Source organism: Lissotriton vulgaris, chromosome 3_1 (genome assembly GCF_964263255.1).
Source record: "Lissotriton vulgaris chromosome 3_1, aLisVul1.2, whole genome shotgun sequence".
Classification (NCBI taxonomy): Eukaryota; Metazoa; Chordata; class Amphibia; order Caudata; family Salamandridae; genus Lissotriton; species Lissotriton vulgaris.
This window is the reverse complement of record NC_141689.1, coordinates 528,540,860-528,685,038: the sequence shown is the minus strand read 5'-3', so window position 1 is coordinate 528,685,038 and position 144,179 is coordinate 528,540,860.

The window sequence follows — 144,179 nt, the reverse complement described above, 5'->3', positions numbered from 1 at the left end:
TTTTGGCTATTTCTGACATTTTGCTCTATGTAGCGTTTTCGGGGGCCTGTTTGGGGGGCTTCCTGGTGTTTGTGGGTGAGTTCGTGGTCTGGGAGCACTGCTGGGACACTCTAATCTTGATTGCATTTGCTTTTCAGGAAATCCGTCGTGGCAACCCCGACTTATGGCCTAGCTACGCAGTGCGTTTGGACCGAAGGCCCAGAAATATTGCAAGTATGAGATTTTGCTTTTGGCCTGTTTGGGGGTGTTATGCTTCTTGGCGGGTGGGTTGGCGGGTCTTGGGGCATTCCTGGGAAGGTCTAATACCGGGTAGAAGTGGTTGGGACAAAATCCAGGCCGATTTTTTTTGGGGCTATTTCTGACATTTTGCTCTATGTAGCGTTTTCGGGGGCCTGTTTGGGGGGCTTCCTGGTGTTTGTGGGTGAGTTTCGTGGTCTGGGAGCACTGCTGGGACACTCTAATCTTGATTGCATTTGCTTTTCAGGAAATCCGTCGTGGCAACCCCGACTTATGGCCTAGCTACGCAGTGCGTTTGGACCGAAGGCCCAGAAATATTGCAAGTATGAGATTTTGCTTTTGGCCTGTTTGGGGGTGTTATGCTTCTTGGCGGGTGGGTTGGCGGGTCTTGGGGCATTCCTGGGAAGGTCTAATACCGGGTAGAAGTGGTTGGGACAAAATCCAGGCCGATTTTTTTTTGGGCTATTTCTGACATTTTGCTCTATGTAGCGTTTTCGGGGGTCTGTTTGGGGGGCTTCCTGGTGTTTGTGGGTGAGTTTCGTGGTCTGGGAGCACTGCTGGCTATATATACTTTACTTTGCAAGAGGTTTGAAGCAAATCCATGGTGGCAGAGGGGAGTTAGGGCCTAGCTGCAGAGCGCGCGCGGAGTGATTTGGGAAATTTGTGAAAAATTGACTAAGTCCCCATTTTTGTACTTTTGCTCTTTGGCTGTTTGGGGGTCTTCTACTCGTTTTCTCCTGGGTTGACGGCTCTGGGGCCATTGCTGGGAAGCTCTAATACCGGATAAAAGTGTTTTGGACCAAATCCCAGGCGGAAATTTTTTTGTGTTTTTGATGACTTGCTTGCCTTTGAGGTGCTCTTAGGGGGGGTTCCGTCTGTTTGTGGGTGAGTTTCGTGGTCTGGGAGCATTGCTGGGACACTCTAATCTTGATTGCATTTGCTTTTCAGGAAACCCGTTGTGCCAACCCCGACTTATGGCCTAGCTACGCAGCGCGTTTGGACCGAAGACCCAGAAATATTGCAAGTATGAGATTTTGCTTTTGGCCTGTTTGGGGGTGTTATGCTTCTTGGCGGGTGGGTTGGCGGGTCTTGGGGCATTCCTGGGAAGGTCTAATACCGGGTAGAAGTGGTTGGGACAAAATCCAGGCCGATTTTTTTTTTGGCTATTTCTGACATTTTGCTCTATGTAGCGTTTTCGGGGGCCTGTTTGGGGGGCTTCCTGGTGTTTGTGGGTGAGTTTCGTGGTCTGGGAGCACTGCTGGCTATATATACTTTACTTTGCAAGAGGTTTGAAGCAAATCCATGGTGGCAGAGGGGAGTTAGGGCCTAGCTGCAGAGCGCGCGTGGAGTGATTTGGGAAATTTGTGAAAAATTGACTAAGTCCCCATTTTTGTACTTTTGCTCTTTGGCTGTTTGGGGGTCTTCTACTCGTTTTCTCCTGGGTTGACGGCTCTGGGGCCATTGCTGGGAAGCTCTAATACCGGATAAAAGTGTTTTGGACCAAATCCCAGGCGGAACATTTTTTGTGTTTTTGATGACTTGCTTGCCTTTGAGGTGCTCTTAGGGGGGGTCCGTCTGTTTGTGGGTGAGTTTCGTGGTCTGGGAGCATTGCTGGGACACTCTAATCTTGATTGCATTTGCTTTTCAGGAAATCCGTTGTGCCAACCCCGACTTATGGCCTAGCTACGCAGCGCGTTTGGACCGAAGGCCCAGAAATATTGCAAGTATGAGATTTTGCTTTTGGCCTGTTTGGGGGTGTTATGCTTCTTGGCGGGTGGGTTGGTGGGTCTTGGGGCATTCCTGGGAAGGTCTAATACCGGGTAGAAGTGGTTGGGACAAAATCCTCGCGGAAAAGCCTTTTGGCACTTTTTGTAACTTAGGGTTCGTTAGGGTTAGCCCTAGCAGCAGGATTGCATGTGTTTCGGGGTGTTCTAGATTATTCCAACTGAGTTCTGGGGTCTTAGAGCACTCGTGAGAATGTGTAATTTTGGTTGCAAGTCATTTGAAGAAAATCCAAGGTGGGAAAGGGGGGATTTGGCATAGTTAAAGAAAGCCTTTGCCACTATTCTTAACTTAGGGTTCGTTAGGGTTAGCAGTATTTCTATTGCATGTGTTTGAGTGGGGGGGATTTCGAGTCTTGGAGCGATGCTGGCTATGGCTACTTTTGCTTGGTTGCTTGCAAGTGGTTTCAATGCAATCCACGGTGGGTAATGGGTAATTAGGAAGGGGGTACTTCGGCCTACTTTTACTTTCAAAGTAAGTTTTGTCACCAGTTTTCTGCTAGGCCTCGTTTTTTGAGATTTGATTGGGGGTCTTCTACATTTTTGCGACTGGCTTTAGTAAGGGTCTGGGTGGGAGCACTGCTAGGAAGATCTAATTTTGTTCTAAAACACAGTTTACAGTACACCTAGCTTGAGGGGCAAGATCCGCTACATTAATTTGCCCATACTTATTTATCCTTCAAAAGGTGACTCAGAGTACGCACTTTCAAAAATATTGTACTGTCTACTAGGAAAATCAAATTGTGACTTTTTGCACTCCACAGCCTACATACCTTATATTTATTTATCAGTGGTGTTGTAATATTATATCACTTCCTGTTTTTCGTTGAATAATTACAGGCCGGGTTTCAGTCTCTGCAATGGGGAAAAAAGGATGGAGTCAGGCTTCACAGTAGCGAGCCACAATTCAGCATCAGGCAGGCAGTGGACAGGGTGTCTTCTGGTGACCAACATCGATGGACGAAGCGTCGGCTGCAATGGAGGAGTGCCGCTAATAGGAGGATTTTTTTTCTGCAGGCAACTTACTTACCACTTCCAACAGGACCACTACAACCACATAGATACAGTATCCCTTGCCTTTTTCTCTGACTGTGACTGCATTTCTTGGCTCTCTCCCGGCTTCTAAATTGATCCCTTAACACATCACTTAGTCCACTCCACTATCACATCTGCACCACACATAGTCATTTGTAAGTGCTCCTACGTAATTCGCAAGTCGCAGCACGCCCCAGCCCATAGAGGACTGGGATGGCCCCAATGATGAAGCATGTCACCAAGGGGCAACCCTGGTGAGTGAGGGGACACCTAGAAAACAAGCAATTTCTCCTTTTCTATCTACTATACCTTCCAGACCAACCCCACTGAGTGTTGTTGTGAATGGATTTATAGTGACCAGCAAGGCTCTCGGGTATCTGGCTAAGTACAGAGACCTTATGTTGAATATCGTTATCAATAATTCCACACAGGCCCTGTACTGTCGCATTCTTTCTTCCACAGTTGTCGAATGTACTACTTACTTTTCACTGACATGCATGCAGTAGTTCCTGCACTTTCAAAGATTGATGGATAGGTTTGTACCCAAAGAATTGTTTATGTTCCATTGTTTGTCTATGCTGTGCTTTTTTTTACAGGGTGTCTTCTGGTGACCAACATCGATGGACGAAGCGTCGGCTGCAATGGAGGAGTGCCGCTAAAAGGAGGATTTTTTTTCTGCAGGCAACTTACTTACCACTTCCAACAGGACCACTACAACCACATAGATACAGTATCCCTGCCTTTTTCTCTGAGTGTGACTGCATTTCTTGGATCTCTCTCGGCTTCTAAATTGATCCCTTAACACATCACTTAGTCCACTCCACTATCACATCTGCACCACACATAGTCATTTGTAAGTGCTCCTACGTAATTCGCAAGTCGCAGCACGCCCCAGCCCGTAGAGGACTGGGATGGCCCCAATGATGAAGCATGTCACCAAGGGGCAACCCTGGTGAGTGAGGGGACACCTAGAAAACAAGCAATTTCTCCTTTTCTATCTACTATACCTTCCAGACCAACCCCATTGAGTGTTGTTGTGAATGGATTTATAGTGACCAGCAAGGCTCTCGGGTATCTGGCTAAGTACAGAGACCTTATGTTGAATATCGTTATCAATAATTCCACACAGGCCCTGTACTGTCGCATTCTTTCTTCCACAGTTGTCGAATGTACTACTTACTTTTCACTGACATGCATGCAGTAGTTCCTGCACTTTCAAAGATTGATGGATAGGTTTGTACCCAAAGAATTGTTTATGTTCCATTGTTTGTCTATGCTGTGCTTTTTTTTACAGGGTGTCTTCTGGTGACCAACATCGATGGACGAAGCGTCGGCTGCAATGGAGGAGTGCCGCTAAAAGGAGGATTTTTTTTCTGCAGGCAACTTACTTACCACTTCCAACAGGACCACTACAACCACATAGATACAGTATCCCTTACCTTTTTCTCTGAGTGTGACTGCATTTCTTGGATCTCTCTCGGCTTCTAAATTGATCCCTTAACACATCACTTAGTCCACTCCACTATCACATCTGCACCACACATAGTCATTTGTAAGTGCTCCTACGTAATTCGCAAGTCGCAGCACGCCCCAGCCCGTAGAGGACTGGGATGGCCCCAATGATGAAGCATGTCACCAAGGGGCAACCCTGGTGAGTGAGGGGACACCTAGAAAAAAAGCAATTTCTCCTTTTCTATCTACTATACCTTCCAGACCAACCCCATTGAGTGTTGTTGTGAATGGATTTATAGTGACCAGCAAGGCTCTCAGGTATCTTGCTACAGAGACCTTATGTTGAATATAGTTATCAATATTTCCACCCACGCCCTGTACTGTCGCATTCTTTCTTCCACAGTTGTCGAAAGTACTACTTACTTTTAACTGACATGCATGCAGTAGTGTATGCACTTTCAAAGATTGATGGATAGGTTTGTACCCAAAGATTTGTTTATGTTCACAATTGTGTGTCCATGCTGTGCTACTTTTTCTTGTCTCCCAAAACCTTTCCCAAAAACCCCCGTACCCATCCATTTTTCAAACCCTAACCCTCTTCCCACGGGCTGTGTGGTTTTGATTGATGTGTGACTAAATTACAGCAATAAATCCACACACTTGCTGGGGAGGATAAGGTGATAGCAACAGGCTGGTGAAGAAATCCGAGGATATATTCTTACTCTGCTTGACAAAGACCCATGGCTAATGTCAAAGAACTTCAACCGAATTAGTTATACTTTAACATTTGTTAGGCTACAATGTGGCACTGTTCTAGTGTACTTCTGTCACCTGCTATATTCTGTATTGTACCTTTGTATTGCTCAGGAGGACAAACCAGATTTCATTTTCTTTTTTTTCATAGGCAAGCAACTGCCACTGTGTCACACCACTAGTACCACCGCTATGAGGAAATTTTATCCGCCCAGGATTGCCAACCTTATTTGCTGTTTCCCGTGGAGCCAGCCCTGGGCCTAGCCCTACTTGCAAACAGAAATTACAGGTAAGATAGGCGTTTGGTTGGAGGTAGTATAATGGAGTATTAGGAGAGACGAGAGATTTGATTGACGGTAGTACTACTAAAGTCCTAGGACTATTCAGGAAAACAAACTTACTGTTATGTTAAACCCCCACCCACCAGACTCAAAAGCAGTAAAAAACAGGTATGGTCAGATAAAGTTTCAAAAAGTATATTTTTATAGCCCTAACAAAAGAATCTCCCGCAAGACCCTCCCTAACCCCAACGATTGTCCTTCAAAAGTCCCCAAAAATCACAACTCCCAATTCCCACCCCCCAAAAGTCTCTAAAAAAGGGGCAAGGGACACTATGGCAGGGTGCTGTTGGAATTAGCAGCCAGGGCATCATGCTCCTTGCGGAGGGTGGCAAGTTCGAAGCGGAGGCCCTCCACCACGTTCTTATAATTATGGACCTCCTGCTCCAGGTAGGACAGTCTGAGGGATAAGCGGCGCCGGTGTGCCTTGCAAATCCTGTGAGGGGCAGCTGCTTTCTTTGCTGCTGGGCGGTGGCGTTTGGCTTTGGTAGCCCGGCTCCGTACCGCTGGAGCACTGCGCTGGCTGGCAGCACGCACGGAGGAGGATGCAGCTGTCCCAGTGGACGTTGTTGTTGTACCAGACTGCGTCTCCTCCTCCTCCAGGGCCACCAGCCGCCGATATTCAGCAACAGTGGCATCCAGCCTCCGTTGCCGGGCCATTCGAGCCAGCTCCTTCCTCCTTGATGGTGTCTTGGATTTGGAAGGAGCAACTACATGAAAAAAGAAAGACATAGTCTGTAACCAATGCTCCTTAAGATTAACACAAAATGATTGAGCAGAAAGTTGTCACAGTACAAGTAGCAAATTGAAAGCACAGTGCATAACTATTGAGGACAGTATCTATGTAACCTCCGACTTCTTCATCCTTGCTCTAACATTAGTGGGAGTTTAAGGAACAAATTCTACGAGCACTATGGACTTCTATTACAGTCGACTATGACAGTACACCACTCTTATTCTTCTTCTTCTCTCTTGTTTAGGAAAATTGGTACGTTATCTTATGCAAGCCGCCATAATGCCAGCGCAGTGAACTTGCACCCGAGAAAAACAGACGCACACCATGGTGAGTGAGACAGACTTGCGTTACTGTACCGGTCCAGTACATGCAGGTGGTGAAGCTCTTACTTTTCTATTACGGGTGGCACTGAGAATACTCTGTTAAAAGGGCTACTGCTTAATTAATTTAGCTTTCACCCTACAGTGCAAATGAGTATTAGAAAAGGAAAATGAAGAAGCTAAATTATCTGATTATCTATCACTTCACATGGGATGTATTTGATGACATATGGGATGACTTTAGGTGCTTTGCTTATTATTGAGTGAACAGTGATACCCCCACACATGAATGACGTACTACTACTAAACTAAAGTTATTAAGGGAGGTAGGGAGTGTCCACCGTTATAACTGGATATATGCTGTGCTTGCAGTTGCAATACAAACTACTGCTACTATTCATGGAAGTCTTTGGACAACGTTACAACTTCTTTTCCTTGCCTTTCCTACACTGGAACGGACGTGCGGGTGCGGTGTTACATGCTCTTCAAAGTAACACTTAGTTCATCCAGTGACCGTCTACTCTCTCTAGATTCACATATGCTATCTAAGAGTCAGATAGTACCATGAATGATCCAGGCATCCATCCATTCAAAGTATATTGCACACATACAGTTTCTGTCTCACCCACCCAGGCTGTTCTCCTTCCACCCATCCTTGCTTCATCATTCACCCAGCCATGCACCATACCATTTTCTTACCTTCCCAGCCACCTCGGGGACCAAGCAAACACATATCATTCTTCTTTGCCAGTCATCATTACATTTCTCGTGCTTCCACACTTACTTACACCCTTCTTTCGCTTTTCGTTCATCCCATCCATCAAGTTCACCTCAGATCTGATTGGGATTCTTCTCGCCAAAAACTTCACAGCTAAGTCGAAGTACATTTAGAGGAGGCTACTACCTGCTTTTTTTATAATACACCCGTGCAGAAAGCACACTCTGCAGTCTTCAATCTCAATGACTAAGGAATGTATAGCTTACCTCTGCCCGCCACCACCGTGTGAACCCTCACAGGCATGTCCTTGTCCGGCACTTGCACCGCCTCCTCCCCAGAGTTGTCCTCCTCGTCCAATGCCACCACCACCTCCGCGCTGGCCCCGTCTCCAGATGTTCCACCTACAAAGTACATTTAATAATGTTAGAATACACCACTCACTACTATATAATATTTGGTCTAGGAGGAAGAAAGAAATGTGAAAAAAGTGTACAATTTAATAATTTTTGACTGTGTACTCTAGAGTAAAAATGTCCCTTTTTCCAGGGAAGGCTGTTGTCTTGCTGCACTTTTTGGCACAACTGATGAATGTTTGCTTTTTACTTTTTAACACGCACCACTTTTTCTCCTAACAGACAGAACCTTGACTTCTAAGAACACGAGCAGGATCAAGTTCAAACCAGGTGAGAGCTCGGCTCGACCACAAGAAATGTGTCCAATTAATCGTCAGCACTAAGCACTTTTCCATTTTCAGTTACACGTTCACTTTTATGACAAACTTGAATTTAATAAATGTGTTTACTTTTAATAAAGCTTTTAAACTTAAGTAGACTCTGTGGTTTTTGGTCCTCCAGACTAGAGTGGATGAGCTAAAGGTTTTCGAATTTTTGCAAGCATGAGTCCGTGCCTCTGCCATCGGTGACTTTGGGAGCTAAATGACTCTGCCACACTATCTAGTCAGTAAGGAGATTGGGGGTTCAACTACAAAGTCTGTTATCACTGAGGTATGTGGAAAGTCTAACAGTTACAGCACCTATTATAATTGATAAGCTAAGCGATGCATTATTTAGTGTCCATAGTTCTGTTTGTGCAGATTTGTCCCTGCAACAGTAGTAGAATGGATTGTCCTCCTATCCAAACCAAAAGTAAAGTAGTATCTTATTATTTCTTGGTGGTGGTCATTCACCTTTTTATTGTTGGCAATGGTCAAAGCATAAACATTTAGAATACTTGAAAAGACATTATGGACAATCCCAGAGGACTACACTCAGTGCATACAGCTATTGCTGACTAGAATGGGAGTCCAATGGAAATGCCAAATGTGCAATCTTAGTTAGCTACACAGACAGACTAATAAGAATAATCTAGTAATACCACACGGAGTCATAGTCGAGGCAGGATAAGAATTTAGATCCTGTCTACAAGAAGATCAAAGACGATTTAGAAAAAATCGAATGAGGAACGCTAGGAAAAAATAAGTACTCTATATTAAAATTAAAACTTACTGGGGCCAGCAAAGGAGCCCTCGACTGCCCGGTCCTGGCCTGCATCGACAACAGCACCCTCCTCCTCCTCCTCCTGTGTCCTCCTCTTGCCCCTGGGGGAAGCTGATGTACAACATGAAAGAAAGAAAAACAGAAAACATGGATGATATTTCTCAACCAAATCAAACATTTAAAAAAGAACTAACAAAGTAACAAAATATTTTTGCGAAATAGCAAATAGGGAACGACTCCACGGGATATATTATTGACCAATCTCATGTGGTCGACTACGTCATTACTTTAGTATTGCTTGATTTGCGGACCGTCGAATTGGAAACTACCCTATGTAACTCACTAAACAAAGTACTAAAAAGGTTTGCCTAGGATTGGCAGGCAGCAGTCCGCAGCACGCAAAGTGACAGCCAAAGTCCATCGTGATTGAAGATCAGCGACAACACTAAAGTTTCCTACTACATTCACCAGTCATTAAAATACTCAAACTATTAATCCACCACCACTATTTCTTCTTATCGCCATGTGTACAAAGGAAGGACTGGACTTGAGTCTGTAGGGGCTGATTTAGAAGGCCCTTGCGGCTCTTTTGCTCCATTGTTGCGTGACTTTTGTGACGCAGCGACAGCACAAAAGAGGCGCAATGGTGCGGCGTATATTAACAACGTGACGCATCTGGGAGATGCATCACGTTGTAAAGCCCTGCGCCAATAGGGGTGTTCCGCCGCAAGGGAGGGCGTTCCTGCGCAGGAACGCATCCTAAAAGTGGCTGAGGGAAATCTACAAGATTTCAATCAGTCACTTTGAGGACAATGATGCGTGACTCAAACCCTGCGCCTGCTTGAAGCAGACGTACGGCTTGACGCAGCATTGGGGAGATAGGGCACCACAGAGCATTGATGGAGCTGCACCATCGTTGCGACGCAACTCCAGCAATGCGCCGCCTTTACGGCACAGATGCGTAACGCTTTGGTGACGTTTTGGGCCCATGGCGCGCCGCATTGTAAATACGGCGCACCATGGGTGATGGTGGCGTGACGCACAATTACTGGCGCATCCCTGCAACTTTGCAGGGATGCGCCGGTAATTAAAAATCTGAACCTTAGTGTGTAGCATTACGCAGTTCTTTCAACTACACTCATACATAATTTCACAGGCCAATGAAATGAACACAAAATCTAAAACAAATAAGCATAGTAGCAACACTACTGAGAAGAAGGAGAGCAGTGTACCTGAAATGCACAGAAGATTTTGAAATAAAATTTACCTACAATGTAATGAGCAGCATTATTGCTCTTGGTAAAAAACAAAAATGTGCAATATAATAACACAGCAGGAGAAAACATAGTAGTAAAGACATAGCTACTACTACTCACCAAGCCCGGGGATCTCAAGGCCAAGGAGGTCGAGCAGATCTCGCTCACGGGTCAGGACATCCGTCCAGCGGTGGGTGGCCTGGTTGTAGGTGCGCCAGACCCGAGAGTGGTGGTAAATGGCCTGGCACACCTTCTCCCACCGCTTCCGGCGCTCCTGGGCCCCGTACCCGGCACTGATCCTGCCGCCTCCCATGATGGTCCTGGGGAGGCGGCGCTGAACATAAAAAATGAGTTGGGCCACCTCCTCCGGGGTAAAGATCTCCCGTGGCATCACTAGCTCCCCCCTCAAACGCCCGCACGGGAGCCGGACACGGGGTGCGGGACCCTTCCCCTTCTCGGGATGCTTCCCGGCTCCCTTCACCATGGTCTGGGCGGAAAGGAATAAAGAAAATAGAATAGGGAAGAGAAGAAAAGAAAAGAGTTTACAAAAGTAGTTTAAAATTAACCAAAAGTAGCAGTAAACACAAAAATATAGGGCTAGAAAAATAGAGGGATAGATAATAAGTAAAATAGATCAAAAAAAACTTCAAACAAGCAAAGGATGGCAGAGATTGACAGAGGATACAAAGACCATGCCCAGAACCATAGCAATGAATGAGAAACAAGATGGCCGCGCCCGTTCACGACCGCGCGGGTAAGTTCGCGCGAGATTTTCCTTGCGAACACGCGCGAGACTGTACTGGCAAGCCGCGGACTATGCGAGATTACACGTCGCGCCCGGAAACGGAAATACGTCAGGCAAACAAGATGGCTGCGCCCTTGAACGACCGCGAGGGTAACTTCGCGTCTTGCGCTACGAGCGGCTCGCAAAAACGCACAAAACCTTGCCAACTAACACGCCGCCAAAAAAACAAATTGCATATTCGCACGAATTTGCGGCTTCCGAATCCGATCTCGCGCGTGTTCGCACCCCGCGAACCCCGCGAAATTGCAGAAAAACGAGTTTTTCAAAACTGAAAGCACTCGGCAGGGGCAAGAGTTCAAACTCATCATTAGTAACAATTCCCGGTAGTGCTTCCTGACTGGGGCCCCTCCAGAATTCAGTTGCTAGTTGCAACAATTGTATGACCCTGCTCTGACCCTCACAGCAGGCTCATACAATAGCTACAAGTAGGCCACAAAGAAGGTCCTGACTCCTGGGGGAAAAAAAATGCACTGCAACAGAAAGCAAAATTACAGATAAGGAAGCAGGTGCCAGACTGGAATTTTAAAACAGTGACACATTAATAAACTAACCCCAAATTAATTCATCTCAGTTGAAGCAGGGCTGGTGTGCTTGCTTTTCCCCCCCATAATCTACAGTAATGATGAACCAGAGGGTGGCATTGATGTAACAGAGGGTTGCAGTGGTGAAACAGAGGGTGCTGGGAACCTGTGATGATGAACCAGACGTAGAAACAACATAATTTGCGACCGTTGCGCGACGAAATGTAAGTTCGCAATTGCGAACTGGTACGAAACCCTCGCGAACTGGCAGAAATCCTTGCGAACACACAAAAAAAAAAAATCCGCAAATTCGCAAGAATTCGCGGATTTTGCGGATTGCGAGTTCGCAAATCCGCAAAATTCGCGAACGCGAGATTCGCAAAATTTGCCCATACTTACTCCCGACCGGATCCAAACCATTCTTGAAACCCCTGTCCCTAAGACTCAGAAACAAGTCCGCTCCCTACTAGGCCTCACCTCCTTCTGTCGGCAGTGGTTGCCAAACTTCAGTCTCATTGTGAAACCACTGCTTTCTCTGCTAGCTAAAGATGTCCCCTTCCCCCTCCCTTGGACCCCTGAATGCCAATCCTCCTTCATAGAGCTACGAGATGCCCTTTGTTCAGCCCCTGTCCTAGGAACCCCCGACTACACGAAGCCCTTCTCCCTATATACTCACGAAAGGGAGGGGTGTGTTTTATCTGTCTTGACCCAGTCCATTGGCTCAAAGCAACAACCATGCGCTTACTTCTCTACCACTCTTGGCCCCGTAGCCAGAGCCTTGCCTGCCTGCCTTCGAGCTGTAGCTGCAGCTGCTATCTCTATCCGACAAAGTGAGGGGATCGTGCTCTCGAATTCCCTCACGGTATTAGTACCCCATGCAGTTGACACCCTCCTGAACCAAACTAAGACGCAACACCTGACGAGTGCACGACTGACTGGATACGAACTGACTCTACTTGCACCTCACATCACCCTGAAAAGATTCACCACACTGAACCCGGCAACCTTGTTGCCCCTACCAGAAAACAATCCCAATGTCTCCCCTGTACATGACTGTGTGACCCTCACAGACAAACAGACTAGAAGTAGGGTTGACCTCAGAGACACGGCTTTTCCTGACCCTGACGGAGAGCTGTGGGTGGACGGCTCTTGCATCAAACTCCCCGATGGCACCACTTCAGCTGCCTATGCAGTCACCACAGCCCAGACTATAGTAGAGACAGCCCGCATCACACAACGATCTGCACAGGCAGCAGAACTGATTGCCCTGACACGAGCATGCATCCTGGTAGCAGCAACCACAGCAAACATTTACACCGACAGCCAGTATGCCTTCGGGGTGGTTCACCATTTCGGGCTCCTTTGGAAGGAAAGGGGATTCTTGACCTCACACGGCACCCCCATCTTACATGGAGATCTAGTCTCCGCCCTGATCGAAGCCGTCCTTCTCCCCAAACGACTTGCGGTCATCAAATGCCAGGCACACAAGAAAGTGACAGACATTATTGGACAGGGAAATGTACTAGCCGACACCACCGCTCGGACCACAGCTGAGAATAGGACGACGACACACATGTACGTGACCAGGTCACAAGCAGAGAAATGGACAGACGCTAGGGACACTATTAGGGACATTCAAATGGCTAGCTCACAACACGAATTGACTGAATGGGCACGGGTGGGACTGAAAGACGATGAAGGCTGCTGGCGGACAAAAGACACGAACAAATGGTTGCTACCTGACTCATACCTGATTCCCATATTGACTATGGCACACTCCCCTGCACACATAGGATCAGCCCCCATGATCGAACTTGTCTCCAGAGTTTGGCACAATGACAAAATCACAGACTCCGCCAAACGTCTGGTCCAACAATGCTTGATATGCTTGCAACATAACCCCGGGAAAGGAACTGTAGTACCCCGGGGAGGGTTTGGGGTTCCCAATCACCCATTTGAAGTCCTACAGATGGACTACATCCAACTAGACAGATGCCAAGGCCTGAAATACGTACTTGTTGTGGTGTGTGCATTCAGCAAATGGGTGGAAGCATACCCAACCCGTGATAACACTGCTATGGCCACTGCAAAAGTACTATTAAAAGAATTTTTCCCTCGCTACGGCCTTTGCAGAATTTTATGGAGCGACAATGGCCCCCACTTCGTAGCCGAAGTCATCCAGCTCATCTTGAAGGGGCTGGGTGTAAAACAGAAGTTCCACGCAGTCTTCCACCCTCAGTCTGCTGGACTTGTTGAACGGCACAATGCCACACTAAAACTAAAACTACCTAAGATAGTGGCTACCACAGGACTGAAATGGCCAGACGCTCTCCCACTGGCATTGCTATCGATGCGTTCCACCCCCACCAAACACCACTTGACACCTTACGAGGTCGTTTTCGGCCGACCCATGAGCGTCTGGTCTGCACCAAAACCGACTTCCATTCATGACGTCCCGGACGTCCTAATGTCTGATTACTTGTATAAATTGACTGAAACTCACTCTGTCTGTCATTCACCAACAGGTGCTGCATGCCATCCCTGACGCTTCCAGGGGTCCCGGACACAACCTGCAACCCGGGGATTACGTGCTAATAAAGAATTTCCAGCGCGCCAAGAGTCTGGAACCCCGGTGGACGGGCCCCTGGCAAGTCCTCCTCACCACCCGAACAGCTCTTCGAGTGGAAGGAAAACGGACCTGGGTGCATGCACACCACTGCAAACGGATCCCCCCGTCTCTGACGACGACTGAAGAAGTGACCACCCAGGAAGAGCTCCTGAACAAAGACCGACCATCGTTGAACTGCTATCCAGACACAGAGACACTCAAACTAGCAAAGATTCCTGACCCCACAGTGCCATCCAGAGAAGGGTATAACCTGCGACGAAAGGGGGGAGTTTCGGCTAAGTAGACCATTGACTAAGTCATAATTCTCAGATCGGTGGCCTAACACTACAAAGGCTGTCAGGAGAGAAAGCCAGACGAGGTCTTTGGTTCTGCCCGCTACCGAGCTCCCTCGAAGATGATGGAAGCGCCCGATGAGAAGATGATGGAAGCGCCCGATAAGAAGATGATGGAAGCGCCCGATAAGAAGAAGATGGAAGCAACCGGACACCCGAAAATTCGCTACAGAAACCCAAAGACTGACAAAAATCCACAGTTCAAAGACAATTGCACTTTTTATCATGATCCTCTTCTGCCTCCTCCTCATGACCACACTCTGGATTGTGGAAGAAAGCGCACCCGCTCATGAGACATTCCTGACCACTGCACAGCCTACCACCATGAAGGAACATTATCTGATTTCTCTCTCACCTCAACTCAGAGAAAGGCGAAAGGAGTTTTGGAACAACTCCTTCGTGCAGCTGCTGCACCAGCACAATCTTGCCACCAATGCCACCAACTGCTGGATCTGTGGGTTGCTACCCCACGCCACTGGACATTCGATACCCTTCATCCCTTCACCCTTCTCAATTCATGGCTCCTGCCTTGCTTGGCTGATCCTCTTGCAAGATAGCTATAGGGACAATGCCACCTCCAGCAAAACTATGACGCATTTCTTTCATGAGGTCTGGCGAAACAAAACGAAGACACATTTCTGCCCGCAGACCTCCAACGACTCTATCCACATGGACATCCCTGCCAAAGAACGAATTGAGATGCAGGTGTTCAACAATCCGACCAGACCCACCTTCTCCTACCTTCGGAAGCGAACAGCCACCACCCTGACTGTGGCCCTATCCGTCATCAACGTCACAGGCCTTATGTGCATAGAAGGGCTTGGGACACAGTTGGTGGGCCGCAGTGCCTTCCGCATCACCAGAACTTTGGACTCCACCGATCCACCTTCCTTTGTATCCTCTCCAAACATGTACTTTGTTTGCGGCACAAAAGCTTACACCTGGCTCCCCAAAGGCTGGGGGGGCACCTGTTTTATCTCCTTCATCCTTCCTCCGACCTATGTGGCTCCGGCGAATCACCATAGACAAAAACGAGCCAAGGACATTGAACAAGCCGACTCTACAGGAGCACAGTTCCTCGATGCAATGAAGGGACTTGTTCCACTCTGGGGCCCGATGGCAAACAGCCGTGCCATCCGACATTTGACTCAGGCAGTCGAGACAACAATGAACATCACAGCTGGTATCCTTGCAAACAATACAGCCGAGCTTCAAGCGGTCCGCCTGGTGGCTCTCCAGAACCGCCTTGTTCTAGATGTGGTTCTAGCGGATCGTGGTGGAGCATGCCGCATTATTGGGTCCAGCTGCTGTACATATATACCGGACAATTCACCCTGAGTGTACAAAGCCATCGAACATCTCCACAGACTCTCCTCAGAAGTTCACAAGGAGCAGGAAGAATGGTCGCTTGGTGGATGGTTCTGGAATACTGTTAAGAACTGGGGCTGGAGACTGTTTACTATTATCCTAATTCCTGTAGTTGTAATATGTGGGTTCTGCTTAGGAATTCAATGCCTGCCGCCTCTGTGTTCGCTATGTGCGAATTGTATCTGCCCTAAGACTGTGGACTTTGAAAAGGAACGCATGAGAGCACGGTATGACGTCGAGGTTAGGAATATGATGCAGATAGACATTGATTAGACAAGCTGGCTAGATATGTTGAAAAGGGAGGACTGTTAAAACCTAGACTGCAGTGTCAACATTATCGGCGCCATCTTGTCCCCCCTTTTTAGTCCATTTGTGCGCGTAAGCAGCAGCCATTTTAAAATACCATGGCCTCTCTGCCCATCGCCCACAGCCAGCGCGTCTCTCTCTCTCTCTCCTGACCTCGCAGGCATCCCCCGCGCGCTGACAGCCCCCCCGCTCTCACATGCTTGGGCCATAAACCCCTCTTCAGCGCAACCCTGCCTCGGAACACCATCCTGTTCCCAGCTCAACACCTCCCTCCATTCCTTTCATGATCCCGGGTCCTTTGATAAAACCCCCTTTCCTCTGTGCCCAATTGTCTTACCCATTCCCAGGCCGCCACCTGGCCCCGCGGATGCTGTTTATTGCCCCCCCCATACAGTAGGAAGCTTCCCCCATCAAAGGATCCACGAGTTGATCAAAGCCCCCACCCCATGAGATCCGATCGACCACATACATTCCGTGAATTGGCGGAATGTCCAGTTGCGCAACAATCGTCACCTGTTGTGACCGGGGTGGGGACTTCAACTGTAAATGTGTGTGGGAACGGGCCTGAAGCAGGGATTCAGAGGATGTCCTTCCATACTTCAAAGCATTTGCAAGAATGTGCCACATGCAATAAACTGTAATAAAGATCATAAACCTGTGTAGAAGAGACCAGGCCTCAGAGATGCGGTTAGAGCACCTCGAGAAGATACCCTGTTGTCTGATTTGATGTGTTCTGCTCCGTCGGAATAAAACTTCTGTTTCCTGCCTTCCAGTCTCCAGCGCCTGCCGCTTTGTTTGGTAATACGAGTGGTATTAGAGGCGGTTAGCGCCGGGCAACTCTGAAAAAGGTCATCGGCCCGTACCTTTTTCCACAAACTGACTCCTGATAACCAATGCAAATAACCTCTGGGTGGGCTGGACTCTTCATTTGGGTGGGGGCTTGCTGAGCTTGCAAACCTGAGACCTGCATTCAATCCTAGGTCTCACTTCAACCATCTGTACTCACCTGAACAACTCTTCAAAGATGATGGGGTTGAGTAGCAGCTCAACTGCTTCTCTGCAGGTAACCAGCTTTTGACCATAGCCGTTATCAGACTGAAGAGAGACACAGTTCCGTGTAAGCAGCCATTGGCTACTGACCCATGACTGATACCAATCTCTTAAAGGGCCAGGATGGTACAGTAGGGAGATTAACCTTTGTGTCGCCAGAATACTGGTACGTTGCTAAGTACACTATAAGTTAGCCTGCAGCTGTCTAGATTTCCCTTATTAGCATTGCACCCCTTAGAATACAGTCACATTGTTTGGTAGACTTGATTATGCTTGCATTACATATTGTCTACTGTGCACATTAAATTGTAATAACATTTCTCTAAATCCACAACACCACCCTATGTAATTTTTGGGCCACTTGGCTCATTACCCTCAGAGTCAAGTACTAAAAGATTGGGCTTGGAGCTCAGTTTTCAGAACACCAGTAGGTCAGCCCAGAAACTCCAGAGCAAAATTATCTCATTAACCTCAATTGAGCCTTAGTAATCCGTGAGTGCCCTGTGACTTCTGCACCAGTTCTGAGATGTGCCTTGTCTTATTGAATTTTGTAATTGATTTTGGTAAATACAGGTAGGAGAGTCAGTCATGTGATACAAGTTTCAGGTTCAGATAATGGTTAAAAAAGGCGCAAAAGGCCTGATTCACAAAGGGCATCAGCACTTGTGGTAAAGGCTCCACAGTCACGGGGGAGACTCCACACTCAGAGTCGAATCTCCACAATGAGAATTCTCATTGCAAAGATTTCACCCCCAGTGCAGAGATTCCCCCTCGACTGCAAGGCCTCCAGCAACAGTGTGGAGCTCTTTGCGAATCAGGCCAATTCTCTTTGAGTAAGTGCTGTTTGGTGTCCCTCTTAAAGGCAGACAAAGGCATGACTTCTCAGATATGTATGAGGAGAGCAATCTAAATTTACTGTGCACTACAGGAAGAATATAAAATACTTTCTGAAAGCGGGAGTGTCCTCCTTGATCAAACCTTGACTTTAAATCATAATCAGTTTCTGCCAGAGAGCTGGAACTTTTGTGAAAAATATTCAGATTTGGTCTGGACAATTACCTAGCGTGTAATAACACAAAAGGTTGGTGGCTATGCCGAGGAAAATTACACATCTGAATACAAAAGTCAGGGATGTGATCATGAAGATTATAAAAAGCATGAGAATTGGAGGTGCTATTGTGGTACTGGCCACCTAGGGTGTGTGTCTGCCTTGGGCAATACCCTTAGCAGAAATTAAGCAACAAAAAGGCACCAAAGCACACATTATAAATCTGTACAATTAAATTAAATTAAGTGAATAAACTTTTTCTGTCCAAAGCGTTCCTCTTTGCTCAAGGATGGGTTTATTCTTTACGTTCAGTGTCTTGAAAAGTTAGAAGGACAGAAGCAGCCAGATGTAAGAACAGGTGTTATGTGCGGAAATCTTTTTGTTTTCGAAAATGTGCGGGCTACCATATAGAGAATTGCTATACAGGCAAATACACCACTCAGCAGGGAACCATCATAGTGTATCTGTGAAATTATTATGGATCAGTTCTATGTCCTGATTTGACATATCAGCTGTTGTTTTGGACATTCTTTAGGATAGAAAGAAAGAATCTAACTTCTGAAGGTTCAGCTTTAGCTTAACATTTGTCATCCAGTTCTTAATTTCCTTATAGGAGAAGGTAAGGGTTTTGGGGCTACTGGAGGACCAAATCTGAATATATATCTTGCTATCATCTGAATATTGTAGAAAGAAGATACCCTGTTATGTTAAGACATCATCTAGTGGATATTGAAACGCAGGATAGTTGATAGGAATTGAGAAAGAATTTTCAGTTTTGATGTATTGCAGTCTGTCAAAAGATAGGTCCTAAGCCATTCTATCACTGTTCTTTCAATACCTATTCGCTTGCTAAGGGATTCATGATCAATAGTATCCAAAGAAGCCGATTGGCTGAGAAGGACCATGAGACAACAGATTCCTTTATCAAACAGACAAGGAGAGATGACAATACTGGGCTGGAGGATTTAATGTTGTGATCTGAGGAGAAAACAGATTGGGAATCACCTACGGTGTGGTTTTCATTAGTTTATTCCTCTAACAGGGTGGCACACATATCTCCAGTATCTTTTTAAGGAAATTGAAGCCTGTGATGAACCTGTAGTTGTTAGGCACATCTGTGTCTGAGTTGGGTTTGTTTAAGGGGTTGAATGTGCCAATCTTGAGGAATCTGAGTTGGAGGCTTAGTTTAGGGAATTCCTGATTTGTAGAAAAAGTGGAGAGAGGGTGTTAGGGTATTCCTTAGCTAGAGCGGGGAACAGATTTGTAAATGAATGAGATAGATGATTTAGTGTTGCTATTGGCCTTTCTCAAATTATGTAGGCGACACTCCATGTCGCAACAGGATTTTTCTTAGCCAAACCCGTGCTCTCTACACCAGATGGTGGCGAGGGATCAGCTCTATCCCTCATAATTGCTATGATTTCTTTGCAGGGGAAGAAAGGTAGATTGTTACATTTAGATTGATTGAGTGGTAGTGTTTTAAGTTCTCATTTCAGAAGTTACTGTTTTTTGTTTACTAACGTTTCACATACCAGCTCTTGAAATCTCTTATCACCCTTGTAATGAGTAAGTAAAAGTATATATCTCGAATCATCCCATATTCATTCATATGGTATTCTTATTATTGCCCTTTTGTAACTTAAAGGCCCTAGTTAGAGTTTGGTGAACGTGATACTTTATCACTAAGGTGGCGCACCCACCACATCGTAGGTGCATTATAGCCTATGGCACTCTGAATATGGAGCAGGCAATATCTGACTAGTTTTGACAGAGTATCCTGTCACCCAAACACTAAATAGAGCCTCCTGTCCCTCAGGTGTAAGGAGCGCCAGCTCGACTGGGCTATGTTCACATTTAAAAAAAGACCCATAAACAATCCAACAAATAAATTATTAATACAAAATTAATATATACATCAATAGCCAATAGGGAAAAAGCAGCTGGGTTTTCTCTAATGATGAGAGGTTGGGGAAGAGTAGGATAGGAAAGGAGAATGTAACTATCTAGAAACAAAACAACATACCAATTCTGACTTCTTAACAGCCTTCGCTAACATCAATTCCAACACATCTTTTATAACAGCCATGGTCTCCCTACCCCTTTGGACACAACTACTCCCTGTATGAAATTCGATCATGAGGGGAATTAATCTCAGGGTGCACAGGCCACATGCCAAGCTCACTATTGACTTTCTAAAGAATAGGGACGCTCTTGGCTTTGCAACACACATAGCAGAGCACACACTGAAACTTATGTGCACATATAACCTTGAAATCTACAACCTAGTTCTGAAAATTCAGGGATCGTCAGAACACTCCTTTGTATGCAACAAATATTAAAATTTGAAAATGGAGTGCTGTCCCTAAGGTAATTAAATGGCATCCCATATCTACCACACATGAAAATTGGAAAAGGGTCGCATGTGTGCAAAATCATTCAGAAAGGACCCAAATCAACTATTGTGGTGCCAACTAAGTAAATATGTTCATGTGGTCATTGAGAACACAGCAAGACAAGTCAGTCCCTACTTCCACACAGATGGGTTGATGTTAAAAATTGTATGCGATGCCCTCACAAATGGGACTATGTGTGTGGTTCACTGACTAGATAGTCACCTATGCCCCACTTGAGTAACTGAAATAGAACGGGGCAGGATGGAGCAGATGGGCAGAGACATCTGAAGAAGAAAGGCATGAAGTAGAGGAAGCAGTGAGTACAAATAAAGATGATGTAGAAAGATATGTGAATTAGAGTGAGAAGTGAAGCAAATAGATAAAGGTGATTTAACTGGAATTAAGGATAAGGAGAGGTGGAAAGAGGAAGATGTAGGTACAGAAAGAGAGGTTGAAAATGTGCATGATTATGGAGTGTGGTAGAGAGACAGAAAGAGATAGAGATTGGGAGAAGGAAATGTAGAGAAAGACAGAGGAGTGCAGTACTCTAAGGGGTGAGGTAGATATGAATTTGAGAGAGAAAATGTATTAACAGGTAGATGTAGAAAGAGGTACTTTAAGAAAAATAAAGAAATGCAAGGTACAGATACAGCAAAATGAATAGAGGCGTAGAACAATGGGCCACATAATTAAAGAAGTTGGGAAAAGGGAAGGGTGAAGAGAAGGGTGTAGGGTAGAAAGAGAAGTGTAGCACAAAAAGGAGTTGAGAAGCATATGTGAAAAGAAAAAGGGGCTGAGAATTATAAACAAGTAGAGGATTCTGAGCTAGAGGGAGAGATGGTAATTTAAAGACATCTACTAAGAGGTTAAGAAAGCTGGTTGAAGTGAAAGGGATGGGTTGAAATTGACAAGACGGTCCAGAGAAAGATATGTGTTTGTGAGTGACAGAGAGGTGAGGGAATGGAAACAGGGTTAGAAAAAAAGAACCAGGAGGTGGAGAGTATTGGGAATTAATGATAAGGAAAATTGAGAGGTTAAATAGTGAGAAAGTTGTGTGGCATAGAGAAAGATGAGGTAGTGAGGGAGATTTGTGGAAGAGACAGAAATGAGCCAGAGAAGTGAAAGGAATAGTATGGTCAAGAAAGGGCTGAGAGAGAGAGAGATGAGACAATAGAGACATAGAGGTGAAGTAAAGATAGAAATGCTGTTGCATGAGTAGTTAAAAAGATTAAAATAGCCATAGGTAGGTCATAGAAATATTACAGTGCGGTCAGAGAGGCGGATGATGTAGAGAGAAATGTAAGATTTAGAGTGATAGATAAAGATGTAGGTACAGTAAGTGAGAGCGAAGCACAAGGACATGAGAAAGAGTTAGAGAGAGATAAAGTTGAGTGTGGTATAGTGGGTTTATTGAGAGAGAGAACAAGAAGACTAATTTGAGGATGAAGATAGTGCTACACAAAATACCATATTTTTTAAAGAGTGGTTTTAAAAAACTCTGTTGCTCTTTTTTTAAATTCTTTTTTAATGTGTCTTTATTGGAATTTATAGTAGCATATACATTGTCACAATAAAATAGTATTTGGATACAATGTGTGATCGCTATCCATCGTTGAATATAAGACTAACGTAAACAGTGATACAATGTAATAAAACTTTTGGGGAAAATGGCTTAATCAATCCCCATCACATACAAGAAAGTCGTAGCTTTTGGAAATTTTTATTGTGTGGCACACGTGTGATGTCATAGGCGCAGGCGTCATTTTACACTGCTGTGGGCATAGGAACAGCCCGCGATATGAAAAGGTGGGACTGGGTGGTGTGCTTGACAAACAGGTAACCATTCATCTATCTATAATGCAGATAGTTCAGATGAGCCAGGTGTGTCTTGGGTAGATGTTCTCAACCAGGTAAGGAAGGGAATTCATATATCTTTGGGTCTGGAGGAGGTGGGCATCAGTTCCCAGAAGGTAGTTAGGCGTTCCTGGCAAAATGTGACATCGAGGATCCAGTCTTTAACTAGGGGGCTGGGGGAGAAGCGACCTACCCCATTTCATTGCAACCCTGTGTTTCGCTAGTAGTAGCAGCATAGCCAGTAGTCTGTGGGTCTCGACTGGGGCGTTTTTAACATAGCCCAATAACCCCAGTAGGGGCGTGGGTTCCAGCCGAGCCATCAGGATATCGCATATTTTATGAACAATTTCCACCCAATAAGTGGCAAAGGAAGGACACGCAAAAGCAAATGCAGGAAAGTTGCTTGCTCAGTGGGCATCTCCAGCATTGTGTGTCGGCTTTTACTCCTATGCGGTGAAGCTGCTTAGGTGTTCTATGGTATCGGTTCAGAAATTTGAAGTGAATCAGCAGTCTAAGTTTGTAGTTTGGGGATAGCTGCTCTAGTTGGCCCAGCAGAATTGCCATTGCGCTTCTGTGATTTGGGGGTGTAGCTCAGTGTTCCAGTAATCTCTAGCTTTTGATACAGTCACCAGGGAGTGGCGTTGCATAGATGTATTTACACGTGTGTTTAGTTTATGCGGCAATGGTGTGGTTATAATGTGTTCAAGGACCTGCAAGAAGGGGGGGTTGGGAATGTGCTGTGTATTTGGCAACAGGTGGCACGCATGCAATGGTTTTATTGTATATCAGAGAAGCTGGGGCTTATGCCATCTGGGGGTGGTGATGCAAAAAATGTATCATCGGGATATAGATCTGCATATTTAGTGATGCCTATTCGCCATGCGGTTGCCGTGTCACCCCGATCCTCTAGTGGAGGCATTTGAGCATTGCGGGGTAGGGGTATTGAGGGGGCAAAGAGAATCTCAGCCCCAGCCTTAGCCAGCAGGCCCACCCAAACCCACCTCAGCATCTTTGTTGTATATATGACATCAGGGGTGTTTATATGCCATATATATGGCTACATCCAGTGGAATAGAAGCGACAATGTTAGATTTGATTGCCACATGGGGCAGAAACGGTGTTGGGTGCACCCAGTAGTGGAGGAATTCTGCTTGCACATAGAAGGCATATAGGGGATGTCCCGCACCCCCAGACCTCCTTTTGTTCTGTGGGAGATTCAAAATCTCCCAGGCAACCCTGGCCGGACCGCCGCCCATACCAGTGAGCTCTTCAGTGAATGCATAGCGTTAAAGAGTGTTTGAGTGAGTGGGAGTGGAAGGTTCACAAAGATGTATAAGAATTTGGGGAGGACAATCATTTTTGTTATCACAATGCTACCCGCTGATGACAGTGGCAGTTGGGACCAGATTTAGATTTTCTCCTCAAGCCGACTGTAGTTCATACTCAAGAGTTCTTGGGTGTACCTGCTGAGCCAGATCCCCAAGTATTTAAATGGGCCTGCCACCCACTTCAGAGGGTATCGAGGTCAAAAGGCTTAGTGCTATTGGTCGCGGGAATTGTATAGATTTTGTCCGGTTTATTTGTATGCCCGATATGCTGCTGAATTTGGTGATTTCCCGGAGGGTTGGGAGTATGTTTTCTTGAGGGTCGTTGATGTATAGCGTGATGTCGTCTGTGTATAACAAAGCAATTATTCCCCTGGATGTAAATCCCAGGCCCCTAGCTGCGTGATGTTGTCTGGGTCCTGCTTCGAGTGGTCGCATTGCTATCGCGAAAAGTAGTTGGGACAGGGGATAGCCCTGTCTAGTTCTGCGTGTTATAGGAAATACGTTAGAGATTTGCCCGTTTACTCGGAGGCGCGCAGCGGGTTTCAAGTATAGTAATTTATTTTGTTGCAAAAATAGTGGGCTGATACCTAATCTGGTCAAGACCGCGAATAGAAATGGCCACTCCAGAGACTCAAAGGCCTTGGTGGCATCGAGGAGTGCTGCCACAGCAGATGTCTGGGGATCAAAGTAGTGGAGAATCGTGAAGAATGTGCAAAGGTTATGTGCTGTCGATCTTTTAGGGATCAAGCCTGATTGGTCCGATCTAGCTATGAGCGGCAGGAGCAGCCGTAGTCTGATAGCTATTAGATTGGCATAGATTTTATTGTCAATGTTTATAAAAGAGAATGGGCGGTACGAGTCAATGAAATTAAAGGCTTTCTCAGGTTTAAGATGTAGAAATATGCTCGCTTCTCTCAGTGTGAAAGGTAGTTTGCCAGTCTTAAATGAGTGTTGGTGTACCGCTAAGAGATAAGGTGCTAGGATCGAGACGTTGCATTTGTAAAATTAGGCTGGGAGGATAGCACAGCAACTTGCTCTGCGAGGGGTAGAAAGCAGCGTAGAGACGTATTTATCAAAGATGACTTGCAGTCTGCTCACTACCCTGGTGCTGGTGCACAAACAGGCTGCCTAGAGCGACCATGATGTAGAGGTGTGTGTGTGTGCTGTCTAGTATAGGATCTGTACTGGAGGCATACCCTTCCAGTACATATTTGTATGCCTAGATGAAAATCTGAAGCATTGCACACATTGTATGTGTACTGGGCTGCATACGTGCAATAAGTGGAATGTTAGCAGATATAAAATCATTTCTCCATATCAGCTCTTATTTCAAGGAGGCATTATGTTTTTTACTCAAAGCCCAGTCTGGCTATCTTAGTAGAGCGGGCTTTGTGTCAAAACAATAGTGCCTGCTCTTACCTGCCCAAGATAAACCGAAGATACGCTCCCTTGACACAAAGTTGTGTAGTGCAGCACAAAGTGCTAATTGGCTGAGAAAACGGCTCTTTTCCAGAGTGAAAGACGTTTGCATTGGAAAGCAAATGCCCTTGCAAGAGTTTGCGCTGCTTTGCAACACTTTTCTTGGCCTTGTTAAGCATACTCAGCTGGAAAATTAGAAAACAAGCTGCTTTTTATGAGTAATGTTAGTATAACAGTTACTTTGACTGTCCCAGTCAAGTTCAAGTTCAAGTTCAAAGATGCTTTATTCGGTTTGTAAAGAAATACAACCATATAGCAACACACACACAAATTTTTTTTTTACACAATACTAAATTAAGCTATCATAAAAACAATCTAACACAATAGCGCTCATGATAGAAACATTTAGCAGTATTAATAGTGCAGAATCATTAAGCCATTCAAAACTTTTGACTAAAATTTTAACAATCCTACGACCTTTAATTATGTGTAAATATGCAATTTAAAGTGCTAAATATTGTCTCTATATTAGTATATGTGCAAATTGGCAATTCTGAAGTGCAATATGCAGTTAGCAGCACCTAGACTGACTATTAACAGAAAATAATGATAAATGAAACAAAGTGCAAGTGCTAAGCCAATCCTACGATAAATATAGTACAGTAGCAGCAATTAATCCAACAAGCAAATATGTGCAAAATACAATTACATGATATCAGCAGCATCTAATATAAAGTGCATAGTACATTTAGCAGCTGGAAAAATTCATATAATAATTGATTTTCTTGCAGAAATACATTTTAAAATATAAGTGGCCACATAAAAGCATACATCTGGGGACTCTAGGTTAAACACTAGTGTCATTGCTGTTTGTAGATGATGCGTATTATATTTTAAAAAGATGGGTTTCAAGTAATATTTCCTTAAAAAAGTATAAAAAGTACAAGATAGCATAAAGTGACACATGCTCTGTTTTGATTTGCCATCACATGGGCACAAACAAGTTCCAGGTTTTTTAGGCACAGGGAAGGCCACAAGGTGATGCACAATTCCTAAGCGGAGGCGGGTTAAAACAAATCGATGGGAGGGAATACTAACTGTTACAAAATAAGATTAGAAGCCTACATTAATGTTATATTGTTGGTAAAGATTGAATGTACTCTGTTTAGTATATTTTTCCATCCTAGTCTCTTCTGTAAATTTCATAAACAAGACCTTCAACTCCCGCTTTGATAATATAGGGTCCATTTTTAATTCATTATAAATGTCCAGTCCATATAATGTTTTATACCAATGATGTATATGCTTCAGCCAGGGAATGTTCGATTGGCGATCAAGTTTGATACAATCTGTTATTACGTCCTGCGTAAACTTGGTTTCCTCCTTTGCCCATATTGAGCGCCATAAGGATAGAGGACGAAGGGCAATTAGATCATTGACATAGTACATGTCTAATTCCTTATGTATTAGCTCCGTTGAAGCCATAACTGGGGCACTGGTTAATCTTTTTAAAAACACATTCTCCCTCACCTGGATAGATTGACTGTCCCAGTCACTTAACCAGAGGGGCTCCTGGAATGTGGCGGCCCTGGGCAATTGCCCATTTTGCACATGCATTAAAATGTCTCTGTATAGTAGGAATTTATCACGCCATTGAAAGAAGTGCATTAATTGAAACCTGTACATTTAATTTTATAAATACATAGGATATTATTTGAAGAGAAAATCTGTTAACTTTAGCAAAAAATGCATGCTCATATTTAATGGAGTTTTGTGTTGACATACCCACAGCAATAAGCAGATTATAGCATCTGTTTACTTTTACCTTTGAGAGCACCAATTGAACTGAGTCACGAGAGCAAACATTAGTGAACGGGTTGTATGTCAGAATATCATATCTCGGAATATTGCCTGCAATAAATATTGTTTCCTAAATATCCTTTATAAAAATACCATCCAATTTGGTGTCGATTTAATAAAATTAACTCTATTAGTGCGATAGTTTTTTAGGCAATATTTACGACAGATTTTTTTAATGTCAGACGATATTATTCTACCAATGATGTGCTGGTACCATACCAGACAACATGTTTTAAAAACACTATTATAAAGTATTGTGTAAACAAATACGAACAACTAGTAAATAGAAAATGTAATTGAAAAATAAAGATGTGTTTTTACTTTCATTTTTTTTTTTAGATTTCACCACAGAAATTGAGCAGTGGTTGTTTTGCTCTTTATTTGACTTTTGGGCTGCAATAGAAAAAGGTATGCAGCATATTGCCCTGGTCATACATTTTTTTAACACACCTGTCTGTTAAACTACCGCAGATGTGCGTCCCAGATGTGTTCTCTGAGGGCCTCTTATGGGCAAGTGGAGAAAACCCAGAGTGCAGATAATTAGAAAGTGCCGTGAAGCAAGTCCAAACGCAAGGAATGTACTGGCTGCGGTTGCTGTCCTTGGAACCGGACTGTATTAAACATAAACCCAGAACCTCTGTTAAGGAGCAGGTGCGCTCGAGACCACAGACCACGTGCCTGACCCTACAATTGGGTCATATTTTTTGCTTGTGGTCTGTGCCCTGTAATTGAATATCAGTTAATAACTTCTAATATTAATGCAGTTTGGATTTGCAACTAAGTAACATCACGGCCTAGCACAAAGCCGCCCCTTTGTCAGAAGCAGGCCTTTCCCCTGGAACACCTGCACTAGCTCGAGTATCTGTGACAGATCTCGCGGTAATTACATCCCGGGTTCTGTTATTGACATTCGCAAGATGAAAAATGTTAAAAGTCCTACAGAGGATTTATGTTATCCTGTGCTGCCCACTGAGTCTTAGGTATGGGGACGAAAAACACACTGATGCTTCAAATGTTTTTCATTTTTATAAGTGGCGAGGCATGTTGTGACTTCTAAAAAGCAAACCACACAAGTAATAATAAACAAAGGCTTTGCTGTTCGTATTTCACCCTTTTCCATTATATAGGTCCCCCGAAAACATGAAAAAGCAAAGGCCTTGGGGGGGAAATTCTATCTGCTTTCCTCGGTTGAACAGAATCTGATACGTACTTACGTCAGTGCGTTGCAGAACCCCGCCTTTCAGCACCGCGGGCCAAACCCTGCTCAGCAAATAGTGTTTGGTCGTGCAATTTTACATGTCAAGATGAGTTACTTTAATGTATGAAAAATAACTATCCAAAAGCCATACACTGCTCGAATGACATATAAAGCAAAAAGAAAGAGATGACTGCCAGGGCCCCTCTTTCATGTATATCCCCATATAAAAATGTAACGAGAAATGGTATATTTGAAAAAAAAAAGTTTAAAGATACAGCGACTCCCATGTTTGTCTGGCTCAGAGCACAAAATTAGGGTTTCTTTTTTATTTCTTGATACGTTTACGATTCCTATCGGACGGATAGGTTTCTGGTTAACATATAGAAGTACTTATTTTTTCACTTGCCAACGTTTTCATTCTACGAAATTATTTGATCAACTCACTTATGCAGAGTGCATTTAAGCTTTAAGCTTGTATCTACTTATCTACTTTTATCTACTTAAACAATGTAATTCTGCTTGCTTATTGAAGACTAATTTTCAAATTATGTAAACCGTCTCAAATCTATATAAATCTTTATAAATTATCATATTTCCCAAATATGAGTAAATATTTCCTAAATATTTCGGGCCTCATTTATGAAAAGTGATGCATCGCTGCGTCAAAACAGCGATGCGTCACTTTTCATTGCGCCCTTCTTGTGACACCAATGATGCGTCACATTTACAGTATGACACGTCATTGCGCAAGGAGTTACAGATAAGTCAGTATTTCTGACGTATCTGTAGGCGCAAAAGTGACGCATTGCTGGAGTGTGTCACAAAAGTGACGCAACTCGAGCAATGTGTCCTTTCACATGGGGCAAGCGCCATGTGATAGGGCCTGCGTCAGTCTTAAGCCTGCTGTGAGGCAGGCGTAAGAAATTGTGGCATTTGCATCCTAGAAGTGGCGCAATGAAATCTTATAGATTTCACTATGTCACTTCTATGACCTTTTTTTGCGTCAGAACGCCCCCCTGCATACATTATACCTGACGCAGGTATAATGTAGCGCAAGGGTTTACAAAGTGACGCATCTACCTAGATGCATCACTTTGTGAATTTGGTGCAACAAGGCACATTTTTTACACTGCTGGTGTGTTACAGCGCCGTAAAAGTGACGCACGGCCTCATAAATGACGCCCTTCGTAAATATGAGTAAGAGGTTTTCTCAATTATTGGCTGCTTGGAGAAAGCAAAAATCATTGAAGAATTCTGTTCCCTGATTTTGTTTTATAAACGGCACCTTTACAAATTAGTTGGAAAAGTGAAAATACACTTATGTGAAGCAGATGAATAACATGAAGTGCATCCACTTCCTCATCAGCACAAGCAGCTGAGTACAATAAGGGCTTGATTCACAAAGGTTGCTTACACTTTAGTTTTAATTACACTTTGAAGTAAATTAACACTCAGATTTTGTGAATAGACGTAAGGTAGTAAACAAAAGTGTAAATTCTTCAAAAGTGTGAGTTACCTCCTGCATAGGGCATGGCTCTGTCCTGACATCATGGCGTTTTGGGTAAAGATTTTCTAGCATTGCCGGTCATAACTAGCCATAAGTTAGAGTTTGATCCATTATTGGCTCGATAGACAGGTGAACAAAAGGGTGAGGAAATTGGTGGCACTTGGGTTTCCTTTGGCAAAACGCAGGGTAGCTATGCAATGGAATCTTTGTCATCCATATACTTTAAAAACGAATAACTTCTTTATTCTTATCCATCAAAACACCATAACTTGTTAAGAAACAAATCCATTCATCATTGGAGGAACATACATCCAGCCAACGCATTTCGTTTGTAAGAACTTCTTTAAGGCTTAAATAATCCTGATGTTCAACTTCCACAATGATTGGTGATAAACATTGCAGTATTATTGTTAACACGTCATGGGGGACCAATAAAAAGCCCCATATCACCATTCAATAAACTGCCATATTGATACAGTATTGTGTCAAAAAGTGAGTTCCCAGTGTGCCTAGCTTCCTTTAATTTGATGAGTGAATATGCTGTACATTTTTATGGTATTATTTCAAGTTAAAATAGATAGTTTGAATTAATTTACATGCCAGACAGTTTAGCAGTTGCTAAGGTACACCAGCCTTGGCTGGTTAATCAACTTTGTCTCCTCATGTTCACAATAAAGAGATTTCAGTTTTTTAATTGAGGAAGATGTGATGGCAGAAGTCTCTAACCAAAACTCTTGCACACCTAATAAGTAGGGGTGTTTAATATAACTCATCCATTGCACCAAAGCCCTACTTTTTTGTCTACCCAAGATGGCACTCAGACCTGCCCTATAGTGTGACAGCTCAGGAACAGACCAAAGGCAGAGCCAGTAAAGAAGGGTTTTAGACACACCAGAGGGGTAGTTTTCCTCTGTGCCCAGCGCATCCATTTTATCATGCCCCCAGAGTTCTGCGCCATAGGTGGCAGCTGCTACTGCCTGGACTCTTAAAACATCCAGAAGTGGAGAGTTTTCAAAATCAATAGAATGTCATCTGCGAACAATAGCACTGGAATTTTAACAGCCCCAAGCACCGGGGAATCATTGTTGCAGCCCATAAGGAGATCGACACAGCAGTTGATAAAAAGAAGAAATGAAGTAGGGGCAAGGACGCAGCCCTGCTTAAGTCCCCTGCTGACTTCAAAGTGGTCATTAGTTTCCGCATCTTCTCCAGCGGATTTTTGTGAAGTTATCGCAATGGAGCCTGGTTATGATGTTGTACAAGGGACCCGGTAATCCTAGCACCTTAATGGTGAACCAAAGTTTAGCCTTGAGAACCATGTCAAAATCTGCCTTCATATTTCCGAAGGCAATATGTAAACTTCCCCTGTTTATATCGACCGCATTCCATCTTATGAGCTGGAGCCTAAAAGCCTGATCAACCGTGCTGGTTTTGAAGCAAACCCCTGCCTCAAATTGAGAAAGACCCTTGTTGTCATCAATCCAGCCTTGCAGGTGATCCAGAACCTGCTTGCAGAACATTTTCTGACTGGTGTCAATGAGGTTAATAAGCTGATAGTTTGCAAGATTGGACTAAAGATTACCCTTCTTGTACCTGGAAATTATCTCTGAACCTTTCCAGGTAGCAGGGATAGCAGCACCCGCCATTATAGCATTCGCTACACAATTAAGATAGGGTGCCCAAACAACTGGTTCGGAGATGAATAAATCATTCGGGATTCCATCCAATCCTGGGACCTTGCCAGTCTTCTGGGAGCAAACAGCAGAATAGGATTCTGCTAAAGTGAACAAGCCTAGAACGTCTCTTGATGCATGGGCTAAGGAGGTCGAGCTGGACTTTTCAGCTGGAGGAGTTGCTGGGGTACTCCTACCCATAGAAACAGAAGGAGGGGGGTCCCAGGCAGGGCCGGACTGGGAACCAAAACCGGCCCTGGCAAAGTGCTCGGCCGGCCCCCCTCCTCACCTCCCGGGGGGAGGGGGGGCGGTCACGCTCTCTGCCAGGGCAAGTTTTCGGCCGATTTTGTTACAGGGCCGTTTTTCAGCTATGCTGCAAAAACGGCCCTGTAACAAAAACGGCCCCCAGGGGCCCCAAACCGGCCCCCACCACTGCGGCCCACCGGGGGATTGCCCGGTGCCTGCAACGGCCAGTCCGGGCCTGGTCCCAGGGTCACTGTACAGCAGCCGAGGTCGGTAGTGGGTGTACCTGCAGGGCAGTGACGTGGGGTGGGGGAGGGTCAGGGTGGGGGTCGTAATCTATGGATTACAGAGCTTTACACATAAGGAAACATATAACTAAAAAAACGAATGTAGTTGCGCGCACTGAGAGTCAGGATTAGAGAGCCTGAAGATGTGCAAACTTCAAAGAGAGTGAGTCTGTTAGTGAGAGAGCAACACGATGAATGAGCTTGGTGCGCACTGAGCCGTGTGTGAGTTTAATGATGCGTGAGTGTGGAAGGGAGTGTTTATAAGGGTGAGCGAGCATGGTGGTAAGTAAATGCAGTCAGCAGTGAGTGAGCCTGTTAGTGAGCAAATGTAAAGAGTGAGCATGATGAGCATGATGGCACGTGAACCCAGTGAGGAATGAGAATAGTAGTAAGTGAGCACACATTGCAGTGAGTGAGCCTATCAGTGAGTGAGTCAGTGAGTGAGTACAGCAGTGATTGATGCCAGCGTTGAGTCAGCCTGTTGGTGAGTGAGTACGAGTGAGCATGTTGGGGAGTGAACTTGAAAGAGAGTGAGTCTGTTAGTGAGAGAGCAACACGATGAATGAGCTTGGTGCGCACTGAGCTGTGTGTGACTTTAATGATGCGTGAGTGTGGAAGGGAGTGTTTATAAGGGTGAGCGAGCATGGTGGTAAGTAAATGCAGTCAGCAGTGAGTGAGCCTGTTAGTGAGCAAATGCAAAGAGTGAGCATGATGAGCATGATGGCACGTGAACCCAGTGAGGAATGAGAATAGTAGTAAGTGAGCACACATTGCAGTGAGTGAGCCTATCAGTGAGTGAGTACAGCAGTGATTGATGCCAGTGTTGAGTCAGCCTGTTGGTGAGCGAGTACGAGTGAGAATGTTGGGGAGTGAACTAAGTGTTGAGTGAGCATAGCACCGAGTGAGCACATAGCATGAGCCTGTAAGTGAGTGAATCTATCTGTGAGTGAGTGCAACTGCGAATGATCCAGGTCTGAGTTAGGCTGCTGGCGGGAGGGACCAGCAGTTCATGAAAGCCCAGTGGGGGGTGTTAGCTTTCTGAGGGGAAGCACCGCCTTACACCAAGTGCTATTTTTCACTATATTAACTGCATTTAGATTTTTTACTGAAAACAGGCAGTTCTTTTATTAAAATATGGTGTATGCATGCAATTATGAATACCATTGAATAGATTTGTTCAGAACTGTTAGGTGGCGCTCATATGAGGGAGTGTCTCAGCAGGACTCCTATAGACTGCATTGCGAGGTGCCCTCAGAGTTACTCCTTGCCTGTTTAGGAAGCAGCAGCTCTCCAGAGCCAGCACACATTTGCAATTGCATTGTGAGCGCCATTGCGTGGTTGCGCTGGCCTGCACATAAACACTGCAGCTTTTCACAAAGCTTCAGTGTTTGGAGGCAGGATGAAAGTGGTGCACTGGGGGATAGAAGGCCATAACTCCACTGCAGTCTAGGCAGAAGACGAGGATGGACAGAGGCAGACGGCTCCTCCTAATGAGATTTGGAATGGCTGATGACATAAACTGAAAGTCATTTATCATGTGCATCATAGATGTGGCCTAGTTTGTTATTACTGCACACAGATCTGTATAGTTGCATAGGAGAGATTTTAGACAGTGCTCACTCTGAATGATGCATTTCGAGGTGCTGCCATGTGTGATAATGAATAAAGGGGAGGCATTATTTTGCCGCATTTATAGCACTTACTAACCCAATGTGTGTCCCTGAAGCACTTACCTACATGGTCAGCAAGCTATGCCATGTAGGGTGTGTGGTTGGAAGTGTTTTCATTGGTTTGTGATCCTATTTGAGAAGTGTTCCATGTCTTGCTCGATGAACACCAAGGTGTAGTTATTAATTTAAAGGTCTTGAAGTGTGGTTACAACATAAATCCAAAGGCATTCCTATCAGTGTTTCAAGGGACCTTTTTTGTTTTTGGTATTTTGTTCAAACCACAGTATGGGCTCCGATTAAATTCGGCTTAAAAGTCAAAGAAGCTGGGCGTGGGTGTTCTTTCGGAAAACTGCTTGAGATGCTTGGCCTTTAGTAGCTCAAGATGATTTTCACTGAGCAGGAGTATCTCTCACAACAGAAAAGATTGGTGACCCCTGATCTAACCCAATCAACCATAGCCCACTTCACCCCAGCTCACTCCACTCCAATCTTCTATACTCCACTTTACCCAACCTCTTGCCCTCCACTCTAATCTACCCTACTCCTCTCAAAGCTACTGCACTCCAATCCAATCTAATCTACCACAATCTACCCCACTCCATTTTACCCCACTTCACTCCAATATACCTCAGTCCAACCCTCTCCACCCCAATCTACCTCACTCCTCTCCACTCCACTTCAATATACTCCATTCCACTCCACCCCACTCCACTCCATCTACCCCACTCCACTCCAATCTACACCACGCAACTCTACCCCAATCTACCTCACTTCAATCAACTCCACTCACTCCCATGTACCCCACTCCATTCCAGTCTACCCACTCTACGTCAATCCATCCCACTCCACTCCACTCCAATCTATATCCACTCTACCTCAATCCACCCCAATCTACCTCATTCCAATCTACACCATTCCTTTCTACCACTCCAATAAACACCACTCTAATCTATCCCAATTGAATCTACCCCACCCTACTATACCCAGCCCCAGTCAACCCCACTCCACTCCTCTCCACTTGAATCTACCCCACTCATCATCAATCTACCCCACTCTATCCACTCCTATCTACCATCATTCTACCCCCTCTAATCTACCCCACTCTACTCCACTACAAACTACCCCACTGTAAATTGCTAAATCTACCCCAATCTACCCCATTGTACACCACTCGACTCTACCCCAATCTATCCCACTCCACTCTACACCAATCTACGTCATTCCAATCTACTACCAATCTACTACCAATTCCAATCTACTACTAAGAGACAAGCATGTGACAGTGTTCAACTACGCGGACAACCTGCAACTGCTGTTCACTGTTGATAACTCCACCCTCTCCATTTCTCATTTCCAATCTACCATGAGGTTCATCCAAACTTGGATGATGCAAAACCACCCAAAACCACCCAAAACTAAACCCTGGAAAAACCGAGCTGGTGCTCACAGGTGACAGTGCTAAATATTGGGGCACTCACTATTGGCCATCAGACATGGGTCAGGCCCCTACTCCTACTTCCTCTGCAAAGACACTTGGAGTCACCCTGAACAGTGACCTCTCTCTAAAAACACAAGTGGGTCAAGTGTTCTCCAAGTGTTTTTTCCAGCTCAGAAAAATCCGGAAGGTGCGACGCTTTTTTACTCCAGAGGCCATTATCCAGGTGGTGATCACCACGGTACTGTCCCACCTGGACTATGCAAACTCCATATACCTAGGCCTACCCTTATATCTACTGAAGCGCCTCCAGATGGTTCAGAACTACGCCGCCAGACTTATCACTGCTCAACCCAGATGGCATTCAGCATCTCCTCTCTCAGGAACCTTCACTGGCTCCCTCTGGCCCAACGCTGTTGGCTGCATGATTTTTAAATCTCTCCACTGCAAAAGTCCCAAATTCATAGATAATCTCATCATCAGGCATACCCCCTCCCGCAATCTGCGCTCTGCCCACCTAGCCCTCCTCCAGACACCCGCTTTCAAACGCAAATGTTCTGGTGGCTGCAGATTTGCTGTTCTTGCATCTCGTCTATGGAACACCTTCCCCTTCGAGATTAGGTCCTGCTCGGATCTCATGTCATTCAGGAATGCTTTAAAAACATGGCTCTTCAGACAAGCATATCACTAATTCCATCCTACTCACGTCCCCAGGATCCGTTCTCTGTTTCTCTTAGCGCCAGGAAACCAATTGGTGGCAGTGCGCTCAATAAATACTTTTTAACATAACATAACATAACATACCACACCCCACCTCATCCCACTCCATGCAACTAACTTTTAGTCATGCTGAACAGCAGTCATGCTGGTGTACAACATGACTAAAACGGATGTATGACGGTACCACGCATACTATTACAACGCGTACCGTTACCACGCTACTTTTACCACGCAAGTCGTTACGACTTGCGTGGAGGGGCGCTGGATAGTAAATTATTTAATTTACTATTCCAACTCCAGTCCCCGTGGACTCAAGGGAAAGGAGTTGGATAGTAAATTAAAGTATTTACTATCCTGGAGCGCCCCTCAGCGCATTTCGTTGTAACGACCTGCGTGGTAAAAGTAGCGTGCTAACGGTACCGCGTTGTAAAAAATGCGTGGTAACCGATGCATACCCACTAAAACACATTGCCAAAGCCAATAGCTCTCAGATAGGTGATATCTATTGGTTTTGCTAATGCTTGTTTACTGCAAATAAGTTCTCAACTGCGGTCCCTGAACCCAGGAAAAGGAAGAAGTGCCCCTTGTTGATAAATCGCAGCCCTGCATTAACAAGACATATGTTTGGAGTGCGTCTAAAAAATAACAAAGGAAAAAAGAGCAAAGAGGGATGACGGGCTCTGTTTATGGAATAGGAGATAAAAAATTATATTTAAAGGATAACTTAGTATTGGACGTAGGTCTGATTGCCATGCCTATTTCCTTTTTGATGATTTCAGGTTTTCACTTTGATTGTGTTTGTATTTAAGAAGCGGAAACACTTGATTTTCAAAGCAACTTGCTGTATACACTGTATGACAATTGCCCTACTTGGCTCTGATTTAATCTGACACGCTTGAATTAGTTCCAGTCTAATAACAGGAAGTAAAATATACGTGTACTTTTTGTTTGACAGATTAAACCTGTATCAGTTTTCATGAAACACGGGTGGACTGAGAGGGCACATATTTAAACACTTATTGTGAAATATCTGCAGGAGAAGGACATTTCTTTTATATTCTATCCATAGTCTTGCACCCACTGCATGAGGTTCCCTAATCTGGGGACAGTGTCATTGTTTGCCAGAAAAACCCGAACAATTGTTTTGGGAGCAGATGTGCTGGTCAATGAGTGGCACAGGGGGGATGTACTAACTACGTCCTTGCAGGTCAGACCAGGGGCTAGAGGCAAACACAGGCAACTAATGCACTTGAGGCCAGATGTATAACCGATTTTTAGCAGTCACAAACGAAAAATCGGGCCATTTGCCACAGCTTAAAATGGTTATAGTATGTACAAACTCTATTTTGTGAGTCGGTAACCTATTACCAACTCGCAAAATTGGGTTTGCGAGTCGCTATTGGGAAGGGCTGTGGCAAGGGTGTCCATTTCTAATAGCGAGTCACAGGGGGATGTACTATTTGCGGTTGCAAAACAATTGCAATTACCATCACTTTCAAATTAGTGTTAAGCCAGTCGCAAATGGTAAGGGGTCCTGCTAGTTTTTATGAGCAAGCTGTGGTACTTTGGTTCCTTTAAGGAAAACAGGCTGCATTTGAAATTAAAACATTGCTTTATTTAAAAAGCAAACACAGACATGGTGGTCTCCTGTCCCCAATGATTGAAGCCCATTCCCAATTGCAACCTGCCTCATGAATATTGATGATGCGGGTCACTTGCGACCCCATTGGAATAGCTAATTGTGTCTGAGACACCTAAGTACATTTCATTTTGCAAGTTGCAAATTGCGAGTCTAAAAACAAATCAACATTTGTGACTCACTAAACTGAATGGTCGTGCATCTGGCCCTAGATGCTTCCTGGTAGAAGATGTTATGTGGAGCAAATAAGTTATGTGGTGTCTTTAAGGCTGAAGGTGTGGCTCCTATACGTTTTGCAGCACTACGCATGGCTCCTCAGACCACTCTGGTTCCAGTGTCATGATGCATTCAATCGTATTGATAACTACACACCTGAGGAATAACTGCTGTGTGATCTGCTTTCAACATTAACACGAAAGAGGTTAAACTAACTGTAATTGACATTCTGAGAACATGTTGAAGCATAAAGGTCTTTCAGAAGAAAATGGAGGATTTCCTCTTGAACTGTTTGTAAGTAAAGCTGCATGATACACTGTGACGGTGGGTGCTCAAAGGACCAAAAACAGACCATTAGTACAGTATACATGTATGATGTTACTTAATCTAAGGCATTATGTATGTAGAAGTAAGTTACAAATAGCAAGTACAAACTGTGCACAAACTTCATTGGAGTTCCTGTCTTTTTGCAATAAGAAATTTTGTACTAATAGGTCATATTGCAAAATTTCCACTCACAGGCGTTCTCAAAACGATCTGCCTAGTGAAAATTAAGCAGGTGGCCACGAGCACAGTGAATGTAGCCTGCAGAAGACAACAGACCACCAGACATATGCTTGCATTCTCAAAAGAGAAATATTGTTAAAGCAATGCACATGTTCTTTATAGGAACAGCTGCTGCTTATTTTTTTTCCTGTTTGGTAAGAAGTGAGGGGAGCATAAAATGGTCCCTGAGGTTACCCGACACAATTCCCAAATAGGAAGGTGGCCAAGGGGACAGCTTCACCCTTAGGAGTGAGTTGCCACCTCCTTTGCGAAGCTGGTATCTTATTAATGGTTCTGGACTATAATTGTAGTTCCAACCATTGATATTTCTCATTGCAAATTGAAGATTGGAAAGGACGCCACTTTCACCACCCCGCCTAATTCTGATTCCGAATGAGTCGTAAAACTCCTTTTGTGGATGAGAAAAGCTTTTCTAAATCACAAAGGGGTTTAGTACATTGTGAAAAGCCTTATGTGGTTGTAAAGTCTGTGATTTTGCAAATCGCTGGGTTTGCAATCACAAATGGGCTTTGTACATGAGGTCCCTGACCCAATGAATGACTTAGTTCTACTGTGATCTTTTTGGTTGCACGTGGGATCTGCACTGGCTGGCTGCTATGTATGTGTATTTTAACTGCTGTTTTCTCTTATTTAACTACCCACAAGCTTGCTAATTATCAAGAGTGCGGATACTAACCTAAACAATGCCAATCTGCTATTCATATTTTTACAAAGTGTAATATCGTCGTTTTGAGGTCAAGCTTGGGCAGTGATGCGATGCCCTGCGAGCCATGCTGTCTTGGAGTATGTACTCCTTAAGCCCTTCCCACTCTCCGCCCATATTTGTCATTGGCTTGTGTCATTGTCCTTCGTGAATGCTGGCGTCTGATTCATTATGAGGCTTATTATTCCCTCCTTAGTACCATCTTGTCTTCATTTGTAACCTCCCATGGGGACTGGGATTTAACTTTGGTTGTTACACAGTACGTCTTCTTTAGTGTGTAAGTACAATTTTCTTTAATGAGTTTCTTCTACTGCAGGAGGGCAGGAGGGTCTCTCATGCGCAATTTTGACCACCGGCTTGTTTAACTCGTAGCAAATGGGGAGCTGTTCAGGGGCCATGGGAGACAGAAGGGGGCAACTCAGCGATGCCTTCAAGCATTTGGGATGCAATAGGGCTCCAGAGTTTACGCTATTGGCATTGTAAATGACAATGCCTTTAATTTATGTCTTAAAAACCGAAAACATAAATAAAGACATTGTCATTTACAATGCCAATAGCGCAAACTCGCGTAAATGCGAGACCTATTGCATTGCAGATGCTTGTTAGATTATGTGGCTAGGATATATGTACCGCGAAGGTTGAATATAGGAAAAATGCCATGCTTGTAAAACGTAAACTAAAGAAATACACAATAGCTTTTGTATAAAAAAAACGAGTTACAAGCACTGTGCCCCTAATTACAAGCACTGAGCTGCTGCTGCTTAACTACAGCCAGCGCCTTCTATTCACAGGCATGGCTCTGGCGTCTGCCTTACCATATGTGCAGGCCGCGGCACTCCGGGTCTGGGAGTAATCCATCATCACACATATGGCACGCCAGAGTCTCCTGTATCCCAAGCTGTGGAGTGTCAGAAATAAACATACGCACAGGTGGGTGTCTTGAAAAGGGAGGTGGCCATCTCCAGGCGCGCGAACAAAGCACATCACTTTGGCACTAACCAGGTGTCACGTGGGTGTGCGATTGTTCGCAGTGCAACAATAGTTCTTTTAATGCAAGCTGCGTGCGTGGGCAGATGGCATAGTGGCTATCTGTAGCCCCAAAAGAATTGGGCTGCATACAAACTGAACATCTCATGAAATCGTCTTGACAAAATACAGACTTGAATCCAGTCACGGCACACGGGCGCGCACTCTGAAGCTTTCGTCACCTACAGACACACTGGAGTGCATCATGGGCTGCAGCAGACAGAAAACTGCTGTACGTCGACCATTCAGAAGTGCCACTGACCCATGAACAGCAAAGCGGTTTCCTCGCAGCCCATACATTTTCTGCACTCTTCACAAAGCCTAAAATCACAAACAGGCGGCCCTCCCAGACAAATATGTTGCTTTGTGTTTTAGTCCACAAAGGGGCACATATTTTTCAAATAGTAAATAATTTGGGAATTGTGTCAAAGAGCTGTTCATTGCCTCCCTTGCTAAATAGTAGAGGTCGTTTAAATTCGTTATTTCTGCAGATGGACAGAGGGGCATATTATCAAGAACAGCGATAAAATTATCGCCGCTTTAGCGGCAAGAAACTGCAGCTAAAACGGCAATAATGGGCTTGATAATATGCCCTTCTGAATTCCCACAGCAGCCCAGGTTAACACCAGAACCTGGGCTGATATTATCAAGCCCATTATTGCCGTTTTAGTGGCAGTTTCCTGCCGCTAAAGCGGCGATAATTTTATCGCTGTTCTTGAAATTATGCCCCAGAGTTAACTGAGAAGGTGAAAGAGGAGGTGAAGATAACTAGTAAGGTAGCGTCTGAGAGGGCGGAAGAGCAACAGACAATTTGAGAGAGAGTGTGTGTGAAGGACGGAGGGAGAGAAAGTCAGAGGTAGCGCCAATCACAGAGTGAAACAGACACTGCATTGACACAAAACAAAAAGGTCAATTCGACTCGTGTCGTTTTTATTTTTGATTGGATTTGCTGCCGGTTGAGTACCAGCACAGCATTCTTACTCATGGTGAGAAGCAAAATGCCTGCCCCCCATAACTGGTATATGGAATGTCTGGCAGAGACGACGCACCATTCACACGGTACATGAGATTAGTGGCATGCTGCATAATAGAGACGAAGTGTGTCATTTATTTATTTAAGCCAATTGTCTTGCAGAGCTGCCAAAAGGAGATCTGATGGCAAAGCAGGCCCGGCTCCAGGAATTTTTAATTGGGTGGGCCAAGGACGCATTTGGGTGGGCCACTGCGGGCTCGATTTGTCGCATATATGTCTAGGAGGCCTGCTTAAGGGCCCTCCTTTATCTCTTCTTAGTCTTACATGGCCCAGTAAAACTCACTCTTTTCCAATCTCTTTTTAATATTATCACTCACAAAAAGTGTTTTTTCCATGTAATGTTCCTTTGATGGGAAGAGGAGGTTTCTGAGGTGGGAGTATTATCAGGCAAGTGACACTTCTCGGGCTCCCTTTGTGCGAGCCTTCAGGGAGAAACCCTCTTCAGTACTACCTCCACTTGACCATGGACTCTTCAACGCACTCCCTTACCAGCTTGATTAGTCACTATTCCTCTCCAGTGCTCCTTATCTCACAGATGACCTTGGGCCCCGCCCATATCAGGCACCATCTCCCGGTAAAAACATTAGTGAAATCACCTTCATACTTAAAACATTGAATCGAGCAATAAATATAATTGGCACACACTTTAAAGTATGTTCCACAGTGGCCCTTATGGCCCGACTGCTAATTAAATAAACAAAAACAGAAAGGCCATGACAGGGCAGGCTTCAGCGCTGATGCAAAAGTTTTTTTTGGCGCTGCACCAAAAACCTCTTTCACCGTAAATACCTTTACTACCACCTTCCAACAGTGTACCTCATCCATCCATGGCCCCCCCTATTGACCTCTTCCTCGGATTCCCTCACTGCCACGCGCCACAAGTGCCCCTCATCTCCCCATAGCCCCTCCCCTTTATGACCTCCTCCTCGGATTCCCTCACTGCCACCCTCCCCCAGTGCCCCAGTCTCTCTGTAGCCCCTCCCCCTCATGACCTCATCAGACTCCTTCACTGCCACACTCCACCAGTGCCCCTTATCTCTCTGTAGCCCATCCCCTCATGACCTCCTCCTCAGACTCCCTCACTACCACCCTCCATCAGTGCCCCTCATCTCTCCCTAGCTCCTCCCTCCACCCCATGACCTCTTCCTGGGATTCCCTCACTGCCACCCTCCAACAGTGCCCCTCATCGCTCCATAGCCCCTCCCACTACCACCTCCTCAGATTCCCTCACTGCCACCCTCCACCAGCGCCCCTCATGTTTACGTATCCCCTCTCTCATATGCATTTAATTTGTTGTATAGTGCTGCTCATATCAATGTAGTGTGTGTCAGTACTTTACACCACACACACACTTACAGAGACAATGAATCATACAAGTATGTAAATCAGTCTACAGGGAATGTCACATAAGCCAGTGAGGATTACAAGGTGTAGGAATCACATGTCATCCATACTGGTGGGCAGTATATTTTAAGAGGGTTTGGTCTGGGGAAACACAACCTTAGGATTTAAAGAGTATTCCATGGGGGTCAACTTTACTGATAAAAATGTATATCTGCCCAAACATACTCATTTTAGCAACATTAGAATAATGAAAAGCCTTGGGAAGTTCTAACTATATCAGAAAACAAAAAAAGTGAAGTTCTAATTACACCATTCATGTTTGGTTGCAGCTCTTTGGTGGCAGTTCATTGTTCACTGCCTTTTGTTAGGATTGTAACTTCTGAAGTAACACAAGGATCTCTGTGACAAAGGCAGTAACCCGCTGAGCTATCCACATAAAATACAGTGCATCTGCATTTAAAAAATACTAACAGACAAACGATTACTCTAAAGCAGGATCATTAATCACCAGCTTTATCTGGGCAATTTGTATTGTTTTATTGTTGACCAGCATCGGCTATGGTGAAATGATAAAAACTGTTTAAATGAAGCACATACGAAGTATGTGTCCTGCTGGGGCTGTCAGATTTTAAAAAGAATTTATTTTGTAACACATTCTCTTACCTACTCCATTAGTCATACTTTGTGTCACAGCCTTATGTGATAAGCAGCTGCAGGGGTCAGGGGGTGACTAGTAATAAACAGACCACTTTTTCCCTTCCCTGCACAGAAAAAGAAATATCAACGCAGCAGGGACGTAGGCAAAGGTTACCAAAGTTTACCTTTGTCAAAGAAAGGATTTGTCCCCTTTCACCATGCAGAGATGAAGGGGTAAAAAACTAAACAAAGCCTCCTTAACATGTAAATGGTCTTTTAAAGACCTGTTAAGTACTTTGGTGCGGCTGCAATAACCTTAAACTGTCTGTGTGTGTGTGCGCCCGGGAAGCTGTCTCCCCGGGCTGACACACACGACCTGTGCGTTGCACGCCTGCCTTCAAGCCCTCACTGCTAGGGCCAAGGCTCCTGTTTGGGTGGGCCAGGCTCATCTTTGGGTGGGCCTGGCCTACCCGGCCCACCCGCTAGAACCGGGCCTGTGGCAAAGCAGTAGGCGGTTCGGAAATAATAAAATAAAAAAGTTAAACTTTTAAACATTGCAGCCAAAAATTAAAATTACAGACATGGCTACAATGATAGCAGCTTGCTGATATTATCAATCAATCAGGGATTTGTGAAGCGCTCTACTCACCCACAAGGGTCTTGTAGTAAGGTGAATGTTGGAACCTACATCCTGACTCCATGTGGAAATACTTACTACAGGTCTCAAGGCGCTATGGGGGGGGAGAAGGGGGATCGTGCAGTTACATCTTACCCTAGAGCCAGGTCTTGAGGCTCTTCCTGAAGGCATGCAGAGTGGGGGAAAGTCTGATGCTGAGCGGGAGTTCGTTTCAGGTCTTTGGAGCGACGTAGGAGTAGGCTCTTCCATCCGTTCTGTCTCTGCGGATGAGAGGGGTTTCGACAAGGGCGAGGTCAGCGGAGCTGAGGCTTCTCTTGGGTGCATAGAAGGAGACTCTTTCATTGAGGTACTGGGGTCCGGTGTTGTGGAGGGATTTGTAGGTGTGAGTGAGTGAGTAGCTTGAAGGTCACTCTCTTCTCAACCGGGAGTCAGTGGAGGTTTCATGTGCTGGGTGATGTGGTCTTGTTATGGGATGCCAAGGACAAGTCTGGCGGCGGTGTTCTGGATGGTCTGGAGTTTTGGAGCGGAGATTTGGAGATTCCGGCTTAGAGGGTGTTTCCGTAGTCCAGTCTGCTGGTTATGAGTGCGTGGGTGACGGTCCTTCTGGATTTGGGGGATCCATTTGAAGGTCTTGTGGAGGATGCAAAGGATGTTGAAGCACGTGGAGGAGACGGCGTTGATCTGTCGGGCCATGATGAGGGATGAGTCGAGTATGATGCAGAGGTTGTGGGCGTGGTCTGTAGGAGTGGTAGGGCTGCGGACGGCGGTGGGCCACCAGGTGTTGTCCCATGTGGAGGGGGGGTCAGAGGACGAGGACTTCTATCTTTTATGATATTATCAATCCATTTGTCTTATAGAAACCACATAATATAACAAAATATTTTTTATAAAAAGCATTTACACAACATCCATCAGTTGAAAAAATAAATTAATATGAGTTATTATTAGACAGAAATGAAAATCCACCTTGGCCAAGATTTACCACAATATAGCGCGGGCACTCGCAAGATGCTAACTTTCAACAACAAAAGGATTTTTACATCGATAGTTGGCGCACTGATAGGTTATTCATTGGGTAACACCAGACCCCATGTAATTCAAGAAAAGAGGAAGTAACACTGCAGGAACAGAGCAAAATGCCCAATAATTCTATGTAAAACCAAATCAAATCAAGTCAACTTAAATTAGTTAATTTTGAGTTAGTATAAATCATAAAAAAGCAGCACTCAATAGATCAAATGCAGCACAAAGAAATAACAGTGCAGTATATACAATAAGTACAAAGAAAAAACCTAAGTGATATAATAAGTACCATATTGTCCTAATTGATTAAACCTCTTACATGCTATTCATAATATTCAAAACAGTCTCATAAGTAGCCATTATAAAATACTTGAAGCAAGATGTCACATCAGTGAACTTTAACTGACTCAGACGATCGGAGTCAGCAGCTCATGAAGTATGACATGAGCTCCAGAGCTCCATTCCAGATGGCCGACTCTACATGCATCCTGAAGTTTACAGCATCTTAAAGAGGCTCTGAAGGTGTGATGTAGAAAGTGAGTCACCCTGGAAGAGGATAGGTGCTGCATCAACAGATTACAAAGATGGATTGCTAGACGAGAGAAAGTTGCTGCAGGCTGCTGATTGGACCCAAGATGGTGGCCACCATGTCTCCCCAATGCAGGAAGGTGTGTATGAGTGTGGGCCATAGGCCCACAAAACATTCAACCTGAAACATGACATATTGGGGCCTAGAAGGTTTCGAGAACTGGAGCAGCCAGGATCATTTGAGAATCGCTTCTCACAACAGGAACACAATGGCCCTAGTTGGGTCTGCTCGAATCACTGACTCCCCATTCCCGGCTTCCAAAGTGGTTTTGACCAGTCGCTTGTTTGAGGAGACAGAGAATAACAAAACTCACTGGCAGCATTCATATCTTGATAAGCCTAATGGACCTTCTGCAAGAGGTCTGCAAAGGACCCAACAGGCAAACTGAAAAATTCTAGGGACTGTCCCGTATCTGCAAGCCCTTACTCACATCTCACAAAGACCCGAGCGAGTCCACAAGGCATAACTCAAGAACAGACAAAAGACAACCAGTGGCATGCTTGGTTGGCGAAACTTGATAAGATACTGGAGGCTATTGACTCCATGAGGGAGGCCATGCGAACCGAGATAGCACAGCAGTAATTAAGATGGGTCTTCAGATGGATGACCACAGGAAGTTGGCTTGCACAGTCAAACATACTGCGAACATGCTGGCATAGGTGTGTCCCTTCCTCCGAAGGGAATAATAATAGAACCAATTGATTGAGTATGGTTCCTGGAATACAAGCCAAAGACTCTGAGAGCCATTACAGGAGCAATGGCAAGCATCTGGCTATAAGGAACATGCATAAAAACTGAGGAGGCAATGTAAGAACTGACTAACTTTTGTGGTGTAAAGGGCTCAGAGGGTGCCAGTACCCAGTTATATTTAGGCCAGCGTTTCCATAGGAAATGCCTTTATTGTTTTGCTTATAACTTTTGTACCTTTTAACTAATCTTCACAAAACTTTTTTCAAAGTGTTCTATTTTGCCTAGTTTGTGCATCGGAAGTCTCAGAGTCACCTGTTAAGCGGGGGCTGAAAAAAATGGGGTTTCCAAAATGCAAAATCCTCATGCATTTTCCATAGAATTTTGTCGCAAGAACTGCTGAACTGAATTAGACCACATTTGGTAGCCTTTGATACCGTCAACCATGACATTCTGATGGAACGTATTGCCGCAGCGGGTCTTAGAGGAGCCGCCCAAACTGGTTTATATCCTTTTTACATGATCGAAAGCAATCAGTATGGCTCTTGCCCCACAAATCTGCCATTGTCAACATGAACTTTGGTGTACCACAGGGCTCTTCTTCGTCTCCGTACCTTTTCAATATCTATATTCGCCTCCTTATACTCATGCTTCGTCAGATGAAAGTAAAGATCTATAACTATGCTGATGATATGCAGCTGATCTTTACTATTGATGATTCAACAAACTCCGAGGAGTTTCTAAGGAACACCAGGAATTGGATGAACCAAAATCAACTAAAACTAAAGACCGAAAAACAGAGATCATCATCCCCTACAATAAACTTTTGTACTGGACCCCTGCTCATTGGCCCCCGGAGCTAGGCTCCGTACCTATTCCTAAAAACACGACAAAGAGTCTAGGCATACAAATGGACTCAGATCTTTCCATGAGCTGGTAGATATGTTCGGTCACTTCTGAGTGTTTTTTCCAATTAAGGAAATGTTGAAAAATTAGAAGGTTTTCAGAAGAGAGTAGTCCGCATTCAAATTATCATTGCCAAGATCCTATCAAAAACTGACCTAGTGAATGCAATTTATCCAGGCCTTCCGTGCAATCTGAAATACCGACTGCAGCTGATACAAAATCAAGCTGCTAGAATCATCTACCAACAAGGCAGACGATGTCATGGTAGGCCATTGTTGAAGGTTCTCCACAGGCTTCTAGTGGAACAGCTATCCGTGTTCAAAACAGGCTGCATTCTGTTCAAAGCTATTCATGTCATAGGCCCTCTAGGATTCACAGATACTCCCCACAGCTCACTCTAAGATCTGTGCATATGAATCTATTGGTGGTCCCAGATTCAGACGCAAACGGACAGGAGGGTCGTGTTTCTCAATACAGAAACCCCAACTCTAGTACTCTCTGCCCACCACTATGAGACAATAAACAGACCACATGCGCTTTAGGAAAAAGCTAAAAACATGGGGCTTTACCCAAGCTTACAGTCAATCAATCAATCAATCACGGCATTTATAAAGCGCGCTACCCAACCGGGAGGGTCTCAAGGCGTCAGACACGGACTTTCATAGCCGGTGACTTCGTAACCCAGCACCAAGAGGCCTGATGGTGTACGTACGCTTTAGAAATTTTCTATAACATAACATAACATTTGGCAGGAAGCTAGATCTTAGTCCGCAGATTGTGCTTTTTGCTATTTGGTGCAAATCTGTTTTTGAGATATTAAAGGTTTAATAATATTTGTATGTATGGGCAGCTGGGTTCAAGGGACTTTGGATGCTGCCCTCCTCCACTCAAAAAACCGTAGTCAATGCCCTCATAACATCACAGCTTGACTACGGCTACATTCTGTACCTTGGTTCTAACAAAGCGGTAGTCAGTCGATTGCAACTTGTCCAGAACACAGCTGTTCGATTACTGTGCAGAATCCCCCAAAATTCAGGAGTCTCGAGCTACCGTCGTGAACTCCACTGGCTCAGGGTAGAAAGCAGAATCCGTTTCAAAGCCCTGAACTACATGTTCAGAATCAAAGCTGGCATTGCACCCAAATATCTTTTAGCTTTGGCTCATCCTTACCTCCCAAGCGAAACCTTCGCTCGCAATCAGCTGCAAACTTCTGCGTACCAAGATTCAAACTGGCAAGAATGGGAGGCAGATCTTTTGCCCACCTTGGACCATCCCTCTGGAACGCACTCCCTCCCTACATTCGAAAGTAGGAAAACCATGTTAGGTTTAGTGGAGTGGTGTGGCTCACTGGTTAGAGGCGGCAGAGCCGGGAGCAGAAGTCGGCCCGGGACCAGGGTTCAATTCCCGGCAGGGTCATGGACCAGGGTCAGCGGACTTGACAATTCTCGCCTCGATGCCTCCTTTAACCTGGGGTCCCACTCGGCAATTCTGGGCATTAGCTTGCCTAATCTCCACAATGGCCCCATCAACGCCGGGGATGCCTGGCTCCACCTTGGGGATTCCCAGTAGGGACCATCCCACAGGGAAAGTCAGGACGGGTTCCCCAGCGGTATACAGCGCCGGGACGCCCCTTTGCTGGGGCAGCTGTGCGCTTTACAAGTATACAACATTTACAAGTATACAACATTTAACATTTAGAAGGCACGTTAAGACTTGGCTATTCGAACAATTACTAGAATAGCCAGTAATCTCCTGCCATCTTTATGCTGTGTCTCGGCGCCGGGAAACCCTTTTTGGGTAGCTGTCGCGCCGTACAAATTAAAAAAATAAATAAATAAACAAATAAACCAACATTTTAAAAATGGTGCGTCATGATTGGCCCAGGAAGCTGTTTTTCCCTTTCCCCCTCTCCACTAGGCTCTGTGGGGGGACCCAGGAGAACTCCCCTTGAGACAAAATTAAAAAAATCTCTGGTTTTGGATGCAATCCTGAAGGACTTCCAGGGGATTGCGGCAAAACTAAAAAAAAATATATATATAGAAAATCGTGGTTGCTATTTTCTTTATTAAATATTTGGGGATGGGGGTGTGAGTAGGGCTCCCTTCCCCATGCCCATTTTAGACCCCGGGGACTCCATTTTTCAGGGTCTTCGGGCCCAAAAAGTCTTTAGGAAGGCGGCTGCATGCCCCCGCCCATGTTTAATTGTATTTATCCCCAAGAGATGGGGTCCCGAGGACTTTTTAAGGCTTAAAGATGAGGCCTATGTTTCTCCTCCCCTTTTTATTGGAATTTAACCCTAGGAGATCATGTCCCCGGGGCCAATTAAGGCTCCAGAAGAGGGGCTTCATGCCCCCCTCTCCTTAATATAAGTATGTTTGGGCCTGGGGGATGGGGCATCCGGGGCCGGAAGGCCAACCCTATGTCACACATGCCTAAGGCTATGAACGGCATGGGGTGCAGGCTGCTGGGGATTTGAGCACGGAACCTGGTGGCAGGCCAAGTGCTGTGGCCAACCCCCCACTGCGCACAGCATAAATGGTAAGGTGTAAGGCTGATGCGAAGGACAGTTTGCAGCGGAAAGTTATGCATGATGTGTAGAGAATTGCATTGACAAAAAAGCACGAGGAAAGTTAGTCTTGAAGAAATTTACATATAGGCACTTTTTCAAAAGTAATGTCTTGAAGAGGGCTGACACTGCGCAACGAAAAAAGATAAACAGAGATCTAGTGATGACTACTGCTTTCCTCAGGCCATTCAATAAGTGCCTGTGCTGTCACATTTTTGAAGATTAATTAGAGCTTAGTGAACCAGCTGCGTGGTGAGTCATACAAAACCACATGCAGGTACTGTCTGTTGTAGGGTGATGAGACAATGCATATGCTATCATAGCAGGTTTGTTGACAGTGATGTCAAAATGCGACTCTGTAGATATACAAAATATGCTTTTCTTTCCTCAAATCCATTGATGGAGCAGGATTTTTGTAAATAAAACCTGCTCGGATTAAACCTCAGTCTGTGTGAAAACATTAACACGAGTTGTAAAATTGACAGTGAAAATATAAATATTGGGTGTTTGGGATAGGATCCAGAAACATACAGGAAAATGATAAATGGTTCTTGTAGGCCGCAAATGATTTCTGCATGAGCGACAGCAGAGAATATAGTTGAATAGGTTTTATGTTTTCATGTGCAACGTAAGTGAAACACGTTGTCAAAAAGAGTTTAATACGAGTAACACTTATTGTCCTTCATTATGATTATTGTATTCTTTTCTTGTCTACGGCTACGTGGATGGACTATCGTACGAAACTTCCTACTGTCGGGGGAAATGTTCAGTTTTAATGGATAGCTGCTCTAGTAAAATGTTGCAACATAACTAAAAAGGTGAGCGAGTCAAGGAAGAGGGATATCATGGTTTCCTCTGCTGAAGGACGAAGATGACTGCATGGCTCAAAACAAAGAACTTTTGAGAGTGAGGTGCGGCGGAAGTGGTGTGACTGAACAGTTCACCCCATGCTCCTGAACCAGTGAGAACTGAGGGGCATATTATCAAGGGGGTTTATCTCTGCTTTTTTAGCTTTAAAAGCCAAGAAAGCGGAGATAAAATTTTCTCCCTATTACCTAGCTGTCGCTAACACCAGTTAGCGACAGCTAGTAGGCGATAGCGACCATCTTGGGCCCCGCTTTGCATGTCAGTGATATTTATCACTAATGACATGCAAAGTGGGCGTGCCAAGATGTTAGCGACTGGAAACAATCGCTAACATCGCTATCTCCTATTACCAACTTTTGGAGATATTCGCGCTAAGCGCGATTATCTTCAGAAGCTAACACCTGCCCCTGAGCAGTTCTTATCCATGTTAATCAATGGTAGGTGGATAACATGGCTAAGAGCATTAGCTTGGTAATGCATGAATTCCACCAAAACCCTGTGTTTGGGCTTGGATAAACTAGGGTTGGTTGTCCGTGAGCCCATCCCCCCCTCCCACTGTCCGTGAGCCTGTCCCCCCTGGAGCAAGGAAGAGCCTGGGAGCATACAGGCAGAAGAGCGCTGTGTCCGCCAGAAGCTCCCGGTGAGCACGGGCGTCTTAGCAGCTTCAGGGGCATTTTGTTTTCAGAGCCCCAAGGCTCTTCCAAAGCGGGGGCATTTCTTTCGAGTCCCCCACGAGGGACTCCCACGACCGGAGGCATTCGTCTTTAGAGCCACGGAGGCTCGTGGGGGCATATTTGTGCTAGAGCCCATCTCTCTCTCGATCTATCTCCCCTATCCTTCTCTCTTTCCATAGATCCTCTCTCTCACACTTTACTAAACTGTCTCTTTTTCTCTCTCCCTGTCTCCTTATCTCTCCTCTCTCTACCCATCTCGTCTTTCTTATGTCTTCTCTTTGTGTAGCTTAGTCTGCATTTTTTTAAATAGCTCTCTTCTGTCTTTCACTTTTTCTCCTTGGTTTCTCTCTCGTATGCAGCTGCAACCTTCCGTTAGGCCTCGTGATCTTACTGGTCACCCCCACAGTCCTATATAGGGTGACCACCTCACTCCAGGTCATCACGGAAACTACATCCCGTTTTTCGTGTGCCTCTGTTGCCTGCTGCTTGTGCTCCAGTTTTGCGTCTGCCTCTGTTGCCTGCTGCTTGTGCTCCTGTTTTGCGTCTCCCTCTGTTGCCTGCTACTTGTTCTCCGGTTTTGCGTCTGCCTCTGTTGCCTGCTGCTTGTGCTCCGGTTTTGCGTCTGCTGCCTGCTGCTTGTGCTCCGGTTTTGCGTCTGCCTCTGTTGCCTGCTGCTTGTGCTCCTGTTTTGCGTCTGCCTCTGTTGACTGCTGCTTGTGCTCCTGTTTTGCATCTGCCTCTGCTGCTTGCTGCTTGTGCTCCTGTTTTGCGTCTGCCTCTGTTGCCTGCTGCTTGTGCTCCGGTTTGCGTCTGCTTCTGTTGCCTGCTGCTTGTGCTCCGTTTTTGCGTCTGCCTCTGTTGCCTGCTGCTTGTGCTCCGGTTTTGCGTCTGCCTCTGTTGCCTGCTGCTTGTCTGCTGCTTGTTTATTAAGCATTTAAATTCGTTCACATTTTACTAAAAATTGGACTGGGTCTCATAATGCACCAATTCGACAATATTTTGTTATTTTCTAAAACTCAAACTCAAACAGATTACATCACCAGCATTATACCAAGGTTAAAAATTCTTAATTACAAATGTTACTCATAATGCCAGCATTTCATATATTTCCTTAGTTCAGGGACGTTTCTTATCAAATTTAGTATATCTCATGGGTAGAAAGTTTCTTTAAGAAGGTCAAGTCCTCTTTATGCATTCTTGAATTAGAATTCTTTGAAACAGAAATTAAATAATCTTGCCTATAACCAGTGTATAAGGGGCAAAACAGTATAAAGTGACTTGTGCTTTGTGTGGAAACTTGATCACAGTGACACAGGGGCAAGTCATGTTTCTAGATAGTGTGTTGAGGAAAAGCTACCCTATAGTGTATCTTACATAGCCTAAAACCCCTCGCTGTGCTTGCTTCCCTGTCCCCTCGCTGTGCTTGCTTCCCTGCCCGCGGAGTGTGTGTGTGGCTCTGGGTGGGTGTGTGTGGCTCTGGGTGGGTGGGTATGTGTGGCTCTGGGTGGGTGTGTGTGGCTCTGTGTGTGTGTGTGTGTGGCTCTGGGTGGGTGTGTGGGTGTGGCTCTGGGTGGGTGTGTGTGTGTGGCTCTGGGTGTGTGTGTTTGTGTGTGGCTCTGGGTGTTTGTGTGTGTGTGGCTCTGGGTGTGTGTGTGTGGATCTGGGTTTGTGTGTGTTTGGCTCTGGGTGTGTGTGTGGCTCTAGGTGTGTGTGTGTGTGGCTCTGGGTGTGTGTGTGTGTGTGGCTGGCTCTGGGTGTGTGTGTGTGGCTGGCTCTGGGTGTGTTTGTGTGGTAGTAATTGCTGTCTGCTGAGCTCGTCCGTAGGGTACAATAGGTCTCACATTTGCGAGAGATTGAGCTAATGGCAATGTAAATGACAATGCCATGTATTTATCTGTTTTCAAAACCAACACATAAATACAAATTATGTCATTTACAATGCCAATAGCTCAAACTTTTCCAAAGGCGAAGCCATTGCATTGTAAATGCTTGTAAAATTATTGCAAGAATTCCCTGTCAAATTGTTCAAACAGGCCATACTTTTCAAGTAAGAATAGAGGGCGTAATCTGGAAAGAAAATGTAAAAACTATTCTGTGTTTTCCTTTGTTCTTACAATCAATTTAGTAAATGGGATCTAAAATATATTTTAAAGGCAGTGGAGTCGACAGATTTTTTAACAAAAATGATGCCCGTTCCTAACTTTAATTACTTACATTTGCAATGATGTTTTGTTCCCCTATTAAAAGCAATTCTGACGAAAACTTTGAAAAACCCTGTTTGTGTGCAGAGACCCTTTTAACTCCCGAGGGAGCTCCATACCTCCTCTGTGCTGCTGTCTCATGTCTCCTGGACACCAGAGCCTCGGAGAGCACCTTTCCCACAATTCAAGATCACTCGGTGAGATGCTCACTGTGGTACCGGCTCAAAGAGGTCCACCGTTTCTGTGAAATATGATTTGATCCATGATTAAATGCAATTCTGCAGTGAATTTGTTCCTGACCTTGACATTCTACGTTTAAATTGGTGCACAAGCACTCAGAATTTGAACCCTATTGTTAATCAGAGAGCAAATTCCTTTTGGAAAGGTTCGTGATATTTTTGTTGTTTAAACACTAGAGGTGCCATAAGCAGTTCATTGTCTGGATTTTCACAATATTAATCTCCAGCTACTCCTGAATATTTCTGTAGAAAGGACACTTCATCGAGTCTTAAAACATGTTGTGTTTCGAACAGAATAACCTAAAGAGGACATTTATTTAGGAAATCAAAAATTTTAAAATAACTTAAGCATTTCAAGTTAATTTAATAACTAGTTTGGAGTTAAGTTACATAACGTGTATTTGTAAAGCAGACGTTTATCCAAGGGTATCTTGGCAATGAATAACAGATATTTATTGTTATCCAACAGTACTCATTTTTATCAATCTCAGAAAGACAAAGGCTCTCTGCTTGGCCATTATGATCCAGAAATTTGCCACCCCAGGAATCTTGGGCGATTTGTTGCTGCCATATGTACCGACGCGCCAACTCCGTTCATTGGGGCAAAACTTGGTAGTGGTCCCCCGCGTAAGGAGGGCACGAGCTGGGGGGCGCTTATTTCGCACTTTAGCGGCACAACTCTGGAACTCGCTTCTTGTACAGATCCGCAGCTTGAACAACAACCTAGGGGCATATTATCAAGGGGGTTTATCTCCGCTTTTTTGGCTTTAAAAGCCAAGAAAGCGGTGATAAAATTAACTCCCTATTACCTAGCTGTCGCTAACACCAGTTAGCGACAGCTAGTAGGAGATAGCGACCATCTTGGGCCCCACTTTGCATGTAAGTGATATTTATCACTAATGACATGCAAAGTGGGCGTGCCAAGATGTTAGCGACTGAAAACAGGCGCTAACATCGCTATCTCCTATTACCAACTTTTGGAGATATTCGCGCTAAGCGCGAATATCCCCAAAAGCTAACACCTGCCCTGAGCAGTTCTTAGCCATGTTATCCAATGGGAGGTGGATAACATGGCTAAGAGCATTAGCTCGGTAATGCATGAATATCGCTGACTTTTCAGCGATATTCATGCATTACGGCGATTTTTATCGCATTTGCGATAAACCTTGGTAATACCAAGGTTTATTTGCGGTACAAATCGCCGCAGCGCAGCGGTAAATTTTTGTCTCTAACCAAGCAATAGCGATAATTATCGCTATTGCTTGGAATATGCCCCCTAGTTTTCCAGAAGACCGTAGAAACACACCTTTTCCCTCTGTTGCAGACCGCCCTGCTTCACCCCCGTTTGTCTCTCACTGCAGTGCGCTCGGGGACGCCTCTTTGCTGGGGCAGCTGTCGCGCTTTATAAATATTATAACATAACATAACACATGACAAAAGGCTGAGTAAAAAAGCTTGTTTACATTTACTTGAGGAATGCCTTGAATCACCTAAACCGAGCACCCTAGTTGATACCCATTGTAATGGCTACAGTTGAATGGAAAGATGTATTATCAAGAGGTGTAGTAAGCAGAGGCAAACGATCCTTACAGGTAGTGGTGCTAGGTGTCTCTTTAAGGGTGAGGTTTCAGGGTTGGTAGTAGCTCTGTAATAACGTTTACAAAGAATTTACTGTTGACTCGATTTCTGTGGTGGGAGTAATCCATTTTATGTAGAAAAGCAGCCATCCTGGGTTGAATGTTATGCTATCTTCACCCAAGTTCTCCCTATACAACATTTGCCTCCATTCTTCTCCTTCTTAAGATCATGTGCAGTGCTACAATGATGTTGATGGATTGGCACTTCAATCCATCAACAATATGAAACACTGCATAGCACATACAGAAGTGAAGAAACTAGCTTTTTGGAAATCCTAACTAAAAACCTAATGCAGCATATAAAGGGTGCACTGGAGCTGTGGTCTGCTGGCTTTGTGTGCCTGGTCAACACATTATGGTGGCATAGATGCCAAATTAATGAAGTCAAATTATTGTGGTTTGACCATTAATTAGAAGTATCAAACGCCTAGTGTGGCATAGTATCAAACGCCTAGTGTGGCATACACATTGTGATAATAATTTTCTCTATTTGATGCTATATGAAAAAGAAGCCAAGATTAGCAGACTTCAAGTGACTAAAGGATATTGAAACAATTTAAACTGTAGAAAGTAAACAGAAAATTATTCTGAGGACGCTGGCTACATCAGTTGAACTCAGAAACGGGTATTATATAAAAAGGCTAGCCTGTTTTACCACAGACAGCAATGTGGCCTGTGCCCTGCCCAAAAGCTTCCATCGCGTCCCGCTCTATACAGCGTGTTGCACTCCTCACTCATCTTAGGGCAGCAGTGAAGCCGGCAGCCCACCAAGTATGCCTATAGGGATTTCTTCACAGTGGCCGGCCTGCTGGCGCAGTCTCTGGCAGTCGATTCCCTGGGGGCATTCTGGTGGCACAATGTTTTTCCCTTTCTCCTTCCCAGAATCCTTGGGAAGGATACATGGGGTTTTTCATCAACCCTATCACAGATGGCAGCCATTCCATTTGTATTCTTTTGCATTTCTCAATCAAAGATGGTGGCAACATTTCATGAAGTAACTTCCTGTCCTGGGATGAGTTGGATTCTCTTCACCCTTGCGTCACACCACTTTTTTGTTCCTTCTGGTGTGTTTCCTCAGTCCTATTGGTGGTTCCTCTCTCGTGTTATTGGTTCCTTACTCTTGTTGGTGGTTTCTCACTCCTGTTGGAGGTTCCTCGCCTCTGTCCTGGCTCTCCAGTGGTGTTCCTGCATCCTGCGTCAGTCTGCTGGTTCCATTATCTCTCTCGTTGACATCTTGGAGCCTTGCAGACTTCATTGAAAGTTTTCCCTTTCTGGGTTTTTTCTCTCTTTGGGCTCTTTCTGAAAGGCACTATGGGGCAGATTTACAATAACTGGTGCATCCCCAGGGAAGCGTCAGTTATTGTGCGCCACAGCTCCACCACCCATGGTGCACCGCAGTTACAATGTGGCGCACCATGGGGCAAAAACGGCACAGATGCGTGACGCATCTGTGCCATATGGGCAGTGCATTGCTGGAGTTGCGTCGCAAGCGCGACGCAGCTCCAGCAATGCTCTGGGGGGCAATATCTGTCCAATGCTGCATCAAGCCTTACGCCTGCTTCAAGCAGGCGCAGGGTTTTGACGCAGCATTGGCCTAAAAGTGCCTGCGTGAAATCTTGTAGATTTCAAGCAGGCACTTTAGCGAGGCGCACCTGCCCTGGAACGCCCACCCTGCGCTGGAACGCCCACATGTGGCGCAGGGCTTTACAACGTGACGCATCTGCCTAGATGCGTCACGTTGTAAATGGGTCACAGGGATGCGCCACGTTTACCCGCCGTTGCGTGATGCAACGGCGGCTTAAACGTGGCGCAAGTCCGACATAAATCAACCCCCATCTGCTTAATCGCTGGAAGAGTCAGCAGCATCGTGGCTACTGAAAAGAGTTACCCTTATTTTTGGCAGACCAAGACTGACAAGAACTGGGTTCTAATATCCTCTCATTGTCCAAGACCTGTGGACATAATTTCTCCATCTGAGCGATCTGACGTAACCATTATAAAGTCCATAGCCCTTAAAAAGTGGTTGTGATTGGGACACTGCAAAATAGATGCTGGCTGCCTAGAAAGAGACTCTGTTGTTGTACATTTAAATATGGCTTTTTGAGAATGTCATTTATATTCTAAATTTATGATGTATAAAAGTTTATGAACAGTATTTCTGAAGCTCAAATAGTGAACGTGATTTTAACCATTAATGTGTTAAAATTGGATTGATTAAACGTTTTAAAATGCAAATACAGATTGCATTTTTTTTTGCTAAAAACATTTTTGATGTTGGATTGTTAACAATATTTCACATATTTGTAAAATGTCCTGGCCACCAAACAGTGTGTTACTGTCTGTGGATCGGCATACTGATTCCAAATTTATTGTGATGAAATGGTAAGGTTAAACCAACTGGGAGGGTTAGAGTAGTAGGAGGGCCACTGGCCCCGACTCTTGCTAGTTTCTGTCTTTGATTCCTGATTTACCACTTATAAATTGATGCATATGAAATATTTCATACAATTCAGTGATAAATTTGTTGTCTGGACCAGAGCGAAGCATTACATGTAAGCTGCACAAATCCAAATTAAATATTTATCTTACCTAAAACCTATTGCTACCGTTTATAGAGTATTAATCCTATAGTGACCTTGTTGACCAACCCTAGATTGCAACTGTTGAACCCTCCCATGGTGCAGAAATGGGTGGCATAAAATCCACTGTTCACTTTGATGCCTATGGCTTCTTAACCATTGTGTTGCCAACCCTCTGACGTCGCAACCTAGGCAATTGACTAGTTGAACATGAAGCATGGCCTGAACTCGGTGTTTTGTTTGAGCTGAAGATCTGGCAATTCGTTCCCAGCATTTATGACAGTCCACCACATCATGGTGATGCTTGCTGAATTTGAGGTGAGCACATCCACAGTGTTTAACATTTCAATATATTAAAATGAATAACATCAGCATGTCCAAGCCATTCATATAGCTTGAGTTTCATGGAATAGTCCACACTGTCATACTAGTAGGAGAGCGATTTTAAGTAATTGTGTTGGTATTGTAATTTGGCAGTGCTGGCATGGGGAAATGAGTGTAGCGAGATGCAGTGACCTCCTGGGAGGTACGTTGGCCCTGGGACTCACTTTTTTATTTACAAATTAAGCACTGTCTAAACTGCTATTATGATGCGGCAATGAAGGAACAAAACATGCTGTACTAAAAAGCAAATTAGGAGGGAGGCACACTGTGTGGTAGTATTCCTTCACTCTTTTAACACATATATACACTGCACTTGAATACCACAATTTGTAAGTAAGAGGTGTTTAGTCAACCTCCACAACAAGGGGGAAAGAGGAGGCAGAGGGGTCTGCTACTGCATGGCACATGAGATTCTTCTTTAGTAACTTTTAGTTTCCCATACCTTCTTTTTTCCATCATGACGATCAAAGGCCTCTCATGAAATCAATGGCAATGCCTTTAGATGAAATGAGAGTTGTTGCTGAGGCAGCATTCACATCTTAATGGCATGTGCATGAGGACTTGAGCCACTTGAACCTAAATAAAGATACACCATCAGGCGTTTGTCTGCTCATAAATTGGAGCAGCATGCCATTGTGCAAATGTGAGTATTCCCCTTTTGCTGCCTGTGACAATGTTGAGAATGCGGCAAAGATGTCTGAAGTTGTATGAAGAGGGATGCAGAGGCCAGAGATGGAAGTATATTGGTATTGTTTATTGACACTCAGCTCGTGGCATGCATTTCAAGAATCCACTATGTATGAAAGGCTGAGTGAAAATGCTAAAACCCAAACCTGTGCTCCCTGCAGTCAATTACTGAGTCCATATAGCAATCAGACTCCTCTGCGCTGTAATTTTACCAGCGGTTCTTACAGCCAAGAAGTGAACCTATGAGTCAGTCAAAGGTTTGTTAACTGGGTAAGAGTCGTGTTGGTCATGGAGAGCAAGTACACTTGGACAGATTCAATTTCAACTTTATATCTCTTGTTATCAAGCCACCAACTGATTTGACCTTCAGATTGCAGGTCACAGACTTTAACCTGAAGTCATGCTCTTCAAGAGCCTTACCACAGCTGATGATTTATCCTCTGGAACAATGGAACAATGGAACACCAGGCTTAGCAAACATCGGGTGTTCGCGTCGACCCATCCATTAAAGGCATAGATACACCTGCAACCAGCAGTGCAATACTGACAGGAACATTCCAACTCTAAATCAATGATATCAGTAAGTACTACAAAGTCATATGGAATTTGAGATCTAGTGTGCCTCTGGATACATATTTCCCATAACAAATACTTAAGCTGGCCCTTTTTCAGTGTTTATTTTTCTGTGGATTTCAGTTGGGTTTTCACTGTGTTTTCAAAACCTTTTCAAAACAGTGCTTATCATCTTCACCCTCGCCCCGACATGACCTTTATTACGCAGACCTGGCTATCGCCAGGGAAACTCCCAGCAGCTAAAAGATGAACCACCATGACCACACCAACAGACACGGAGGTGGCATTGTCATCGTACACAAGGAATCAATCACCTGCACCATTACAGATGACGACACTACACCGATCTTGGAACACATGATTTTCCAGCTCTACGCAGCAGCCAATACCGCCATCAAAGGCACACTCACATACAGACCGCCAGGACCATGGACTGGCCTCAGTGAAACCATCGCAGAATTCATCATCCCGCTCGCCGTAGAATACGAACACTATGTCTTCCTAGGAAACCTCAACTTCTACCTGGATGAACCCACTGACGCCAACTCCACTGACTTTCTGGAAAGATTGGACAACATTGGCCTCAAGCAAGTGGTCACCGACCCCACACACAAAGTATAACACATGCTGGACCCTATCTTTACAACCAGAAACAGAATCAGATAGAGCCACAACTTGGAACTCACCTGGTCAGGCCACTACTCCGTACACTTCACCCTCACTGTACTCTTAAGCACCATCCCCAACTGACACAGCACCCCCTACCACAGCAGGACCAAGGTCACTCAGCAACAATGGACCAATCTTCTCAATACTGCGCAGCCCAACATCACCACCAACCTGGACCAAATAGTAGAGAACTTCAACACCTGGATCACCAGTGCCACAAACCACATCACTTCCACCAAACCAGCAAAAACAAACAGACCCACCAAACAAGCCAGCTGGTACAAGGAGGAACTCAGCACATCGAAGTGAAGGTGCAAACAACTGGAAAGAGGATGGCACACCAGCAGGAACCACACCGACCGAACCACCGACAAATCTGCCCTCAACAACTAACATTGCCAATTAAAAGCCACAAAAAAGGAGGCCCTGACCCACCGGATCGATACCAGCATCAACCAAACCAAGGAACTCTTCATCAGCATTAGAGAGTTCACCTGCCCGTCAGCCACTGAAAACTCTATCCCCTCCTCACAGTAACACTGTGATGCCCTCGCTGACACTTCCACAACAAGTTAACAACCATTTATAGAAACTTAGAGCGTCAAATCACAGACCACTTCAGCGACCGGTCGACCACAACCACCGAACACCTGCTCACTTCATAGGAACAAATCAGCACATCGATCACAACCACTCTCATCAGCTCCATCCACTCTGGAACTTCCAGCGACCCATGCCCCCATTCATTCTTCAACTTCGGAAGAGACGAGATCAGCCACCAGCTCACCTCCATCATCAACACCTCCAAAAGCACTGCCACCTTTCCCAATGCTTGAAAACACACAGAGGTTAGACCCCTTCTCAAGAAACCTTTGCAGACCTCAGTGAGCTCCAATCAATCAATCAATCAAAGGCATTTATAGAGCGCACTACCTACCCGTAGGGTCTCAAGGCGCTTAGGGGGGGGGGTGCCGTTACTGCTCGAACAGCCAGGTCTTGAGCTTCTTCCTGAAGGAGAGGTGGTCTTGGGTCAGGCGCAGGTCGGCCGGGAGGGAGTTCCAGGTCTTGGCGGCCAGGTAGGAGAAGGACCTTCCTCCTGTTGTGGTTCTACGGATGCGTGGGACGGCGGCGAGGGCGTGGCTGGCCGATCGGAGGTGGCGTTTGGGAGCGTAGAAGTTGATTCAGTTGTTGAGGTAGCTCGGGCCTTGATCGTGTAGGGCTTTGTGTGCGTGGGTGAGGAGCCGGAAGGTGATTCTTTTGTTGACGGGGAGCCAGTGCAGGTCTTTCAGGTGTCCGGAGATGTGGCTGTTCCGTGGGATGTCGAGGATGAGTCTGGCTGAGGCGTTCTGGATCCGCTGGAGTCTCTTCTGGAGCTTGGCGGTGGTTCCGGCATAGAGTGCGTTGCCGTAGTCCAGTCGGCTGGTGACGAGGGCCTGGGTGACGGTCTTCCTAGTCTCCGTGGGGATCCACCAGAAGATCTTCCGAAGCATGCACAGGATGTTGAAGCATGACGAGGAGACGGCGTTGACTTGCCTGGTCATGGAGAGGGAAGAGTCCAGGATGAAGCCCAGGTTGCGTGCGTGGTCTGTCGGTTTGGGTGCGGTGCCCAGGGCGGGGGGCCACCAGGAGTCGTCCCAGGCGTCCCAGCTCCAGAATTACTGTTCAATCTCCCTGCTTCCATTCCCTGCAACAGTCCTGGAGAAGGCCATCAACCTTCAACTCAGAAAACACCTGGAGAGAAACAAACTACTGGACCTGTCCCAATCAGGTTTCAGAGCTAACCACAGCACCAAGACATCACTGATCGATGCAACAAATGGCATCCGCGCCCTACTCGACAGGGAAGAATCCGTCGTCCTTATCATCCTGGGCCTAGATGCAGCTTTTTGTTATCTCCCACCACACACTCATAGATTGACTACTCCAGATGGGAATCACATATAACACGCTCAGATGGATGACTTCCTTCCTCACGGGACACACCCAGAGAATCCGCCTCCGTTCCTTCACCTCGCAACCCAAGCATATCATCTGCAGCGTACCCCAAGGATCATCCCTCAGTCCAATCCTTTCCAACATCTACATGACCTCACTCGCAGGCATCATCAGAACACACTACATCAACATCATCTCCTATGCTGATGATACACAGCTCTTCCTCTCGCTCTCAGCAGACCCCACCTTGACAAAGACCAACTTCCACAACTGTCTGAAGAACGTCATAGCATGGATTAAAAACACCTGCATGACACTCAACAACGACAAAACTGAAGTTCTGATCTCTGGCAGACACACCACTCTCTGGAAGGAATCCTGTTAGCTTACGGAGCTGATACCAACCCCCATGCCTTAAGACTAAGCCTGCAACCTCAGCATAATCCTAGACAGCAAACTCTCCATCAAATGTCAGGTCAGCATCGTTTCCTCATCCTGCTTCCACATAATCCGCATTATCGGCAAAGTCTTCAGATGGCTCCCCATCAACACCAGGAAAACTGTGACATGGGCCATAATCACCAAGAAAACTTTGATGGGGGCCCTCAACACCAGCCAAATAGACTATGGCAATGCACTCTATGTAGGCACTACCACCAAACTGATGCAAAGACTCCAGACAATCAAGAACGCAGCAGCCAGACTGATCCACAATTTGCCCAAGAGGGCACACATCACCGAGCATCTGAAGGGCCTCCGCTGGCTTCCCATCTAGAAGAGATGCAACTTCAAGCTTCTGACCCACGCATACAAAGCCCTCCACGATCAAGGATCTGCCTACAAGAGCCAACTACTGCACTTCCATCGACCAACCAGTAATCTCTGCTTCACACACCTCGCCCTCGCACAGAAACTATGTATCTGCCACTGCTGCTCCGGAGGACACACCTTCTCCCACATCGCTACCAAAGCCTGGAACGCCCTCACCTTTCATCTCGGCACCCTTGCTGATCCACTTCAGGAAGGGACTCAAGACCTGGCTCTTTGACTAATACCAGCAGCACAGTGCCTGGATACCCTATAGGTGATTAGCTGTGCTATTTATTTATTTATTTTATTTTAGGTTTTTATAGAGCGCGTAGTCACCCAAGAGTATCCCAGCGCTAAACCTCGTGGTCCTGATGGATGAAAGTGCGGGGGTGAAAGTGGTTTAAGGGAAAAGAAGGGTTTTGAGAGATTTCCTGAAGCGCAGGAGGTTAGGTTCTGATCTGAGTTTCAAGGGGAGCGCGTTCCATTGTTTCGCTGTGTGGACTGAGAAGCGGCGGCCTCCTGCACGGGCCTTTTTCACCCTGGGAACCACAATAAGGTTTTCATGGTCCGATCGAAGCGCTCTTGTAGGTCTGTAGGGTGTGATCCAGTTGTTGAGGATTGGTGGACCTGCATTGTGCAGTACTTTGTGAGCCAGGCATAGGGCCTTGAATATCACTCTTTCCCTGATCGGAAGCCAGTGTAGTTTTTTCAGTGCGGGTTTGGCTGATGTTCTGGCTGGGGTATTCGTGAGCAGCCGTGCAGCGGCATTCTGGGTTTTCTGTAGTATTTGGAGAGTGGTTTCCGGGGCTCCTAAATAAATGGCGTTGCTGTAGTCCAACCTGGACACAATTAGGCCTTGGATCAGCAGTAGTCAGGACTGGAAAGGGAGTAGGGAGAGTACCTTTCTGCATGATCTTAGTAGGCCGTAACAGGTGCCGGACGTTTTCCTTGCCTGCGTTCTGAAGGTGAGATCTTTCTCTAACCATACTCCCAAACTCTTAACTTCCATCTTAGGGGCAGGGGGTTCACCCATACAGACGGGCCAGATGTTTGGGGGTAGATTCAGTGTTTTATGCCCTAGGAGAAGTATCTCCGTTTTTGACCCATTTAATTTCAGGGCTGAGTCGCTCATCCATTGATGGATATTGGAGAGGCAGTCATGGAGATTGGAAGGCTCTAGCTTGGGGTGAGAGAGAGTTACCACCAGCTGAGTATCGTCAGCATAACTGACGATGGTGACTCCAAATGGGGAGACCAACTCCTCCAGTGGGGCCATGTACACGTTAAATAACGTGGGGCTTAGTGATGAGCCCTGTGGCACACCACACCGGAGGGGGATGGAGGGGGAGCGGCTTTCACATTCCCAGACTTGGAAAGAGCGTTGGTAAAGAAAGGACGCGAGCCATTTTAGCGCTGTATCTTTCACTCCGATGTTTTCTAGGCGTTGGGTTAAGACCTGGTGGCTGACAGTGTCGAAGGCCGCGCTCAAATCCAGGAGGACCACTGCCACTGATCCTCCTGTATCGAGAATTTCTCTGGTCTTCTCCACTGCTGCGAGGAGAGCGGTGTCAGTGCCCTGACCTGGTCGAAAACCCGTCTGAGAGTTCTTAAGGAGATGGTTGGTTTCCAGGAATTGAGACAGCTTTTTATTTACAAGTTTCTCTGCGACTTTACCTATCCAGGGGAGGAGAGAGATTGGTCTATAATTTGATAGATCCTCAGGGTCTAGTGATGGTTTCTTAAGAAGCCCTTTCACGACCGCCTCCTTCCAACTCGAAGGGACTTCACCTTGGGCTAAAGAGGTGTTGATTAGGGCGGTCAGCGGGGGCACTATGGTATGGGTGATATCTTTGAGAAATCTTATGGGTACTTGGTCACTGGGGGCGCCACTCTTGATTGTCGCAAATGTTGCTGCAACTTCCTCCATAGTGACCGGGCCGAAAAACGCCAGATGGGGTGTGTTGGGTTTCGCGGGGGGATTCCTCTGTAAGGGAGGTAGGTCCTTAAGTTTCCCAGTGGTGTCAGGTTTAGCAGCGGGAAGGGAGGCAAGGATTTTTTAAATTTTTTCGTCAAAAAAGGTAGCTAGATTGACGCATTTTTCTTCTGCTGCTTTGGGGTCCATAGGTTTTTGTGGGGGGTCAGGGACATGGAGGAGCTCTTTAAGGATAAGGAAGGTCTCCTTGGCTGAACAGGAGGAATTCTTTATTTTTTCCTCGTAGAAGGCACTTTTGGCATTACGAAGTGCTAGTTTGTACGCTTTCATGGATAGCTGAAAAGCGTCTTTCTCCTTCACAGACTTATCTTTCCTCCAAATGCGTTCTGTCCTTTTGCACTCCTTCCTTAGTGCATTCAGGGAAGGTGTGTACCATGGAGCTGGGTTGATCCTTTTAATGTGTTTAAGGGTGCTGGTTAGTGGGACAAGGCTGTCTAGGGAGTGGGTGAGCCAACCGTTAAATTCTCTGTCTGCCGTGTTGGGATCCGAGGAAAGAGGTGCGGTGGATTCTCTTAACTTAGCTTCCCATTCCTCAGGTATCAGCTTGTGCCACCGTCTCCCGAGTGTCCTGGTTTTCTGTTTTAGAGCCGGGGTGGTTTGGAGGTACCAATACATGGGGACCAGTAAGTGGTCTGTCCATGGGAGGGGGGTGGGATCTTGGGTTTTGAGGTTCCTGATATTTGTAAAGATCGGGTCCAAAAGCTGGCCTTTCTCATGGGTAGCTTTTGAGTTCAGAAGATGTAGGTCGACTGATGCAAGATCTGCTAGTAGGTTAGCTGCGGTATTATCCGCAGGGTCCAGGAAATGCAGATTAAGATCCCCTAGGAGGAGGAAATTGGAGGCGGTAATTGTTTTTAGTATGATGTGATCCATCAAGGTGCAGGAGAATTCCCCTAGCGAGCCTGGCGGTCGGTACACTAGTAGTCCCGACAGTGAGATTGTTGGCGAGATCTGGAAAGTGAAGTTGCAATTTTCACAGTCTTTGACAGTTCCACTTTCGATTCTGCAAGTGATATGGTCTTTGTAAAGTATGGCTAGCCCGCCGCCTCTGCCGACCGGTCTGTTCAAAGAGCAAATTTGATAACCTGGTGGGACTGCATTGACCATGTCGAAGTCACTGTTTGATGTCATCCATGTCTCTGTCAGAAACAATACGTCCAGCGTAGAATTATGGACGAGGATATTTATCTCATGAGCATGTTTTACAAGAGACCTGCAGTTCAGAAGGCCGAATCGAAGTGCTTGGCCGCGTTCCGTATCCTCTGTCGGATTGCAGAGGGTGCAGCCCGTGAAAGGGGTGTCTTCCTTAAGAATGTACTGCCACTGAGGATGTTTATTCGTGTTCCAAGCTCGAAGCGTATCTTGGGTGTAGGTTATGCGCCTTTGAATGTCGGGCATAGTGTCTGGGCCTAAGGCCGTCTGGGCCCGGACGGGCCCAGACGGGCTTGCCTTCGGCGCGCTGACGGCGCGCCCGCTGCGCCCGTCCGCTGCGCGTCCGGTGGTTGCACATCTTTTGAGGGGTGGAAAAGGGGCATGTGGGCGTGGCCTAAGGGTAGGCGTGGCCTCGTCCCTCGCCGTCAATGGCGGCTGGATTTGTTTGTATTTCGGGGTGTTCGTTACAGCGATAAATCCGCTGTGTCGGCGATTCTAGGTCTAGCTCTGGTGATGCCAGGAGGGTAAGTGCAAGTTAAAATCAAATATTCAAGTACAAATACAAATACAACTCGATTGATTGATGGCCTATTCAGCTGTCTAAATCTCCAAATAGATTAAAAAACTGTGTTTTTGTAGTGTTTACAAAATATGTTGCTTTTTGCAGTGATTGTTATAAATCACATGTTTTATGTCAAAGAGAAGTAATTGATAGTATGTGGTGTCTTACTACTGGCAGTGTGTACAATTGATTAAACTCTCTGAGATCTTATTACTTTTCGCATTTACTCTGTGTGGACTCTGTATGGTTTACAAGCATATTAAAGGATTAAAAAAGTAGGAGTTGTCTTGTAGGAAAGTGTCCTTTTTGTATGATCACACTCACACATCTTTCTCCAGAGCTGATGGTTTTGACCCTTACACTGTACTGGAGCCTTCTAGCTAGGCCCTAGTGCCAGTGCTCTCTTCCTAAAATATGATACATGCTAATTGCTAACACCAATTGTCAAGGACTTTAACCGCCTTATAAGTCCCTGCTAAGTGGGACTAGGGGTACCATGGAAGCATGGGAGTTAAGGGGGGGGGGGGTCACCAGTGTGTGCAGCACTGATTGTGCCACCTTAAGTGACCCTAGTAAAGAGATGCCAGTGGGCCTGCCATTGGAGACTGCAGTAATAGTGTAAACTGCTCAAACTCTACTTTGTCCTCACAATGAATGGCAAGGTCACAGCACTATTTTTCATATATGTCAGTCGCCACTAAAGTAGGTCTCCTGAGCCCAGGAGGCAGGGTGCATTATGTTAAGCGCAAGCTTATATCTCCCTCTAGTAGGCCCCTGTCTTTAGGGGCTACTATAAGTGTTCAGGGGGCAATAGGCTAACATGGGCTAGCGCACGTGCCCCCTCAGGTTGTCAGCTCCAATATGGTCCCACTGAAAAGTGTCTTGTATGGTATCAAACAACTTGTCTCATTGTGGTATATGTCTTCCATCTCTATTGTAGTTTTCTCTTTATTTAGTTTTGTAGTTCTCTCATCTCTGTTAGATTCTTAGCTATGTAATTTAGAATTCTCTTGTTGTACCTAGTGATCCAGATTCTACTTCAGTGAAGCGGTTGGAGCTGAACTGGAGAGATGCCTGGACTCTAGCACCAGTGGGTCTTATTTATACCATAAGAATAAATAAGTTTAAATCCTATTTCTGCCTCCTCCCGCTCTTTACAATGGCGACGAGGTTAATTAATTAATTATTGACCCACTGTGTAGCCATTTTCAAGAAAAGAAAACTTCTACTTCCCAGAAGCTCTTCGATTCGGACCTCCGCGTGGTTGTGCCGGCTACCACAGTCCTCTTCATGAAGATCTGGGCATCCGGTGTGAAACTCCCGTAATTTTCACACGTTTTAAGGTACTGTTACGAACTATTTATTAATGTGGATTTAAAACGGCCCTTACTTTTTCCTTTTGCCGTTGGATGCTGCTCGCGCTTGTCTCATGCGCTGAAGACTCTTCCACGTCCTTTCGCGTTCTGAGCTCTGTGACGCTGCATGCAGTCACGTCTTCGCGTATTGGAACGCATGAGCTCATTGAAACGCATCGTTTTGGACGCAACGTGCGGCCATTTTGACAGCACCTTTTCAAGTTGTCACGGAAACTGTCCACACGCTCATACTTAAAGCGCATATTTGTTTCCATTCCTCGATGAACCTGGATTCGTTCACCAATATTTACGAATTTAAAGCGTCTATCAAGCTAATTTCTCAGCGAACACAGTGATTCGCTCACTTGCTAAATTACTTTTCAAATATACGCATTTATTCTACGTTACTGTGCATTCTTCAGTTATTATTCATTTATTTATTTTAAGCACTGCGCTTTTCTTTTATTTTACCTCAGTGATTTGCACACTCTTATTTTAAGTGCAAGTCTTATTCTCCTCCAGTGATTTGCACACTGTTATTTTAGTGCAAGTTACCCATTCAGTGATTTGCACACTTATTCTACAAGTGCAAGTTTCTGCTAATTTCAGTGATTTGCACACTTTTTCTACGATTCTTTTATTTTACCTCAGTGATTTGCACACTTTTATTTTAAGTGCAAGTTTTATTCTCCTCCAGTGGTTTGTACTCTGTTATTTTAGCTGCAAGTTATCTATTCAGTGATTTGCACACTTATTCTACAAGTGCAAGTTTCTGTTAATTTCAGTGATTTGCACACTTTTTGTACGAGACCAAGTTTCTCTTATCTTCTTTGAATTTTATTCTTTGTTTGACATGGCTTCTTCTCAAATTTGCAATCAACCTTCCATTTTCCTGCAAATTCCTGGAAAACCTAAGTTGTCTTGGAAAAAATGGTTTGAGTCCTTCGAAAACTATATTGTTGCAATTGATGGTTCTAAGTTCTCACCAGAAAGGAAAAAAGCTATTCTTTTCAGTTACTTAGGTACAGCTGCAATTGAAATTTTTAAAAATCTCGAACCTATCACAGCACCGGGAGGTGAAGGAGATGTTTGGAATGTATTCTTAGAAGCTGTTGCCAGACTTGAAAAGCAGTTCGAAGATGAACCGAATGTCCTGATCGAGAGACATGCTTTTCACAAAAGAAAACAATTGTCTGATGAGTCGGTAGAAGATTATGTGGCGGCCTTGAGGGTACTAGCTGCCAATTGTCAGTTTGGAGCACTTGTTGATTTTTCTATCAGAGACCAATTTGTTTTCAATTGTTTTTCAAAGAAGGTACAAGAAAGACTTTTGGCATGCCGTAATCCTACTTTAGGAGAAGTGATTGACCTAGCCAAAGGCATTGAAAGGTCTATAGAATCTTCCAAAATTATTGAAGCTGAGTCTGTTAAAAGTGCAAGTGTCTCTTCCATTTGCTCAGTTCAAACTTGAGGAAAAAATTCCTTCAAGACAAACAGGGAGTCTGGTTTAAGCTGTTTTAGATGTGGCTCTAAATCACATTTAGCGAACTTTTCTGATTGTCCTGCACTTAAAAGGAAATGTACTAAGTGTGGTAAAAGTGGTCACTTTTCTTCATTTTGTAAAACTGTTAAGAGAAATGTAAATACTACGGTCAGTTATGTATCTGATGTTGAAAATGATATGCACAATATGATCATCACTATTTATGATGATGCATTTGATAGCTATATTAACAGTGTCATTCTCCCCTTCAAAGCTCCTTTAGGTACTGTTTCTGTGGGAAAGGTTGAGTTTGAAGCCATGGCCGATTCTGGTTGGCCAGTAACCATTTTGTCTGATGTATTTTTCAAGGAAAATTGGAGTGGTGTCAAGCTTAACATTTCTGATATAAACCCTAAGGCGTTTGGTAATTTTAAAATTAAAATGTTGGGTTTCTTTCAGGATTTCCTAAAATTTGAAACTCGCCAAGTTTTTCCTAAAATATACGTTGCAATTGATGGCAAGAATATTGTGGGTTGGTTTGATCTTGGCAAGCTTGGTATTAACTTATGTCCAGGTTCAGATCATCCAATCCAGTTAAGAGATATGCCTGTCAGTAACATTATTTTAGAGGATGATTCTCTGTCTTCTATTCTTCTTAAGCATGAAAAAGTTTTTGAGGATGTTGTTGGACAGGTAAAAGGATTTTCTCACAAGATCAAACTCAAAAAAGATGCTTTAACTGTCCAACATAAAGTTCGCATGGTACCTTTGGGAGTGAGAGACAAACTTAAAGCACATTTAGACGACCTGTGTTCTCAAGGTATTATAGAACCTACGGACAGTTCTGAGTGGGTTTCTGCTATAGTGATCGCTCTTAAAAAAAATAATGATATTAGGTTATGTGTTGACCTTCGCTCTTTAAATAAAAAAATTGTTATTGAGACCTATCCCTTACCTAGGATACAGGAAATGTTGGCGGCTGTAAATGGGGCAAAGTTTTTCTCCATTATTGATCTTAAATCCGCCTATCATCAGGTGACTTTAGTAGAGGAGTCAAAGGATCTTACAGCCTTTATCACTCCTTTTGGTCTATATAGATTTCTTAGAATGCCTTTTGGCTTAGCGTCAGCTGCCAGCGTTTTTCAAAAGTTGATTGAGAGTCTTTTTCATGGTCTTAAAGGTGTACAGTCATTTCAGGATGATATACTGATTTTTGCTAAGACCATTTCTGATCATAATGTAATATTGGAAAAGGTTTTAAGCACTTTAAACAACAAGGGAATGACAGTGAGTAAGGATAAATGTAAATTTTTGGTCAGTGAAATTAATTATTTAGGCCACAAAATAACCCCTGAAGGCATTTTTCCTAAAAAAGATATTATTTCCAGTTTAGAAAACTGTAGCAAACCCAAAGACAAGGATACCTTACGCTCATTTCTTGGTTTGAGCGAATATTATGCCAAGTTTGTGAAGGGGTATGCCTTGGTTGTGGAGCCACTTAGATTGTTACTTAAGAAAGGTGCTAAGTTTTTGTGGACAGATATTCATGATTCAGCTTTTGTTAAGGTAGTTAATCTCATTGCTAAGGCACCCGGTCTGAACACCTTTGACCCTGAAGGTGATTCTTTTGTGACTGTTGATGCCAGCACTGTTGGTTTGGGTGCGGTGTTCACTCAGATTGTTGAAGGCAAAGAACGTGTCATTTCTTTCATTTCCAGGGGTATTAGGGGTGCGGAAGCTCACTACAGCACTATTGAGAAAGAGGCCTTGGCCTGTGTGTGGGCTGTTGAAAAGTTCAAGAACTTCTTGTGGGGGAGACCTTTTACTTTGGTAACTGATCATAAGCCGCTTGTCTACATGATGGACGGTGTGAGAAGTGGTAATGCTTCTTCAAGGTTAGTTAGGTTAATTGCGAGATTACAGGAATTCAATTTCATCATTCAGCACATTTCTGGTGGAAAAAACGTTACTGCAGATTGTTTATCCAGGTTACCTCCTGTTGATGAGTCTAGTGATGAAGTTCTTGATCTGCACGAGTGTGTTGTAGCTTCTGTTGACGCTTTAGAGTTCTGTTGCTTTGGTGTTGAGGAGAAGGAATGGAGTCATCATTTTTCCAATGATAGTGTTTTGCAGAAGGTTAAATCTTATGTCACTAATGGTTGGCCTTCTGTCAAGAATTTAGAGTTACCTCTGAGAAGTTTTGCTCAGGTCTCTGAGGAATTGTCTATTCAGAACGGCTTTTTGCTTAGACAGGATTTGTTCGTCCCTCCTGCTGGTCTTAGGGATAGAAATATTCAGTTGGCGCATTCTGGACATCCTGGTGTGTCTGCCACCAAGAAGCTGTTGAAATGTCATTATTGGTGGCCTGGTTTAGATGCTTCTGTGGAAAGATTCATTGATAACTGTTCTATTTGCATCAATTCTGATAAGCACTGGAAGGTTGCTTCTGAACCTTTGTCTTTAGATAGTGGTCCTACAGGTCCTTGGCAAAGACTTTCTATTGATTTTTCTGGACCTTTTGAGTGTCTGGGTAGAGAGATGAGGTTTCTCATTGTGTTAATTGATGACTTTTCCAAATGGATTTACTTTGCTTTTGTAGAACACCCTACCACTGATGAAGTTGTGTGTTTCTTGGACAACATTTTTAGGGTTGAGGGAGCACCTGTTTCTTTGATGTCGGACAATGGTGTCCAATTTGTTTCTAGTAAGATGCAAGTTTTTTTGAATAAGTTTGGGGTTACTGCTATCAGAGCTCCTCTTTATAGTCCTCGCTCAAATGGTCAGGTGGAGAGGGCTAACAGATTTTTTAAGGAAGGCGTTCAGGCCGCTTTAGAAAGCAATCTTGATGTGTTGGAGTTTCTAAAGGATAAAATTTGGAGTTACCACTTGACTCCCAATTCTTGCACTGGTATATCTCCTTATTTTTTAATGAGAGGCAGAGAACCTAGATGCATGTTCATGCCTTTAATTGGCAGTGCTAAATCTAATAAGATCAGTTTGGAGGATTCAATCATTAAGGCCAGGAACAATATTTGTTCTGCTCGTTTGTCTGGTAAGGCCTATCATGATTTGTCTCATCATTCTAAAAACAAAAATGTTACTATTGGCGATTGGGTAAGAATTGTTAAACCATCTTTTACTCCCAAGGGTTCGTCTAAGTTCTCTGAACCTTTTCAAGTAGAGGATGTCACCAATTCCACTGTCTTGCTTAAGGACAAGGGTTGGTGGAGCAAGAGTTCTGTGATAGTTCTTAAACCTGGTCAAGAACGTTTCTTTTCCAAAATGGGAGATGGTGCCTTGTTTAATGATATTGCTCTTTCCAATGACAATAACAATGCTTGCTCTGCTCCTGGATCTGCCCATTCAACTGACAATGCTGAGAAATCTCCTGATCCTGGATCTGCCCATTCCAGTGTCAATGCTGAGAAATCTCTTGATCCTGTTCCTGACAGTGCTTGTTTGCCTCTCTCTGATTTTGTGGACACTGATCTTGGAAATGATACTTCTTTGAATTCCTCTGTTCTGGATGCTCCTATTTCATCTAGAAGAAATGTCAAATTGCCTAAGAAATTTTGTGATTATGTATTAGATTGATTTTGTCTTCTTTATTTTGTTTGTTTTATTTTGTTTAGAAAGGGACATGTGGTATATGTCTTCCATCTCTATTGTAGTTTTCTCTTTATTTAGTTTTGTAGTTCTCTCATCTCTGTTAGATTCTTAGCTATGTAATTTAGAATTATCTTGTTGTACCTAGTGATCCAGATTCTACTTCAGTGAAGCGGTTGGAGCTGAACTGGAGAGATGCCTGGACTCTAGCACCAGTGGGTCTTATTTATACCATAAGAATAAATAAGTTTAAATCCTATTTCTGCCTCCTCCCGCTCTTTACACTCATCAAAACCAACTTTTTGCAAAATCGGATTTAGTGTGACATGCACCCAGTTGACTACTTTAGAGGTTGCCCACCTGGTTGCCTCAGTCATTTCTGTGCCCTGGCTGTCAGCCTGCCGCTGCTGCCACCAATACAGGAGTCTGAACCCCTGCCAGGAGGTGTGAACACTTCCAGAAGTCAGAAACAACGGCCTGCCTGACAGGATGGCTAGTGAAGTGGCACATCAAGGCTTCCTTCCAGATAAGAAAAAAGCCAACATGTTGTCCCAGGCACATTAGCAACCTGGGCATGCGAGAAAATTGAATAGTCTAAGGTGTACACCCCATGAAGGCTAGCCACACCCCTAAGGTGGGTTACCTGTTCTTTAGAGCTGAAGAAGGGTACTACCATTTGTAGTCCTCCTGAGGCACAGCCGGGAGAGACAATACTTACATTTCTGGTATTTGCTGATATTTGCACTATTTGTTTCTTTTGACCACGCACTTACTGCTTTTAAAGTCCGATCTGGGGCATCTTTAGACTAGTTGCAAAATACGATTTGGGTGTTTTTTACAGGTTTGAAGACATGCTGGGCAGATTTTAAATTGCGCATTTGCACTACGTGGACTTATCTGCTGATAGTCCACAGTTCTCTATTGCCCCGCAGTCTAAATACGGGATCGCCATCATCTTAAGACAATTCCGGTCAACGGTCTAGCTCTCGAGACCCTGCCGGTACATAAGCAGATGCAGGCGCGGGCGCGCCAGGTGAAGTCCTCCTGAGGCACATCTGGGAGAGACAATACTTACATTTCTGGTATTTGCTGATATTTGCACTATTTGTTTCTTTTAACCACACACTTACGGGCACATGCATCATTGTGAATTGCATTCGCAAACAGAGCGAATCGCAATTTTCGGCCGTTTGCGAATGCAATTAACAAAATTGGGATGCATCATGTTTTTCGCAATTTTAGAAATCGCAATCATGTTGCAATTTCTAAAAATGCTATTGCATTTAAGAAATCGCAATTTGAGATTTCTTAAATGCAATGCATGAACATTTTAAATTTGCGAATTCGCAAATAGGGAGAGGTAAATTACCATGAAGTTGACCTTCATGGTAATTTGCGAAAAAGTTAAAAAATGCACAAAAGTGCATTTTTGAAAGTTTCATTTTACACACACACATGCCCTTGGGGCATGTGTGTGTGAAAAATGCACTTAAAGTTATATTTCAGGGGTGCAGGGGGGGGGGGGTCATTTGGACCCCCCCTGCACCCTTGAAATTGCATTTTGAATTTGCGATTCGCAAATTGCGAATCGCAAATTGAAAATGACTTCAAAAACATTCCTATGGGCCTCTAGGCCCATAGGAATCAATGGGAAGGGATTCCTTAATTGCGATTCGCAAATATCGAATCGCAATTAAGGACATTTAAGAAATCGCAAAAAAAAATTGCGATTTCTAGGTGCATAGCCATTTGCAATTTCTTAATTGCGATTCCTTAATTTTCGCAATTAAGAAATCACAAACGGCAACAATGATGCACGTGGCCAATACTGTTTTTAAGGTCCAATTTGGGGCATCTTTAGACTAGTTGCAAAATACGACTTGGGTGTTTTTTACTGGTTTGAACTCATGCTGGAATGATTTTAAATTGTGCATTTGCACTACGTGGACCTATCTGCTGATAGTCCACAGTTCTCTATTCCCCCACAGTCTAAACGCGGGATCGCCACCATCTTAGGACGATTCCGGTCAGCGGTCTAGCACTCGAGACCCTGCCGGTCCATAAGCAGATGCAGGCGGGAGCGTGTGGCTGGCACGCCGCAGGTGTGCCAAAGGCAAGCCCTTCTGCACCCGTCCGCGCCAGCTCCGTGCTCATCGCCAGCACCCTGCTCAAATCATACCAGGTAATGCCAACTTTCTAGCCTATTCCAGCAGTGATCTAATAGCCCTTAATGGCACCAAGGTGGCCCAAAACTGTCACAAACTCCATCTAGAAGGCAAACCCAACAAAACAGGAAGGATTTGCCCCGGGTGTAATATCTCTCTAGCAGATATTATCGCTCAACCTGTGGCTGCTTATAGGCAAAAACAAACAAACAGAGGTAAAGTCACCTCAGACACTGCTTGGAATTGTGCTCTTATTAACACGAGATCTCTGGTTAAGCATAGCACAGAATGTGCCTCCTTTCTAGAAGACGAGGGGATAATGATCGCCTTTGTCACAGAGACCTGGACAGATGATGCCTCTGGTCCAGACTTAGGGAAGGCCACTCCACCTGGCTACCTCTGCTTCTCACTAAATAGACCACAGAAGAGAGGTGGTGGTCTAAAAGTTATACACCATAACTCTATCACATCATCCTTTCATCCATTGAAAAATTAGGAATGTGAAGGGCTAGATTTCTGTCTATACCGCACTCACCACGACTCTTTTAGAGGCCACTTATCTATAGACCCCCAGGGCAGAGGAAGCGCTTCGTAGAGCAAGCTGGCACCCTATTAGAAATAGGACTAAATTCATCCGTATATACCATCCTAGGAGACTTCAATTTCTATCCGGAATCAAACTCAGCTCTAGATACAGTTAGCCAGCTAGACCTCATGACGTCAGGGAACTTAGAAGAGCTGCTCAGCAGGGCACACCCTGGATGGCATTTTCTCTAACAACCCTCAGATATCCTTTACAGACCTTCAAGTTCAAGTTAGGGCATTTATATAGCGCACTACTCACCCAGAGGGTCTCAAGGCGCTTGGGGAAGGGGTTCATTATTTGTCGAATAGCCAGGTTTTAAGTTCTTTTCTGAAGTAGATGTGGTTTTGAGTAAGGCGGAGGTGAGTGGGGAGTGAGTTCCAGGTCTTGGCAGCCAGGAAGGAGAAGGATCTGCCACCCATGGTGGATTTTCGGATGCGCGGGACAGCGGCGAGGGCTTGATTGGACGATCTTAGTTGGCGGGTGGGTTTGTAGAAGGACAGTCGAGTGTTGAGGCATTCGGGTCCTAGGTTGTAGAGGGCCTTGTGTGCGTGGGTGAGAAGACGGAATGTAATTCTTTTGTTGACGGGAAGCCAGTGGAGGTCTTTTAGGTGTCCGGTGATGTGATCTTGGCGAGGGATGTCCAATATGAGTCTCGCTGATGCGTTTTGGATGCGTTGGAGTTTTTTCTGTAATTTTGCTGTGATTCCGGCGGATAGTGTGTCACCATAATCCAGTCGACTCGTGACCAGTGCATGGGTGACAGTCTTTCTTGTCTCGAGGGGGATCCAGCGGAAGATCTTTTTGAGAATGCGAAGTACGTTGAAGCAGGAGGATGAGACTGCGTTGACTTGTCTGGACATCGAGAGAGAGGAGTCTAGGATGAAGCCGAGGTTACGTGCATGGTCTGTGGGTGTGGGTGCTGTGCCCAGAGCGGAAGGCCACCAAGAGTCATCCCAGGCAGAGGGGGAAGATCCTAGGATGAGCACCTCCGTTTTGTCTGAGTTGAGTTTTAGGCGGCTATGTTTCATCCATTCGGCTACTTCTTTCATGCCTTCGTGAAGATTGTTTTTGGCGGTGTTAGGGTCTTTGGTGAGGGAAAGGATTAATTGGGTGTCGTCGGCGTAAGAGATGATGTTGAGGTTGTGTTGGCGCGCGATGGATGCGAGTGGGCTCATGTAAACGTTGAAGAGGGTGGGACTGAGTGATGATCCTTGTGGTACTCCACAGATGACTTCAGTGGCCTCTGAGTTGAATGGGGGAAGTCGGACTCTCTGAGTTCTCCCAGCTAGGAACGAGGTGATCCAGTCGAAGGCTTTTCCTTGTATGCCGATGTTGCTGAGGCGTTGTATGAGGGTGCTGTGGCAGACTGTGTCGAAAGCGGCGGAGAGGTCGAGTAGAATGAGGGCCGCTGTTTCTCCGTTATCCAGTAGTGTTCGGATGTCGTCTGTTGCTGCAATGAGGGCGGTTTCGGTGCTGTGTTTGGCTCGAAATCCCGACTGAGAGGAATCGAGGGAGTTGTTGGATTCAAGGAAGGCGGCGAGCTGGCTGTTGACGGCTTTCTCAATGACTTTGGCCGGGAATGGGAGGAGGGATATGGGTCGGTAGTTTTTAAGTTCAGAGGGGTCTGCTGTGGGTTTCTTCAAAAGGGAGCTGAGTTTGGCGTGTTTCCTGCTTTCTGGGAAGGTGGCAGAGTTGAACGAGCTGCTGATGACATCACGGAGATGGGGTGCGATGATGGAGTCAGCTTTGTTGAAGATGTGGTGGGGGCAGGGGTCGGTTGGCGAGCCAGAGTGGATTGAGTTCATTAGGCAGATGGTGTCTTCGGTGGTGATTGGGTTCCAGGCGCTAAGGTTGTTAGTTGGCGGAGTAGGATCTGAAGGGGGTGGGGAGGGTTGATCGCTGGGAGTATTCTCGAAGCTGTTGTGGATGTCGGCAATTTTGTTGTAGAAGAAGGAGGATAACGCATCGCAGAGGTCTTGGGAGGGAGTGATGTCGTTAGATGCTGCGGTGGGGTTGGTGAATTCTTTGACGATGTTGAAAAGTTCCTTGCTGTTGTGAGTGTTGTTGTCGAGACGATCCTTGAATGCTGATTTCTTGGCGGATCGAATCAGTTGGTGGTGTTTGCGGGTGGCTGCCTTGAGGGTGGCCATGTTGTCGGTGGTTGGGTTTTTTCTCCATGATTTCTCCAGGGTGTGGCATAGCTTCTTGTATTTTTTAAGGTCATCATTGAACCAGGGAGCCTTTTTGCTGGCTGATTTGATCTGGTGCTTTTTTAGGGGTGCTAATTCGTCAGCACTGTGGGTGATCCATTGCTTGAGATTGGTGGCCGCTTGATTTGGGTCCAATGAGAGGGTGGGAGGGTTTTGGTTGAGTGATGTGAGGAGTTGGTCGGAGGTGATTTTGTTCCAGTTTCTCTGAGGAATAGGGTGTGGGCGGTTGTGGGTCATGGTAGTTTTGTAGCTGAAGTGAACACAGCTGTGGTCCGTCCAGTGGAGAGCTGTGGTGCGATCAAAGGAGATGTGCTTGCTGGAGGTGAAGATAGGGTCGAGCGTGTGTCCGGCTACATGGGTGGGGGTGTCAACAAGTTGTTTGAGTCCGAGATTGGCCAGGTTGTCCAGAAGGGTGGAGGTGTTGCTGTCGTGTTTGTTTTCAAGGTGGTAGTTGAGGTCTCCTAAAAGAATGTAGTTCTCGGAGGCGAGGGCATGTGGGCTGACGAAGTCCGTGATGTCATCGCTGAATTGAGTGCGGGTACCTGGAGGCCTGTAGATGAGGGTGCCTCTAAGTGTGGTCCTAGGGTCGGTGTGGATCTGAAAGTGGAGATGTTCGGCGGATGCAAGATTATCGTCGGAGCTGGTCGAGATTTTGATGGTGTTCCTGTGGATGATGGCGATGCCTCCTCCTGTTTGATTGGTGCAGTCTTTTCGGATAATCTTGTAAGCGTCCGGTATGGCTATGGCGATGTCGGGTGCTGATGATGTGTTCATCCATGTTTCTGTAAGGAAGGCGATGTCCGGTGACGCAGTGTCGAGTAGGTCCCAGAGTTCAGTTGCGTGTCTGTGGACCGAGCGGGTGTTAAGTAGGATGCACTTCAGGCGGTTAGAGTCGGAGCTGTGTATGGAGGAAGTGGATTTGGTGAGGGTCCTGAAGCAGTTGAACTTGCAGGTGAGGCAGGCGAATGGGCCGTGGGTACGTCCTGGGGTGGCTTCGCAGCATTGTGGTGTGCGTCCGGGGTTGAGGGCGAGGAGAGTTGCGGCATCATATGTGAATCTAGTGGGTTGGGTGCGGCGGGGACCAGGGGGACAGGCGCTGGGTGCGGGCCAGGCGCGGACGGGCGTAGACGGGCTTACCTTTGGCGCACCTTCGGCGCACATGGGGTGCGAACGCTGCGCGTGAACGCTGCGCGCAAATGCATCTGACATAAGTGGATCATAGAGGGGGAGGGGCGAGGAAGGAGCAGCTGGGAGGCGGGAGCGGGGCGGAGATCACGGCAGGGAGGCACAAACAACATCAAGACACAAAATGGCAGTCAGCCCAAAAGCAAAATCGGGTTGGGGCACACTATGAGCATCAAAACGCGATCTGTAAGTCAGTGGAACCGGCACAAGTCACAATCAGGCACAAAAATCCAAGACACAGGCAGCACAATTAATCAGAGCGTTGCAGCGCGCTTTGGCAGACTAGCGCTGCAATATTATGCTAATGAGCGCTCGTGAAATCGGCAGGGCAGCGCAACACAATAGAGCAAGTAATTAAAGCGTTCTGACTCGATCTGGCACAACGAGCAATGCAATATTAAATCAATGCAGGCAAAAGTCTGGCAGGATGTGGGCGCTACGATACCAATCAGTCTCGCAGGGCAGGGAGCAGCGTGGAGGAGCGACCGCCTCCGATGGAATCAGTACGGTCACAGTGGTCGAATGGTGGAGCGCAGCCTGACCAACAGTGCGAGGGAGGAGCAGCTGGGAGGCGGGAGCGGGGCGGAGATCAGGGCAGGGAGGCACAAACAACAACAAGACACAAAATGGCAGTCAGCCCAAAAGCGAAACCGGGTTGGGGCACACTATGAGCATCAAAACGCGATCTGTAAGTCAGTGGAACCGGCACAAGTCACAATCAGGCACAAAAGTTCAAGACACAGGCAGCACAATTAATCAGAGCGTTGCAGCGGCACCGGAAACGAACCATGGGAAATGCGGACCAGACGCCAGTACTACAGGAACTAGCGACAACATCGTCTTTATTTAACTTATCAGATCGGGAGTTGTCCCCTTCCGAAAATAACTGTCCTGGAGAAGGGACTTTCTTTCGTCCCAGTAAGACCCACAGATTTTGTGAAAATGAAGTTGGAAGCCATAGAATTTTGCAGGAAAATACGTCTAAAAACTTTTTTCAAGGATACGCCGGAAATAGTGAATACAGAAACCACTGGTCTTAGACCTAAATCTAATTTCTGTCCACCAACTTATAAAACGCCAAAAGAGGTACTCACCTTTGAAAGAGCCATTTTATCAGGGATTGCAGCATTGGAGAAAAGGAAACAATTTGTTAATTACAACTTGAGTAAAAATTAAAAGGATGCCATCATTTCATTAAAAAATGACAAATCGCTTATAATAAAACAAGCGGATAAAGGGGGTGCAGTAGTCCTTTGGGACATTAACAAATACAAGAGGGAAGTCAGACGCCAACTGGACAACCAAATTTGTTAGAGAAAGATCAATCAAAACCCGGTCAAGGAACTTCAAAATTAACTTTTTAACATTCTCCCTGAAGGCCATGAATTGGGAATTCTTGGACCAAAGGAACTATCTTTTCTTCAAAATAAGAACCCCAGAACTCCATTATTCTATGTCTTACCAAAGATACATAAAGATCCTAAGGAGCCTCCTGGACGCCCAATAATTTCAGGGTGCGATTCACTGATTGAACCTGTGTCAAAATACATCGATCATTTTTTGAAACCACTTGTCTCCAAAGTCCAAGCTCACCTAAAGGATACAACAGCATTTATCAATCAACTGACATCGATTGAATTTGATGAAAATAAACAATTAATGGTTACCATGGATGTCGTGTCCCTATACACGCAGATACCACAAGAACAAGCATTGGAAACCTTGGAATTTTTTCTGGACCAACGGGAACAACCAAGCAGAGTCCCAACAGACTATATCCTCCGATTGGCCAAATTTGCACTGCAGAAAAATTACTTTGAATTTGACTCAGATTTCTTTTTTCAAATTAAAGGGGTGGCCATGGGCTGCCCCTTCGCACCGGAATTAGCCGTACTATTTATGGGGCTATATGAAAATCGCTTCATTTATAACAACAATCCATATGCAAAGCATATTACTAAATATATGCGATATATCAACGACGTCTTCTTCATATGGACGGAAACACATGAAAAATTGGATGAATTTCTGACATGGCTTAACATGAGAACAGAAGATATTAAATTTAGTCATGTGGCGAGCAATCAATCAATCAACTTTCTAGATGTCAAAGTATACGCTATTGATGGCACCCTGGGAACAACCTTATTCCGAAAGCCAACTGATAGGAATAAAGCCCTACATTATACAAGTCACCACCCAAGAAGCCTCAAACAAAATCTACCCTTTGGGCAGTTTTTAAGAATTAAGAGGAATTGTTCCAACAAGGAGGAGTATTTTGAACATGCAAATGCACTCTCGGATCGGTTACTTGTGAGAGGCTACCCTAAAAAACTCTTAAAAAACTCACTGAGAAGAGCATGGTGGGTACCAAGGGAAACATTGCTAAAAAATAAAACACGTCAGGAACAAAAACGTATTGTTTGTGTTATCACTTTTAGCCCCAACACACACCAACTACGTAAAATGGTGATGCAAAACTGGCATCTAGTCAAAGATTTACACTGCGAATTTCATGAACCCCCCCTTTTTGCTTTTAAAAAGGAAAAAAGTGTGGTCAATCATATTGTAAGGGCAGCTTTGCCCCGTGAACCAAAATGAACAATAAGAGGTATGCTGGGACTTCCTGCAATAGTTGGACACCACAAATGTGGTAACTGTGTCTGCTGTCCTTCAACAGAAGAAGGTTCCGTCTTCAGCTTTGATAAAATACACTGGAAACACCTCACTTTTACGAATTGTCTGACAAAGAACATAATATATGGGATTTGGTGCCCATGTCCTAAGCTCTATATTGGAAAAACGACACAGGAGGCACGTCAGCGAATTACTCAGCACAAGTCTAGAATAAGACGTCAGGTCCCCAATGCACCATTGGTACAACATTGGAATTCACATGGACATAACGAAAATGACCTTCGGTGGACGATCATCTCGAAGATTGAAAAAGATCCAAGAGGAGGAAATCTGGATTCAAGGTTGTCACAACGGGAAGCATTCCTAATAATGAAATTCAACACTGCCACCAGGGGATTGAATGAGATCTCAGAAATCTTTAAAGTTAATACCTGAGTAATACATCCTAACCTGTGACGACCCATTTCAGTATTAAACATGGTGAACCACCCCGGTTCTACCCCTGTGTTCCACTTGGACGCAAGGAAAATCTGGTCCCTTATATTCCTCAGATGTATACACAACTATGGCAACCAGAATGCATTTGGGCTGACATATATCGGAAATTTCATATGCCCCTCTCAATTTTCGTGTTCAGCTTAGAACTAACCTAAAACTATTTTAATAGTGATTATTCCTTCACCCAACAACGTATGTTTGTCTGCACAATTTCGCTTTAATAAAGTTGCAAACAAAAAACAACTCGTTCCCTTTAAGAACAAACCAGGTCACATGACCGGGAGCTTCTCGCACGGAAGGACTGTTTGCCTGTACTGCGGAGACGCCATCGTCGGAACCTGACAAGTGAGTGCATATAACGGTATGACAGAAAGCAGATGTACTTCTCTTTTTAAAGCCTAACGCTGCACGAAAACGGGACGCATTGGCTAACTTTGGGCCGTTTATTGCAGGACAGCGTGCATTGAGTGCATTATTGCAATAACAAGGCGGCCACTTGAACCACTAGCCGCAGAGTAAAAGGAACGCCTGGTACAGAGAACCGAATACCGACACCAGGTAAGCCGTGTAAACAAAAAGCGACGGCAGTATTCAAATTGTGCTTTCTAAGGCAAACCAAAGTACAACGGCTCTGTGCTTGCTCTTTTACTCACAGGCACCCCAAGCGATCTTCATTTGCTTGCGAGGTGAGTGTATTCATTAACCGCCAAAGTGGGTAATACCGGCTTCTATAGAACAGGAGCAGCCTGTAATGTATGTTGTCTTTGTGTTACAGTGTATTTTTTACAACATCTACATCAGTCCTGAGAGACACTTTGAACTTGACTCATAAGGTATGTTGGTGTTAGCCGGCTGGTGGCTGCTTTAGAGTATGATTTTGGACATTAAAAAACAGGGTAGCCTAACTTTGGAACATATTTCTTTTCTCTTTCCAGAAATCGTGTTGATCCTGAGGAGAACCCCGCAATTAGGGTGTTCGAAACGCGTAGATCAGTTGTGAACTTTGTCAACAAATTTAAAAAGTTTGTTAGTGACACCAGATTAATATAGGATTTAATTTGAACTTTTTGAAGTATTAGAACTCTAAAAAAAACTGTGACTCACTTAATTTGTTTAAACGATTTGAGATACAAATAATTTCGTGTTGACATTGACCCATGCCTCAGAGGTAGCCTTTGTTATATGTATGAATGTCTCTTGAGCGTTTGTAGTGTGAAAGGTATGTAACGGATGTGGTGTGTAGGAATCAGAAGACAGTGGCTGTAAATCTTGTGTACATTTGTATATTTTGTATATTTGTACAGTTTGTTTATGCACAAAAAATTGTTCAGAAACTGAGAAAATAAAAAAGTGTTCTGACAATAAGAAATGAGTATATAAAAAAATTAGTAATAAAAGAAAGAATAGACTGCTATGTTTTATTCATAGCAGTTCTTTGAAAAATAAAGAAAAAGTACTTCCAGTATTGGCAGTTGTTTTGATTTTGTGAAAAAATATAGAAGCAGAAGAGTTAAAAAAATTCCTCACATCAAAAAGCTTCCCGCTCCCTACCAACCTTGACCAGGCAACAAATTGCTATACCAATTGGCTAGCAAAGGCAGGAGAAGAGTTAGCCCCCCAAAAAAGGGTACGCCTCCACAGGCGTCGCCCTTCAGCTCCCTGGTACTCTCAAGAGCTTAAGGACCAAAAGTTTGTTTCCAAGCATCAGTAAAGGAGCTGGAGGAAGGAATACAATGAAGAAAAGAAAAAAGTATACAAACTGAGCCTAGCTCAGTATAAGCAGCTAATACACAGCATCAAACAGAAGTACTTCACAGAAAAAATTCAGGAGGCTAAAAACTGGCCTAAAACGCTTTTTAAAACAGTCAAATCTCTAGCACATCCTATCACTCCACCCATCCCTTCAAGTCAAGAACTATGTAACAACATAGCCAAAATCTTTTTTGATAAAGTTAACACCATCTTCTCAGCTTTTTCAAACACGTCAAATAGAAACCTTCCAAACCCACCGTCTACGGTAACAAAAGACTCAAAAAATAACATAGAATTCAACTACTTCAATCCCCTTACAGACGAAGACACCCACAAAATCCGCACTCAGGTGAAATCAGGATCCCCATACGATCCTTAAATAGCGCTGAATGCGAGCGCACTTGTAAGTCTCCCACTCCTGAGGCGGATAGCCGGGAGCTGTACTCCTGCACATCTTTTAAACTTTTAAACCTTTGAGTGTGATTACAATTGTGTTTTTAACCTGACATAGACAAACCTTCAGTCCTGTTGACACTATTCTTGGAGCCTGCTGATTACGAGCAGCGCCTCCCTCGCCAAAAACGCCCTCTGGCCGCCGCCATTGACGGCGTGCAACGAGGCCACGCCCCCTCTCTGGCCACGCCCCCCGCCGAGCTTAAATAGCGCTGAATGCGAGCGCACTTGTAAGTCTCCCACTCCTGAGGCGGATAGCCGGGAGCTGTACTCCTGCACATCTTTTAAACTTTTAAACCTTTGAGTGTGATTACAATTGTGTTTTTAACCTGACATAGACAAACCTTCAGTCCTGTTGACACTATTCTTGGAGCCTGCTGATTACGAGCAGCGCCTCCCTCGCCAAAAACGCCCTCTGGCCGCCGCCATTGACGGCGTGCAACGAGGCCACGCCCCCTCTCTGGCCACGCCCCCTCGCCTCCCCACACTACAAAATGTGCCACTGGAGGAAGCGCAGCGGACGAGCGCAGCGGGAGCGCCGTTTGCGCACCGAAGGCGCGCCTAAGGCAAGCCCGTCTGCGCCCGTCCGCGACCGGCCTGCGACCAGCGCCAGCCATGCTGCCCGCGCTCACACACACAAACAAAGAATAGTTTGGTCCAGTGCGGAGCTCCGGGCTCTGAATGCTGATAATATCTGTCAGACGCCTGAACTCAATCTGGCGACTCTGGTTCTCCCTCCTCATTGCCCACGCTGCCATAAGTCTCTAGGCACCGTCTCTTCTCTAACAACCTCACTTCTCAAAAAAGCTAGCACGCCTTCTCGTAACACCTCCTCCACCCAACTTAGGATTGGATTACTTAACTGCAGATCTCTTCCCAAGCATGCTAAAGATCTATGCTTGCTCATAATGGATTCACACTGGGACGCTTTATGCCTCACAGAGACATGGCTGAATGAAGACAACATGGCATCCATCTCGCTAGCAATCCCGCCAGGCTTCAAAATGAGCTTCTCTAATAGAAAGGAGGGCCGAAGAGGAGGTGGAGTGGCGTTTATTTACAACGAGAAATACACTCTGCTGTCCTCCGCTCCCACTTCACTCCCTAGCATTGAGGGACTACGCTTTTGCCTCCAAATTACCCCCCAACTGTCTCTTACTGGCCTAGTTATTTATAGACCCCCGGACTGTCCGACATCAGCCCTGAGTGAGCTTATGGACTTTATAGTCCTAAACTCTCTAGATCACTCTTACTTTATCGCAGCCGGCGATTTTAATCTCCACGCCGACAATCCTGACTGCCCTCAGGCTTCCTATCTTATCTCTACCCTACAATCAGCCAATCTGATTCAAGCTATTGCAGGCCCCACGCATCGGGCAGGGCATTTGCTCGATCTTTTCTTTTCCAACATACCCAACACAACAGCTTTCTCTCCGCTACCACTACTCTGGACGGACCACTACTTAACTACCATGGCCATCTCAATCCCTCCCCAATCTCAGAGTACTGGGAAACGATCCTATGTACGGAGAAAATGGGACAATCTAACAGCTGACAAACTGTGCCCAGCACTTCGCGCAACACCCTTACCCCTTACCTCGGATGCAGACGCTGATGCTGCATCTTTAAACTTGTGGATAAGCAAAACAGTGGACTATATAGCGCCGGCCAGTACTGCCACATCACGCAGAGAATCTCCCTCTGCACCGTGGTTCACCGCTGAACTCAAGGCCGAAAAAAGTAAATGTAAAAAACTGGAACGCCTTTGGAGAGTTAACTATTGTGACTCAGCCAAATCCAGCTATAAAAAAGCCCTTCATGCGCTACACTTATCCATTAAAATAGCTAAGAAAAACTTCTTTGAGGCCTCCATCCTACAGGCGGAACAATCAAGCAAAGAAGTATTCAAGATTGTTCAATCCTTTTTCAAGCCCAAAGCTATCGAGACGGATATCATCCCATCGGTAAATCTCTGCGAATCCATTTCAGACTTTTTTGATACCAAAATTTTAAAAGTCTATGACACTTTCACGGACCCTGAGCCGACACTAATGGATGAACCGAGAGTCTCTGAGTGCCCCATCACCCCTTTAAATCAATTTCAGCCTATTACCCTCTCTGAGGCAGTAAAAGAAATACAAAAATGTAAATCGGGAGGCCCGGATGATCCCTGCCCACCTAAACTGTGGAAACTTATGTCGGAAGCAATTGCTGCTCCCCTCCTACACATATGGAACACGTCCATTGCCACGGGTACGTTTCCGGACTGTTGGAAACAGGCCACACTGCTCCCGCTGAAAAAAAAACCCCAAGGTGCACCGGATGATCTGAACAATCTCCGACCCATCTCTCTCCTTGCAGCCCCCGGCAAAATGCTTGAAAAAATAATCCAGCGGCAGCTTAATAAATTTATTGAAGACAGCGGCGCCCTACATGAAACTCAGTCGGGCTTTAGGGCCGGCTTCAGCACTGAGACGGCCCTCATTGAGGTTGCCGAATCTATCAGATGGTCCTTAGATTCAGGGGCATCAGCAATGCTGGTGCTCCTGGATCTATCAGCTGCTTTTGATACTGTAGATCACAGCAGATTGCTGACCCGACTTAAGGACATTGGTATTGGAGACAAAGCCCTCAACTGGCTACTCTCCTACCTCTCTAATCGTTCCCAGAAAGTGGCCCTGGGCCCCTTCTCTTCTGGACCAAAAAATCTCTGGTGTGGCGTCCCACAGGGGTCGGCACTCAGCCCCCTGCTGTTTAATGTCTATTTGGCCCCGCTTTTCACCTTGATTGCCAAATGGGGGGTCAAGGCAATATCCTATGCGGACGACACGCAATTAGTCTTCCCATACACAGACACGTCCGAGGCAGCATTCAGCAAAATCAGGGGCTGTCTGCAAGACGTGGCCAAATGGATGAATACCAACAAACTCAAAATGAACGCGAGCAAAACGGAGGTGCTATTCTTTGGAAACTCCAAACATCCCCCTCCGGATCTGTGGTGGCCAACGGAAATGGGCCCTGCCCCATCTCCCAGCTCCCATGCAAAAAATTTAGGAGTAAAATGGGATGAGAATTTGTCTTTCTTGCCGCATATACAACAGCTCACCGCAGGCTGCCTGCATAAACTAAAAAATTTGCGGAAATTTCTGCCTCTGCTACCTGTCGAGTGCCGGAAAACGGTTGTTCATGCAACAATCACTTCCCGACTCGATTACTCTAACGGCCTCTATCTTGGTCTACCTAAATATGCGGTGCAACGCCTACAAATTGTGCAGAATGCGGCTGCGAGATTAATAAAACGGATCCCTTTCAGGCAGCACATCTCTCCGCATCTGCACGAGCTGCATTGGCTACCAGTGGCAAGCAGAATTAAGTTCAAAGTGTTAACCCTGGCTTTTAGAGCGCTAAAAGGCACGTGTCCAAACTATCTGAAACTCCGACTCCCCCGCTACCACCAAAAACGTGAGCTGCGCTCCAACTCCCTACTCAAGCTAATTGTACCGCGCGTAAGGAAAGCTAGACTTGGAGGCAGGTCCTTTTCGGCCGGCACGGCGAAACTCTGGAATACCCTGCCCCCTGCCATCCAATCTGCCACGTCAGAAGCAAGCTTTAGGAAACTCCTAAAAACCTGGCTTTTTACGCAATAACTCTGCCCCCCTCCTGACTACTTACTCTTGCTGTGGGACTCGTTAGCGCCGGGACACCTCCCCAGAGGTAGCTGTTCGCGCTCAATAAGTTTCTGTATTATTATTATTATTATTATCCTTGCCCTATTGAAACTGTAAAGTTAGAGGCAATGACAGTGGCAGGCAAACTCACATCCATTTTTAATTTAATGTATAAGGAAGGATATTTCCCAAAGGATTGGAAAGAGGCATCCATTTTACCACTTTTGATGAAATCCAACTTAGATGCCAAGGACCCAAACAATTTTAGGCCCATCTCTAGACTGCCCCTATCAGCGAAGATAATCGAGAAAAACATGAATGCCCAACTTAACCAATTTCTAAATTATTACCAGACACTAGACCCCACCCAATATGGGTTTAGAGAGGGGCATAGTACAGAAACGGCACTAATCAAATCCACAGAAGAAATCAGGGCCATTCTCGATCAAGGAGGCAGTGCCGCCCTGATCATGCTGGACCTCTCAGCGGCATTTGATACAGTCGACCACACCCTGCGTGTGGACCTTTTAGAGGAGATAGGTGTTAAGGGAATGGCACAAAAACTCCTCAAACCCTTTCTCTCAGAAAGAACTCAAACGGTCAAACTATATAATTTTGAGGCAGAAGCTTTTTCCCTACCCTGCGGAGTTCCACAGAGATCCTCACTGAGTCCCACACTTTTTAACATTTATGTGTCATCGCTAGCCCCTCTTATTGAGTCTTTTGGTTTTAATCTCACGTCATACACCGATGACACCCAAATCGTGGTCAACATTCAACAAGATAAACTAGGGGATACCGCTTCCAGGCTACAGGACTGCATGTATACATTGAGTGACTGGATGGCACAGAACTGCCTAAAGCTAAATTCCAACAAAATGGAGGTGGTACGTTTTAGCAATAATCTCTCCTTTTTTACCTCAAGCTGCTGGTCAAATGCCCTAGGCCCACTCCCAACCCCGACCAGGAAGGTTAAGAACCTGGGAGTTTGGATTGATGATACCCTAAGCTTTGAAGACCAGGTTAAATCAGTGACATCTACCACCTCGTCATTCTCAGAACCTGCAGAAAAATAATACCCCTACTTCCTAAAGATGCACAACAAACGGTAGTCTCCGCACTGGTATTGTCCAGGCTGGACTACTGCAATGTTCTTTACCTTAAGCTGCAAAAGGGTTCCATGAACAAATTTCAAATGCTGCAGAATGCAGCAGCTAGACTCCTTACAGGTATCCCCAAGTACGCATCAATCTCAACATCTATAAAAAAAACTCCATTGGCTACCAGTCAAAAAGCGCACCCAATTTAACGCCATCTGCCTGGTCTTTAAGGCCCTGCAGGGATCAGGGCCGGACTTTCTAAAGCAACAACTCCGCTAGTATACACCAAAAAGAACACTTCGGTCATCAGATGCCAAACTTGTAGTAAAGACACAAGTAAAAAAAGCTAAGTGGGGGGGCAGAAGTTTTATTGCTAATGCAGCCAAGGCGTGGAACACGCTTCCATTACAACTAAGATGCATGACCAATCTCATGGCCTTCAGGAAAGCGTATAAAACCTGGCTCTTTATCAACTAGCTGGTAATTCAGACTTTCACAAATCTCTGGTAGGACTTCACTTCAGTGCCAGGACACCTTCGGGTAGCAGCTGCGCTTTACAAATGCAGTTAACATTAACATTAAAAGTGGCAGAATAGAGGCTTCTCGGTAGAAAAGGTCCCACACTCCTCTGTAATTGGTCACCTCATGGGCAGATTAGATGCTCGGGCTCATAGAATTTAACCTCAGATGTGATTGACTTGCAACCAAATGGCAAAGACTCGAGTCTGCGACTTCAGGACCTGTACAAAGACAAGACCCCAAAGACTGCAACAGTGTCAACCACCACTACACGACTATGACTTGTCCTGACACATTGAGCAGTTCAAAAGGAAAGAGGAACCCCTCTGCAAGCCAAAGGCAACACCAGAACTCGCTTGGAGTAGTGGTACTATTACCGTGCATCTTGCAGGCAAGAGCCAACCACGGTTACAAAGAATTACTGGCCATTGGGCCTGCTAAGAGCATTGTTCAAAAGTAAATGGTCTACTGCATTTTGGGAAACATAGGGGCCGATTATGATTGCGGTTTTTCCGCATCCTCGGGGCCGGCGGAAGCCACTGCCGGCCCCGAGGATGCGGAAAAACCGCAGCGGACTGACCAAGGACCCACCGCCACATTAGGATGGCTGGTGGGTCCTGGTTTCCGTCCGCAGCTTTTCCACCGCGGTCGGCTTACAACCGCGGCGGAAAAACTCTGATATGGTGACGGTGTCAGGATGGGCTTTTAAAAGTGCTTTTCCGCAGCGGGTTTTCCGCCGTGGAAAAGCATACGGATCTTCACCTAGTTGCGGGCCCCCTAGGTGAAGGGGGGGTGGGGGGTGCACATGGGGGGTACCTATGGTACCCCCCTGCATTTGCATGCAGAAAGCGGCAGGCGCCGCGCGGTGCCTGCCTCTTTCTGCATGAAAATGCAATGCGTGCATTTTTAACATTGCCGCGGGTGCAGCTTGAAGCTGCACCCGCTGCAATGTTAAAAATAGAGGATGTGACCGCCAGGGTGGCGGTCACATCCTAATCGCACAGGAGGGGACTCCGCACCCCATGCGGACGTTCCCTCCTCCTCAATGATCGCGGACGGACGCGCGTCCGTCCGCGATCATAATCGGCCCCATAGTCCTGACCTCCAACAAGTTTCAGGCAGCCACTATTTCCCCCCAAAATCCAGGACGCTGAAGTGACCGAAGGCTGAGTTGGCAGCTGTCAAGATTTGTGGGTGGCCAGTCTGGCTACCACTATTTCAATTTCAAATTAGTCTTTATTTCGACTGTTTAGTCATAAAAGACAAACATTAACATATTAAAAAACACAATTCATTAACAATACCTAATATTTGATATTGACAGGGAAATACAGTTCAATTTAAGATTGCCACTTTCAATCATGTTGTACCGACTCGACCAGTTAAGAAAATAAATAAATACTATATTTTAATAAAAACATTAAAATTATTAAAATTAGAATGCCGCATAAATGCCAATGTAAATTTTATAGGGACTGCAGGGCTTTCAGTCTACCACTACGGATTGTCCACATCCATTTCAAGAATTTAGCAATCGCAATCACCAAAGTGTCTGAACAGTCAGTTTGGAATATCCTTAATGCTACGGTCCCAGTCTGGATCCCCTTTTGGATGCAGATCGACCTGATCCATTTACGGCGAGGAGCATTATACTCAGGGCATGCAAAGAGGACATGAGCTATACTTTCCTGATGAATTATACAAAAAGGGCACATGTGATCTGTATTGCCTGTTAACCATTTACAAGTGACCGAATTAAGTGGGAGGGTTCCTACCCTAAATTGGTGGAACAGTTTTCTGTCTTGTGGCAATGTAATGAGGTCCCAATACCTCTCATACGAGGGAGTATGTTTTAGCTCCAAGAAAGTCTTGGTAAATGATGGAGCATTGTGTGATTGAAACTCCTCTTGGGATACCAATGTCCAGTATGCTTCTTTTAACTTTTGTTTTGAGGGGAAGATGCTCTCCTGGGGGATTTCCCAAAGATCCTCCATACATAAGGCCTTAAGTAGGGAACTGACCTTCCTGAACTATGGGATTTTCCCTCCAGAATCCATGTTTCGCACCTCCAAAAAGTGCTAGCGCATAATGGTTGAGCTCAGGCGTTACCCACAATCTCCTCCAGTATGCGATTGGTCTAAACCTGCAAATATCCTGTATACTATGACTCCCCAAATCCATGCGTAAAGGTACTAACGGTGTTGAGGGTGGGAGCCCTGTTATGCTTCGAAGCAATTTATTGTGTGCATTTTTTAAGCCTGTGGTATCGGACACCCCCCACAGTTCTGCTCCATACAGCATGGATTATTTCACCTTGGTATCATACATTTTAAGTACTGGGGCCATTGGTTTTGTAGCTGAGGACTTAAGCTCTCTTAAGAGAACACCAGCCAACTGTGCATGCTTGGAAATTAGATGAGACATATGTGGCTTCCACTGAAGCCTGGAACCTAATGTAAGACCCAGGTAACTGAAGCTGTCAGTTTGCTCTAGGGATTCCCCATTCATGTAAACTCTGCCCCTGATATTCCTATGCTTATGCATTACCATAAATTTGGTCTTTGAAACGGATAAGCCATAGTCAGTACAGAATTTTTCGAAGCAGCCGATTGCCTTCTGAAGCCCTTCCTGGGTTTTAGATATTAAAAGGGTATCGTTGGCAAACATTAACAAGGGGACCAAGATACCGTTCTGTTTGGGTGCATCTGTATGGGAGTCCCTGTAATAGTAATAATAGTGTAATAGTCTGTGACCCGATTAATGTATAGATTAAATAGTGTAGGTGCCAACACACATCCTTGACGGACGCCTCTTTCAGTTGGAAATCTGTCGGTCACCTGACTCTGGTTACCCCATCTCACCTGTTATTATCATGGAGTTTGATCAGGACTGCGAGCAGTTCGGGGGCATACCTTGTTCATGAAGCGCTTGCCACAACCTGTCTCAAGGGACAAGGTCAAACGCTGCCTTCAGGTCAACAAAGGCTGCATACAGTGTTCCGCCCCCTAGGAACACCCATTTCCAGTATAATGTGGAAAACCTGAAAACTTGGTCTACTGTACTAGTTGAGGGTCGGAAGCCAGCCTGTAATGTAGACATGACCCCCGATTCCTCTATCCAGTTCTGGATCTTAAGGAGTATCATCCGAGCCGCAACCTTTTGGATACAAGAAATTAGGCTGATCGGCCTATAATTTGTTGGATCTGTACGATCCCCCTTTTTATAAATAGGTATAATTTCAGCTCCTCGCCATGTGTCTGGTAGTGCGGTGCCTCTAGCTATGGCATTAGCCAACAATTCTATGTACGGGACCCAGACTTCTTTATTGTGTAAGAAAAGATCTGCTGGAATTTTGTCGAGGCCCGGGGCTCTGCCTTTAGGTATTAGATTAAGGGCATGTTCCACATCCTTTCTTGTAAAAACTAGTGGGTTAATAGATTTGAAGCAGCTAGTAATGTCCAGAGCTGTTTTTGGTAGAATATTTACATTAGCAAACTGAGATTTAAAGTACATGATCCAGCGTTCTGGAGGGACGTGATTTTCCGGCTGAGGGTTTTGATTCCCCTTGCCCCACCTCACCAGATGCCAAAAGCCCGTCATGTCTTTGTGCTTACTTGCTTTATACAGCTCATCCCAATATTTGTTGTCCCAAGCTTGTTTTGCAACATGTTGTGTCCATTTGTAGTGCTTCCTAGCACCCTGTATGGCCTCCCTGTCGGTGGATCGCACAGCTAACGCTAAGGATTTGTACGCTGACCGACAAGTTTTGTCATACCATGACTCGGGTTTCCGTCTTCCTTTACCGGGAGGGTTCTTCTTAGGAATACTAAAAAATTTACCAAGTTTAAAAAAAAGGGTCGAGTGAATGTGGACTATCCTGATGTCGCGATCTTCATACAATGACTGACCCTGCATTTCCACAGTTGCTTCTTTAACCAAGGCTTCCATTTCGTTGATAGAGTGGGAATTACCCAGACACTCTGCCCATCTTACCCGCCTAGTGTCATTTGTCATGACAATATCGACCACCAGGTCGTCTTTCGGTAATGCTTGTCCCTCAAAGAGCAGTATCTCAAGACTAAGCGGGTTGTGATCACTCTCAACACGATTGATTATGGACATATCACAAACAGAGGACCAAAATTCAAGGTTCACTAGTATATAATCAATTCTGCTTGTACTCAAGCCGTTGTTAAATGTTGGATTACCCTGCTTGTCGCCTCACGTCCTCCCGTTTACTGCTCTTAGCCCGCATTCAAGACTGAGAGTTTTTAACTGAAGGGCCGCTTGTGTCCACCTTTTTATTGGGGGTATATTTATATTGGTATATGCCAGCAAGTGTCTTCATCTACAGTGAGCTCTAGGTCACTATGATCCAGGGGCTCAAAGGAGCAGTTGAAATCTCCGCAGATTATTAAATTTGCACCTCCCCTCCAGGTTCTGACATAGTGTCCTAGTGCCTCGACCACCTCTGACGTTTTGCCCCCTGGTTTCCCTCTGGCGTATACATTAAAGATAATTAGATCACCAAAGAAGGGGGATTTAAGCTTGACCACCAATATGTCCTCAGAATTCGTTGTAAGTTGGGAGGTAATGTATCTATCATCCTGCTTGACCCAAGTGGTCAGGCCCCCTTGGGGTCTTCCCTTGCTGGAATGAGTTGCCGCTATCGCAAAATGAAGGTACCCTGGTCTAAATTGTGGTTCGACTGCCCAGGTTTCCTGCATGGTGACTATCAGGTAATTATCAATAAAAGTGGCCCAGTCCGCAGAAGCCAACTTATTCTTAAGGTCTGCCACATTCCAGGATGTCAGAAACTGACCCCCCGTATTTATCTGTAGTGCATTATTGACCTTGGTGCCCCTTGGGCGGGCTTCCCCGTAGAGAGCATAATGCCCCATCTGATTCAGACCAGTATCCATCGTCCCCTCTATCCCTGTTTCTCTTTCATTAAACTTGGTAGTAGTGGGGGTAGCGTTACCTAAGCAAGGGTTGAATATAGCGGTCACTGGTTCCTTGCCAATGTCATTGCTGTCAATTAAATCACACCTTATTCCATTTATCAAGGTACTAAGATGAGTATCATTAACAATGGAATCAATAGGTGTGATTTTCTCTATCTCTCCAACTCCATTGGACACATTATATAAGTCGGGGATTCCAAATGCATGCCGGATGTAATGAGTTGAATTTTCTATTGAACTAGATGCAGTAGTGGTAATTTTAACCTTGGGGATCTTTTCCCATCATCCTCCTCAGCTCCATCTAGACTAGAAATATTTGCACCTCCACTATCTTCCTCTTTGTTAATTAAACTTCAATCGCATTCATCCAGGCCACTGAATATGTCATACCTATTTGTTAACTCCAGTGGCGTGAATGGCATTAGATGGTCCATTCGTCTGTATTCAGATGTATTGAGTCTGGGGGGTATTATGTTCCACCCAGATGTAACTGGGGCTGGTACTTGTTGGTACATATAGGCAGAATTTCTTGCAATCTCCATATTTGGAAAAAAGTTATTGGAGGGAGCATGACTGTATGACAATTGAGGTGGAAATACTACAGATCTGGGATAGAAGTATGTTAGTGGGCGCGGCGTAATACAGTTGTTAGCATTGCCCTGTGGCCAATTTAATATATATTGAACTGCGTTTTTATCCCTAAAATTTACTACGACCACGTCTCCCCCAATGTCCTTTGGTCTTCCACTTAACCACTGGAGGCGGCGTACATGGCCTATTTCGCCATTGATATTACTGGCTATTGGTCTATGTGAGGTCAACCAGTGCATTATCTTATTCTTTAGTTGAAAAAAGCCTTCCCGCTTGTTTTCAGACAGCTCTGGTACCCCAGTGAGAACCACCACGTATGGTACATCTTCCGGCGGGAGTTCAGTAGGTGGTCTACTGCCTTGAGCCCCCCTGATGTATCGTGCTTCTTCCTCCTCCGGTCTAGGTAACCATTTGATGAATTGCCTGTTTCCCTTGCTAAATTATTAGCTGGGATTTCAGGAATGCGGTTGAGTTTAGTGATCGGCTTAGTTATTGGTATTTTTGTCTGGTTTGTATTTGAAATGTAAGGATGTTTGGATACAGATGTTGTTCTTGTAGATAAATGATTGGTAGCGGTTGGTACAGCTGATTTCGTGTTACTATGTGAGGTGCTAGTAGAAGGTACTGCTGCAGTTACAGCTGGTGGGGGGACATGTGCAGATGTTGAAGCTTGAGAAGGGGTTGATACGGTTGTTAACCCTTTGTTTCCTAATGTCCTAGTAGGATTTCCATGTCTTACCAGGTCTGCCTCTATTTTCCCTAGTCTTACCTCCATACCTTTTAGTCTTTCTACTAGAGCCAATGTATAGCTTCTCACAATAAGTTCTATGCTATCCAATAAATTGCTAGTGTGGGCTGGTTGAGACCCATCTGCCGTTAGGTCATGTACAGTATTAATCTCATTCACTGGGTGTAAGGATCCTGGTAGCAATATTGAGGGATCTAACGCTGTTCCTGCATCTTCCATGACAGCTGTAGTTCCCGTGGCACTGGTGCTAGTAGGCTTAGACTTCTTCCCAAAATCAGAGTGACTCAGCTTTGGCTTGGTTAAATCCACCCTCTTACGTCTCTTTTTAGTTGGCGGTGGACCATATATTTTGTGTGGCATGGACCTCGTGGTCTTACCTATTACTATCTTGCCAGGCCTGGGTGTTGGTGAAATCATAACCTTTGATATATTAGATGTACTAGAGGAATCATGAGGTGGGATACCTGCTTCAGTTTGAGTTAGGCCGGTAGGGGGTGCTAAACATTCCCTGAGCAAAAGAGGCACACTGGCCGCAAGTGAAGTGTCATCCGTAGTAACAGGACAGATCTCATTATCCAGAGTAACAACAGGAATTGGCTCTGACAAAGTCCTGTTCTTAATGCGTTCAATGGAGCGACGGCGGTCAGCCCGCCGTTCTGCTAGAGATATTTCCTTAGAACCTTCTGAAACAGATTTGGTGAAATAGTTGTCCAGGGTTCCATTCATCAAACCCCCAACTTTGCCAGATGCGGGAAAGCCAGGACTTAGCACGGTAGTAGACATTGGGGTTCAGTAGCAAAGTTTCCTCAAGTTATGGATAAATAAAACAACTTACTCAGTCAGGGTCACTCGACCAGGGGGACCGGCCCAGTCCAGTCTCCTCAGGCCTCTCAGGGCCTAAGAGGGCCAGCCCTTTGCCCGGGCTTCGCCCGGCGTCCCGCTCGCGTCCCGCGAGGCAGTGGTGACCACGTATTTATGCGCCTCCTGGCGCTTCCAGGTAACGCGGACCCCAGTAGGGCTTGTGGGTAATGTGGTCCTGACCTCGCCGGTCTCCACTCGGCGGCTCCCGCTTCAGTTGGACAAAAAGCGGTGGAGCGGCGGGAGACTGGCGGGCGGGTCCGCGAAGGGCTGCGAGGCTCAATAAAGGGTTTTCAGATTAACAGCAGCACAGGGGCAGCAACACGGGCAATCTAAGGTTCCCGTTTACAATGATGGTGACGACGTATTTATGCGCCTCCTGGCGCTTCCAGGTAACGCGGACCCCAGTAGGGCTTGTGGGTAATGTGGTCCTGCCCCTCGCCGGTCTCCACTCGGCGGCTCCCGCTTCAGTTGGACAAAAAGCGGTGGAGCGGCTTGAGACTGGCGGGCGGGTCCCCGAAGGGCTGCGAGGCTCAATAAAGGGTTATCAGATTAACAGCAGCACACGGGCAGCAACACGGGCAATCTAAGGTTCCCCTAAGGCTACCACTACATTTGTTTGATGCAGGGCCTCGAGAAAACCCTGCAACGTCTTCATCCCAATGCCTCTGTTGCCCCGTTGTTAAGATTGTGCACCCCCTTTCTCACCAGTACTGTCTAAACGGTAAACTAGCACCCGCTGTTCCCGTTCTTTAGCACCAGGGACAGTCAGGACTACTCTGCACCCAGGGCCTATGAGTGAGGTAAAAATCAACTGCTTGTAAGAGCCTGGTCTTGGGACCCACCTGACCATAAGCCCCTGTGGTTTCCACTGAACTCAACCTGCAAGTGACTGAGTATCATGACTGTATTTTCCCATTGACCGCAACATTATCATTTTGCAAGATTGAAATGACTGATTTATTTTTCCTTTAACAATCCATAACGTTTGTAATACGCATCCAATTATCTTAACTTTGGATGGCTGGATTTATATGAAATCTGCTTTGTTTTTAGAAATTGGTGTCAGATAAGATTTCTTTCGAGTTGTGTCCATAACGTATCATCCATGTTGGTACTCTGAAATGCTAAACACATGTTCCTCAGTAAAGCCTGACTGCTCTGTGCACACTACCGGGACTGAGCTAACGATTTCTTAGTGTGAATCCAAAGGACATATTGGGGGTCTTGCGAGATTACTGTATAGTGAAGCCTCATTGCATAATAATCCACTTTCTTACAGCTATATTCAAATACCTTTAATAAACACATTCCTGTACACAGTTGGGGACAATTTACCTACTCCTTACTGAATATTATGACATTGTAGGGGTAGTCAACACTGCCAACCACATAGAACCTTGCAATACTTAAAAAAAAAATCACGCCAGATTAATTTGTGGCCTTGCATTCTAAGACACCTGAAATGTGGCGCATTAAGTATGCTCACCAATGCATTTCTGTACTTTTTCCCTGACAACATGAACCTGGTGCTGCTGTTTTGTGGACATTCATTGCTGCCAAGTTTTCCCATGGTACTTGTTTCATTTTAAGTCACTAATGACCTTTTAACATACTTTACACGGGATGCTGGGACTTACAATTTTGCTGTTAAAAGTGTAACCATGGGTTTTAAAACCCCAGCATTAAAGTGCAGTGGCGTTAAAAAGCCAGGATTAGCCAAAGGTGTCACATATAGCAATGGGACACACCACAGCTATTAATTGTGCTGCTATGTTGAAAGTCTTGTGTTATGCTGTCACTACTATTTCATGCGCATGGTGACAGCACACTTTCCACGGGCACCTGTCACTGCACCTTGAATTGAATGTTTAAAGCCTAGGGTATTTGACCTACTATGAATACTGACTGGTTAAAAAAGGGAGCTGATGTATCAAAGAGTTTTACACATGATGGGCCCGATTCACAGAATTAACTTAAGACAAAATCCTAAACTTACTACTTTTGATATTCACAAAATCCTAAACTTACTACTTTTGGTATTCACAGAATGGATTTACGACTACTAACTTTACGTCCGCACTCGGGCCGGAGATTCTGGCCCGGAGGCGAAGCTTCCCGCCCAGAGGTGGAGCTTCCGGCTTGGAGGCAGAGCTTCCGTCCCGGATGTGGGGATTCCGGCCGGTGGTGGAGATTTAGCCATGGCAGAAATCTCCGCCTCCGGGCCAGAAGCTCTGCCTCCAAGATGGAAGCTCCGCCTCCAGGCCGGAAGCTCCGCCTCCAGGCCGGAATGTCCGGCCCGAGTGCGGACGTAAAGTTAGTAGTCATAAATCCATTCTGTGAAAACCAAAAGCAGTAAGTGGATTCTGTGAATACCAAAAGTAGTAAGTGCATTCTGTGAATACCGAAAGTAGTAAGTTTAGGATTTTGTCTTAAGTTAATTCTGTGAATCGGGCCCTCTGTGTCATCCATGGGTTTGAACCATATCATTGTTGTGCTGTATGTAAATTCTGTTATTGTATTTGGCTGCCTGTCCAGCCATAGAGTGAGCACACCCGCTTGCTTTAATAAAGGTTGACATGTACTGGTCCAAAGTTTATTTTTTCACCAAACCCATGATATTTACCTCGGCATTTAATTCAAAAGAGCGTTTCCCCTTTTTAGCTGTCCAAAATGTTGACGAACAAAAAGCTATCTGAATTAACACTGTGACTACCAATTGAAATCTATAATATTAACGTCTTAGGTAACCGTGAGTCTCTTGGTAAAGGTACAAGGCCTAGCCTCAAAGTATCTCACTTCGTGCACCCCCTACATAATCTGTTCCAGCCGTCCAGAATAATTGGACTGCTTGTTTTAAATATGAACAGAACAGCAACTCTGGAAAATGAACACGTGGTTCAGAAAACCTGAAATGCATGATTGATGCATTCTGTACAAAATGCAAGATTGCACGGCTGTAACTGAGGGAAAGAAGAGATAACAGTGAATTGTGTTACTCCCAAAATAATGAACCAGCCATTTGTTGGAACTAACCTACTAACCTAGAATTTGTTTTAAACAACATGGCCCTGTGGCATGTTGAAGCTGCAGAACACAGTTAACAAAGTGTTCCACTAATAGAAGACGGAGCTCTTCAACCTGTAAACACCTTGTAAGTCATGCAGCAGCGTCTGAATGACAGCGTTGAGGCTTAATAGTCCTGCAATGTTATAGGAACAGCAATCTTTCAAAGCACCCTGTCTGAAAACATCTAAACAGATATAGGATACCTCACACTTGACAGGTGAAAGAGTTGGCGTGGAGAAACACGGTTCAAAGCCCTGTAAAACGAGAGCCGAAAGTTTCAATCTGGCCTGCCTTTAAAACAAAGTCAGAGCAGGAACGTGACCTTCCTCTCATGCTGCTGCAAGCATGCCTCTACCTAAATGATAATATGTGCCTCGAAATGGCACACTAAACAACACCCACATATAAGGCTCCTCTAATTAGGGAGATCCCTGCAATACTTTAGGATTGAACTAGCCTGTAAGCAGCAACAAGAATGATTGGCGTCATTGTCACTCTTATTTTCTTCCTTTTTATTGGTGAATGAGTGTCAGTGTGCATGTTTGCTTCACTTTGTCTCTGTGTGTTTGTTTTCTTCGCTGTAGCATGGGCCAAGTACTGATTGACATCTGGGAGAGTGTTCCGCACTGCTTGCTCTCGGATTATGGTTCTTTTTTTTTGTTTTTTGCTTTTGATTGCAAGACAACTTGAAACCATCAGAGTTGAAGCTCATGCTCCCCAGTATTTCCAAGATCCGAACACAAACATCTATCAATAATGGAACTTTGTCGTATGTGACCATTTTCTGGAACATACATATTGGCCGCCTGTCACTTTTATGGATGATAAAGCTAGTGAACACACTATCTTTGTCTAATACTGGTGCCATGCAGTCTGTGTGTTTATAGATTAATATTTGCTTCTGTGTCACATTCACCTATTTGTTGGTGGCCTCTTTTATAATTTAGAGGATGTTTCATATATCATCAAACGTGGAGTTTTCAAAAGTTTTATGTTTTACCCTCACCTCCCTTCACCTCTACACACCCCAACCTATAAAATCACCCTTCCCTACCTTTACCTCTACTGACCCTGAATTCTAAATTCACCCTTCCCTCCCTTTACCTCTACCCACCTCCAAAGCCTAAATTCACCCATACCTCCCTTTACTTCTACCTACCAAACCCTAAATTCACTCTAACCTCCCTTTACCTCTACCCACCCCAAACTCTCAAATCACCCTTACCTTTCTATACATCCACTCACCACAAACCCAAAAGTCACACGTAACTCTCTTTACCACTACCTACTCCAAACCCTAAATTCACCCTTATCTCCCTCTACCTTTAGCTACCCATGAACCCTAAAATCACTCTTACTTCCCTTTACCACAACCCACACCTAAACCCTTACATTATCCTTCACTCCCTCTACTTCTACCCAACACTAAACCCCCAATTTCCTTTTTAAATACCATAAAAACTATGTTTTACAAAAAACGTACCTGTGTGATAAAGGTGTAATACCTACCTGCACGGCACAGGCTGTGTGAAAAAGCCCCTGCTTGGTAAAGGCTGTGTGGTAAAGACTGCTTTCCTCTAAATAGGACAAATGCACATCCCACCTTAAACATTTTCCTTCCTTCACAGTAGCGGCCCTCAATGTTTTGGGAGTACTGCCTGTTATTTTATGCCCTTCTGTAAGTTCACCTCTTCTAAAGTATGCCTCCTCCCTCTCATGACCCCTCCTTAAACATTCTCCTTCCTTAACTCTTGCACCCCTAAATGTTATGGGAAAAAGAACAGATGACGGATGGAATGCTGGACAAATCAAACATTTACCCCCAGTCACAGATCTGGGTTCAATCAATCATTTTTTGCTCCTACATGCCATTCCATTTTGGAACCAGCCATATGCAAATCAGACTTGACCATGCTCTCCATGGGAACGGTCCATCCAAAACTGCCATGCCAGGTTCTCCCTGGCTCAGAAACAAGCATTCTGGGGCTGGTTTCGGGGTATCGCCCCTCATCAGCAAGGCTAGCCTGAATCCGGAGGCATAAGGGGCACGGGTCCTTCCCTTCCCACATGGGGTGACAAATGCAAAAAGAACAAATGATGGACGGAAGGCTGGACACATCAACCATTCCCCTCCAGTCATAGATCTGGGTTAAATCCATATTTTGTGTTTTTTGCTCCTTCTGTTGTGTTATACCTTTGAGTATCTTTTCTCCCTAAACTTTAGGGCTTGCCTGAGACAGAGCGTGCACAGTCGGTTGCAAGACATTTTGTTGACTTACAGGGGGCTTGGAACTTGATCAATACATATCATTGGTCAACTTCATTGTCACTCTCATTTCCGAGTGCCAGCTTCACTTCCTCTTTGTATGTTTGTGTTGTAGCCACAACATGAGACAGGGGTTAGGTTTAAACAGCAAAGCTTTATTCATATCAGCAACAGGACATCAGCGCGCCCGACGCCTTTAGTCAGCCGGAGAGAACTGACAGCTGGCATGCGGCGCCCGACTTCGAACGTTCGTCATTCCAACATTCCACGGCGGCGCGCGAAGTGGAATGACGTCACAACATACCCCCCTTTCCTCTACACGCAGGTAGGGAATAAAATAATACAATGATAAGGAAAGGTATGTAAATGTCAGAAACAAAGAACATTAACAACAAATCATCCTACAATGAAATCATGTAAATGCTGAGGGAGCCTCCTAGCCCGTAAGGGTCTCTGAAAGGGTTGAGCTCCATGGAGATCGTATGAATTATCATTTGTGTTAATTGGCCTTTGACCAGTGCTCAGGTTATCCCCACCGGGGCCTGATGCCCTTACTTTAACACCTGTGCGAGCACTGTTGAGCAATTGGCATCATGGGACAACATGTACCCGGAACATGAACTCTTGGTAACCCCTTCACTAACCATGGTTTTAGGAACGCGGTCTCGTGGGCAGTACTTTGCTACCCTACGTAGATTCCACTTTTCTCCATTCTCTAGCACAACATAGAATGGGTGTGCTTCCTTTACCTTGAAAGGTCCTAGAAACTTGCATAAAACTCTCACCCATCGTCCAGAACGAACTTTGACCCAGTCACCCTTATTTATACTGGGCACGCTCTTTTCCTTGACGTGCACTCTACAGAGGAAGCATGCTCAGGAATTCTCGCAACACAACCATCATCTTTCTTCCCTTCAATCAGTTCTTTGATCCACGGAGGCACCAGTTTAGAAGGTCACAACAGGTTGTTGCTACACTGGAGAATGGCCCAAGTACTACTTCACTTGCCCGTGTCCTTCCACTGCTCACCACTTTCGAAGGTACCTTTTTTCCCTTTTTATTTTCATCCACTTCCTCCCAGCCCACTCCCACTTTGTTGTGTGCCCTACCCCTTTACCAACTCTTGCATAGTCGCTTGTCTGGCAGTAAATACAAGTAATTCATTAATGTGCCAATGTAACGGAACCCTATATATTCCTGAGACGTATACCAACAGTATCTGATCAAAGACGTCTGAAGTAACATGGTCATATTAGTTAGCAACCTCTGGTTGGCACCATGTACACAAACCACAGCAAACTTTTAAAAATGATGTCCTACACAACAGGTCTTTGTCTGCTGGCTGCTAATTCCTTGTAAAAGGGGGGTTTCTTGCCACGCAATGAGAAACACAACAAAGAAAAGTATGATGCCTGCAAACTGCCGAGAGCTTCATAGCGCCAGGAAAATACAGGGAAGACGCTGCATGATGGCATCTATAGGTGCACAACACTTCCCTATAGACTTACAATTTCTTAGGCAAAGAACACCACTGGAGATCATGTTAAAATTCTATCAGAAGCAGACCAAGGAGAACGTAAAACCTTGGTAAAATCCCTTACCCTCTTTGAAACACTTTCACTTACTAAAACAGATATGATTAAAATTGTGGTGTGACAGCACTCAGAACGAGTGTTCACAGGTGTCACCTGGACATGATACAAGATGCTCTCTACTTTTTATGAGCCTCTGGGTTTTAAATGGCTGGCCCATGAGCACTGTGAAGAACAATGGGAAAATCAGTCTGCAATGGCGCCTGCAATGGCACCTGCACTGTCTGTGATATGAGAAGATTGTGCATGTGCTGCCTAACCAGGATGACCAGCATGTGACAGCAAAAAAGGTAACAAGAGCCTCTGGGTGTTGGGCTGCGTGTGCCATAGGTGTGTTCAGTCGGTGAAGTGGAGCTGTGCAATTCAATCTCAGGTCACAGAGGGGCCCCGCCCAGGGTTGGACTCGGACAAAAAATATGCCAGGGCACCAAAATAAAATTGGCCCCCAAGATAGCTGAAACTGTGGCCCAAGTTTGTAATTCAGGCTAGTTTTGAACTTGTAAAGGCACGTTTTATGGGTATGGGAGACTGCATGTTTTTTTGCAATGGCTGAGACAATATCAATGAAATCAACAGAAAAAACAGCCATCCTGGACATAAAAAATGCCTGCAAACTGCTAAAAGACCAGCCCCCACACTGATCTGTGAGGCCAGCCATCAAGCACTGCCCTATAGGCCAGTCTGACCCTGCCCCTGCCTTGCTGGCTCCTCTGAGCTACCACTCTGCCAAAGTCTTTAGAATTTCCAATGTTCGTGCTCCCAACTGAAGGGTTCAAGTAAGTTAATCATTTTGGCGGAGGCAAAGAAGAGGTGCTAATTAGGCATTGTGGGTTGAGGTGAACCAACAAAGTACCACTAACCCATTTGATCCCCGCCACTCCTGTCTGTGCTCACTTATCTGCTCAGGGGCACAGCAAAAGGGCACATTCCTCGTGGGGTGACCCATCCCACCAGGCAAAAGAGTTTGTGGAAGAGAGAAGCCTCACTCGCCCACAGATTGTCACTGCAGACCATGATGGTGCTCGTGGATACAACAGTGGAGGAGAAAAGGTGCTAGAGACCACTGTGCCTTAAGACCATTCGATGAGCGGTTGGCAGTGGTTTGAGGAGACACCCAACACCCTCAGGCAACTGGAATTTGTTTGACCTTTGGGCCAGGCATGATATTGGCCCCCAGAAATTTCACCTTGTTCTCTAAATCCGCATCTCTTCAGTACCGACCCCCCCCTGACCACTGCCAAAAGCATGATCACCACAGAACACCAACCAGCAGAGGCCTTGCCGCTGACCCCTTCTAAAACCAACTGGCCTAACCCCACCCACTCCTGATACTTTGAAGCAATTGACAAAGGGGATCCCACTATACCTTTGGTAATCCTCTTTGGATACACTGCCCATCCTAACTATCAGGGAAGCCACAATAGAATGATGTCCCCTCTATGTCACCATGCAGGTGACGTGGCCAGCTGCATTCTCATAAATATGAATGATAAAAAAACCCTACAGTCAAGTTTTCTTTTAATATGGATCCATTTTACAGGATATAAGACAGATACAACCAGGGTTGGCTCCTCCACTAGTGCGGAGGATCGTCGCCCCACTGCTTTCTCGCAGTGCGAGAAGCAGAAACATAAAATGGTAATAACTTCCTGTTATTACCATTTTATGTTTAGGCGTGGGTCTGCTCTGCAAGCAGGGGAGGAGTGGTGTGCCTGCGCGTGAGGGTGCAATGACTGTTTAGTCAACCTTCTGGGGCTGCCCAAACCAGTTATGTGCACTCTGCCCTTTGTCCATGCAGCCTGCATGGAGAACATGGCCTCCCTGTAAGCCCCTGGCTGGGCAGCGACCCACCAATCACAACGTTGCCATTGCAGCATTGTGATTGGCTTAGGGGAGGTGAGGGAGGCTGCCTACTTCCTGTTCCTGCCAGAGGCAGGAGAGCAGAAGCAGGAGCTGAGAAGACGTGTGACCGGGCAGGTGGAAAAGTATGTTTATAAAAAATTATTTATTATTAAATTGAAACTCCCCCCTCCCCGCGTGACCCAGCTCCCTGCCCTTCTACGCGACTCCCGCCCTCCCACCTGCGAACCATGCCCGCCGCGACTGGATACAACACTGCCAAGAAGGCATCTTTATCTGAACAAAAATTAGATGTTACAATTCTTCCAAAATAATCAAGGCCAATGTTTTGTTGAAGTCCGGAAGTCATTACATGCGCCCGATGCTGGGAGCACTGCAGACATGCAACAATACCATATAAATCCTCAGTAAGGTTCCCTTTCACTTGTTTATCTAATCTACTGTTATAAAAGCATGGATACTGGAGCACATATACAATTCGTCTAAAGATATTTGTAGTTAGCATGTCTGTAACATAGTTTTAGAGCACGGTAGTGTTTATGGCATACAGAAGCTAGGTCTAGGGAGGCTGATTATGTAAGGGCAGGGTTGGCTTTAGGGCAGTGCAACTTGTGCGGCAGCACAGTGCGCGGACCTGGGGAGGGGGAGGCTGACCTCAGGGGTGCCCCTGTGTTTAGCAATAACTTACAATGTAAAGAAAACCTGCAGCATAGTTCCTTATGCGTCTAGCTTTCTGTCAGCAATAAAAATGTCAAGACAACTATTGTGATTAATGGTCCTGCTTGAGAGAGAAATCAGAGTTTGTCTAGTGGCAGTTTTGACTCGCTATAAAGTAGCTCCGAGGGTTAATATGCCTACCTCAAAAAACTCATACCTTGCAGATCACAGCATTGTGTTTTCTATGGATAGCTGAGTGGATTACAGCTTTGTCACAGAGATCCCTTTCTTACCGCAGTTCATAAGATACAACCCAGATATAGAACAGTGACTGTTACGCACTGTCATCAAAAAGCTGCGTGCAAACTGCATTAAATACGTTAAGAGTTAGGCTTTTCCCCCAGTCTTTCATCATCTATTCCTAATGTTGCTAAAAAGGGTTTGATTGGGGAGATATGCATTCTTATTAGTAAAGCCAGCCTTCACCAGTGCTTTAAAACAAATGAAGGGCCATATTTATGAAGCAGCTGCTTCGCTTTTTCTTCACACAACTGGGTACAAGCATGACACTACTATTAAAATGTGATTTATCAAGCCACCAAAGGCCACCTTGCATGGCCCTGAGCGGCGTGATAAATCCAGAGTAACGTAACGCAGCGTAAATTGCTGCATTGCGTTACTCTGCCCAGGTTAGGCGTTCCATGGGCATTGTGTGGGTGTTCCAACGCAACCCCCATGGATCCTGATGCATTCCCAGATTTACAATAAAATGGTAGACTTGGGAATGTCTAAAACATATGGAGAGTAAGGAATTGCGTCCGTAGATCTTGGACGGGGAATACTCCTGATCCCCTGGGCAAGAATTTTAAAGAACAAATGAAGGAGTATTACCCGATGAGAGATGAAGGCTTTCCAAACGTGGAAACAGTGTTCCTTGTTAATAAACACCTCACTCACCACCTAGTGCTGACTTGTTTCATCATCGGGGCCCACCCAAGTGGCCTAGCGTCACTTGGGTGTGCTTCGACACCTGAGTTACAGTGGAGCAGGTCGTGAAGTGTGGATGCAAACAAAAAAAAGTTGTGAGTGTTAAAAATTGTCCTCGTTTATGACTTTATATTACAATTTTATTAAAAAAGCAACTGGACAATGTTAAAATGTAGGTGAGATACTGGAAGGGGAGTTACGACCTACGTATCTCAATTATGTGTTGGTCAACATGTTTCAACCATTTGGGGTGATCCCCGGTATTCATCAGGACCAATGAAGGAAGTGGAAGGTGTGGGTCCCCTAAAAGACGCACCCTGTCCTAAATCCTTAGTCATCCAGAGGAAAAAATGTTCCACTGGGAAGACACTCCTAAGAATGTAGGGTGCCAGAAAAAACTAGAGGGATTCTCTTGTTTGGCTTCAACGAGCAGGGGGTAGGTGCTTCACGCGTTACAACATATTAGTTGGCTGTTGTGAAGAGAGGCTAATCACCTACGTCTACCGTCCACCGCTCGGCTGGGAATGTGCCATAACTGCTACACCTCCTCAGGTGAGGTGTAAGGAGGAGAAATATGATTATTTCTCCTCGTTCTTTTGAGTGCTGGATTCTACAGCACACATAGAAAGAGGAAAATGCTTAGGGGAATGTGTTTGTGTAGGAAGGTGCGCTTCCTTCACAAAAACAATGCTGCTTACAATGCAGGCCCCCTTGTACCAAGGTGCAAGACTGCCTGCCTTGGCGTAGGCAGCACATTGTGCGCCAGTGCTGGGAAAAGGCAGGAATGTGCTGGACTAATTTAAATACGGTGTGTAGGAGAGTAGGGTCTGCTTCCTACGGTCACCCCTGGTTGAGGGCCCTGGTTCCTTCCTGGTCACTGGCTAGTGACCCAGACTCAATCCTCTCTGCTTTCAGGTTCTTCACTGCTCCGATCCACCCTTGGATCCATCCGGACACTTTCCTCCTGGTCGCTTGTAGCACTTTCTTGCAGCTCTCCATAGGATTCAGCAATGAAATCCGACACGAAAGAACACCTATGCACCCGGCTTCCCTGGGTGAGGTAACTCGAGCACTCTGGTGCTCCCGTGGGTAATAACTATCCAATTATCCTAGTTTAACAGGGTTTTCCTGTAGTCCACCCTGAAGTGTCCGAAATGTACTACTTTGTAACTTTTACGTTCCCATTGAAACTCTATGGTAATTCGCGTGTGTGTTTACACACTGCACACGCATCCTGAGGGACTCCTACTTCCTAACCTTTGTTTGTTCAGTTTTGTCCAAGCGATTTCCTAGGCCCTAGGCCTACTTACCTTTCCTGAAGTGGTTTTTATACCACTTACTTAGTATATGGTTCATGAGGCCCCTAGGGCAGAATTGTATTTGTGCAACTTATAGCATGCTAATTGAGTAACTTGTGCTGTATCTCGAACTCTGACCTCATAAAGAGTGCAGAGGGGTTGTGTTAGTAATAAATACATATATATTTGATATGTACCTTCTGTGGTGTCCTTTCATTTGATATTCAATGGACTAATATTGGTAAAACAGCTGGCTTCACATGCTCTCTGAAGTTTTAGCCTAAGACTGCTTTTTCCATGCTACCACTAGGATAGCTGGTCTATAAGGGTGACTTTACAACCATCACCATAAGGGTTGTTTGGACTGATACAGGGTGCCCACTAGAATAGTGGACATCATATACCAGGCCAACTTCTCACACGGTGTATTCATGCCCATATCCTATCACGCAGCGTAGCAAGGCGACTTGCTGCACTGCACAATTTCAAAATAAATATACCCCATGAAATATATGTGAGAGAGAGGCTATGGAGAGATGAGGTGCACCTTGCCCGATGGTAATGAGGGAATCTGAAAAGAAGGTCATGGGGTGGGGGCGCCAAAATGATTGTCGCACTGGATGTCACCAGTGCTAAAGCGGCTCTGTGTAATATTGTGCAAACAACAAACATCACCGTTTTCGGGGAAGCTACAGTGCGGTAGAGCAGAGACAAAATTACTATTGTAGAAAAAAATACTATTGTTATGGAAACTTTCTTAATCAGAGACATTTAAAGGCTTGGGCAGTGGGCAATTACCCAGGACTCCCACCTTCCAAAGGCCCAATAGGAAAACTGAGCTTTCTGCTTGATTTCTGCCTATTGTATTTTTGTATCTACCCTCCCTCCCTCTCTTCCTACCCTTACCTCCAACTCTGTCTCTTAAAACAATGTCATCTTAAGACGTGTTGGGGTCCCGGTGAAGACATATTTTAACTATTTCTGTATGACCTTGTTGAAATGTAACATATGGTTTCGTATTGTTTAGCATTGTATGGGATTGAAATGGGTAATAACATTCAAAATATGTTTTGCTCAGGGCCCCCAAAATCCTTAAGATGACATTGTTCTTTATCTCATAAAGCTACCAACAATAGCTTCTCTGTTTCAAGGCTGAAAACGTTCCAAGCGAAGAAAAGTGAAGATGTATATTCTTTCTGAAATGGTTACTGTGCACTTTAAAAATACATCGAAACCTATCATTTATACAAGCACGTACTAAGTGCCCGAAGTACGCTTTCTTCTGCAATGGTGGTTTTAGCCTTACATTAATCGATATAAATGTCATATTTTGGTGCTGGAGCCAAAGAGATTTCAAAGATAAGCCGCTGTCACCTCCCATTAAGTGCACTAAAAGGAAGGTGCAATTTGCTGAACAACATTCCAGTGGTTAAAGGCCTGGACTTTTTCCAAATTATATGTATGATTTACCATGACAGATACTTTACTCTAAGTAACAGTGAAAAGAAGGCAACAACGGCTTATAGACATTGTGCACGAAATGCAAATGGACCATAAGCTATGTTTCCACAATTAACCCCTAAAAAACTATTTAAACCACAAGAGATCCGATTCTGTAATGTGTCGCCCATGCAGAGAGTTTAATTATATAGGTATGCACTTCTTATAATAATGGAAATGGATGACAGATATCAGACACTCTTAGATCATACACATATTCAGACACAGATGTGTCAGCAGTTATGCAAGAATGGGCAATTTTTCTCGTCTTGCTAGAGAAAAGGGTAGGACTGGGGATATTTTTTATTGCAAGTGTAAAATAGCATAAACCATGACTATTGAGCTATGTGTGTCTTGTCTAATTGCTGATTTATTTACACTAATATTGATCTTGTCATTTTCTCTCGCTGGAGATCTTGGGGCATTTTTATCAAAGTACTGCATCACCCTTGCGCCACACAAGGGGGCGCATGGCGACGCAACATCTTGCGTGGCCCTGCATGGCTTGATAAACCTGGGATAATGCAAGGCAGTGCAAATTTCTGCCTTACGTTACTCTGCCCCAGGGAGTTGTTCCATGGGTGGAGCATGGGTTTTCCAACGCATCCATCCAATGGATTTTGGTGCATTCCCATATTTACCATTAGGGTCGGCATAATGAGGAAAAATATCCTTATTTCTCTCGTTTTTACCTCTTTCTGTGTGTGCTGCAGAAATAGTACCTCAATCGCAGCACGATCAGCTGAAAGACAGCAATTAAGCTGCAGCAATCAGTACTTGATCCATGCTCCAGCTGAAAGAAGAGGACGTGAAGCCAGCATGCTGTCTAATTAGAAGACAGCATATAAGAGTGACAATGAAGTCAAGGAATGTTAAGCAATGGGCGTCGTGCAAGCTCCTTGTATACAATATTTTTTGCAAGCGAAAGTGCATGAAGCACTTGCGCTGTCGGAGACAAGACCAAAAAAAATGACAGGAACAGGAAAAAGATAATGAGCTCTACACCCTTGAAAAAAACTTCCACCCTGGTCTGAGCATAATTAGTGTTTTGTTTTTCTGAAACAAGCTAGAACTTTTAAAAAGATTTTCCAAAGTCTGTTTTAATAATAACTTGCTGAAGATAAATAGTTCACTGAGAATATGAATTACATTTGTTTGGGATTCATTTAATCACAAATTACTTAGTTTTTATGTAAGAACACGCTCTTGGTTAGTAGAAGCCAAAACACGTTTCATTACCCTGCTGCTATTAACCTTGGTCTTCCTCAAGGCTTGCGTATTATTAATTAGTAAAGTGTTAGGTCTGAGAGTTTGTCCAGCTTGGGGAAAAACACCAGGAAGCAGAATTGGAAATCTCTTCTTGTGAGGTCTGTCTTCTCAGATTTGAGACCAGTGACACAGAATAAATATATTATTTTGACGATATAATAACTATATATGTAAGTGCCTATGACTACTCTTCCTATCTCTGGCATAGAGTAAATGAGCTAAAGGCAAACCCAGGTGAAGATTCCTAAGGGCACCCACCTATAATCTCTTGAAAAAATGTGGGAATACAGTAAACAACTTAGATTACTTTTTAGATGAAGCCTACCAGGCATCGCAGATTCGGTTTGCAAAATCACATTGGGTACACAGTGAAAACTTACCTAGGAATGTATTCTGCTCATTGCTTGTGATTAGCTTTTTGTTTTATCACATATATTTGCTTCCTTTCTGTTTATTGGCTTTATTAGTTTTAGTTTGTCCAGCTTCTGTTTGTCCCTCCCATGAGTACCATCTCCCTGATTGGCTCCTTCTATGCTTCCACAAGTGCTTGCTTTTCTGGACTATATTTTTTCTTTTTGGTGAAGCACTCTATGGCAGTGCATGTCTTTTCCAGCTGTCGTCCTTGCATGCTTCTATTCCCACTGCCAGCCCTCCAAGTTTTTTCCTCTCCTGTGGTCTGCTGTCCCTCTTACCTTGCGCCACATTGTATTCTCACACGCAAGTCCTTCTCCCCGTTCTCTTTCCCGCAATATTGTTTCGTCCTCCCCCACCTGTGTGTGCCTATCCCATGTTCATTGCTCTTGCCAGTGTGCTATCCCCACCCAGCAACCCATAAGCTTCTTCTTTACATCGCTCCCTCCATTGCTTTTTTTGCATCCAACCTCCCTCCGATTTCTGCCATTGCTTATCACTGCCCACCATTCCTCCAATTTCACCATTGCTAAATGTTCACCCATTCCTCTCACTCCATTGCTGTGCTTGCTTTTCTCTGCCCATCCTCCTTCCATTGTCACTATTGCCTAACATCCACTTGCTAATTGTTGTTGCTGCTTAGTGCCAGTCCATCCTCCCTTCATTGCTGCTTAGTTCCTGCTCACCCTCTCTCCACTGCAGCTTAGTGCCCACAAGTCCACCTTTCATGTGTTGCTTTCCCCACCCATCCTATGTTTTCTGTTGCTCAGTGCACACGAACCCTGCATTGCACTTGTTGCTTAACCCTCCTGTGTTGCCTCTTTTCCCCTGCTCACCCACCCACTGTTGCTGGTTCCTCTATTGCCTGCCCACCCTCTGTTGACATTGTTGATTTCCTCCACTTACATTTTTATTAAAGGGCCTCAGCAAAATTGGCTTTGCCAATAGGTCTCAAATGCAAGACCTACTGGCTTTTCCAATGCTTGTTTCTCTTTGAAATCTAGGAAGAGTCTTACTACTAATACGTGCTTAGTTATCTTACACCAACAAAGATGGGAGATAAATAGTGTAGGAAGGATAGGAAAGGGCACCAGTAAGTCGCATTTTCTTTTTTTGAAAATAAGTATGAAAGAATAATTTTGTAATGGTCAAAGTATTATTACTATAACAGTACCAAAATTACACATACACAATCTAGAATGAGGTTTTACAAATGCAATAGTTTTGCCTTATTCAACCCACCAAAACCCGGGTGTTGTTTATAGAGATGATAGGCTGAATATACACAAGTGTACAGGTTGGCTATGTTCACGTGCAGTAGTTGTTCTCCTCTTACAGCCTGTCTATACTTTAATGTATTCAAAAGTATTTACATTTTTGCATTGGCACTATCATATACAATAGCAGCTCACAATATGCAAGGAATTTCTCTGATTAAAGCACACCAGGGTATCCAAATTCCCTTCAGGCACCCAACTCCCCAACGCTCACAGCCCTCATTGTTTTGCAGTAGGAGGTAGGCCACAGGACCTGCATCCAACTCCCCATTGGTGCCTAACCCCTGCTATGCCTGGCTTGGTCCCAACTCTTAGCGGGTGCCTCACCCCCACGGGTGTCCAAACCCCTGCTCTGCAGTGAGTGGTTGGCCACAGGTCATGGCCTCATATCAGGCCCTCCCCCAACTCCCCTTGAACTCCCAACCCCTATTGCACATGGCCTTTTGCCCTTGGCCTCCTCGCAGGCACTCCACCTAGCCTTTACAGGTTCCGAACCCCCTGCTGCTAACTCCGTTCAGCCATGCCCAAGGGGTTGGCCCCAGGGTACCCAGTCCCCTATTTGGCACTGCCTTCAGCTAAGTGCACCAAACAGTTGGCCACAGGACCTGTCCTCTGGCCAGAGGAAGAAAGCCATGGAATTCTATCTTAACAAATGCCCCTCCAGTTCAGTGGCTTATAACAGGATGCTACTGGACATGACAAAGATGTGTTTGGAACAAAATTTCTTCATCTTTAATGGTGCAATCTACCAGCAGGTCAGAGGTGTGGCGATGGGGGCCTGCTTCTCCCCCATCTACGTGTGTTTACACGTTGAGCTGTGGGAGGAGCAGGTCCTCTTTGGCCAACACCAGGAAATTGTTACCAACAATATTTTACTGTACCTCCGTTACATAGATGATTTGTTCCTTGTTTGGAGGGGCACCTTCGAAAGTGCCATGGCTTTTGTAGAGGTAAATAATAAGAACAATATCAATTTGAATTTTACCTCCAGTATTAGTTCCAGGTCACTGTGTTTTTTAGATGTAGAGGTATTTGTTGAGAATAACAGCCTAACCACCAGATTATATAGGAAACCCAGTGCTGGCAACACAGTATTGCATGCCAGTAGCCATCATCCGGCACATCTGATCCGGAGCATTCCCTTCGGGGAAATGCTTTGGATCAAAAGAATTTGCAGCACGGAGGTGGAATGTGCAGCTGCGCAAGAGGCAAGCAGACTACGCTTCTTAGCCAGAGGCTATTCAAACACAAGCCTACTTAAAGCTATTCAATGGACGAAGTCTATTACAAGACAGGAGGCTATGATTCCGAAGGATAGGGTTAGGGCAAGGGTTGACCAACCGGTGGACAAGGTCCCTGAAGTACCCTCCCGCATTATACTGATTTATAATCGTCAGCATGGGGAACTGAGGAAGATCCTGTTCAAAAATTGGAACCTTGTCCAAAGTGATCCAATTATTGGACAAAGAGTGAGGAATAAACCTTTGCTCACTTTTCGTAGATCACCCTCCATGGCTAAGACGCTAGTTAGGAACACCTTAGAGCCTCAACTGTCTACCACTTGGTTGTCTCTCAGCAAGGGCTTTAAAACATGCCCCCAATGTAAGGCCTGCTGTTATGGTAGTAACAGGACACATTACAGTAGTCCTTTTCATCAGGATCCTATTGCCATCACCAAGAGGTTGACTTGTAGGACAGATTATGCCATATATGTGTTGGAGTGTACATGTGGGTTGAAATATGTGGGCAGTACTCGACTGCCCGCCCACAAGCGGATACTCCAACACATACGGGCCATTGTGGGACATGACCAGACCTATCCGGTTGCCAGGCACTTTGAAGCCAAACATCTAGGCAGTCCTGATCAGCTCCAGTATTTTGTTATTGATACAGTAGAAGTATCAAGGAGAGGAGGGGACCGCGAGGCCAAACTCCGTCTCCTTGAGACAAGATATATATTGGAGCAGAACACAAAGAATCCTAATGGACTGAATGACAGGTAAGATCTGTATACCTGCATTTAGGATTCTCAGGAATTAATTTGGCCTGTCCGGATAGAGATACCTACTGAATGGTTTTAGCTGATTTTAATAGGAATATGTGGCTGTATGAGCATCTAGTAATCTATACACAAATGTGTGTCTTTTTAATGATCTGTTTTGTCTTGCACTTTTTGCACTTTATTATTGCACTTTGCACATCATTTTTGGCACTTTAATCCTTTGAGCAGATATTTATTTATTGAATGGCCCACTTGGGCTTTATGTGTTTAAAGTCAACTCAGTTAAAAAATTGTACCAGACAATGCTGGCATGGAAATATTTTTTACAAAATTGAGCTTTAAATTGTGTTTGCAATTTATTTGCAAAGGACAGAGGGACCATGGCGTATTAGTTTGTCCCTACAAAACACAATGTAAGGGCAGATTAGATTATTTTCCTATTTTCATGATGATAGCCATTATGGCTTGTATAGGAAATCCTCTAAATACGCTACTACCTGTGATTTATTATCATGCAATACATTTTCAACTTTTTACTGAGTTTATTGCTATACAGGTTGTTTTAAAATTTGAAAAAAGGATTTATCTATTTATGTATTGGTCCAACGCGAATTTGCACAATAATTTTTCCCTGTCTATTGCCTGCTGCTTCGCACTGTCACTTTAAATAGTCTGCTTCTAGGCTTGCAGTTTGTCATGTGATCAAGCCTCCTTTGGAGGCGAAACGCGTCATGGCGGGCGCGCTGGCACCTATTCAATAAAAGCACTTTTCTGCACCAGCAACTAAAGGGTTCACTCTTCGTCATTTTGGACTTGGGCAGCGGCAGTCTGCAGTGTGGCGATTTTCCAAAATATATATATATATATATATCCAACAAGTTGCCTGTCGAAGAGAGAGGGCCCACTCAGGTAGGTTTCATCTGCCAAACATTTATTGGAGAAACAGCTGATGCCAAATGCTCAAGATTGTTTTCACTGCATCTTGAGTCCTCTCCGACGCGTTTCGTGCATTTCAGCACTTCTTCATAGGCTCTGGACTGTGCAAGCAAAACATCACAGCTGTTTTCTAAACCACTTAATAAACAGTCATTCCCGCCCCAATAGGCGTGGCCCCTCTGTAGCCTGCTGGAACCTGTAGTGTTTAGTGATTCCTCCAGTGAGTCGCCGCGTGTTTGCCACAATATATCAAGATAAATCCCATGTGGGAGGTGAAATAATCCAGTTCGTTGGTACTGCTTCGTGATGTTGCTCCAACTGCGCTACCCGACCATTATGCCACGGTGTCCTTGGGCGTCACGCCTGGTCTGCATACAGCAGCAGGGCTCTCTCGCGGCTCAGGCGGTGCCGCATTTAAATCCAACAAGTTGCCTGTCGAAGAGAGAGGGCCCACTCAGGTAGGTTTCATCTGCCAAACATTTATTGGAGGAACAGCTGATGCCAAACGCTCAAGATTGTTTTCACTGCATCTTGAGTCCTCTCCGACGCGTTTCGTGCATTGCAGTACTTCTTCATAGGCTCTGGACTGTGCAAGCAAAACATCACAGCTGTTTTCTAAACCACTTAATAAACAGTCATTCCCGCCCCAATAGGCGTGGCCACTCTGTAGCCTGCTGGAACCTGTAGTGTTTAGTGATTCCTCCAGTGAGTCGCCGCGTGTTTGCCACAATATATACAGATAAATCCCATGTGGTAGGTGAAATAATCCAGTTCGTTGGTACTGCTTCGTGATGTTGCTCCAACTGCGCTACCCGACCTTTATGCCACGGCGTCGTTGGGCGTCACGGCCGGTCTGCATACAGCAGCGGGGCTCTCTTGCGGCTCAGGCGGTGCCGCATTTAAATCCAACAAGTTGCCTGTCGAAGAGAGAGGGCCCACTCAGGTAGGTTTCATCTGCCAAACATTTATTGGAGGAACAGCTGATGCCAAACGCTCAAGATTGTTTTCACTGCATCTAGAGTCCTCTCCGACGCGTTTCGTGCATAGCAGCACTTCTTCATAGGCTCTGGACTGTGCAAGCAAAACATCACAGCTGTTTTCTAAACCACTTAATAAACAGTCATTCCCGCCCCAATAGGCGTGGCCACTCTGTAGCCTGCTGGAACCTGTAGTGTTTAGTTATTCCTCCAGTGAGTCGCCGCGTGTTTGCCACAATATATATCGATAAATCCCATGTGGGAGGTGAAATAATCCAGTTCGTTGGTACTGCTTCGTGATGTTGCTCCAACTGCGCTACCCGAACATTATGCCACGGCGTCGTTGGGCGTCACGGCCGGTCTGCATACAGCAGCGGGGCTCTCTCGCGGCTCAGGCGGTGCCGCATTTAAATCCAACAAGTTGCCTGTCGAAGAGAGAGGGCCCACTCAGGTAGGTTTCATCTGCCAAACATTTATTGGAGGAACAGCTGATTCCAAACGCTCAAGATTGTTTTCACTGCATCTTGAGTCCTCTCCGACGCGTTTCGTGCATTGCAGCCCTTTTTCAAAGGGTCTGGACTGTGCAAGCAGAACATCACGGCTGTTTTCTAAACCACTTAATAAACAGTCATTCCCGCCCCAAGAGGCGCGGCCACTCTGTAGCCTGCTGGAACCTGTAGTGTTTAGTGATTCCTCCAGTGAGTCGCCGCGTGTTTGCCACAATATATACCGATAAATCCCATGTGGGAGGTGAAATAATCCAGTTCGTTGGTACTGCTTCGTGATGTTGCTCCAACTGCCTCCAATAAATGTTTGGCAGATGAAACCTACCTGAGTGGGCCCTCTCTCTTCGACAGGCAACTTGTTGGATTTAAATGCGGCACCGCCTGAGCCGCGAGAGAGCCCCGCTGCTGTATGCAGACTGGCCGTGACGCCCAACGACGCCGTGGCATAAAGGTCGAGTAGCGCAGTTGGAGCAACATCACGAAGCAGTACCAATGAACTGGATTATTTCACCTCCCACATGGGATTTATCGGTATATATTGTGGCAAACACGCGGCGACTCACTGGAGGAATAACTAAACACTACAGTTTCCAGCAGGCTACAGAGTGGCCACGCCTATTGGGGCGGGAATGACTGTTTATTTAGTGGTTTAGAAAACAGCCGTGATGTTTTGCTTGCACAGTCCAGAGCCTATGAAGAAGTGCTGCAATGCCCGAAACGCGTCGGAGAGGACTCAAGATGCAGTGAAAACAATCTTGAGCTTTTGGCATCAGCTGTTCCTCCAATAATTGTTTGGCAGATGAAACCTACCTGAGTGGGCTCTCTCTCTTCGACAGGCAATATATGTATATATATATATTAAACAAAGTTTGCCCACAATGAAAACGCCACTCACAGTGAGTCTTGACACCTTTAATTGCAGACTTCCAAGATGGGGTCACCTTATCCACACCATAGAATCAAAAGCCCTACGCGTTTCAAACATCTCTGTGTCCTTGTTCACGGGCAAAAAGAGAGAAGTCAGGGGCAGGCTTTTATTACGAACACCTGATGAATTCAAATCCCGCCCCAGTGGGCGTATGCAAAAACTGCATGCTGGTACTTGCTGTTCGTGCAATATGAATCCCAGTGGATGCCGCCTCTGCTCCTTCGATAAAACAACTATTTACCCCAGTGGGTTGGTGGGGACCTGGTGACACCCCAAAATTGTTTGTTCAGTGTCTTGCAATAGGGACCTCACCGTTCCATCAGCGCATTAGAGGTCTAATCGCTGGATCTGCAAACCTTTCAGCGGGGCGTTTTCGCGGCTATGCGAGCCGCTTCAACATCAAACAAAGTTTGCCCACAATGAAAACGCCACTCACAGTTAATCTTGACACCTTTATTTGCTTACCGTGCCTGCAGCCCTCTTTGTGAGAGGTGTCCTTTCCGGGAGGGCGTCCCCACTGAAGGGTAACCTTGTTGTTTGTATATTAAGCGGTCGTGCCTAGGTCGCGGGGACAAACCGCCGCCTTTCAGCGGATCTGCAGCGCCTCCACGGTGCGGTGCTGTTTAGAGCGGAAAGCTCAATGAGAGGGACATTGTACAGCAGCACAGTAAGTGCTTTCATCTCTCAACCTGCCAAAGTTGGATTTTAATATGTCTAGATGAGATCGACGGCAACACCCACTGTGGAAGAAACAAATCAGATGGAACTACATTTACCAGAATGCCTTCAAGCATACACCCACTGGGGCTGGAACTCTTGCCTATAGGGGCGGGACTTCATTAATTTAACTAAGTAGAGAATCCGCTGGTACAGTTGCTGTCTTACTCCTGTTGGCTTGTGAACAAGAACGGATAGTTCGAAACATGTTAAGCCTTGAAATCTTATTAAAGTGGATGGAGTGAAAAACGTACCGTGCCTGCAGCCCTCTTTGTCAGAGGTGTCCTTTCCGGGAGGGCGTCCCCTCTGAAGGGCAACCTTGTTGTTTGTATATTAAGCGGCCGTGCCTTTGTCGCGGGGACGAACCGCCGCCTTAAAGCGGATCTGCAGCGCCTCCACGGTGCGGTGCTGTTTAGAGCGGAAAGCCCAATGAGAGGGACATTGTACAGCAGCACAGTGAGTGCTTTCATCTCTCAACCTGCCAAAGTTGGATTTTAATATGTCTTGATGAGATTGACGGCAACACCCACTGTGGAAGAAACAAACCAGATGGAACTACATTTACCAGAATGCCTTCAATCATACGCCCACTGTGGCTGGAACTCTTGCCTATTGACGCGGGACTTTATTAATTTAACTTAGTAGAGAATCCGCTGGTACAGTTGCTGTCTTACTCCTGTTGGCTTGTGAACAAGAACGGATAGTTCGAAACATGTTAAACCTTGAAATCTTATTAAAGTGGATGGAGTTAAAAACTTACCGTGCCTGCAGCCCTCTTTGTCAGAGGTGTCCTTTCCGGGAGGGCGTCCCCACTGAAGGGTAACCTTGTTGTTTATATACATACATTTATATATATATATTACCTACTGGCGGTCGCCAGTAGGTAGTTATAGTTAGGATTTTTTTCAATGTTAAATCTCAAAATTCTATTTGGAATAACTTTGGCGCCGGTTGACGAGTCTGCCTGAAGAGTTCCTCAAAATGGCCTCTTCGAGCTCCGGTCCTTCCCTGAAAGTTTGGGGGGGATTCGTCAAGTGGGGGCCAAGATAAAAGGGGGTCCCAAAACGCGTTTTCCCCATGTTAATTTCCATCGGGCGGTCGATTTCACTTTTAGCCCGAACGGCTGAATGGATTGAATTTAAAATGAATTTAAAATATTTATATAGCGCAACATAGACCATGCGGTTTCTTGGCGCTGTGGAGGCAAATTTAGCAGTAGGAACGAAAAACTGGAAAAGGGAAATCAGTTTACATTAAGAAAAGCTTGAGTGAACAGAAAGGTCTTAAGATCTTTTCGGAAGATGGAATAATGTGTGGCCAGACGTAAGTGATCGGGGAGGGAGTTCCAGAAGGATGGTGCTAGGAATGAGAAATTGGCTCCGCCCCATTTCTTACGTCTGTACCGGGGGACCTGAAGGAGTGATTGAGTAGATGAGCGGAGCTCACGAACAGGGGTATACTCTTTTAACAAAGAAGAGATGAAGGCAGGGGCAGTGCCCTGGCGCGCCTGAAAAACCATGCAGCCTGTTTTAAAGAGGGATCGCTCCCTGACAGGTAGCCAATGTAGTGCCTTCAAAAGGGGAGTAGAGTGATGGGAACGGGGAAGGCCATACACTAATCTGGCCGCCTGGTTTTGAACCAGCTGGAGCTTCCGCAGACTATACGCTGGGATGCCGTTGTAGAGGGCATTGGCGTAGTCCAGCCGGGAGATAACCAGAGCGGACATGATTAACTTAAGTGCAAGGGGAGAGAAGAAACGAGAAACAGAGCGAATAGTTCAAAGAACAAGAAAGCAGGAAGAGACAACCGAGCTGATTTGTGAGTGAAGGTTGAGCTGATTATTAAGTTTGATGCCCAGAGTCTTAACTGAAGGAGAAGGTGTGGGAGAAGATCCTAGAGAAGAGGGCCAAAAAGAAGAGTTCCAGGGACTGGAGGAACCACACGTAAGGACCAATTCTGTTTTGTCAGGGTTCAACTTCAGATGGTTGTGGTTCATCCAGTCCCTGATGAAAATCATAATAGACTGAAAATTTGAAATAGAGTGAGAAGAAGAAGACAGATTAAAGATGAGCTGGAGGTCATCTGCATAATTATAAACAGTGACCTCCAGTTGCTGAAGTGCAAAGATCAGAGGATAGATGTAGAGATTAAACAAAAGTGGGGAAAGAGAAGAACCTTGGGGAACACCACATGTGACTTTGAGTTGGGTGGCCGAAAAGTCCCCTAGCCGGACCGCCTGGGTGCGGTCCCTCAGGAAGGACGATAGCCAGACCAGGGCTGAGCCCTCGACCCCCGCCGCTCCGACACGGGAAAGTAAGATGGAATGATCCACCGTATCGAAAGCGGCGGAGAGATCGAGGAGCACCAGAGCCTGGCGGCTATTTTGGTCCATGCCCTCCCTGAGGTTATTGAGGACCGACACCACAACGGACTCGGTGGAGTGCCTAGGCCGGAAGCCTGCCTGGCGGGACGCTAGGCCCCCATTGGCTTCCACATGGGCACTGAGGACCGATGTTACATGTCGCTCCAGCACTTTGCCCAAATAGGGCAGGAGAGAGATGGGACGATAATTAGCTGGAGCAGAGGGGTCCGCGCCAGGCTTCTTAAGGATGGGCACTATGGTGGCAGCTTTGAGTGCTGGAATTACCACCCCCTGAGCCAGTGAGCTGTTGAGAAGGGAGATTGGCGGCTTGGGGCAAACGGAGTAGATTTGTTGCAAAATATGGGCTGGACAGATGTCCGCCGGGGAACCAGACTTTACTTTGGGAAGTATTGTAAGAAACACTTCTTCGGTAAGCGGAGGGATAGAAGAGAGACAATGGTGAACAGTAGGGGGAGAAGGCTTAGAGAAAGTGGGGGAAGGAAGTGGGATATTGGCTTTGATATTGCCAATTTTTTCTAAAAAGTAAACATTCAGGGAGTCACAGAGGGATTGAGTAGGAGGGGGCTTAAGGGTGGCCCTGTCAGAATAGGCCAGGTCCTGAACGATGGTAAAAATCTCCTTAGATTTGTTCTCCGCCATCATAATTTTTGCTGAGAAATGTTCAGTTTTAGCACTTAATATGGCCCTTTTATAATCACTCAGCACAGTCAGATAGTGGGTTTTTAATACAGGGCAATAGTCCTTTCTCCATTGCCTCTCGGCCCGCCGGAGGGTCAACTTCTTGATCTTCAGGTCGTCGCCGAACCACCGATTCGATTCCTTGGATCTTCGGGTTGATATCCGTCGTAATGGGGCTACCGTGTCGCAGCCTCCAGCAAGCCAGGTATCGATGGCAGTGGCTTGAGAGATAGAGGATAAACCCTCTAAGTTAGGTGCGGAGTTCAGAAGAGAGGATGACAAAGCAGGAAGGTCTACCCTATTCCAGTTCCGCGCCCAGATGTTTTTGGCAGGCGGGATCTTTGTATCCGACTTGAGGCAGAGGGAGAAGGAAATCAGGGCATGATCTGACCAGGGGCATGGGGACACGGACATGGAAGAGACCGAGGTATTGAGAGACCAAACCTGGTCTAGTACATGACCGTGAATATGTGTAGGAATCTGGAGGTGAGAGACAAAATTCAGAGATGCAAGTGAGTCAGAAAATTGCTTAGAAGCAGTGCATTCGTGAGGGTCTAAGGGCCAATAATTAAAGTCCCCCAATACCAGGACTGAAGCATGATTAATTGCTAAGGTGGCTAGTAAGTCTTGAAATGCTGGCAGAAACAGATGGGAGGGCTGGGGAAGGCGATACATTAATAAACAAGTAAGCGGGGGAGAAAAGGCAAAGGAGCGTGCCACAAGGTGCTCAGTAGGATTAATAGGGGAGGAGGGGAGGAGTTGAAAATTGTGCTCCGATCGAGAAATGAGAGCCACGCCACCCCCAGCCTTGCCCGCTGATTGATCAGCACGGAGGGCCACACAAGAGGGGGGAAGAGCAGCCAATAGAGAGGGCAGGGAGGACTCACAAAACCATGTTTCTGTTAACAATAACATGTCAGGCTGGTGGGTATCGAGCAGCACAAATAGCTCCTGGTGGTGCTTTACTGCCGACCTGGTGTTGAGTAATATGATGGACAGGGGTGGGGAGAGGGATGAAGGAACAGGATGGGGAACATAAGGCAAAAGAGGACTTGGGTTAGTAGGTATAAAGTGTTGAGGGGTGGGATCAAGGCCAAGAGCTGAGATGCGCTTAATGATGGGGACAGCCAGGGGCCAATGACCCTGCATAGCAAGTAGGTCCTCAGATGAATAAGGAGGGACATAAGGATGCGCCCCTAGCCCCGTCCGGCCGCGGACGGGCGCAGACGGGCTTGACTTAGGCTCGACTTCGGCGCGCCTTCGTCGCGCCCGCTGCGCTCGTCCGCTGCTCTTCCTCATTGGGGAACGATTAAATAGGGGCGGAGCGCGGGGGTGTGGCGCCGAGCTAAGTCGCCTGACCAGCCCAACCAAAGATGGCGCCCACACTCCACCGAGCCCAGACAAGGTAGGATTAAAAATTAGTCTCCAGTTGACTTTGTAGTAGATAAAAACAATTTCTCAAGTCCAGCGCCGCTGCTCTCATTCAGCAGAGCGCCTGCCAAGCACAGGATTTCCAGCAAACTTGGCAAAATTGTAGGGACTGGTAGCCCGATGTGCCTTTGCTATGTCTCAAGATATGTGCTCCAGTGGATTTTGAGTAATTTAGGTTAAAAAAAATATATATATCTATAGGCGCGCACCAGGCGCGACACGCGACTTGCGCTTGGAAAGCTGATTGGCTCACGGGTGTCTGTAAACATTCAAAACAGTCCGGATCGGCCGCCATCTTGTATCTCGGTAGGATCGAGACACAAGAGGTGACATAAAAAAAGGGAGAAATTACTATAAGGGGGCAGGGTAGACCCCCTCCTGACCCCCTAGGTTTAATGTGGGGGCTAAAATAGGGTCCCGCGGGGCATTTAAAAAAATATTTTTTTTCGATTTGCGCGGGGGGGGGGGGGGGAGCGCCCGGTACGCGCACCGGGAAGCGCACCGGGGAGCGAAGCACGGGGAAAATCCAGGACCTTATTTATGGAGGCCTTGCGACAGTTTTGCGCCGCCTGTGCGTCACTTTTTGTGACGCACCAGCGGTGTAAAAAAATGCGCATCGTTGCGCTATATTTAAAAAGTGACGCATCTAGGTAGATGGGTCACTTTTTAAAACCCTGCGCCACATTATACTTGCGTCAGGTATAATGTATGCAGAGGGGGCGCTCCCCCGCAAAAAGCTTGTTAATAGCGACGCAATGAAATCTATGAGATTTCACTGCGTCACTTTTAGGATGCTGTTACGTCAAAATCTTGCGCCTGCCTCACAGCAGGTGTAAGACTGACGCAAGACCATTCACAAGGTGCTTTCCCCATGTGAAAGGACGCATTACTGGAGTTGCGTCACTTTTGTGACGCACTCCAGCAATGCGTTACTTTTGTGTTTACAGATACGTCAGAAGTACTGACGTATCTGTAACTCCTTGCGACATGATTCGTCATACATTAAATATGACACATCTGGAATGTTGTAAGGAGTGCGCACAGAAAAGTGACGCATCGCACCAGCGGTGTAAAAAAATGCGCCTCGTTGCGCTATATTTAAAAATTGACCCATCTAGGTAGATGGGTCACTTTTTAAAACCCTGCGCCACATTATACCTGCGTCAGGTATAATGCATGCAGAGGGGGCGTTCCCCCGCAAAAAGCTTGGTAATAGCGACGCAGTGAAATCTATGAGATTTCACTGCGTCACTTTTAGGATGCTGTTGCGTCAAAATCTTGCGCCTGCCTCACAGCAGGTGTAAGACTGACGCAAGACCTTTCACATGGTGCTTTCCCCATGTGAAAGGACGCATTACAGGAGTTGCGTCACTTTTGTGACGCAATTCAGCAATGCGTCACTTTTGTGTTTACAGATACATCAGAAATACTGACGTATCTGTAACTCCTTGCGACATGATTCGTCATACATTAAATATGACACATCTGGAATGTCGTAAGGAGTGCGCACAGAAAAGTGACGCTTCGCTGTTTTCACGCAGCGATGCGCCACTTTTCAGAAATGAGGCCTCCAGTTTATTCACTGTGTCACCTCTATGACCCTTTCTTGCGTCAATACGTCCCTTTTGCATACATTACACCTGACGTAGGAATAATGTGGCGCAGGGGTTTACAAAGTGACGCATTTACCTAGATGCGCCACTTTGTAAATATGAATAAATAAGGTGCATTTTTTATTGGATTGATGCGTCACAAAAAGTGATGCTTTGGTGGCGTTAAAGTGACGCATGGCTTCATAAATGAGGCCTTCTGCCTTCAACTCCAGCAATGCATCTTTTCTTATCCTTCCACACCCCTGTTCCTTTTCAACATTTTCTTTGAATATCAACATTCCCAATATTCACTCTTCTTCTCCTTACTTTCTTTCCTAACACTCACCTTCTTTCAGTCCTCCTACTTCACTTCCTTTCTCCTCTCATACCTTTCTGTTCTTTCTTACTCATTTTCCTTTCCATTATCAATGCACTCTATTTCACTTACTCTTTTTCATATTTTTAAGAATATAGCTCCTTGATGAGAATTGGAGGTAGTTCTGAAAAGAACTTTTTGTTTTCTTCTTTTTTCTAAACAGGAACAAAAACAGGGAATGGAAACTGCTCAACAGGAGCAAAAAAAAGCAAAACAAATTAGGGGTGGGAAGGGCAGCGATGGTTTTCTAATGCTCGAACCATGAGCTGTACACTTTGTTCTCCAAAGGTAAGCAGTTGATTGCAGTATCTGCATCTGAGGGCACCATGGTTAAAAGCAGGTTGAATGTTCGGAACCAGCTCTTGTGATCTCCCCCTCCCAGAAGAAGTTGCTCCTCCGGTGGATGTAGAGGCCCCATCACTGGGACCCTCTTGTGCCAGAGCCCTGATACTTTCCCGGGCAAAATTCTGGGGGTGCTTCCTCTCCACATGTCGGATCATTGTGAAGTTTCCAAATGAGTATTTTTTTAAGGGGTTATCCCGTGACAGCACTTCTTTGCAGATCCTGCACTCCACTTTTGGAGCATTCACCTTTTTTTGGTTAGGTGGGATTTTAAAAAATTTCCAAATAAAATGTTCCTTAACCTTTCGTTGAGGAGGCTCTTCATTGATGAATTCAGGTTCTTCATCACTGCTGGATTCTCTGGCAGCCATGGTAAAACCAAGAAATATCCAGGAGCAAAAAGGCAGGTCTTGCAGTCACAAAAGTGAAAGAAGAAGTGAAGGAAATGGGTGGGGATTTTATTCTTTGTAAAAAAAACTGTTAGCACCCAATGAAAAGTGCTATTTTAAGGTCACATGACTTGACGCGCTGATGCTGCGCGCACCGGAGCGCTTCCGGGGCGCATACGTGGCGCGAACGTAGGCGCTTCCGGGGGCGCACACGCGGCACGAACGTAGGCGCTTTCGGAGCGCAGACGCGGCGCAAACGTAGGCGCTTCCGGGGGCACTTACGTTGCGCGCCGAAGTGACGTGATCATAGTTTTACGGAAATGCATAATCATTTTCCTTATAAAAAAAAACTGCTTTTATTTGTATGGTACGAAATGTTTTGCGTTATTATTAACTTTTCATTCATATTTTTTTCACGAACGAAAGAAGCGCTCTGGGTGCGCTTTCCGGAGAGCTTACCGGTGAGCTTACCGGAGAGCTTACCGGAGAGCTTACCGGAGAGCTTACCGGAGCGCGCACCCAGAGCGCCCCAGGAAAAAATGATATAAAAAAAAACTCAAAAATTAATACTTACACAAAACAGCAAATTGTAAAAAAAAACATAGGTTAGAAACTCGATATAGAAAGGAACTAGCATTTAAAAAACCTATGAAATTCACTGAAAAAAACATAGGTTTCACACCAGTTATAGTTAGGAATTAGCATTTAAAAAACCTATTAAATTCACTGAAAAACCATAGGTTTCACACCAGTAATAGTTAGCTGGAAATTTTATTGACATAAAACCATTGAAATTCCCACGTTATAGTTAGTTGGACTCACTATAACTTGCGCGCCTGCATCTGCTGATGACGTCACATATTACATCACTCATGACATGGTCAGTGACATCACTCATGACATCACTGATGACACCATCCTTGTGACAGAGTGAGAGACCTCCTTTCAGTGTAATGTAAGCCTTGAAACACATATTCAAGAATAGTATTTAACATTTTCAAAAAAGTGGAGATACCCATACCAGTTACAACAAACAATTCAGTAATTCCACCATCTATATACACATCCACTCATTTACAAACAGTTCTATATAGTCACTCATACATATACTCACTCATTATATGTAGTGATACACCTATACATCCTGTTACACTTCGACAGTCATTCAAAAGTTACTCACACACATATTCACACATGCAAAGAACTAATGAACATTCATTTATTTGCATATACAGCAATACACACACTACCACTTTACTTCTAAGAATACTTACACATACTTACTCTCTTAAACAATCCCTTATATAAACACATACTAATTTAAACAGGAACTCTTATAATCTCTCACTCTCACATATACTCACTTTTATAAATCAATACTCACATATACTAGATTAAAACATGTCGTTACTGAAAAAGACAATAGTGAGACAGTCGTTTACTCACTAACATACACATATACACACTCATACATCCATACAGTCCTGTACATATGCTGTCTTCAAAACACATACAAACAGTGAGTCAGTCACCAACCCATACAGCCACTTATACACAAAGTGAAACACTGATACATACATTTCAATATATAAAAGTTACTTGCTAATATATGTATTCACTAAGATACACTTAATAAGGCAGTTAACCAATCAATTCTTTTAAAAACAAACATTCATTTACACACTTATTTAACCATTTATTCTTCCATCATACTTTACAAATACATATAAAAAAAAAATATTTTTTTCAGAAAGACACACATTCACTGGATGGTGTCATCAGTGATGTCATGAGTGATGTCACTGACCATGTCATGAGTGATGTAATATGTGACGTCATCAGCAGTGCATTGCAGGCGCGCACGTTATAGTGAGTCCAACTAACTATAATGTGGGAATTTCAATGGTTTTATGTCAATAAAATTTCCAGCTAACTATAACTGGTGTGAAACCTATGGTTTTTTCAGTGAATTTAATAGGTTTTTTAAATGCTAATTCCTAACTATAACTGGTGTGAAACCTATGTTATATAATATTATTCATGGACCAAATAGAGACTAACTCCATCCTAACACCTTCCAATCCTTTTTCATTGGGGATTTCCATCTGGAAACGCTATATCGATGATATTTTTTTAATTTGGAACAGTGATGTGGAAAATCTGAATCTATTCATCCATTGGTTGAACAACAATTGTTGTGGACTCACATTTACTAGCTCTATTGACACCAAATACATCCCCTTCTTGGACCTAAACATATATCACCTTGACGGTTACCTACACACAAGACTACATCGCAAACCAACAGAGAGGAACACGCTGTTATCCTATAACAGCAACCACCCGAGAGCCCTTAGGGATTCCTTGCCCTACTCCCAGTTCCTCCGCATCAGACGGAATTGTTTGCCATGGAAGATTATTTCAAGGAGGCTGGAGTACTATCAGAACAACTAAAACACTGGGGCTACCCCAATAGGTTAGTCAGAACAGCTGTCAAACGTGCCTGGTATTGCCCAAGGGAGGCACTTCTCTGTCCCAAAGAAAAAGAATCTAACACTAGATTAGCCTGTGTAACCACGTTCTCGCCTGTGTCAAATGCATTGAAAAAAAGCATAATCATGCATTGGCCAACCCTGAGCGCAGGTGCCCTGCATTTTGACCGTCCATTGTTCGCCTTTAAGAAAAGTTCAAACCTTAAAGACCACTTGGTCAGAGCTGCCCTACCCAACCCTCCAACTTTGAGCACAATAGACTCCCTATGGACCCAAACGCCACTAGTGGGACATGCTAAATGTGGATCATGTAACGTATGTGAGTTTACTATTGAAGGGAAGTCGTTTGTATTTAATAAAGTGACTATCCAATGTAAAAGTTTTACTAACTGTAATAGCAGTGATGTAATTTACCTGATCCATTGACCTTGCAAACTGATATATGTGGGACAAATGAGGCAAAAAATCAAGACAAGGATTTGTCAACACCGCAGTCGAATTTGCTGCAAAACTCCCAACGCCCCATTGGTGGATCACTTCACCGACAAAGGACACACAGACAATGATTTAAGATGGACTGTCTTGAAATCCGTGAAACTGCCACCACGTGGAGGTGATATTGGACTCTTGCTAAACAGAGATGAACTAAAAATGATCCTACTTCTGGACAGTATACGAAGTGGTCTCAATCGCAATGAGGACTGGACCTCACTTCTGTGATAATCTATTTTTAGTATTGGAAATACGATGTGCCCCCATTAGTAATATGGACTGGACCTCTCTTCTGTGATAATGTATTTCTAGCCTTTTGAATTATGAATGCTTGCTTATTCTGAATTTCCTCAATTAATTGGTTCTACAATGTCATTCAATTCAAGTCCCCTGCATGGGTTTAAAATTCACAACTTCACTTATATATTTCTTTCACTCACGTGTAGCACTTCCTGAAACTGTCGAAGTGACCGTTCCAATATGTCTGCCACCAACCCTTGGCTGCCCCAGCAAACATGGCCGCCAACTCGCGCCACCTCCCCACTCCAACATGGCCGACGCGCTTACTTCCCCTGAGCACGCCCTCACTCAGGCGTTCTACGGCGCGATCGTGCCCCGAGACGTACGCGGAAGTTCCATTGCGAACTTCAGGTAAGCGCTATTCCTTCCCTAACCCCCAGGTTAAGTCGCTAATTGTAGCACTACGTGGGAATTAAATGTTACTTTAATCCTTCCACAGGAGCCTTAATATAGGCTACCGCGCTTCGTAGCCAATTCTCGAAATCGCCGACCCCGTAGGTAAGCAGCCACCTGCTGGTTAGGCGATATATATGGCTTTATCACTGCACCTCATTGCACATCACGGTAATTTAATCCCTAATCCCGTTTGTAGGTGCCATTACTTCTACCGGTTCTGCATCCCTTGGTTGGTCCAAACCACTGGTCCTTGTTTTATGGGCTGCGCGCTATCCACATTGATCTTATAGCCCCTTGCACTACCTGGGGACTCCTAATCCGTAAGGTAAGCTTTCCTACCCAGTAGTCCTTGCAGATCAATTCCACGCTTGGCAGCCTTGGTTAATTACGGTTTCACTCCCTGTAGGCTCCCCGTAGGCATAACACGCCTAATCCTAAAAACCAGCCCTCCAGCAATTAACCTTGATTCATAGGTTAACCCTCCCAGGCAACCCGGTGACTCCTAAATTGCGAGGTAAGACCTTCTACCCAGTGTTCCTTCACTCCATCTCTAGGCACTGCAGCCCCGGCTAACTTCGGTCTCACTCCCCATAGGCACAACACGCCTAATCCGACTACCAGCCAACCTGGAATTGACATCGATCCTCCCAGGCTCCATATCTGGCAGCCCGACCGACCGTGATTCCACACCTGGTCCAATTTACCGCGCCTAGGTAATTATGTCACCTACCGGTCTTACAGCAATGTAGTCAATCATTGCACGAGTAGATCATGACTGTAACGTGGTTTAATACTCTCACACTGTCCACTTATTCCACAAAATGCATCTTGCACACAATATACCTATGCACGTGCGCCGTGATCGCCTGGCACTGGTTGCCTGTCACCTTTACACGGTTGATATGTACCATCTTGGCATGTTTTGGTCACTAATAAGAAATGCGTCGTGTTTGCCTGGCACTGGTTGCCTGACACTCTTTCACATGAATGGCAAATACCACCTCAGAGCATGGTATGGTAACGTGTTGAAATTGTTCTATGAGTAATACAGCTGGTTAATCGTCTGTTATATGTCTCCTTGTTCCCTCCTGTTAATACAGGCTTTCAATTCAGGCAAGCATTGAATGTCCTGATGATGATCCACACATTTTACTGGATCGAAATGCCGTCGACAAAATATGTGGTTTAAACACTAGTTCACAATCATGTGCCAAAAATCATGTGTTTTCTACATATGTGAAGCAAATAGATTGAAAAATTACCTTTTTGCTCATGTACCTTCTAAATGCTTGAAAATCCCTAGTTAATTGTACTGTGTATTGTATGTTTAGCACTGTGGATACAGGACTGTGTCCCACTGCCTTATTGTTGTTTTGTTTGATTTGTCTTATTTAGTTATCGAATAAATTCTGAAGTCCGGCTGGACTTTATGTTCATTATAGTGCTTATTGTGGCCTATAATTATTGAAACTGTTATTCTTCCTTGTCAAGGACCGTTGTTCTTTACTCAATTGATACCCCAGGTCCTTGCTTACCTAGAGGGTTCCCTTGTCCTTTAGTAATAGTACTGATCTCATCATTGGCACCATCAAGCTCAAAAGAAAGACGGGTGTCCAAAAAACAAACAAAACAGTGTTTGTGAGGGAATGCAGTGTGTAGGAACCACGAACAACACAATCTGTGTCAAACAACAAACATATAAAAGCCACAAGCAACACGGAACTTAGCTTTATTCTGTCACTTTCGTGTTGGTTGCGGGATGTTAAAAAAGTGAGAATAGCTAATACCTATCTAGCCATACTCCACTTGCCGACATGTTTCATTGCCAATTCCAATTTAGGCAATTTCTTCACAAATTTTTAAGCCACTGCATTGGACATGCGTTGTCTTCACAACCTCAGTCGACCACCATGGCGCATACCAGTCGAGAGGTCCAAACCCTGATAGGTTTCTGGGTGACTCCAGATGTGAGTCACTTTTCCTTCGGCAATTTTTACGGTAAGGAACTCGGAGCCGGCATTCACTCGGCACACTGGGTTCCCATGTGCTGAGTGAATGCCGGCTTTCTAGGTTTTACTATATTTCAGAAGTATTGTATACATATTTCTTTTAGATATCACAATGATTTGCAAAGGTAGAGACATATGTATGCGTGCTTTTAAGAATATGGACAGTCTTATAGATGACTCATGTAATAGTGTGCTGCTTTATATTTGACTAGGCCCAACTCTCATGCAGTTATAAAAACACCCAAGTACTCGCCATGCACTCTTAGAATGATGCAGGGACTACATATGCAGTGCTGTAATCACTCAGGCATTACTACTGCACTGATGCAATCATTTAAGCACCATCTATGCAGTTATGCAATCTCTAAGGTACAACACATGTAGTTATATAATCACCCAGGCACTATTGTTGCACTCCTTGAATCACGGAGGCACTACCTTTCTACTCATGTAATCACTCAGCCAGTAGTCATGCTGTTATGAAATCACCCAGGCACTAATTTTACAGTCTTTTATTTACGCAGGCTCTATCTGAGTAGTCTTGCAATTACCCAAGAAGTACCCATGCACTTATAAAAACACCCAGTCACTTGCTATGTAGTCATGGAAATCCCCAGGCATTATCCTAGCAGTCATGCAATCGCCGAGGTGTTACCCATGCAGTCCTTTAATTCCCTTGTACTCCTTCAAACATATACAAACTTTTCTTGTACTTATGTACTGATTCAGCCAGTGCCCATGTACTTTTAAGATCACCCAGTCTCTATATTTGCACTCCTGTAATCAGTCAGGCAGTATCTTAGTAGTTCAGTAATCACTTAGGTGGCACTCATGAACTTATAAAATCACCCACTCACTTGCTATGTACTTCAGTAATCCACCAGATATTTCTCTTGCAGGCATGTAATCATCCAGGGACTAGTTATGTACTTTCCCTACAGTCATGCAATCATGCAGGCTGTACCTATGCTGTCATTTAATAACCTACTGACTACCCTGGCAGTCGTAGATTCACCCATGCCCTTCTGTTGTATTCATCTATTCACCTAGACAGTACTCAGTGACTCATCGATACCTTCAGGTGCTATTTATACACTTATCCATGCAGACAATGTGTATGTTTGCACTCATGCAATTAGCTAGTCACTATCCATCTGACTAACCTTCACTCATGCAATCACCCAAGCACTACCCATGGAGGTTTGGAATCACTCAGGCAGATGTAGTACATGTCTCAGTTTCTAGGTTTTACTATTTTTCTGAAGTACTGTATACATATTTATTTTAGATATTATGATGATTTGAAAAGGTACAGTCTCATAGATGAGTCATGTAATAGTCTGCTGCTTTATATTTGGCTAGGCTAAACACTCATGCAGTTATAAAAACAACCAAGTACTACCCATGCAGCCTTCCAATGATCCAGTCACTACATATGCACTGCTGCAATCACTCAGGCATTACTGCTGCATTCTTGCAATCATCCAGGCACTGTGTACGCACTCATGCAATCACCAAGATATTACCAATGCACTCTTTCAATCATGTAGCCACTACTCATGCACTTATATAATCACCCAGGCACTACTGGTATACTCCTTCAATCAATTGTTTCTATATTAGAGTTACAAAATAACACTTAAAAAAGCTTTGAAATTCACTGAAAAAAACACAGGTTTCAGGGACGTTATAGTAAGTAATTAGCATTTAAAAAACATTAGAAATCACTGAGAAAACTATAGGTTTCAGGGACGTTATAGGTAGTTGGACATTTCCCTCATACAAAACCAGAATAATTAGTCTGTTATAGTTAGTTGAGCTAACTATAGCTCTCGTTCCCGCAATGCACTGCTGAAGGCTTCACATATTACATCACTCATGACATGGTCAGTGACATCACTGATGACATCCCTGATGACACCTCAAATGACAGCAGTGTTGACATCATCCACATGATAATCTGCTGCACCTCCTCACACCCTAATATAACGTTAAGTACATCCACTTTAAAATACAGACTACCATTCTCAAAAACATAGACACACCAATACCAATACAGCTACTATCATATGTACTCATACACCCATACAGACACTCACACACCACCACTCACCCATTGAGTTATTCACACAACTAGTCAGTAATGCAAAGAATCAAGCACACTCCCATTTACTCCCCTATACAGTTATATTAACACCACCTCACTTTCAAACAGATACTAACACATACCTACTCTCCTCAGCAATCACTGACACAAGCTCACACTCATCCATACTGCTACTCTCACAATCACTCACTCACTCTCACATATAATCATTTATATACTCTAACACTCACATATAATACCTTTCACATATGTAGTTACTCACATATGTACCACTGAGACATCCATTCACTCACCAACACAGCTAACTTCTGCACCTTAAGCCCGCATGGATTAAACCAGGATGAGGAGTTACATTACCACCTATGACAATACCTTTCTGAATTGACAGCTCCCTATAGATGAGTTATAACTAGGGGCGTAACGGACTGACCTCCTTCTTTACTTTAAGATTTTTTAATTTCACATCATTTTTAATCGCACTTCACTTATTTAGTTCCACACTATGACATGGTACAAGGTGGGAGAGGATTTAGAGGCAAAGTGGTGATTCAAATGATAGTCCAAAATGGAACGTTAACCGCATGAGCATTGGAATACCAATGGTTAAAAAGCATAAGGGTTTAGATACATACAACTGATCACCCACTAGAGGGTTTGAATGTTGCCCCTTTTTTTGATTCAGGAGTAATCATTATGCCCACTGGAGGGCTTAATTGAGGAACAACAACATTGCACTATGGATATAGGCATATAAGAATGAAATTTGTCGTTCCAAGTTATGTATCTAACAGAACAACTTGTATATAGCCCATTATTTCGTAATTATTCATACTGCACTACATGTCCCACAATGCCCTGTGTCAGGAACAGGAAATGATGTCACTATGTATCTTACACTTTATTTAACTCACTGAAAAAAACAATTTTGTGGTTCGCTAACAGTCTGTGAGCAAGGTCTCTGTAGAGACTGAAACGCGTAATCAGATGCTGCTGGCTTGCTGTTATTAAATAATATCAACTACATATATTGGCTGGATATCGTTTGTAAGCCTGGGAGTGCATGAAGAAAACTTCCCTACTGGGAAAACCAGACACGATTGAATCACCGCTGGGCTCTGCCGTTCTTCAGATGCACCGCTGAAGAGTGCCCGGGAGCATTGAAGTGGGCCATGACTGACGGCTATATATATATATATATATATATATGACGAATCTACGTGAAATTTTCAAAACTGGTGGTGCGCTCCTGTCCGTTCCTATCCTGAAAGTCTTGGAGTGATTTGTGAAGTGGGGCCTGAGAAAAAAGGGGGGTCCCAAAAAGTGTTTTCCCCATGCAATTTTCCATAGGTACCGTTCATCGCGGCTACAGCCCGAACGGCTGAACGTAATTACACCAAATTTGGCAAAGTTGTAGTCTTGGTTCAGACTTGTGCCTTTTGCTTATATGGTGTAAATCTGTTCAGTAGTTCCTGAGAAAATGACAATTAAAAGTACATATATATCTATGGCCTCGGTCCCAAAAAAGATTTTTTTTTTAAAATGGAGAAATGTGCGCTGGGTGCATGGATCCGCCGTTAAAAAAATAAAAACGAAGCGCGGGTTCCTGTGCTTGTTTAAAAATTAGCTACCTGGGAAGGAGAAATCCCGGCATCTACAATATTGCATTTGAAGTGCGGTCCAAGAAAAAAAGGGGGTCCCAAAACGTGTTTCCATATGCAATTTTCCATAGGAATCGTTCATCACGGCTACAGCCTGAACTGCTGAACGGAATTACACCAAATTTGGCAAAGTGGTAGTCCTTGGATCAGACTCGTGCCTTTTGCTTAAATGGTGTAAATCTGTTCAGTAGTTTCTGTGAAAATTACAATGAAAAATACATATATATCTATGACCTCGGTGAATCCGCACATCTTGCGCACACTCTTAACGCACCGCCTCGATCATGCTCTGAATGCTAATTGGCTGTCAAGTGGTTGTCAACATTCGAAACCAGGAAGTGTTGGTTCCATTTTGTGCTTCGGTAGAAGCAAGGATCTAGAAAATAGTGGGACAAGTTTCCAATACGTATAAAGGGGGCAGGTAAGAAATATTTTGATAATCTAGACCTGCTTAGGGAGTCCCACAAGGACCCCAAAGGTCCCAAAAAAATTGTTTGTTTTTTTGGGAAAAAACTGAGAAATGTACTTTGGGTGCATGGATCCGCCGTAATAAAAATAAAAAGGAAGCAGGGTCCTGTGCTTGTTTAAAATTTAGCTACCTGGGAGGACCAAATCCCGGGGTCTAAAATATTACATTTGCTGGGGATTCAGAGGGGCCCTGTAACCCGGGGAACGCCATTCCTCTGTGCTACAAAATAAATTGGTGAGGGAGCTCAAAGGTCCGTCTAAGCCCCGGGGATTACCACCCTCCGGGGCTTTTTATATTTTGGGAGGGGGGCCGCGTGGTCTCTATTCTGGAGCAGTCAAAAGCCTTGGGGAACACCACCCCCCCAGGAATGGCTCCTGCTGTGTCTTGGGGTGTCTACTCTCGGGACACTGCTGTTTGCTAAGGCAGGGCGGGAGTCAAGGTTCCCGCTGTGTCATAGCAAGCTTGAGGGCATATTAAGAAGTGTCATTTCATTGCAATTTTTTAAAAAAGCCAAAAATGCAGTGAAAATTATATCGCCCTATTTACAAGGCGACGCTAAGATGCATTAATGCATGTTAGCAGCCGGTTTGCTAAGGGCTCCCTTTGTATCTCCAGTGAGTTGCAATATAGGTGTTCTCAGTGGCAAGGTAGGTGTTTCTATGAGAATATTAAAAGGAAGAGGGAGGTATGACAATAGCGTTGTATTTACAAGGCGGCCCTGGATTTGAAGACGGATAGGAAAACTCTCGATAATTGAGGTTTATGTTGGATCCTAACATCTGTTCTTAAGTAGACTTAAGCGTGTTTAATATGCGTGGTGGATTGATATGTTGAGTCCACAGTTTTATATTAAAAGCTTTTCACTTGCGAACATAAATTATCGCTGTATTTCTCGTGATATTGGGGGCATATTTACAAGGACATTGCTAGAATTATCATCGCTTTAGCGTTATGAAAGTGTTGTTAAAGCGGCCATAATGGCTTAATAATAGGCTTCTGAGAATTCGTGACAATTCCAATAGAAGCCCAGGTTTACACCAGAACATGTTAACGCTGTCCTTGATAATATGCCCCCAACTTTGCTATGGCAGGGCGAGAGCCTCGGCTCTCACTCTTGCATAGCAAACAGCAATGTTGAAAAAATCTTCCGGTAAGATAACAAAGGATTTTGAAGTCCATTTTCGCCGTTTTTGTTGTTGTTTGCTGTCTTTAAAGCGGCGACAATTTTAACGCCATCTTTGTAAATATGCCCCTAAGTTTTGTAATGTCGACAATCCCATCTCCCATTTAAATAGGCATGAAGTATTTAGTGAAGTGCATTGTGCATCGTAAGGCAACACTGTCTAATTGTGATCGATCAAGAATTCAAAGAGTTGTGTACTTCTTTTGCTCGTAATGTGCATATAGGCAGATTTACAAGCTCCTTGCATTACTATTGCATCACTTTTAAGATGGGAAAAGTGAAGCGAAAGTGGTGCAAGGGGCTTGTAAATCTGCTACAGTGTTCTGTCTTAGTTTTCTTTCCTTTCTGTCATGTAGAGGATCCTGGGTAAATATAACGGTTTCTGTACAGCCAGTACCTTTCAACCCTACCCCCAAACTGCTTACTGCCTGTTACCATAGTAACAGTTCATGGAACACTTAAGTGAGCACACAGGTTCACCACACATTGTTGCTAATCGAAACAGTTACTGTGGTGGAGTTTTAAAATGTTTCCATAGAAACCGTTAGTCGCAGCTATAGACTCTGATAAAGAGCTGGTAAAGAGTTAGCCTCAGTATTATACTTCTAGTTATGAACATAATTTTTATTTTTAAATGTTTTCTAAGCATATGATTATCACACTAAATAATAGTGAAATGTTGTCAGAAAAAGAAGACGTATATACTTTTTTAATAACTTTTATTAAAAGAACAATAAAGAACTAGAAACGTAACTTTAAGATAACAATATAATAAATAGCTAGAAACATAACTTTAACAAAACAATATAATAAACAAAATGTGATAAGGACTCCAATAGAAGTAGGGTAGGTAATCTGCAAAAGAAAAATGAAAATAAGTGTTTAAAATTAGATCGATGTGACTGAAGGAGGTCAAAAATTACAAGTTAAGGTAATACTTGGCAATATTTGTTAATTTGCACATATGTAGTGTGCCTGATATATTCCCCCTCTCTTATAGGCCCGCGTTGAAGAGGTGTCCGTACAGAAGTACCTATTGCGTCAGAATTACAGTATGGACCAACAGGATTAGGTGAGACATCACGTCATTATGCAGGACAATATCGATTATTTCCAACGCATTTAATCAGAGGTATTGTGTATCTAGGCTGTTCTGCTTACCTTTTGTAAAACTGTGACTAACAGAATTCATAACTTGAACTCATACACTGTTCAAATGTAGAGCCCGGTCGGGTAAAAGGCCTCGGCTGCACCGCTGATTGCTTCCCCATATATACACTGTGGCTCAGGACCCCTGCTTTCATCAACGGTGCCCATAAGCTTACGAGCACTCCAGAGCCGCAGATACCGCAGCGGGGCAAATCAGCGGTGCAGCCGAGGCCTTTTACCCAACCGGGTTCTACATTTGAACAGTGTATGCGGAAACAGCGCACTTGCACAAAGGAACTTGTTCAGAGTCATTAGGCATACCAGCGGACTATATTATCCAGAATGCCTAACGAAACGCCCATTTGGGCGGGACTTCAAATTGAATAAATTAGTTGTTCCATACTCACCTGTTTCCGTCATTCATTTGAGCCAGTGAACAAGAGCTTTTATACAGCTCGAAACGCGTATGGCAGAGTCTAAAGGCTTGGAGGCATGCTGATACTTTTTCAGCTGTGGCGTCGAGTGCAGCAACCCCTGTTTGTGTGGCGAATCCTCAAGGGCAACCTCGTGGACAGAATATATATATATATATATATATATATACATATATATATATATATATATATATATATATATTTATATATGTTCCAATACGCTGGCTGTCCGTCACTTGAGAGCACACAAGAAAGCGGCGGAGGTTGCCAGCCCCAGTAACAGGTACAGACTCTATTCGTGTGTCTGATTCGTTAAAAGCAGTCTTTCGTGTTTGCCTGACACGTTTCGTATAGTTACTTTTTCAAAGGCTATACACGGAAATAGCGTGCCTCGGTGTACATACTTCCTCCTTTATATTTATCCACAATGACACACCCCTGGATCGGGTCGCTCCAATGAGACTGTGTATGAGGCATTATGGGGGATGTAGTGCATAGGATTACACCTCGCATAGTAGCAATGCACATTTCCTGCATATTCAAGCTCACTCTGAGCCCCAGTCACTCGACAGAATCTTCCATCCTGTGCCCTTTCTCCGACACAAGGTTCATGTTTGAGAACCTCACGGCCCACCTGATGATTCCTGGGTAGTGCTTGACTCGACGGCCGGACCGCCGCCAATAGAATCCAATACGCTGGCTGTCCTTCATTTGAGAGCACACAATAAAGTGGTGGAGGTTGCCAGCCCCAGTAAACGGTACAGACGGTGTTCGTGTGTCTGGTTCGTTAAAAGCAGTCTTTCGTGTTTGCCTGATGCGTTTCGTATAGTTACTTTTTCAAAGGCTACACACGAAAATAGCGTGCCTCGGTGTGCATACTTCCTCCTTTACATTTATCCACAATGACACACCCCTGGATGGGGTCGCTCCAATGAGACTGTGTATGAGGCATTATGGGGGATGTAGTGCATCGGATTACACCTCACATTTCCTGCATATTCAAGCTCACTCTGAGCCCCAGTCACCCGACAGAATCTTCCATCCTACGCCCTTTCTCCGACACGAGGTTCATGTTTGAGAACATCACGGCCCCCATGATGATTCCAGGGGGGTGCTTGACTCGACGGCCGGAACGCCGCCAATAGATTCCAATATGCTGGCTGTCCTTCACTTGCGAGCACACAAGAAAGCAGCGGAGGTTGCCAGCCCCAGTAACATGTACAGACGCTGTTCGTGTGTCTGGTTCGTTAAAAGCAGTCTTTCGTGTTTGCCTGACGCGTTTCGTATAGTTACTTTTTTAAAGGCTATAAAGGAGGAAGTATGCACACCGAGGCATGCTATTTCCGTGTGTAGCCTTTGAAAAAGTAGCTATACGAAACGCGTCAGGCAAACACGAAAGACTGAAGACTGCATTTAATGAACCAGACACACGAACAGCGTCTGTAGCTGATACTGGGGCTGGCAACCTCCGCCGCCGCTTTCTTGTATGCTCTCAAGTGAAGGACAGCCAGCGAATTAGAATATATATATGCATGTTTCTGTTCCAGTCCAATCACCTTTAAGAAAATCCTTAGACTTAATAGAATACGAACTCGATGCCAGATCAACACAATATAGAGATAGCACTCTGTAACATTAGACCTAGATGTGAAGTGAAGGCATAATGTCTCCCATAACTACTTAAATGTATTACGCATTTTTATAGAATGTAAGAAACCTCAGAAGTATTTAGAAACTAACAGGATTGTGCGCTCGATGCAATGAATTTTTGTTAATAATCTTTGATTCTACACGATGTTTGCATGTTTCAAAATGACGCCCTTATTTGTATTCCCGTAAAAATTCCCTGCTTAAGTATAGTCCTATGTCGATGTCAGTGACCAGGAATTGGCGCGCTTCTGCGGGGTGTTGCCCTATATCACAGTGGTAGCCCTTCCACTCTCTATCAGTGAGCAAGGACTTCACGTTCGAAACGCGTCTGAGGGCTTGTACCACGAATGAAATAAATAAACATTTTGGAAATTTGAAAGACTGACTTCGGTTACATTTTTCCAGTTTGCGTACCTGTCGGTGCTGCCAGGCACGTCTAAGGCAAGTTTGGATTTTCATATTCATCGAGACGAGGTTGGTTCCCGATTCACGCAGACCCCTCCACCACAAAGTTGGCTGACCACAGTACAGACCACTAACGGAGTTTCTGTTCCAGTTCAGAGCAACAAAGGCCAACCCCCTGCACGTCACAGGAAAAGAGCGGTCACCGTTGGAGAGGCGCTGCTGAGGAAAAAGTCGGAGGACAGAACCGGGAGGCAGTGCTTACGGTGAGCAATACCGCACCAAGTAGACACGCATGTTGGGGAGGTGCCGATGGAGTCAGCACAAGAGGTGTCTTTAGATTAATTCACCTGAAAAATTTGCTTAATCGAAAAATAACATAGTGGTACAATGTCGGAAGAGTGGGAGAGAGAGGAGGCTTTTGATGAGCTTTTTGCAAACCTGCCGAAAGTACAACAGGGCGGCAATAGTAAATCAACAAAGACTACTAATATTGACTCAGAAGTTAAAACACTTATGAAAGAGCTGGAGAAGAACAGTAAAAGCGAACTTACGAAATGGTGAGAAATACGCTCACTTGAGAAATATCACGAAGTGGGGAGGGTACCCCGCGGCCTCCGTATAACGCTCGTTCCGAGCTTTGAGAATCCGAACCCGTTATTACTCATGGACTGGGCGGAAAGTAACCTAGAGGCTTCTATGCGTTTACTATGCCTGTTAGTCAAATACGCCGAAATAGACCGTCAAACAAATCTGGATGAAATTACCAGTATTAAAGAAGAGTTATCTAAAGATCAATACAAAAAAGATAAAGCGTATATTGAAGTGACAACCAAAGAAATAAAAGAGTGTCTCAAAAAACAAGAACATGTTATCAAGACAAGGAAAGCATACAAATTTGCACGTGACCAGCAGGAGTACGAGCTAGGACAAATCTTCACCTTTGCTTGTAAATATGATCACCTGCGCAAGCAAAGAGGTGCGTCAGCAAGTAAACCTCAAGCTGCGGCACGTACAGTGGAAGCTGCAATGAGTGATTCGAACCCATCAGGATCTGACACTAGTCTGGTCCCCAGTGAAGAAGAATCTTGTGATAGCACACCAGGTTCAAAGAGCGGAGATTTGGGTCAATTGACATTGGCGGAAGAAATCGAATATGTCCGGACGCAGAGAAAACAGACACTGCATTCACGGAATCAAAACTCCGCACAAAACAGAGGAGGAACGCAAGATGACGGCAGCGCTGCAAGTGCAACCAAGCCAAAAGGCAGACAACAGAAGAAGAGGTTCTGGCAGAACAAAAATCAATAAATGAAAATACTATCATCAATCTAACCACTACTCAACTGGATCAAGCAGAGAAACAGTTACTTTCGTTGGGTTTGTCATACTGTCCAGAGAGTAATTTTAATTATTGTAACACCAGAATTGACATTTTCAAATTCATCCGCAAAATAAAACTGAAAAAATATTACGCAATCAAATCAAGTCTAGCTGCTAAAAAAGCTACTGAAACTAATCAACGTTCCAAGAAGAGCGGTTTACAAGCAAAAGATGTGGGCCTAATCCGTACGATGCATCAGTTACGTATGGAGGATGATGACCCCATCAATACGCAATCTATTGCTGATACCGAAGGAATTGACCTTGAGGGTTCATGCAAGAGTCCTTTTAAATCGCCATCTACATTTAATCCCAGTATGCCTCTGGACGCTATAGACATTTATGCGGACAGAATAACGGATGAATTGAAAAAACTCCAAATTACAACTATGAAAAAGCACAAACCACCTAATGCAAAAATGCGACCTTATAGCAATCTGAAGCGGAAATTAAAAAATTACCATACCATCGTCATAAACCAATCTGACAAGGGTGGAAACATAGTTTTATGGGGAAAAAATGACTATATTGAAGAGGCAAATCACCATCTCAATGATAAACACTGTTATGCCAAAATTGATATGAAGACCGCCACACAAATACAGCAGTCCTATTAAAAAGATCTCTATCAGTGGAAACGTGACGGACTGATCTCTAAAGATGAACTCAAATTTCTGCAAAAAGAGCATCCAAAATTACCCAATATATATTTCATTCCAAAGGTGCATAAACAACAGACACCAGTGCCGGGACGACCAATTGTGTTGGCAATCAACAGCACCTTCGAAAACACATCGAAATATATTGACTTTTACTTACAAGAATTTGTTGTCTCTCTACCAGCCTACCTCAAGGACACTACGGAATTCCTATACCTGCTCAATCAATGCATCTGGTCAAATGACCTATTGTGACAATGGACATAGCCACGCTGTATACCAGCATTTCCCATGTGGATGGCATCAGAGCAATTAAGTGCTACTTGGGACAACGCCCCATTGAATTTTACCAACATAACAAAATGCTTGTTGCAATGATTGAAAAATGTTTGAATTGCAATGTTTTCTTATTCAATAACATTGTTTACAAGCAATTAAGGGGAGTTGCCATGGGGGCATGTTTTTCCCCCAGCTACGCGGGCTCCACGTGGGCTGGTGGGAAGAACATGTCCTCAAGAGGCAACATGCCATCAGCTGGGATAGCAATATCATGAGGTATTGGCGATACATCGAGGATGTATTTATCATTTGGCGAGGCACTATGCAACAGGCAAAAGACTTTGTCAATAACATCAATGACAATGTACTTAACTTAAAATTCACAGCCAGCATTAGGGCCCAGGAAGCGAGTTTTCTTGATGTGCAGATCAATATAGTGGAGTATAGAATAACTACCAGCCTGTTCTGAAAGAACGCTGCAGGCAACACCATTCTGCACGCCAAAAGTTTCCACCCGCGACACACAATTGCTGCCATCCCATACGGGGAGTTCCTTAGGATCCACAGGTCATGCAGTACCCCTGAACTCAGAGACAAACACCAACAAGAATCTAAAGTGAGACTCATTGCCAGAAGTTACAACTCCAACAAATTAGATGTTAGCATGGCAAAAGCTAATCGCTTAAACCGTTCAGACCTGTTAGACCCAAGTTTAACAAACACAGCAACTATAAAAAAACAGGAAGGCAAAAACACTATACGCCTTATCACTGGGTATAGTCTCCAAGCTCGCCAAATTACCAAGCTGGTTAAACAGCAATGGCCTATTATCCTTACTGATCAAAAAATGTGAATAGGGAGCTACCCTTTCTGACAGGAAAAGGATTGGGTCAACAATCTTATAAAAAACAGAGCTCCTTCTCCTGAGTTTGGTAAAACGTGGGTGGTGTTAAAATCCCAAAGGGAGGGATTACAATGTTGCAACGGGTTACCA